Source organism: Balaenoptera ricei, chromosome 11 (assembly GCF_028023285.1).
Source record: "Balaenoptera ricei isolate mBalRic1 chromosome 11, mBalRic1.hap2, whole genome shotgun sequence".
In the NCBI taxonomy this organism is placed as follows: domain Eukaryota; kingdom Metazoa; phylum Chordata; class Mammalia; order Artiodactyla; family Balaenopteridae; genus Balaenoptera; species Balaenoptera ricei.
The window spans coordinates 65,190,457-65,333,805 of record NC_082649.1 but is presented as its reverse complement, the minus strand read 5'-3'; the positions used below and the strand labels follow the sequence as shown (position 1 = coordinate 65,333,805).

Here is a 143,349-nt window from a genome sequence, read left to right as displayed (position 1 = left end):
CTGTAAGACCTCTTATCTTCATGAATGGGAACTTTCTCTCTAGGCTGGTCATTTTTGTGTTCCCAGCCTCTGGCTAATAACAGACACTGATATATTTGAATGAATGACCATCTGAACCCACTGACCTCTCCTGAGCAGAGAGGCTGATGCCCCAGCCTGTTCCTCTTTTGCTCTGAGCATCAGCTCAGTTGGAATCCTTTCTATGTCCCAAACATCTATGCCTGGCTCTTGGTTCATTATATGTGTAGCAGGGCGGGAATGGCCGCAGTGAACTGGGACGGTTTTCTTTGTCAAACAAATTTAAGAGGAGGAACTGAAGCTATACATTACCACAGACTTTTCCTTCTTGCTATGTACTTCTTCCAAGTTTTGTGTTCTCATCAACATGTGATCTTGTTCTGACTAAATGAATCAGCTGAGATTGGATTATTCATTTATTTCAGCAAATGCATTAGTGTGGAGCATGTGGTTGGATGGACCTGCTCCCTGACAGGTGGTATAGGTGGGTAGAAACTGGCATAGCCTCTCTGGAGAGTATCTTTCTCTAACTGTATATTAGGTCTTAAAATGGTTCATACCGGGCTTCCCTGGTGGCACAGTGGTTGAGAATCCACCTGCCAATGCAGGGGACACGGGTTCGATCCCTGGTCCAGGAAGATCCCACATGCCACAGAGCAGCTAAGCCTGTGCACCACAACTACTGAGCCTGCACTCTAGAGCCCGCGAACCACAACTGCTGAGCCCGTGTGCCACAACTACTGAAGCCCATGCACCCTAGAGCCCGTGCTCCACAAGAGAAGCCACCGCAATGAGAAGCCTGCGCACCACAACAAAGAGTACCCCCGTTCTCTGCAGCTAGAGAAAGCCCCGCACAGCAACAAAGACTCAATGCAGCCAAAAATAAATAAATAAATAAATAAATTCATAAAAAAATAAATAAAATAAAAATAAAAACTGAAATCTTAAAAAAAAAAAAATGGCTCATACCTTTTGACCCAGGAACATCATTTCTAGGTATGATCCTAAAGAACTAATCAGACATATTTGTACAAGAATATTCAATGCTGTACTAACATTCATATTGAAAAGTGGGAGACAGCGTAAGTGCCTAACAGTAAGTGCCTGGTCATTAAATTACGGTATACCCATGTGACGAACTTTATGTGATCATTAAGAATTATTTTGAAGAACTGAAATGATACAGGGAAGTGCGATGCAATGCTAAGTGAAGAGAATGGTGAACAATTTGATCTCAATTTCACCCACCCCTCCAAAAAAAGATCAGAAGGAAACACTTCACAGCATTATAAGTGGTTATTACTGAGTTGTGTTATTATTGGTGAAGTTTTGAGTTTATTTTTGTTGTTATTTCTCTAAATTTTCAATAGTCACTATGTGTTTCCTTTTTTAAATGACTTCAATATTTACTATGAAATATTTCAAACATTCAAAAATACAGGAACCAATAGGCAGATATACATTAGGTTTCTACCTCATACAAAAAAATTAATTCCAGATTGATTATGGTACATAAGTATGAAAAGCAAAATGGAGAAACTTTGAGAAGAGAATATAGAAGTCCCTTTAGGATCTCAAGGTAGGAAAGACTCTCTTTAGCAAGAGCAAGACATGTTTTATTTAAATATTTCTGTATTACCAACCAGCTCCAAACTTGATGGCTTGAAGCAACAACCGTTTTTCATTGTTGATGATTCTGCAGGTTGGCCAGTAAGGCGGGGCTTAGCTGGACAGTTCTGACAGTCTTTGCTGGGCTCACTCATGAACTATGGCCAACTGCCAGGTTAGCTGGGAACTGGCCATTGGCCGGGCCACAGGGTGTCTGGGCCACATGATCTCATCATCCAGTAGGCTAGCTGGAGTTCATTACCATGGCAGCTAGCAGAATTCCAAGAGAGAGCAACCCCTAAGATCTCTGTGCTCAGAACTGCCACTGCATTACTTCCACTGCTTTCCCTTGGCCAAAGCAAGTATTGAGATTCAAGAAGGGTAGAGATAGAGTGCACCTCCTAACAGGAGGGGCTGCAAAGACACATAGCACAGAGGCATGAAGCATTGGAACAAAAATAGTGCAGCCATTTATGCAACCTACCACAAGAAATAAAATGCACAAATCATAAAGGAAAAGGCTGATACATTAGAATACATTAAAACAAAAATCTTCTGTATAAAAAATGATACCGGAGGTTTCCTGGTGGCGCAGTGGTTAAGAATCTGCCTGCCAATTCAGGGGACAAGGGTTCAAGCCCTGGTCCGGGAAGATCCCACATGCTGTGGAGCAACTAAGCCTGTGTGCCACAACTACTGAGCCCACATGCCACAACTGCTGAAGCCCGCACACCTGAAGCCAATGCTCTGCAACAAGAGAAGCCACCACAGTGAGAAGCCTGCGCACTGCAACAAAGAGTAGCTGCTGCTCGCTGCAACTAGAGAAAGCTTACATGGAGCAACGAAGACCCAGTGCAGCAAGAAAGAAAGAAAGAGGGGGAGGGGGAGGGGGAGAGAGAGAGAGAGGGGGAGAAAGAAAGAAAGGAAGGAAGGAAGGAAGAAAGAAAAGAAAGAAAGAAAGAAAAAGAAAACCTTGAACATGTATTACTTTTGTAATCACAGAGTAGTAAAGGCAAAATAAATAAGTCATGATGCTGCACCAGACCACATTATTTTTTTTAAAGCACTGAAGAAGAACATCTAGTATATAAACATCTGAACTTTCAAATTGGGGAAAGTATTGGATCAATAATTTCATTATCCTTGGATGCTTTCTTCTTAAACAGACATATTACAAGATTAAGTTAAATCATAAAGCCCGCCTCCTGCATTTGAAAAGGAATTCCTCCCACAGCCATTGTTATTCCAGGACATATCTATTGTATATAATAAGGTGTGCCCAGTTGAAATTGTGTTTCTTCACCTTAATTCTTCTCCTTCAGGAAGATCCTCAAACCAATCACCAGAATCTTGGGAGGAAGTCCTTTTTTTAGAGAAGCAAAAAAATTGAGGGAATTGATAATTTCTGGCTTCAGGAATGAGTGAGAAGGAGCTGAGACCAAGAACAGACTGAGGGGGTGGGGGTGACAATTTTTTTTTTTTTTTTGCTGAATCTGTACTCAAGAGTGCTACCTCATCCTTGTGTATGACTCGGGATATGCCCAAAACACAGACCTTCCGCCATGGCCCCCTCCAAGGTCACATATGAACAGTTTGGGGTCAGACCATGTAACGAGTTATCCTAGAGGCTTGTGCCCTGAACAGTGTGAACAGAGGGGGCTGAGGTTTCTTAAGGATGTTAATACAAACACACCTCTGTGGGCAGCAAGAAGCTGTGTCAAAATGATTAGAAAAAAAGCCAAGCAGCCCTGGCTTATACCCACAGAAGAAAAGAGAAAAGCCAAGCAGCCCTATCTGGCTTATACCCACAGAGGAAAAGAGAGAAAAAGAATAACAGAGAGCGAGTAGAGGAGGGCCACAGAATCTTCCAGATGCCTCTGTTTCACCTGCCCTCCCTTATTTGCCTCCACTGCGCCGGCCAACATCCTGGAAAGAGCCAGGTTTAGGCTCAGAGATGTTTACGTAAAGAACACGTGGGATAGTGAGTCACCTCTGACTTTGAAGGGCCAACAAAGGTGACCGCTGAGCATTGATGTGGTTTCCTTACCCAGCCGCGCACAGCATCTTCCTGCCAAAGTGGAGTGTAACACAAATCATACCTCCTTGCTACCTGCTGGCCCCACTCTCCAGGGGGGTGGGCAGGATGGTGCCTCATTGGTATATGTCAGGACCCCGTTTACAGGGATGCCTCAGTGCTGCTTGGTGATAAATCTGGCAGCATCGTGGCCTTGGACAGCCGGTCCACGGCAGAGAGGCCGGAAAGTGCTGTGTGGCAGGCCTGCAAAACAGGAGAGCCTGGTTACTAAACTAGAAACAGAGAGCTGCTGCCAGCCTTTGGGTGGGGGCGGGGGTAGGGGAGGGGACTGCCAGGGCACAGGCCACACGTCCTACTCCTGTGGGGCCAGGAAGTTGGGACTCGGGGCTGCCCCGGGGCAGAGCCAACAGAGAAAGGAAACTGTGTTCATTCCTCAAGGAACGTGTTCTGAAGCATAAAGCATGGTGTGCTGGAGGACTGCCCACAAGTCGGTATTATTAGTACCGGGCTGTGGATAGTCTTTGTACCAAGCTACAAAGCTGATGCTCATGGATGTTGGGGAAATTAGAAATCCTGCCAATGCAGAGAACCCTCTCCACATATGTGGAAAGGAAAGAAAACAGTTTTATTATTGAATAAGCATAAAACCAGATCACAATGTGTGTCACAGGCAACCCACTGATGAGATTACAAAGGCAGAAGAAAAGTTTCCCATTTTTGTACTGCCTAGCGGTTACAACCCATTATGAAAACGTGCCCAAGACTAATGGTAGCATGTTTTCCAATGGGAGGACCTGGCAGCACCATTTGCTGTGCATTCTTTCATACTTCACCCAAGTTCACCTGCTAACTGGGGGAGCCAGTGTGCTAGCTAATTGCCTTTATCTGAATTGCCTTTGTCTCTATGACAAGCAGACGAGTACAACTTAGAACAGGTGCCAGGCTGAACTCCAAGGTGACAGGGAAATAGGGGCAATTTTTATATTTCAAAGAGATCTCAAAAACATTAAATACTTGAAAAACATTCCTGGGTTTTAAAGCTGCAAGGGACTTTACTTAGCCCGTACAAATACTTAACTACATATCGAAGGGACAGAGTAAGGATCCACAAAGACTAGGTTTCTCACGTACAAAAGGGAGGGGGAAAGTTTCTTTGCTCTTTGGCCACCAGGAAAGCTGAGTTTTAAAATTTTCCCTTACATAGGTGATGGCACGGCACTAAGACCTGGGCAAGGCTTGGGTCTCCTTCCCTGAATTCTGTGGGAGATTCCACAGCCATTTTCCAAAAGGAAGCGATTAGGGAGTTGGTGGTGACCAATGGATGACACAAAGGGAATTTTTTCCAGGCCTGGGAGATGGGAATTGCTTTCCTGGTGGAGCAGTGGATGCCTCTGGTTCAGTTAGAGGTGATGTTTTTTCAAGGAAACTGCCAGATACAGCTTGCTCTTATCTCTGTGAACAATGTCTGAAGTTCTCTATGGGGTCCAGAGCCGCTGAGATGCCCTGAGATGCGCTGTGGGGACTCAGCACACAGGAAGTACCGGCCAGGTGCGAAACCAACTCTTGTCACAGGTCCAGCCTTGAAAGGGCCACTCCATGTGCCCTTGGTGTGGGGGTCTCTTTCTGTGGCCTCAGAGTACCCTCGGTTGGGCCCCCTTTTGACACCTACGCCATCCCACCTCTGTGTGCAGTGCAGTCATTTCCAGCAATAGAAGATTGCAGACGTTTCCCAAGTTGCTTCTGCAAACCACAGACGATGCCCACAGCACCCCATCCCCCACCTCAAATCAAGAGTGTCACGGAGATGGTGTGGCCTGAGCAGCAGGACTCATTCTCTCTGGAAAGCCAGGGGAGCCCCCAGGGTGACTGTGGAAATCACTCTGTTGCATCTCAGAATCCCCCTCCCCAAGAGAAATGATGCAGACTTGGCAGCACAGGGACTCAAAGAAAGATTCCAAGAGGGGACGGAGACTCTGTGACTCTAGGAAAAAGAAGGTGTGCAGAGCAGCAGAAAACCATCATCATGGCCTCGGTGTTTTTCCTTGTGAATTTTGTAGCATTCCAAGGCCCAGTTCAAATGCCCCCTCTTTATGAAGCCTTCCTGCTCTCTCCCATCCCCAGCTGCCTGTGCTCTTGCCCACCTCCCACCATTTCAACTAACTAAATGACTGTGATACTTTACATTTTTTTTACTTCAAAAACAAGAAATGGTCATTATAGAACATCTAGAAAAGCAAAAAGAAGAAAATTAAAATAAAACACAATTCCCCCATCTTGATGGACCTTTTTCTATGCTTTCTCCTGTCCATTTTGTACACACTTTAAAAAAATAAGAACCAGACTGACTGTATTGCTTTGTAAGCCACTTGTCCCTTTGACCTTACGTACATTTTCCTGTGTTCTTCTAGAACATCATTTTAAAAATTTATTTTATTGAAGTATAGTTGATTTATAATGTGTTAATTCCTACTGTACAGCAAAGTAATTCAGTTATATATACATTCTTTTTCATATTCTTTTCCATTATGGTTTATCACAGGATATTGAATATAGCTCCCTGTGCTATACAATAGGACCTTGTTGTTTATCCTTCCTATATGTACTAGTTTGCATCTGCTAATCCCAAACTCCCAGTCCTTCCCTCCCCCTACTCCCCTCCCCCTTGGCAGCCACAAGTCTGTTCTCTATATCTATGAGTCTATATTTGTTGCATAGATATGTTCATTTGTCCCATATTTTAGATTCCACACATAAGTGATATCATATAGTATTTGTCTTTCTCTTTCTGACTTACTTGACTTAGTATGATAATCTGTGGGTGCATCCATGTTGCTGCAAATGGCATTATTTCATTCTTTTTTATGGCTGAGTAATATTCCATTGTAGATATGTACCACATCTTCTTTATCCATTCATCTATTGATGGACATTTGGGTAGTTTCCAGGTCTTGGCTATTGTAAATAGTGCTGCAGTGAACATTGGGATGCTTGTATCTTTTCGAGTTTTAGTTTTGTCCAGATATATGTCAAGAAGTGGGATTGCAGGACCATCCAGAAACACTACTTTTAGTTTTTTGAGGAACCTCCATACTGTTTTCCACAGTAGCTGCACCAATTTACATTCCCACCAACAGTGTAGGAGGGTTCCCTTTTCTCTACCCCCTCTCCAGCATTTGTTACTTGTAGACTTGTTAATGATGGCCATTCTGACCAGTGTGAGGTGGTACTGTATTGTAGTTTTGATTTGCATTTCTCTAATAATTAGCAATGTTGAGCATCTTTTCATGTGCTTGTTGGCCATCTATATGTATTCTTCGGAAAAATGTCTGTTTAGGTCTTCTGCCCATTTTTCGATTGGGTTGTTTGTTTTTTTGTTATTGAGTTGTATGAGCTGTTTATGTATTTTGGAAATTAAGACCTTGTTGGTCGCATCATTTGCAAATATTTTCTCCCATTCCGTAGGTTGTCTTTTCACTTTATTTATGGTTTCCTTTGCTGTACAAAAGCTTGTAAGTTTGACTAGGTCCCATTTGTTTATTTTTGCTTTTATTTCTATTGCCTTTGGAGGCTGACCTAGGAAAACATTGTTATGATTTATGTCAGAGAATGTTTCGCCTATGTTCTCTTCTAAGAGTTTTATGGTGTCACGTCTTATATTTAAGTCTTTAAGCCATTTTGAGTTTATTTTTGTGTATGGTGTGAGGGTGTATAGAACATCACCTTGATGCTTATGGACCATGGTTTATTTGAGGCTGTAGAGAACAATGATTAAAACTGTGGGCTGTGGAGTTGGACCACCTGTGTTGAAATCCTGGCTTGGTGACCTGCAGCAAATCAACTTCTCTGAGCTTCAGTTTCCACATCTATATAATGGGGATATCCCTCAGTGGGTTCCGTGAATAGTAAAAATACGTAAAGCACTTAACACAGTGTCTGGCACATATAAGCACTTCACAAACATTAACTACTGTTCTTGATTTGTTCACAATCCTGTAGAGCTGAGTGTTTAATAAGAGTCAGAGTTGCTCTCCTAAGCTTCACTGCAGTGACCATCTATGATTTTTCCTTAGGATAACTGGAATTTCTGGGTTATAGTATTTGCACACTTTAAGGTTTTTGTGTATGCCAGATGGCTTTCCATCGATATGGAACCAGTTTAAGAATCACCAGTGTAAGTATATGTGACAGTGTGTGCTAACACAGGACAATGGATGGCAAAGATCAGAGAAAAATTAAAACTTGTATAACCATACCCCTCCACTTTCAGACAGTTTAATAAATCAGCTGCATGTTGTTCTTCCCTTGTTAAATCACAGGTCGTGCATGTGACAGGCTTTTTACATCTCCTCTACTAAAGAGGAAGCACTGAGAGGCTGAACTGTCTGCCATTTTATCAACCTATTCTGCCCAGAGTAGATAGTCAATAAATGAGGGGGGAATTGAATTGACTAAATATTTTTAATGTTTTTAAAATAAACAAACTTGAGCCCTTTAAAGTAAAAGCAAGTCTTTGTTGGAAGTCTAAATTTGACGAGTTAGTTAAGAATTTCTCTTCTGTCCATTTCGCATTGGCCTTTCCACCACTAGACCTTCAGCCCTGCATGGGCTGGTCCCCAGCACAAATCCAGTGGGTCCCAAAGCACTGTCCACTTCACCTTGAATCTAGCCTTATGCTGTCAGGTGTAGGGGAGATCCTCCCTTTGAACTGGAAAAATGATCACGTAAAGATCACACAGAGGTGACTACAACCAGTCACATCTACCTTTGGTCAAGCTGTGTGGAAAGAAAGCCGAGTTCTCCATCCCACCAAGAAGAACCCAGTAAACAGATCTCAGTTGTTGATATGAGTAGAACTGGGCCTATCGAGAAGAAACAACAGGTCCAACATAAAACAGAAGATTCCCAGAGATCTAGACTTTGATGTGATTGGGGCTTCTCAAGGCCTTATGGCTTCACCAGTATTCACAAGAGCCAAGAAATAGGAGTGGGGAGTTTTTCTCTTGCTTTGTAACACTTTGCAGTTACAAAGCAAATTCTCATTAGAGTCTCAACACAACTCTTCAGCATAGGTAAGGCAGGGCCAGTGTCTCCATTATGCAGGGGAAACGAGGCCAGTAAGCTAAAGTGACATGTTCAGAGGCCGCACAACTCAGCAGGATAGAGCTGGAACCTGAACTCCAGTCTTCTGGCTCCCAGTTGCCCCCTCCAATATAGATGTGGGGTCTCTGCTTAGGCCAGGGGACTCCAGTCTGGACACCTCTGGACACTTCGTGGGGTGGGCAGTAAGTGACTGTCAGACTTTAATTTCATTTTGTAAATATACAATATTGATGTTAATTCATCCTTGCATCTTGTGATGGTTTTGAAACATGCTTATGAATTCTTTGACACACCTCACATTAAGGGGTAGAGTCTGTGTCCTCTCTTGTTGAACTTGGACAGGCCCTATGGCTGCCTTAATGAATAGAATGTGGTAGGAGTGGTGCTGTGTGACTTCTAAAGTCAGATTAGAAAAAGTCATGCAGCTTCTGCCAATGTCTCTTTAAGACACTTACTCCAGGGTTCCAGCTGTAAGAATTCTGGCTACTCTGAAGCCACTTTGGGGGGAGACCACATAGAGACACTAGATGGATAGATCTATACATGGATACATGAACAGGTTGATCTCCATCTGTTCGAGTCTTCTCATCCCAGGCTGTAGTCATATGAGTGAAGAACCCTTCACGATAACTGTCGCCCCAGCCACTGTCTTTCTGCAACTGCATAACAAAATGAAAACTGCCTTGCAGCGCCCCATCAACTGCAGGCTGGCTTTGCCTTAAGCCACTGTTTGGGGTGGTTTGTTACACAGCTATAGCTAATCAGAACAAGTCCTATTATTTGTTTAATAATAGTTCATATTTACAGAAAAAATCGTATAGTATCCTGTAATCTGGGACTCCCTCTTCCATGCTTCTGATTTGAGCTCCCTGTCCATATTCTAGGCAAAATTATTCCCTTGGTGGCAGTGACCCCAAGATTAGAAATTATTTCTGGCCCAGAAACATAAATGGTTCACATGAATGGTAGGTGTTATTTCTATTATTAATGAAACCATAATAAACAAATTAAGGCCTTCGAATTCTTCCTGTTTACATCCTCTCCTGCCCCAGATGAGGAAACTGAGGCTACGACTTGCCCCAGGTTGCTCAGTTGTCAACAAGGGAGATAGGACCAGAACCCAGGTCTCTAGGCAACCAGATTGATGTCCTCATTACTCCATTTCATCACTTCCTGCCCTGAACTGGAAATGGACTGTGCCATCTTTTGGACCCAAAGTAGGGACCAGCCTGAGGACGAGGAAGACTCTAGGCCAACTCAACAGGTCATATCAGAGTCGAGAGGAAACCGATTCATGTCCTGCTCATTCACCTACTAGTATTTCAAGTAGTATTTGACTCTAGGTCAAATCAGGACCCCATTCAAGCTACTACATTTGTGTAAACAGCTATTAAAAACAAACAGAACCAAACCAACATAAAGCTAAAACAAACAGGGATCTTTTTTCATTGAAAGTGTGAAATCAATGAGAGTTGTCTGTGTATTAATTACATGAGGAGGCCTGGAAAGATGTGGGAGTTGAAACAGATCTGAAATTCTCCCTCCCCCACAAATCTAATAACCACCAAAGTTTTGTGTTTTTTTTTTAAAAAACGGGCAGAGGTACTCCGGCAGCTCTCAAACCAATAAAGGAGCAAATGTCACAACATACACTACTTTGCAAAGTGCTGTTGAAAGCAGAAATAGAAAATTCTTGGCATCATTGAGTCCCTTCCCCCAGAAACAGTGTGAATGGGAACGAGGTGGAGAGCAGGAAGACTGGAAGCTGAGTGGACAGATTCTGAAAAGTATGTGACTTAGATCCCCAACTCTGAAGAAGTGGATGGGGAAGGACAGTTTCCAGAGTAGAAACTCTTTCTACCAACATATCAAAGATTAAAAACAAACTCATGGGTGTAAAGAAGAAAACAGCATTGCTTACAATCTCTTCCCTCACTGATAACACTGATTAATATGAACAGATACGTTTTACATCATCAAAATCGTGTGATACATACAATTTTATGTCCTTCTCACTGAGTAGTCTGCCATAAAAATTATCCCACATCATTAAAAATGGCCCACATACATCACTTTTGAGAACTATATAGTATTTGTTGACTGTACCATAATTTACTTATTTCCTTATTGCTGGATATTTTCCCAAATTTTCAATATTACAAATAATACATCATTAAAGCACATTGTATCCTATTTATGTTTTCCAGAGATATGCTTCTCTCTTAGCCTTCCCTTATAAGCACCCAGAAATAACTGGAGCAGAATTTGATAAAGAGAGAGAACATTGATGTTGTTACAAAAGTAGAGGTTAACGAGCTGGTAAAATGCAATATTATATTATATTATGTCATATCATATCATTAGATTATAATTTTACCCAAAAGCTTAGGAAGGTTGTGGATATTTGAATTATTTAATTATTTACCAAATTATCTACAATGAATATCACTTTATAACCAAGAAAGTAAACTTCATTTAAAAGAAAATTTTATTTTCAAAGAATAGTTAACTTGAGTTCAAGATGACAACCAGCCACATTTATCAACCCTCTTTATTGAAAACTTGTGGAAATAGCAATAAAGGCTTACAGGGATGAATAAATTTTAAAAAGTACTGTGTATAGGGAAGAGGACAGCAGACCAAAATGACGATGAATTTTGTAAAGATAGCAAGTGGATGGAACACTGTTTGTAAAATCTGAATTTTGGAGGCCAATGCTTAGAGCACTCTGGGGACAGCTGTAGAAGTGGAAGTTAGTGATCAGGGCAGCATGGGTCTTTCTCGTCAGAGCCTCCCAAAGTTGGCAAGTACACAGACCAGGGTGGGCATAAAAGGAGGTGATTGATGGAAAGTCTCTACCTAAACTGCTTTGGGAACTACCCTCCCCACCCCTTTGACCACCAACACTGTGGGTAAGAAGTGGTAGCTTATACTACAAAGGTGAAGCTGGATAGATGATTTTTTCTTAATAAATAAATGAAAGCTGACAGGAAGGGGCTAAGGCTCACAGCATGGGGCTGCCATCCCCGAGTAGGGTGGGGAGGGGTGGAGCCTGCTTGCCTTCTCCCCACTCTCCCAGCTGAAAGTGAACCATCACCCCTCACCCCCCACCCCCACCCCCACCAAGCCCCTCTTCCACACCCAGAGCACTCACAATCAACCTTCTCATTCAGAGAAAAGGAAACGCTCCCCAGTTACCTCAAGTAAACACCCAGCTTGGTGTATATAAATAGGGATGGGCAGTCAAAAGTCCCCAACAGTAAAAGGGAAGGACCAAGATAGGTAATTAGAACAAATGAGCCTGGAGGAGGTGGAGCTAAGTAACGAGAACAAAATGAAAACCCTAAACTTGACTTATCCTCGTGGAAAATCAAGAGTATACATCCATAAAACAACAACAATCTTCTAAAAAGGAGCAGTTGAAAACTAAGAGTTTGTTTTAAATCCCTTGTGAACTGTATTTACTTTTTAATAATTAAAATAAATATAATACATGGAATAAAAACCAAAATTCAAACAGTAGAAAGACTACACTAAAAAGTCTAGGGGATCTTGCAGAATAGAGAGTAAAATGGTAAGTGGATAATTTGAGGAAAAAAATGCATAAAAGGTCAATTCAGATGGGCCAACATTTATGTAACAGGAGTTTTAGGAAAGAAGAGTGAAAAGGGAGAGGAGGAAATAAAGAAATAATTGAAGAAAATCTCCCAGTGTGGAAGAAAGACGAAGGTTTTAATTTGAAAGATCCCAAGTACCCAGCACAATATATAAAGAATGATCCGTAGAAATAATCTCATGGCATTTCAGAGTACTGATCATAAGAGGAGATGCTAAATGCACTTAGAAGAAACACATAACCAACAAAAGAATAAGAAGATTAACATCATTCTTCTCATCTGCAACACCAGTGCTTGAAGACAATGGAGCAATTACCTTCAAAGATCAAAGAAATAATTTTGTACCTAGAATTTGATATTTTACCAAATTATTGATCCAGTGCTGAGGAGAAATAAGGACTCATTCAGGCATGCAGGTACTCAGACTCCCATACATCTTCTGGAAATAGAATTACTTGATGATATACTACCCAAGAAAGAGAAAGATATGAGAACTAAAAACCATTAAACCAGCCTAGAAATGCAATTAAAAGAAACTCCAGTACAGATGTGTACTTGGCCTAGCCAAAAGTCAGTACATTTTGGAGCACTTAATAAATGATTTAATTAAAAAGCTGGAAGGTATCTGTATTATAAAGAAGGCATATGTTTCTATTGTCAATCAACTAAAAATTCCAGGAACAGTAAGTTGTGAAAAAATATATATAAATATATAGAGAGAGATAGAAAGATAAATAAATAGATAATCTCATGGCCCACATATAAAACCAACCGAAAAGTATCATGATTTTGTGTAGATGAGGTCCAAGAAAAGAAGACCCACTTGACCTCGACATTGGAACATTCCCCTCTGCAGATCTCAACATAATACCTACTTCTGTTGGGAATAATATTTACATCATCTTTGTACTTTAAATACTGTTGGTTCATTGGCTTTCAGTTATCATAATTAACTTACTGACAAAACATGGAGGACAACTTTACTAAACAGAATTCTTGTGCTATAAACCTTGACAATGTTAAAGAGGTGATATAGCTGAGAGAGGGTAGGGAATAGAAGAGGGAAAAGAGGGAAGTAAAGGAGTGTTACTTTCCTGTCTTACATAGTGGAGGATCAAGAATCACTAGCTAGTTAATGGGTCAATAAATAGAGATTGAACGTGATGTAAAATCATAAGGTTAACCATCAGAAGAAATAAAAGTACACAACTGTAAATGATTTGGAGGTGGGAGAAGGGGGTCAATAAGTGAATAAGTTTCTCACCAGTCAAAACAAAAAGTCTATAAATAGTGCTTCAAGCTGATAAATGAAGACATTAGCAATGTCAATCAAGACAAATACCAAAAAAAAAAAAAAAAGACAAATACCATAAGAAATAGAAAGAATCAAAAGAAGATACCTATTAGAAGAAAAACTAGGAAAGGAGTGAGGAAGAAGGCTTACTTTTTGCCTTCATATTTTTTAAATTCTTTTCCATTATGTTTTACTACAGGATATCGAATATAGTTTCCTGTGCTATACAGTAGGACCTTGTTGTTTATCCATTCTGTATATAATAGTAGTTTGCATCTACTAGTCCCAAACTGCCAATCCAACTCTTCCCCTCCCCTCTTGGCAACCACAGGTCTGTTTTCTATGTCTGAGTCTGTTTCTGTTTTCTAGGTAAGTTCATTGGTGTCATATTTTAGGTTCCATGTATAAGTGATATATATCATATGGTATTTGTCTTTCTCATTCTGACTTATTTAGTTTGATAATCTCTAGGTCCATCCATGTTGGTGCAAATGGCGTTATTTCATTCTTTGTTATGGCTGAGTAGTATTCCATTGTGTATATATACCACATCTTTATCCATTTATCTATCAATGGACATTTAGCTTGTTTCCATGTATTGACTATTGTAAATAGTGCTGCTGTGAACATTGGGGTACATGTATCTTTTCAAGTTATAGTTTTGTCCTGATGTATGCCCAGAGGTGGGATTGCAGAATCATCCAGAAACTCTATTTTTAGTTTTTTGAGGAACCTCCATACTGTTTTCCATAGTGGCTGCACCAACTTACATTCCCACCAACAGTGTAGGAGGGTTCCCTTTTCCCCACACCCTCTCCAGCATTTGTTATTTGTAGACTTTTTAATGATGACCATTCTGACTGGTGTGAGGTGGTACCTCATTGTAGTTTTGATTTGCATTTCTCTAATAATTAGCGATGTTGAGCATCTTTTTATGTGCCTGTTCATCATATGTATGAAGAAGACTTACTTTTTATGGCTTTCTATACTGTTTGAATTTTTATTTCCAGGTACCTATATTTTAATAATTAAAAAGCAAAATTTTTAAAATATTGAAAGATTTTATAGTAATAGTTAAGTATTTCAGGTCAAAAAGAGATTGTGTGGGTGATTTTTCTTCCTCTATTTTCCAATTATACAGTAATGTGGTTTTTGTTATTTCCGTAATGGAAAAATTCATAAAGAAAAGAGAGATATGGTTAATACATTATTTTTATCACATGGTGGTTATAAGTTGTAGGAAATGGGGATGCCTAAGCAGAGCAATTTTTGTTTGTTTGTTTTCCTCAAAATGTTTTCAGCTTTTTTAAAAAAATTTTTTAACGTCTTTACTGGAGTATTTGCTTTTTTCTGCTTTATAACAAAGTGAATCAGTTATACATATACATATGTCCCCATATCTCTTCCCTCTTGCGTCTCTCTCCCTCCCACCCTCCCTATCCCACCCCTCTAGGTGGTCACAAAGCACCAAGCTGATCTCCCTGTGCTATGCGGCTGCTTCCCACTAGCTATCTATTTTACATTTGGTAGTGTATACATGTCCATGCCACTCTCTCACTTTGTCCCAGCTTACCCTTCCCCCTCCCCGTATCCTCAAGTCCATTCTCCAGTAGGTCTGCGTCTTTATGCCCGTCTTGCCCCTAGGTTCTTCATGACCTTTTTTTTTTTTTTTTAGATTCCATATATATGTGTTAGCGTACGGTATTTGTTTTTCTCTTTCTGACTTACTTCACTCTATGTGACAGACTCTAACTCCATCCACCTCACTGCAAATAACTCAATTTCGTTTCTTTTTATGGCTGAGTAATATTCCATTGTATATATGTGCCACATCTTCTTTATCCATTCATCTGTCGATGGACACTTAGGTTGCTTCCATGTCCTGGCTATTGTAAATAGAGCTGCAATGAACATTTTGGTACATGACTCTTTTTGAATTATGGTTTTCTCAGGGTATATGCCCAGTAGTGGGATTGCTGGGTCGTATGGTAGTTCTATTTTTAGGTTTTTAAGGAACCTCCATACTGTTCTCCATAGTGGCTGTATCAATTTACATTCCCACCAACAGTGCAAGAGGGTTCCCTTTTTTCCACACCTGCTCCAGCATTTATTGTTTGTAGGCTTTTTGATGATGTCCATTCTGACTGGTGTGAGATGATACCTCATTGTAGTTTTGATTTTAAGCAGAGCAATTTATCTGGACTATTTATGGGATGATCCTACAATAACCATGAAGGCCAGGCTAGCAGTATGACCTTGGGCAAGTCACTTAACCTCTCTGGACTTTGGTTTCCACCTCTGATTCATAGAGGAGTTTGCTTCAGAAGTTGTCAGGCTCTGTTCAACTCCCTTAGCTTATGCGTCTCTGAGTTTCTAGCAACTGTGAGCATTGCCATTGAGATCATGTGACCCAGGCAGTCTTGACTACAAAAAATGGCTGGGCTCTATTTTCTGTCCTTGTTGAGGGGCTGAAGAAGTCTTCCATTTGAAATCTGAAGCAGTCAGGTGCTGCAAACCTCATGTTTCTCTAACAGGTTTTCAGTTGTTCATTCCAACAGAAAGTAAAGTCCACGTAGATTAATCTCGGGGTTCACATAGGAAAACCAAAGCCAAAGGCCTCACACACTGAGGGCCAGCGATGTGCCCCATGCCCTGCCCAAGCCCTCAGAGAAACCTATAACCATTTGGGCTGTGGTCTGCAAGAGAGGAGTAAGTCATCTCTGTTTTGCAAGAAAAGCAGGAAGTGTGTTGAAAGACATAACCACAGCAAAAATTGCCCCATCAAACCGAGAGGTATCCTCTAAACATGGGGAAATATTGCACCACCAGGAACCCAGATAGAACGACATCCTGTTGCCTGCTTGATTAAACATCATCTCTCCATGTCGTGGCCAGGATGATATGGACATTTTATCCAAAATGAAGTTCTACGGGTAGTACGTTATTAACAACAACAACAACAACAAAACAGAAACCTTGTGGTGAGATCGTGTAACAAATGGCAAGTCATTTGCTTTTTGTGATGATAGTGTCTGAAATTGTGAAGTCAAGTTTAGAACAGTTGAGGGACAGTAACTAAGGAATATCCACAAGTCGTTAGTAGAGAGTCTACAATCTTTTTTTTTTTGAGGTATAGTTGATTTACAATGCTGTGCCAATTTCTGCTGTACAGCGCAGTGACTCAGTTACACACATACAGACATTCTTTTTTTTTTTAATCTTCTTTTCCACTATGGTTTATCACATGATATTGAATATAGGTCCCTGTACTATACAGTAGGACCTTGTTGTTTATCCATCTTATATATAATAGTTTGCATCTGCTAATCCCAAACTCCCAGTCCTTCCCTCCCCCCACTCCCCTCCCCCTTGGCAACCACAAGTCTGTTCTCTATGTCTGTGAGTCTGTTTGTTTTGTAGATAGGTTCATTTGTGTCATATTTTAGATTCCACATATAAGTGATATCATGTAGTACTTATCTTTCTCTTTCTGACTTACTTCACTTAGTATGATAATCTCTAGGTCCATCCATGTTGCTGCAAATGGCATTATTTCATTCTTTTTTATGGCTGAGTAGTATTCCACGGTAGATATGTACCACGTCTTCTTTATCCATTCATCTGTCAGTGGACATTTAGGTTGTTTCCATGTTTTGGCTGTTGTGAATAGTGCTGCTATGAACATAGGGGTGCATGTATCTTTTTTTTTTTAACATCTTTATTGGAGTATAATTGCTTTACAATGGTGTGTTAGTTTCTGCTTTATAACAAGGTGAATCAGCTATACATTGTTGCTGTTGTTATTATTTCTTCGTGTGTAGAGATGAGGAAATCCAGGTTAACTTCAGCAGAACTGAGATTTATTAAAAGGCTGCCAGAAGCTTGGAGAGAAGGCTTAGAGAGATTAGAAACTTGTCCTAGGTCAAAAGGTAGTAAAGGGCAGAACTGGGCCTTGAAACAAGATTTCCTTGAACCCCCCTATAACTTTCAGTTGCCTCCCTAGGGTTGAATGTTTTCAGGTGATTCACTTGAACAGTTGCATCCAGTTGGTAGCATGTGGAGAACCATTTTCCAGAATGTCATCCTAAGGATATCTCATAAACATCCTTAGGAGCTTTTCCCACCCTTCACCTGACCATCTGGGTGGATATAGATGGGCTGGGAGGGACACTTCCTGGAGTTTTGTACCAGAGGGTGTGACCCTCCTAGGCAGTCAAGTCTGAGTCACCGTGGGGCTGAGTATGACAGTCAGCCCCAGAAGCAAAGCCTAGAAATGCCTGTGTTTAAAAACAGAAGGCCAAGGCTTCCAGGAAGGATGATCTATTTTATGATGCCTTAAGGTTTCAAAATGACTGTGGGCCCCCCTCACCTACCTCCTCTGAGCTAAAACACTATCATCTACCCTCTGCCACTCTTGGGTCTGGAGACAGAGGGTGTCAGGGGTGGAGGCAGTTGCAGCTGACAGGAACCTTGCTTTTCAAGAACCTGGGCTCCAGGACAACCTGGTCAAGGTTCCCCAAGCCCCTCATGATATGGCTTGGGGAAATGAGGGTTTGCTGGAGAGCCCTGCATGCTTTTCCTGCATGCAGGGAAAGGAGAAGTGGGAGAGTCCAGTAGTGAGCTTCTCAGCAGCCCATTCTTAGCCCCACTTTCTAGAAGATCCCACATGGGAATCATCTTCTCTATGTGCAAGAATTAGATTCAGCTGCCAACAACAGGAAAAGAGCAATAATAATAGTGGCTTAAATCAGTGCTTCTTAAACCATCATGTGCACATGAATCACCCATGGATCTTGTTAAAATGCATATTTGGATTCAGAAGGTTCAGCATTTCTAACCAGCTCCTGGGGGGAGCCCATGTTTCTGGTCCACAACACACACTGAGTCGTGAGGGCTTCAACACGATGGAAGTTTATTCCTGACTTAGTAAAGAAAACCTAGAGGCTGACCCTCCAGGCTACTTGGGATCCGTAGCAGATCCAACTCTCTCTGCTGCTCTGCTCCATCTTCAGCATGTGGCTTCCACCCTTAAAATCACCTTATGATCTAAGATGGATCCTGGAGACCCACCCCATCCGCGCTCTGAGCCAGCAGCAAGAGGAAGTGGGAGAGGGAAAAATAATGATGTTCCTACCAGCCAAACCAGCAACTCTGAAAAATTTTCTTGCAGACCCTTACCTTCTGCTTCATCCCTTGACCACCCCCAAGCTAAAAGAGGCTAAAAATTGGATTTCTTTTCCTAAGAAAAGAGGGGAGAATGGGTGACTGATGGGCAGTTAGATGTCTGCCCCATCTCTCCAGCACGCTTATCATTTTGAAACCTTAAGGCGAAGGATCACAGCAGCCCCTCTTTTCCAGCAGTTTCCCTGAGGAGGAAAAAGCCAGACTCTGCCTTGCATTGTCTGGGCAATCAGTGAGCCATGGTTAGAAGCCAGAGTAAGAACAAATGAAAAAATGCTGGCAGCAGCGCAAGATGAAGGATGAATTGAGCAGGGTAGTCTGGAATCTTCTGCTAGAATTTGGCAGAAAAGTGGAAAGACCATGGACAGACCTTACGTCCTACTTTTGAAAACTGGCTTTGGTCTTGCTGCTGAGATTTAAGATCTATCTTGTACCCAAGGGGTGGGCCTCTTCCCCTGGGCCTGCCAGACTCTTTTGGTACCCCTGGAGCAGAAGTCCTCTCTGCAGTGTTCTAGCTAGACTTTCCCCATCCTCCCTCCCTTCCTACTCAGAGATGGGGTGCTGCCTGTACCCGCCCCAGCTGAAGCCTGGGGCCTCACTTTTGGCTTATGCCATTGGCACCTGGCCTCACCCATTCCTGGGTCCCTTCTCTTGCTTTGAATAGAACTTCCCCTGTTCTGTAATCTGCCAGAATCACCAGAAGTGGTTGCTGCCAATTCCTTGAGGCTTTCGGTGTTTTTCTTCTATGACCAATGTCCCCTTGAGCTGAAACTGCCTGTGCAGCACACACCCCCTACATACACACCTAGGGAAAGCAGTTCTGGGGTGACTTTGGGCAGGGGTGACCACCTAGGGACCCAGGAGTGGATACCCTACCATGCACTACTAGTGGCTTATGACATGGCCTGATACAAAGGGAACTGACAAACCAAGGTGATAGCATTAAGTAAGCCAATCAGAGTCCCTCACTATGGAATTTGACATGAAGTTACAGCACAGAAAGAGGCATACCTGTGGCTGCCACAGAATCAGACTAATGATCTTATTTCTGACATCCCCAGCTCCTGGTGCCATTGGGCCTGCATTTCTGGATATTCAGCCTTATGGTTTTCCATCCTGCTTGCCATCTAGGAACCCCACAGATTTTTAGACTAGCACAGTTGACATCCCCTTCTATTCATCTAGTGACATGTTGTGACATTTGACTAATGCTGTGCAAAGTTCTTGTTTTGATGCCTGCCCAGCCATACTGTTTATCCCTTCCTGGCAGAAACTACCCTTCCCAGAGCTCCGTACCCAGGGAAGCAGTGCTAAACTATTCTCTGTGCAAAGGTGGCCACTGATTGCATCAAGGGTGGGCATCGACCCAAGAGAGCCCAACTGTAAAAGCTTTCTGGTTGAGGTGGCTGGCTTGAAGGCAACAATGATTTCCTAAATGTAACAGTAGCTCAGCTGCCATGAGAAAACCCCAATAACATGGCTAAAACAAATACATGTTTTTTTTTCTCATGTGGGAGTCTAAGCTAGTATGGAAGCTCTATTCTGCAAAGGTTTCAGGGGCCCAGGCTCTTTCTATCTTGTTGTTGCTCTGCCCGCTGCAGTGTTGTCCTCAAAGGCACTGCCCGAGATGGCTCACAGCATGTCCACTTTCCAACAAGTGGGAAAGGAAAAGGGACCCCAGAGGACATGCCCCTTCCCTTTAAAACACAACCTGGAATTTGCACAGATAACTTTCACTTGCATCCCATTGGCCAAAGGAAGACTCAGGTGCAAGGACAGCTGGGAAATATTAGCCGTATTCTAGGCAGCCATGCCTAGCTAAAAATCCAGGGCTATATTATTTTGAGAGAGAATGAATAGTAGGGGACATCTCCAGTCTCTACTGGTCAGACCAGCATCCTCTGGAATCTGGGGCTGGAGAAACCAGAGATGATTGTCTTCTTGAGAGTAGGAGGAGATGGAGGGTGACACACAGAAAGAATCACAGCCATAAGGCCCAGGAGAGAAGTCGAGGGCATGGGCAGGCCCCAAACTCCCTGTGACACCAAAAAGCACTCCCACCCCTGCCCTCACAGGTGGGTGTCCTCTCAGGAAATCTCCTTCTTTTAAGGGGCCTGAGGTACTCAGAAGTCTTTGCTGCAAGTCCAGGCTATTCAGTCCTGTTGTAGGTGAGGTCTGAGCAATGTTTTAATCGTGGTTCCATTCTCTAGATGAGAAAACTAAACCGTAAATGCTTCATCATCTGTCCTCAGGTTCCCTGGCCCTAATGAATCAAAGAAGAAAAGATACATCAGAAACTGTTACTTTCAGCCTCTTGATTAGTGAGACAGAAACAAACCATCGATACACAGTGCTATCTGGCTTCCTCTGTGTGGAAAGTGCAGATGGAGATCTTGAGGGTCTTGTTTGCCAAGGCCACAAGCTCAGGGTGAGTCAGCCGTATAATATAACAATAGAAAAGATACGAGGCTGGGATATTTAATGGGCACAGAGCACCAGACACACAGGCCCTCGTTGAGGTTCCATGTGTATGAAGCCTCCCTTGGAGATCACAGTTCAGTCAGCCAGAGTGCACAGTGGTTCTGGGACATGTAGGAAAGGAGAATGGGGCCAGGACATAACTAGCTTGGAGGGGATAGGATTAGCCTTAGGTCTTGGGGGAGGAAGTCCTTCCCAGAAGGCAGAAATGGTTCTTCAAGGGGATGGCCAGGGTGACAGCTTGCCTGGCAATGTAACTTTTGAAAATAAGAGTCCAAAATCACTTTACAGTCCTTAACTGATCTACAATATGCATGAGCCAGTTGTGGGCAAGCTCAGAGGTACAGACATCCTGCTAACCCCAAGAGTGGGCGTCTGCCAGACACACTGGCCATAAACCAACTGCTCAGCAATAGTGAGGGTCTCCATTCTGGCCTAGATGGTCCTCAGGTTAGGACCGGGAAGCATCAGGAGAACAGACTGGGTGATTGTGGTCCTTAGCAGCAAGCACCAGAGGTCCCAGCAGCAGCACAGGGCTTCAGCAAGGAAGGTAAAGGTGGTCCTGTAAAGCAACTACTGACCATTGCTGGTGGATAAGTTAATCAGAAACTTAAACCAGCTTGCACCAAAAAAGGTCACTGTGGGCTGTATAACCAAACCACACAGAGTGCACATTTGGGTACAGCTGGACCCAGGGACAACTGGATTTAGAGATTCAACTATTGTCAGGACTTCCTATCTCTCCATGTACATCTTAATCGGCTCAGGCTGCTGTAACAAAATACCATAGACTAGGTGGTTTAAATAGCAGGCATTTATTTTTCATAGCTCTGGAGGCTGGGAAGTCCAAGATCAAGGCACTGGCACGTTTAGTTTCCACTTCTGGCTTGCAGACAGCCACCGTCTCTCTGTATCCTCACATGGTCTCTTCCTTGTGTGAGTGCATGTGGGGAGAGAGAGTATGAACTCTGGTGCCTCTTCCTTTTCCGATAAGTGCACTAATCCCATCATGGGGGGCCCACCCTTATGACCTCATCCAAACCTAATTACCTCCCAATCCCCACCTCCTAATATCACCACCTTGGGAATTAGGACTTCAACATATGAATTTGATGGGAGGGACACAAACATTCAGTCCATAACAACGTATGTCTCTGATTCGCTCTGCATATTGGATTTATCCTCACAATTCAGCTGTCTCCCCAAGGCCAAAGACATGCCTGCAGGCAGCTTTAAGAGAGTGTCTTTGCGGAACTTCCCTGGCAGTCCAGTGGTTAAGACTTCGCCTTCCAATGCAGGGGGTGCGGGTTCGACCCCTGGTCAGGGAGCTAAGATCCCACATGCCTCGCAGCCAAAAAACCAAAACATAAAACAGAAGCAATATTGTAACAAAATTCAATAAAGACTTTTAAAAAAATGGCCACATCAAAAAAAAAATCTTAGAAAAAAAACCAAAAGAGAGTGTCTTCGCCAACTCTGTATTGAAAAAAATCTCTAGGAAGTCTCTTGATTGGCTTTGCAAGCCCCTTGTCCATTCCTAGCCAGTCACTTTGGCCAAAAGGATGAGGCTGTAGTGATTGGCCCAGGAAAGTCACATGCTCATGCCCACAGCCACACGATGGCTGGAGTGGGGAAGAAGCAACTTGCCCCCAACATGGGGAGTGCTGTTGTAGGCATTCCAAACAACAAATGCCCGTTGCAGAGGAAGCTGGAAGTGGAAAGAGATGAAGTGGGGACTGTGCTGAGCTATAGCTAATGAACCCGTTGGTGAGTCCACATGAGACTCCTGACGGTACCTAGAAATAATTCAGGGGACTTACTTTGCAGGGGGCTGAAAACCATGGAATAACATCTTGTGAGCCAAAGAAATGCTGATTATTACTATTATCATGGAGGCTGGGGTGCCCTAGTACTATGACGTCTGCAGTTTATACTTCAGCACTGACAACGTGCTCTAAATGTGGTTCATTCCTTCTTAATCTATACCCTAGAGGAGGCCAGTTGTGCTAATCTGGGCAACTCCAAGGGTGGTAATTAGGGCTTAATCAGAAGGCCACACTCCAGAGGAGCTCCCACAAGTGCTTCAGCCATCTTTATAGCTGATCAGTACTAGAGGTTTTGTTAATTAGCATAATGAATGGAGAGCAAGGTGTTCACTGGTGAAGCATGGAGGAACTCCACAAACATATATGAACAGGGTATTAGAATCTAGTGAATCTTTCCTCCTTCCCTGTTAGGAATGTTGCCCACAGTCCAGCTGCTGATTCCGGAGAAGGTGGGCCAACCTGAGTCTGACTAGATGGTTCGCCAATCCCACTACTAGAGTATTATCACATTTGCCCCAAGTGAAACTTTCTTTCACGTGTGATCTTGTTGGAGCACCCTAAAGGACAGAGAGTCTGGACTTTATCAAGCTCACAGGAGGTGGTGTGACTTGTGCCTATTTGCTAATCATTGTCTCTTTGGGGGGAGAATTTAGTCTGAGACTTCCTTTAATGGTAACCTAGAGTGAGGCCATAAGAAGGAGCCAGCCCTTGAATCTTATAACTAAATGGCGGCTGTTGATATTAACCAAACGGAACCTCATGGTTGTATGTGACCAAATTGGGAAGTAGGAGCTCCCCTTCCAAGTCTAGGGACTCATCAGTTTTCCTCAGAAAGACCTGTCATCCATCAGGTCTCAGGGTCCCAGCTGGGCTGGAGTCTGGGCAGGAATCCAACCCCCAAAGAGGTGGAGGAAGGGTGTTGGGTACAAGGCAGGGCTCATTCATAGTGAGACTGGGGATTGAGCAGGCTTCCATGAGGGAGACAGGAGAAGACCCAAGAAATGAGGCAAAGATCTGGTACCCAGAACTGGAGTAGGCCTGGAGCCAGAGCGCACAAGGGGCCTCCATGGACGTGAGCCTCAGGATCTGGGCTGTAGCCTCCTTAGAGATCCGGCAGAAGGGAGCTGAAGGTAATGTCGGCTGTAGAAAGAAGGAGGCTGCAGAGACTGGAAACCAGGCCAAGCCTGACAGCTGTCCATCCATCCCAGCAGCACCCTGGAATTACCACAAGGAAATGCAACGAGATTAGAACTCGTGATGCCTCACTCTGTGTCAACAACTCTGAGTCATCACCCCTTCTTTTAGCTGATCAGCGCTTTCAAGGTAATTGCAAAGACTATGGAGAAAACGTCTTTGTAGCTGCTGGCATGAAAATTTCTTGGAGGAGAAACGGTCTTTGAAAAGTCCAATTTTCAAGGGTAGAAAGGGCCCTTCCAGCCTGGACTTGGAGCTTCTCCCCAGTTTTCTGTAGAAGGAAGGAGATTTTCTGGAACATGAAGGAGGAAGGAGAAGTGGGGCTGGGTGCTGTAGGCAGGAGGCCAGGAGAGAAGAGCGATGCCACCATAGCCCAGAGGAAGAGTTCAAGGGACTTGCTGGATACATGCATGTGAGGTTAACTTTCCCTGGTCCACTGCCTCCAACTCAAATCTTTAGTCAGTTCTCCACTGCCCATTAATGCACCTCCTACTCCCCAGTGTTAGAAATGACCTAAGCCAATTTAGTCCTGTATAACCATTCAGGTCCTTTTGGTTAATAACAACAGCTGCCATGAGCTAAGGGAGTTGACAATCACCTACTCCCCTATAACCTCACTCAGTGTCACCAAAAGCACAAGTTTCTGAATTCGGCCCTGAATACAGACATTTGTTAGCAAGGAGGCAGTACTTTGAAGTGCAATCATTTGGGACCACAAAGAGCTGGTGAGGATGAAAACAGAGACCTCAGGCAAAGATGAACAGATCTTAGTGGGAACTACTATAAATGGATTTTCTGTGTATTTATTTATAAACACCTATTACTTCATTCAGAAACTCACTGGAGGCAGGGACTACTTGTTTTGCTTTTAAAATCCCTGTGTGACCTTACTCCCTAACCAGCAGGGGAGAAATATGACAAAACATGAATGACATAAAAATGTGCCTTGTGCACTGAGAAACATGAACGATTTTTGTTCTGCTATAAACACTGCAGGTGAAAATCTAGGCTGTTGTCCCTCTCAAACCAAGCATTGTCCCCCAAGGTGTCCACCAGGAAGATCTATAAGGAGATTCCCTTCGGAGGGCAGAAAGGGAAGTGTGGGAGGGGCTTGTCCAATGCAGGTGCAGGGAGAAAGTCCAGTCCAGCAGGCAGGACTGGGTGTCTGGAATCTGGTACAAAAACACGGTACAAAAACAGACCTAAACCAGGTGAGCATCCAGCGCTGGGGTCCAGCCAGCCAGGCACCGAGAGGGGTAGAACTCAGAACACAACAAAGAGGACCCCAAGAGCAGTGGTCCTCACAAATCCAGGAAGATGGGCAGCAGTTAGGAGGGCACCTGGACAACAGTGGATTATAAGGCTCTAGCCACTGGAGTGAAATTTTGGAAGTGGAGGGAACTGCAGCCCTAAGCAGGAACTGAGAATGACAGGACTAATAAGAGTGGGTTCCAGAGGGACTGAGCCACTGTCAGGTAGAGGCTGAGTGCAGAGAGTGAGAGAAAATCCCAGAGTAAATGAACAAGATTCAGAGTCAACTTTGAGAGGCTGTTTCTGATAGTTGCAAAACAGTGAACGTATCTCAATTCCTCTTTTTGGCTATTTAAGGAATCAGTGGAGAGATTCTTTGGAAGCGTGATCTGTGGGCATCTTACCAGGAGGTAATAATGATGGACTTTCACGTTTATGCAGCTCTTTGGAGTTTGTGAAAAATAAACTAACTAATTTAAATGTCAGAACTAAGGGCTAGGGCACCATTCAATCTTCACCGTGGCCCAGCACCTCCTCCTGGAATTCCTAAGACTATGACCCACCTGCTTTCCTTAGAAAGAACACTTATGGCTGAGTGCCATATGTAATGGGCACATTGTCAGGCACTTTTCTAACTGTCTCCACATTGTACCTTCATATGGGGACAGCAAAGAGGACTGGAGGCCTCTGAGCTACCGCGTTCCTGTGTTGGTCCTCCTTTTACTTGTCTCAGAGCTTCCTGTGATGGTCTCAGAGTCCAGTCTCCAGCAACCCTTTTTACAGCTGTTTTTAGCATCTGCTGTCTTGACTCTTATCAGGTGCATCCTCTGGTTAATGGTTTTTCTTGCAGTGGATATGCGAACAAAACCTCCTGATGGCTCTGTGGGATGGGCAGGGCAGATATTACTAATGGTACTAATTACTTCTAAGGTGGTAGCCAGCCTTCATGATGGCCCCCAGTGGTTTGTACCTTCTGGTGTTCACATCCCTGATTAGGGTTGACTTGGTTAACAAGTGGGATAGTGCAGAAATAACAGTGCTTGACTTCAGAGGTTAGGTCATAAAAGATAGTGTGGCTTCTATCTTGCTCTCTTTGATTGCTCATTCTAGGGGAAGCCAGCTACCATGTCAGGAGGACACTCAAGCAGCCCCATGGAGAGACTCATGTGGCAAGGAACCAAGGCCTCCTGCCAGCAGCCATATGAACAAAGCTGTCTTGGATGTAGGTCCTCTAGCCCCAGTCAAGCCTTCAGATGACTGCAGCTCCAGTGGACATCTTGACCTCATCCCATGAAAGACCACGAGCCAAAACCACCCAGGTGAGTTGTTCTCAAATATCCGACCCACAGACACTGTGTGAGATAATAAATACTTATTGTTTAAGCCACTAGGTTTTGAAGGAATTTTTAAAAGAGTGATAGATAATTAATACACCCATTATACAAGTGAGAACCTGAGCCTCAGACACATACAGTGGCTAGCCCAAAACTGCACAGCTAGAGCTGTGGCAGAACTGGGGAGAGAGCCCTCATCTTGTGACTGCTGATACACACCACACGGGTTCTCTTACAGTCCCGTGATTCAGCAGTTCTCTAATTTGGGTTCAGAAGAGGCAGAGATGAGGTTGCAGGCATGGTGCAGCGACTGTCCAGGCACCCGTGGCCACACTCAGGGCCTAGACTCACACGGGTCCTTGACCAGGAATCCAGGGTAGGGAGGGGGGCTGAGACCCTTTGCTCCCACTCATGTGTGGCTCTCATGAGGAAGAGACACAAGCCAGAAACAGGGACTTCTTCCCACCTGGGCAGACCCACACCTGTGCAGGCTCACACACGTGTTCGGGCCTCAACCCAAACTCAAAACAAACTACAGCTGACCCACAATGCTATAGATCTTCGGGGCTGTGGTGGGGAGGATTTGTGGTGTTAGGGCTTGCACTTAAGATCCCTGCCTGCGGCGCAGGGTCTGGCCTTGCCTCCCAGCTTCCCCGCCTCTGATTCATGCGTCCACTTTAGAGAAGTCACCCCACTGAGGGGTGCTTTCAGTTTCCATGTGACTCACCAGCCATGTGATCGCTGGTCCCCGCTCTGCAAGCAGGGCCTGTGGGCAACGTGAGCTCTCTGTAGTGACAGAGGGTGGTGGACACGGGGTCAGCAAGTGATCAGTCTAGCTGGCTCTATTTGCTCATCCTTCCAGCTGGGTTGGACTTATTCCAGCAAGAGCTACGATGGCCCCCTGGGTGGGACTGGAATTGGACAAGTCTAGAGGATAGTTGAAGACAAAAGGGTGAGAAGGGCTCCGTAGTCACTGCTTGTCTCCAGGGTCTCTAGCCAGGCTGTTAGCGCCAGGGAGGAAGCAGCCAGATAGAGCCCTAAAGCAGGGCTGGGCTTCCTAGCAGAGAGCAGAAAAATGCTCACGGGGTTGGCAGAGGATGCAAGAGGGAGTGGCCCCTGGGCTGTGCAGGAGACCTGTGGAAGCAAACATCGAGAGACCTGAGGTGGTGACATTTCTTGATAAAGGACCTTAAAGGCCCACAGGGCATAGTCTTGTGCCTATGTCCTCTTGTGGCATTCAAGGACCTCCATAATAGGAGAGATTAAAAAAAAAAAAATAGGGTATAGGACACCTGCATTCGAATCTAAACTCAAGATCCCATCACTTGGATCACCTTGGAAAAGCTGTTGGCCCATTTGAGCCTCAGTTTCTTCATGAGTGGTCAAGTGAATGGTTTTCTAACTGGGTTCCTTGCAGACCAAGGGTTCTGCAGACCTCCCTTAGAGTTTGCCATTAGGAGAGAGCCTCTAAACCTATACTGTCCAATAGAAATATGAAGTAAGCCACACATGCAATTTAAAATTGTTAGTAAACATATTTTTAAAAATCTAAAAAGAAATAGGTAAAATTAATTTCAAGAGTATCTTTAATCTACCTAGAATATTATTTCAACATGTAATCAATTTATTACATTTATTAATAAGATATTTTACATTCTCTCTTTTGTACTAAATCTTCAATATCTGGTGTGTAATTTGTACTTAAGCACATCTCAGTTGGGACCTGCCACATTTTCAGTGCTCAATAGCTAGAGTTGTGTACCTGACCTGTGAAGAGGGAGGAGGAATCAGGCCTTAAGAGAAAACTTCCCCCTGGTGGACAAAACAGGAAAATACATGGAAGACCAAAAGATTGGAATGAGCAAAATGTCTTTGGATTGTGAACTATCACATCCATTTCCTTGATTCAATAATCATGTATAATATCAGCATTATATGTATAGTGAGGGTGTTTGGAGGGAGCACATACAAATCAGAGAAGCAGGTCAAGGCCAGACTCCTGAGGAATTGGAGTGAGAATTGATGGCAGAGTCTCTTGCTTCTGGGAAGAAAGTGAGTGTGGACTATTCTTTCAAGGAATTTTGCTGTGAAAGGGAGGGACCTATAAGGGATGGAGCATAGACTTGAAGGTGTTTTAGATGGGGAAAAAGTATTTGGACAAAATATTTGGACAGGCTGCAGAACAATTGTCATGATCAGACCAAAGGAACCAGAGGCATTCAAGAGTCAGACTTGCAGAGCTGCTAAGAATACAGACCTTGGAGCCAGCGTCACTGCTTCCTGACTGCGTGACTTCGGGCAAATTACTTATCTCCTTGTGCCTCTGTTCTCACATCAATACAATAGTACCTGCCTCTTGTGTATGCATCCTGTTGAGTTGTGTTTGTTATGAGGATTGATTCTTTTTTTCAAAATAACACATTCAAATGCTAATAATAGACATAAGAAAGTAGCTATATTGTATTAGCTTTAATGATTAGAGGGATTCCTTTAGAGGGGCAGCATTTTCTGTGAGTGCTGAAACAGCAGTCTGCCTTCTCCCCAGTGAGTTGAAGTTCAAATGCTATTACATGGCAAGTCTGAGAATTCTCTACTCGGAAGTGACAATATTGTTTCAACAGGGGGCAGTGGCCAACAACATATTTCTCTAGCATCTTCAAACTGAAACTGCCAAGAAGGCCAGCTTCCTGACCTAGTGGGGACATTCTGGACCATGGAGATCCAGCCCCTTGTTTTACCTCCTTCCCAGGGAAATATGGAACTTACCAGGATTCACAGTTCTATTTTTGTAACTTTGGTGCTGATGAATTCAATGATCTCCTACTTTTTTTTTTTTTTCAAAATAATGGCTACCATCTGTTGAGCCACTACTAAGTGGCAATCAGTGACCAACATCCCGTCTAATCCATTCAGTTCTGCAAGGTGAGATTGGTTTACATAAATGACATTATGCCATAAATATCATTCAGAATACTTTTTTATTCAACATGATGTTTTTGAGCTACAACTGTGCAGCTGTAGTAAATGTATTTCTGATTACTGCTTTGTCTTACTGTGTGTGAATGTACCGACATTTATGTATCCATTTCCTAGTGACAGACACCTAGATTGTCCCCGATCTTTGCCATCAAAAACAATGTTGGAGTGAGCATCTTTCCATCTGTCTCCTTATGGCCTATGCAGAGTTTCTCTGGATGAAGAACCCAAGAGTGGAACTGCTAGATCAGAGGTATTTGCAGCCTTAGCTTCTTCCAGGTTGTCCCTCAGATGCTACAGCAGTCCACATTCCCATCAGCCTTGCCTCCAGGGTTCTCACTTTCCTCATTCTCATCAGCCCTTGGTATTATGACTTTCTTATTTTTGCCAAATACATGGGCAAAAAATGATGTCTGGCAGCTTTAATTTGCATGTGCTATTGAAATCTCCTCATATTCCTAGAGCCATTCCAGACTTGAATTCAAAGGGCTGTGCAAAGGGCAGTTTCCATCCAAGAACAGGTAAAAATTCCTGACAGATGTGTAGCTTTTCACCAGGTGACTTCGTGTATCTATTGCTCCCACCAGCCTTGGGAAGTACTCACAGCAGATGAGACTCAGAGGGCTTAATGACTGACCCGTGGGTCATCCAGCCAGTTATTACTAGAACTAGGATGAGAATCAAGGTGTCCTGACCCCTCACCACAGCTCTTCCTACTCGACTGTGTTGTACCCGGAGCCCATCAATAAGAGATGGCCTTTTCCCCAAAGTGCAGGGTTCAGATGTTTGTGAGAGAGCTGGGGATTTTGTTTGTTTTTGTTTTGTATATTTAATCAGCTTCATTGAAGTATCATTCACATACAATAAAATGTACCCATGTTAAATGAGTGTTTCCACGAGTATACACCAGTGTAACCACAACCAATCAAGATATGAAACATTCCTGATACCCCCAAAAGTTCCCTTGTAACCCACCTTTCCAGATAATCACCCACCTTCCCAGATAATCACCCACCCTGGCAACTACTTATTTTCTTTCTGTTGGTGTAAATTAGATTTGTCTTTCCCAGATTTTCCAAAGTTTTCTTCAGAATATGTACTCTTTTGTGTTACTCAGCATAACTTTTGTGAGGTTCATCTATTTTGTTGCATGGATTAGTAGTTTGTTCCTTTTTATTGCTGACTAGCATTTCATTGTATGACTATATCACAATTTACTGGTCCCTTCACTAGTTGGTTGACGGTTGTTTCCAGTTTGGGGGTATAATCAATAAAGCTGCTAAGAACCTTTAAATCCAAGTCTTTTTGTGGAGAACAGGGCCAGGACCAGGTGGAGACAATCTAAGATGCAAAATTTAAGGAGGCACTCACTCTTAGGTTCAGGAAATGCTAACTCTGCACTTCCATGGACCTGAGAGTGAGTGCCTCCTTAAATATCACACCCTTGGCTCCTTGCCTGCCTTACCCCATCCTGGATCTGGTGAACATATATTTTTGTTGTAGAGGAGAGTGTTAACTGTAAACTAAGAGCTCAAGAGCAGAGCCAGAGTCTGAGTTTCTCAAAGTGTGACCTGAAGACCCCTCTTGCAGCCTAATCAACTGCTGAGCTCATTAGATATGCTGACCCCCGCCCCACCCCCTTACCTACTGTATCAGAATTTGCATGTTTAATACAACATTAATCATACTTATGTACACTAAATTTGTGAAACCACTGCTGTGGGCAATGGATAACTGTTGAAGCTTTTTGAGCTAAAGATAGCAGGATTATAGCTTTTTTGTTTGTTTAACTTTGAAATAATTATAGATTAGCAAGAAATTATAAAAATAGTATAGAGAAATCCCACCTAATTCACTCATTTTCCTCCAGTGGTTACATCTTCCATAACTATAGTACAGTATCAAAACCGGGAATTAGACATTGGTACAACGTGTGTGTACAGTTCTCTTCCATTTTATCACATATGTAGATTCCTGTAACCACCACCCCAATCAAGATACAGAACGATTCTATCATCACAAAGATGTCCCTCCTGCTACCCTTTTATAGTCACACCTGCCCCCACTATTCCTAACCCCTAACCACTGATCTGCTTTCTGTCTCTATGATTTTGTCATTTCAAGAATGTTATGTAAGTGGAATTGCTCAGTATGTGACCTTTTGAGATTGCATTTTTTAAACTAATCATAAAACCCCTGAGATCTATGCAAATCATTGCATATACCAAAAGCTTGCTCCTTTTTATTACTGAGTAGTATCCCATGGTATGGAATTTAGCCATTCACCCATTACGGGACATTTTGGTTGTTTCCAGTTTGGGGCTATAAAGGATTAATCTTCTGTAAGCAATCATGTATTGGTTTTTGTGAGAACATAAGTTTTCATTTCCCCGGGGTAAATGCCCAAGAGTGTGATTGCTGGATCATATGGTGTGTGTTCAGTTTTTTAAGAGACTGTCATACTCTTTTCCAGAGTGGCTGTGACATTTCATATTTCCTACAGCAATGTATGAGAGATCATTTCTCTATATCCTTGCCAGATTTTGGCATGGCCCCTGTTTTTTATTTTAGCTTTTCTAATAGGTATGTGGTAATATCTCATCATAGTCTTAATTTGTATTTCCCTCATGGCTAATGATGTTGAATATCTTTTCATGTGCCTATTTACAATCTGTATATTCTCTTCCGTGAAATGTCTCTCCAAGTTCTTTACCCATTTTTTACTGAATTGTTTGGTTTTCTTACTGCTGACTTTTGAGGATTCTGTATATATTCTAGACATGGGTACTTTGTCTGATATGCAGTTTGCAAATGCTGTCTCTCAGTCTGTAGTTTATCTTAACAGGGTCATTTGCAGAGCAAAGCTTTTTCATTTTGATGAAGTCTAATTTATCTCTCTTTTGTTTATGCTTTTGGTGTTATGTCTAAGAACTTGTCACCAAGCTTTAGGTCCCCAAGATTTTCTCCTATGTTTTCTTCTAAAAGTTTTTATAATTTTATATATACATTTATATCCGTGATGCATTTTGAGTTAATTTTTATATAAAATCCAAAATTTAAGTTGAGGTTCTTTTTTTTTTTTGGCCTATGAATATCCAATTGCTCCAGCACCATTTGTTGAAAAGTCAACTATCCTTCCTCCAGTGACTTGCTTTTGCACCTTTGTCAAAAATCAGTTGGCCTTACTGGTGTGGGGCTATTTCTGGGCTTTCCATTCCCTTCCATTAATCTTGGTGTCCACCCCTCTGCCCATACTACAGTCTTAATTACTATAGCTGCATAATAAGTCCTGAAATAGAACAGAGGGATTACTCCCATTTCTTTCTCCTTTTTCAAAATGTTTTATTTATTCTAATTCTTTTGCTTTTTATATAAATTTTAGAATAAGCCTGTCTCTGCCTACAAAAAATCTTGGAGGATTTTGCTAAAAATTTCATTATAACCATATATCATTTCAGGGAGAATTGACATTTTTACTATGATGAATCTTCCAACCCATGAATGTCTCTCCATTTATTTAGATCTTTTTTATTTATTTCATCAGCATTTTATAATTTTTAGTATACATGTTTTGTACATTTTGATGATTTATGCACGGGTATTTCTTTTTGGAGAGAGAGATTGTAAATAATATTGTACTTTAAATTTTGCTTTCCATGTGTTTATTGCTAATATATAGAAATACAATTGATCTTTATACGTTGATCTTATATCTTGCAACTTTGCTAAACTCACTTATTATCCTAGGAATTGTTTCAGTTTTGTTTTGTTTTTGGATATTTGGCATTTTCTGAGTAGACCATTATGCCATCTGCAAACAGGGACAGTTTTATTTATCCCTTTCCAACCTGTACACCTTTTATTTCCTTTTGCTTACTGTGCTGCCCGAGGCTTCCAGTAGTATATTGAACAAGAGTGGTTAATATAGACACCCTTGCCTTGCTTCCAATCTTATGGGAAAACATTGTCTTTCAACATTGGTATTTTGTCAGCTGGTGGTTTTTAATAGGTATTTTTTATCAAATTGAGGAAGTTCCCCCCATCCTTAGTTTTTTCTGAGAGTTTTATCATAAAGAGTTGCTGAATTTTTTTTAATAAATTTATTTATTTTTATTTATTTTTGGCTGCACTGGGTCTTCATTGCTGCATGTGGGCTTTCTCTAGTTGCGGCGAGCGGGGGCTACTCTGCGTTGCGGTGCGCGGGCTTCTCATTGCGGTGGCTTCTCTTGTGGCGGAGCACGGGCTCTAGGCGCGTGGGCTTCAGTAGTTGTGGCACGTGGGCTCAGTAGTTGTGGCTTACGGGCTCTAGAGCACAGGCTCAGTAGTTGTGGCACACGGACTTAGTTGCTCCACGGCATGTGGTATCTTCCCAGACCAGGGATCGAACCCGTGTCCCCTGCATTGGCAGGTGGACTCTTAACCACTGCCCCACCAGCGAAGTCCCAATAGTTGTTGAATTTTGTCAAATGATTTTTCTGTATCAGTTGATATGATCATGTGATTTTTCTTCTTTAGCCTTTTAATACAGTGGATTTCACTGATTAAGTATTGAACCAGCCTTGCATCTCTGGAATAAACCCCATATTCTATTTGCTAATATTTTTTAAAGAGTTTTTTCATTTGTATTTGTGAAGGATATTGGTCTGTAGTTATACTATGTACTTTTTGGTACCATCTTTATCTAGTTTTGGTACCAGGATAATACTGGTCTCACAAAAGTGAGGTGTGAAGTATTCTCTCTTCTTCTATTTTCTGGAAAGGATTATGTAGAATGGGTGTTAATTCTTCTTTAAACATTTAAAAGAATCCTCCAGTCAAATTATCTGGGCCTGGAAATTTCTTTCTCAGGAGTTTTAAATTATGACTTCAATTTCCTTGAAGGGCTTATTGGGTGAGCCCTTTCATATTGGGTGAGTTTATTTATTTATTTATTTCATATTGGGTGAGTTGTGGTAACCTGTGTTTTTTGAGGAATTAGTCTACTTCATCTAAGTTATATAGATGTTCATGCTATTTGATTATTATCTTTTTTTTAAAAAATATTTTTATTTATTCATTTATTTATTTGGCTATGCCAGGTCTAGTTGTGGCATGCAGGATCTTTTAGTTGCAGCATGTGGGATCTTTTAGTTGCAGCATGCAGGCTCTTAGTTGCGGCATGCGGGATCTAGTCCCCTGACCAGGGATTGAGCCTAGGCCCCCTGCATTGGGAGCGCGAGGTCTTAACCACTGGACCGCCAGGGAAGTCCTTGATTATTATCTTTGATGTCTGCAGAATCTGTAGCAATATCCACTGTTTCCTTCCTGATATTAGTAATTTGTGTCTTTCTCTTTTTTCGTTAGTCTTTCTAGAGGCATATCACTTTTATTGATCTTTTCAAAGAACAAACTTTTTTTGTTTCATTTCTCTTGGGTTTATGTTTGCAGTTTTATGAATTCTTCTCTTTATTTTTTCTTTCCTTCTACTTACTTTGAGTTTATTTTGCTTCTCTTTTTCTAGGTTCTTAAGATAGGTGCTTAGATTATTTATGTGGGACATTTTCTCTTTTCTAGTGTAAGCATTTAGTGCTAAAAATTTCCCTCTCAGTGCTGCTTTAACTGTGTCCCACAAAGTTTGATGTTGTATTTTCACTTTTATGCCATTCAATGTGTTTTTTTTTTTAATTCCCCTTGAGTCTTGTTTGATCCTTGGATTATTGAAAAGTGTGCTGTTTATTTTCCAGTAACTCACTTGTTGAAGATTTTCAGGCACAATAAGTTGGTTTACTATTTTTATTATATTCTTTCCAGCTGTTGATTTCATGGTGAGGGTGGGTTAGAAGGAGACCCATCTTTATCATTGAAGGCGCCCAGAACTTTGCCAGCCAACTTGTGTTGACATGGAAATCTATACATACACACTCAGGAACACACAACCACACACACGCATGGACACACGCACACCCCCATGGCATACTTATACCCACACCTAACCAGCAGAGCTCAAATTCTTATTTTCAAAAAACAAGGCTAATGGCAGAGACCGTGGTAAACAAAAAACAGGAAACGGAAGCTGTTTAGGAAGGAAAAAAAAGTACCAAATCAGCATTGCATCTCTAAAAGAATTAGGCCAAACCAGAAACCTCCAGCAGAAATACCAGTGACGTTTCAGGGTCTGGGTTGACTGTAGACAAGCTGAATTTCTTGTATGTTGGCAACACCTGCCTTCTAAGTCAGCTTCTTCGCCCCTTCCCACCATCACTGCCCCTATCACAACAAGGTCAATACAACTAATTCTGCTTCAGAAAATTGAAAGGAAAAAAGACACTACACTGACTACAACAACAGAATAGAAATTCCAGGAACTAAAGATGTATCAAGAAGAAAGCAAGCTCTATCCTGCAAACCAATTCACTGTCTGACAGATAATAATGCCTTTCTCAAATGACATGTGCTGAAAACCATAGACATATTGTATTTATGTTTATATGCATATATGTAAATATATGTTTATGAAGTCGTTCCCCATCCATCTGATAACTATTTCTGTTTTCCCCCTTTTTTGGTTTCACTTCTTACATTTCAGTCTATCTAGAACTTCATACGGTTGTAACTTTATAATACGTTGACATATCTGGCAGTGTCTAGTGTCCCTTAGCAGCTAAGCCATGAAACTGAATCTCTGGGCTCTTAGCTCCAAACGTGCAGTGACACAACTTCACCTCCGTGTATAAGCTAAGGGCACCCAGTCGGTTTAGACCATCGTTTCTCAACCTCGGCATTATTGCCATTTTGGTAATTTTCTCTCATGGGAGTTTGTCAGCATCCCTGGCCTCTACCTGCTAGATGTCAGTACCTCCTCCAAGCTGTGAGAACCAAAAATGCCCCCCAGACATCACAAAATTGCCCCCAATGAAAGCTGCTTGTTTAGACATATGCCTCCTTATTTCCTGATTTGGATGCTGTACAAAGCCGTGATGCTTGGTGCCATAGCAGCCATCTTGCAGTCGTGAGGAATGATACTACAGAGGCGCTGAGGCTAGTACAAGAGGTAGAAGGGGCCATGGTTCTTGATGACATTGCCAAGTTGCTGCACCAACCCTAGCATTACCTTCCTATGGAAAATTAACAGCTTCGACCACTTAAGCCTCTTCAGTCCTGTGCTTTGTCACTTACAGCCAAGAGCATCCTAGTGAATCCACTGATCACCTTATTCCTCTGCTTAGAACCCTTCACTAGTTCTCCATTCAGGATGAATTTCAGACTCCTGAGCTTAGCACCCAAGGGCCTTTGCCTCCCTCTCCTGCTCATCTCCCACCGCCCCTCTCAGCACACATCTCGTCTCGAGCCTAAGTTGAGTCCTTTGACCCAGCCCCAAGACTTCCTATCTCCTGATGTTTACATTTGCTGGTCCCCGAATGGCACATCCTTCCTTCTCTTCTCTCCCTGTTCAGTCCTACTCACCTTTCAAGACTTGGCCCATGTCCTCTCCTTCAGGAACTTTTCCCTGAATGTGGTGATTTTGAAAGATGGACTCCAAATTATTTGACACTCCTCCACTGAGAGTGACTTGGGCAGGGATTTGGACCTCTGTGACTTTTCATACACTGGACACCAAAGCAGGGTGCTAACTGACTAATACAGGGGACCGTTATTCAGTGACACACAAGGCAGTCTTCGTGATCAGGACGTGCAGTGCCTGAGATGAGCTAGTCAGACCTGAAGGCATTGGGCAACCCAACTCAACCCAACCAGCTGATGCTGCTCATCTTTCCAGCCTCAAACCCCAGCGGTCTGCCTCTTCCACCACACGTCTCTCTCACTTCGAGTCATTGGGAGGCTCAGAATGTGCCCTACTGCATAAGTGTTCCCCTACACCTGGCATTCGTCCCCTTTCCCTGCATAACTCCTACTCATCCTTCAGATCTCCCTTTGACATCACCTCCTCTAGGAAGCCTTCCTTGCCTCTCCAAGGCTGGTATGCCCAGAGCCTGTCCCTCACATCACACTTAACACACTGTATCCTAACCACCCATTTCCACATCTGTGAGCCTGTGAGCATCTTAAGGGGCAGGGAATGATTTATTCCTTTTTGAACCACCAGCACCTAGAATAATGCCAGAGCTTGCTATAAAAATAAATGTTCATGGAATGGTTGTGCCAGTGGTATGGCTGAATGTGTTTTGCTCTTGTCCTCCATTGAACAAACATTTATTGAGATCTGACCCTGTACTGAAGGTACTGCTTCCTGCATTGCATCTACTGCCGTCGTCCGGGTAGCTGGAGCTCACAGTTATTGAGCACTCACTGGGCGTTGTCCTAAGTACCTAACTCATTCACTTTGTCTAATCCTCATAACAAGTCAGTGAGGTTGATGCTGTAATTATCTGCAATTCATGTGGGGAAACTGAGGTGCCAAAATTCCACGGGCACTGAATCCTGGAGTCCACGTTTGCACCCCTGCAGCCTAACTCTGGAGCCCATGGTATTAATCTCTACACTGCCTGGCTTCCTTCTGAACCCTCCGGACACTTGTCACAAATGCAGAGGCCCAAGCCTCACCTGAAGAGCTTGTTTCTATAGGTCTGGGCAGGGCCTGGGAATCTGCATTCTTCACGAGCCCCACATATGCAGAAATGATGGCTGTGCCAAGGGCATCCAGGAGTGTCCGAGGCTCTGTGAGGTCTGGCCCTGATGCACCTGTCTCACTGCCTCACGAACACATCCTGTACTCGCTCTTCTCCGAACTCTTGCTGCCTCTGCCAGGAATGCTGTCACGACGCCCCCCCCCACCCACCCAAGTGTGCTTGAGAAGCACTGGCGGGCGTGAGAAGAGGGAGACCTTGCTGCTCAGGGTGGGCTGGCAAAGCCCCAGGGGCATCCCCACGCGGCCCCTTCTGGAGGCCCTGGAGAAGGTCAAGAGGCCTCAAGCCTCTCAAATGTCTCTTTAGCCTGTGGTCCTGCCAGAAACGTCCAAAAGGCTCCATTCAGAACCCTCCACCCCTTCAGAGCACACCCCCAGGGTTTAGTCCTCTACCTGCAACCCATGTGGCCCTCGGAAGCTCCTCACAGACAAGTCCTGGTGATGCCAGCAGTGTTTGCTCTGCCTGGGACGGGACCAGCCGGGGAGCGGGGCAGCCCCGGCCAGCGCCTGATTTCCCCAACTGTCAGCGTGAAAACCATCCAACCAGGCCTGTGCGTGGTCGGGTGGGCAGAGCAGGCCTCCAAGGAAAGGGCCTCTCCCCGGGAGTCGGTGAGTTCACTGTCACAAAAGGTTGAAGGGGGGCCATGTGAAGATTTGGCAGTTGACCCAGAACAACTCGGCTCTCTGCTGCCTACCGAGCAGCCAGGCCTGCCCATGGGGGCTTTCCCAGCCATGTGCAAACGGAAGCTCCCTTGAGTGGGCACCTCTGTTGAAGCCACATCAAAGGTAGCTTGCTGGAGAGTCAGCAAGACTCTGGGTGATGATAGTCATCAAGGGGCACGTAGAACGTGGGATGGGTAAAGGTGGGATGAAAAGTCAGCATAGGGATTTCCCCCTAACCAATATTATAAGTTCTGACTATTGTTGTGTAATTAAGCACCCTCAAATACAGAGGTCTAGAATAAGAGCCGTTTTATTATATCTCATAAATTGTGACTCAGAAGCCTGAGCAGCGCTCAGCTGGGTAATAATCCTTTTTTGTGTGGCATCAGTGGCGGGCCCTCGATGCCACTGAGCTAGGAGGTGGAGGGCTGCCCCAAGGCAGCTTCCCTCCCAGGCCGAGCCCCAACAGAGAAGGCTGGAGAGCTGGGCTCAGCCAGAACTAGCAGCCGCTCCACATGTGGCCTCACCAGCGTGGTGGCCTCATGGAGTCGGACTTCATAAATGGTGGTTCAAGGCTACCAATGAGAATGCTAGGGACCCAGCTGAAGTCCCTGAATCTCACTCTCGCCACATTCTATCAGTCAAGTAAGTCACCAAGACCAGCAACATTCAAGGAGAATAGAGTTAGACTTTGCCTCTCAGTGGAAGGAGCAGTAAAACATTTGCAGCCATATGTAACCTCCCATGCTACAGACGAGCTGGGAAGCACTTGCTAGGGTCATTGTGAGGATTTTTACTCCACATGTTTGTCAAGCTCCTAGTGTGTTCCAGGCTCTGTCCCGGGCACTGGAGAGAGAGAGCAATGAACAAGACAGAGACATGGTGCCTGCCCTCTCGAATACAGCCTAACAGTTACACAGTGCCTGGCATGTGGGAAGTGCCAGTAAATGTTGGCTGCTGGTATTTTAACTGTTAAATGAATCATTATTGGATAAAAATGATAAGCATAATAAGCATAAGCAGAGAATTGCTTTGAAGAATGACAAAGTGTAAAAGAACACAGTCAACAGGAGGGTGAAGTTTAAGCCAAGGAGGAGGAGTTATGAGCCAGCAGGGGAGGGAGGGAGCAGCGTGTGTGGCCACCGAGGGCAGTGGGCAAGGGAAGCGTGCATCAAATGAGCTGGATGGGGACGGACCACTTAAGGCTCTGAACTGGATGCCTTACTTCCATCCCTCCAGGTCTGCCTTCCACCTTCCCCACCCGCCTCTGCTTCTGAGGCTTCCCTGTATGGGCTGTACCAACAGTCTCCCTTGCCTCCCTGCTGGTGCCAGTAGAAGGCACCAGCAGGAGTTTGGGTGGAGTGGGGTGGGAAGAGAAAGAGGTTGGCGTATTTATTCTTCTGGCTCTCTCTCTGCTGGGCAAGTGGTAGAAGTGAATACTTCCTCTGCCAAAATCCACGTTCAGTGTCCAGCAACCTTCTTGTAGGGCCCGTCTCACCAGGTCCTTCAGTGGCTCTTTCTCCTGTGCATTCATCCCTGGGCTAAGTAGCAGCTGCCCACTCTTGCTGGCCCAGGGGTACCTCACCATCGCTGCTTGCATTCCCTACACCCTGCCCACACCTTTGTAAAAGTCCTTTCCTTGCACTGTCCTCAGTCACCCTTTTGAGAGGGCCATCTGTCCCTCTCTGGAATCCTGAATGATACCACTACACCAGCAAGGATAGGAATTTGGGACTTTATCTCAGGAGCAATTCTAAGAAAATGCTAACCTTCTATCTAGTGGTGTGCTGGTAAATTTTAACAACCAGCTCTCCAGAGGGAAAAGCCCTGATTTGCAGTGATTGCCAGATTCCAAGGTGTCAGTACTTCTACCATGGTTGATTTCATGCTACTAATGCAACAGCAACCAACTCATAAAATTCCTAAAAATAAAACGCACACAAGCTGGTATGAGCCAGCTCTAGCATACCTCTGCCCAAATCAAACACTAGCTCTAGTCTCTCCCACTAGGGCCACCCCAGCCAGGGGCTAGATGTCCCAACAGAGAGGTGGATGGGCCTTCTGGATGCTGTCAGCCTCCTCCCTCCTGTGCCCTGTGAATGTACTTCCCAGTGAAGCCAGGATGCTGTCTGCAAGGGCTCCCAAAGCTGCAAGACCTTTCATGTGCCCATGCCTGTACCTGTTCTCATGTGCATGGGGCTGAGGCTCAAACAGAACCATCCATCTTGCTGGACTTGGTCCAATTAGATCATGAGACCCTGGGGATCTAGAGTCAGTGGTTCCCCTATTAACAGCAATTAATTCCCGCCAAGAGCCCCACTCTGATGCTGATGCCAAAGACCTCTGATGCTGGTCTCTGCCCTGAATCCCACTCCCCCACAGATGGGTCCAGACCCTGAATGTGATAACCAGGCCCCTATCCACATTGTGCTTTACCCAGAACTGAACTTCCCCTTCTGTACGGCGAGTCTGTATGAGGCTGGAACTCAATTCCATCTTTGTCCAGCCTGACCAGTGTTTTAGAACTTTCTGTTTAAGGTGAGAGCATGAACTTTTTTCACAATGAAACCAAATGTGAGGAAATGTGAAAACGTTAGTTTCAAATTGTGTCTTCATATTTAGGGAACAAACATTTGTTAAACACTTGCTATATGAGTCCTTGAAATAATTATCTACCTCAGCAAGGAACAATTACACACACACACAATTGGACAATAAATCTGTAGAGAAAATTCCTAACTCAAAATAACAATATTTTAATCAAAACAACTGATACTACAAGTATCCTTTCAGAATGACCAAAATTTTTAAAGTTAGTAACACCTAATTTTGACCAGGTATACACTATTTTGGAAATGTAAATAAATACAACCATTTTAGAGGTTCTAAATAGTAAGTATTTTGACAGTACTTACCAAAATGTAAAATGCACATTCCCTATGACCCAGAAATGCACCACTTCTAGAAATCCATCCTACAGTAATTCAACACCAGTACATTAAAGGTGTATGTATTAGATATACCTTTAATCCCTGCAGCACTGTGATAATTTTAAAAATTGAAAGCAAACTGGATGTCCATTGACAGGAAAATAGGTAAAGCCTGATACCATAATGCAGTGGAACACTTTCCAGCTGTTATAAAGAAGAAGGCTTGGAAAGACTTTCATTCCATTTTGTTTAATGGAAAAAGGATAAATCAACGTACATCATACGATCCCATTGTTGCAGAGAAAATCAACAGAATTGGAGCCTTCATACATTACTGGTGGGAAAATAAAATGGCACAGCTCTGTGGAAAATGATTTGGAAGTTCCTCAAAAAGCTAAACATGGGGTTACCAAACAATCCAGCAATTCCACTCCTAGGTAAATACCCAAGAGCGTTGAAAATATATATCCATACAGAAATTTACAAATGAATGTTCAGAGCAGCATTATTCATCATAACCAAAAAGTAGAAACAACCCAAATGTCATTTAATTGATGACTGGTTGAAACGTGGCTTATCCATGCAGTGGAATATTATTCAACCATAAGAAGGAATGAAGTACTGATACATGCTACAACATGGATGAGCCCTCAATATATTATGCTAAGTGAAAGTAGCCAGACACAAAAGGTCACATATGATTCCACTTACATGAAATGTCCAGAATAGGCAAAACCATAGAGACAGAAAGTAGATTAGTGGTTGCCAAGAGATGGAGCGAGGTAAGGAGTAGGATTTTCTGCTGGCAAACAAGCATGAATTTCTTTCGGGGTGATGGAAATGTTCTGAATTGGATAGTGATGGTGGTGTACAACATTGTGAATATGCCCAAAACTACTGAATTATACAATTTAAAAAATGCTAAATTTTTTGTTACATGAATTATTTCAATTTAAAATAATAATAATCAAGCATTACTGGTACATTAATCAAGTATAATTTTTGATAAGATTAAAATACCACTTTAAAAAAATACATTATCTTTTACGATCCCTTCCAACTCCAAAATTACCTGCATCTATCCTTGGTGGAACCCAGGGGCTTAGATGACCCCTAAGCTGTGGACCCCACCTTCCTGTGGAGACAGGCTGGGTGACCAGCTCTTTTCCAAGTGATGAGTGACGTAGCCAGGTTCTACATGAGGTCTTGGGTGGAGTGGGGGGTTGGGAGCAGATCAAGCCAGGACGCCTAGTGGTGGGAAGAGGGGGGATTAGGAAGACTCGCTGTCTCTCCGTCTCCCTCTGAGACTCTGCACATTAGCCTTCCCCCACCTTCCTCTAGCCTACTGGGAAGGGTAGGTGTTTCGGTTTCTTTGCGCAAAATATGAAACAAAGAAGCACCATTTCTGCCTCAAGACGCGTGTAAAGAGGTGCAGATATAGGTGAGTTCCTTTACAAACATTTCAAACATATGTTTTCCTCTACTTCTAATAGCCTATAGCAGGAGTTCTTAAACTCCCAGGTAGGTATCAGAACCACCTGGAGAGCAGGTAAATAATGCAGATTCCTGAGCCCTCCCTCCAGAGGCTCTGATTCCCTGGATCTGGGGATTGCCAAAAACCTGTGTTGCTAAAAAGCAGGTCTGTGGACCGTGCTTTGAGTACAACTATCATATATAATGCTTTGCTTTTCCTTGTGCTAAAGAAAGTGGAGGTGTTTGGTTATAAGTCTCTGTGTCACTGTTATTATTAGTGTTTGGGTAATTTAGAGCTGTATTTCTCAATCCAAATTATAATGTGGACCAGAAAGCTAAAGTTACTCTGTTAGAATTGAAGTGGGCTTCAGAGATGGGGTGGGAGAGCAATGACAGGCAAAGGGAACCAAACTCCTAGGATGTAACTCAGAGAGGTTTGGGGTTTGGCACCATTCTTCTTTCTATGCCCAAGGGCTACCAGGCCCTGACTGGCAGCTCCTCTGAAAATTTGAGTAAATGAATCAATAACCAACAAAAAACTGGAATGTTTTTTGTAGGTGCCTGATATCCCTTTTATTTCTAGTTTGCTGAGTGTTTATATCATGAATGAGTGTTGAGTTTTGTCAAATGCTCTTCTGCATTTATCAAAAAGGATCATATAGTTTTTGTCTTAATATGGTCACTTAAATTGATTGATTTTCAAATATTAAACCAACTTCATACTTCTGGGATAAACACTTGGTCATGACGTATTAACCTTTTAAAATATATTGCTGGATTTGATTTGCAAATATTTGGTTAAGGATTTTTATGTCTATCTTCATGAGGGATATTGGTCTATAGTTTTCTGTTGTAATATTTTTCTCTGGTTTGGTATCAGGGCTATGCTGGCCTCATAAAACAATTTGGGAATATTCCATCCTGTATTTCAGGTAGTTTGCCTAAGATCATTGTTAATTCTTTCTGAAACGTTTGAGAGAACGCACTAGAAAAATCATCTGGGACAGTTTTTTAGAGTTAACTAAATTACTATAATAAAGGTAGGACTATGTCATATCATTTCATGTCAGTTCTGGTAGGTTGAATTTTTAAAGAAGTCTGTCCATTTCGTTTAAGTTGTTGAATTTGTTATAACTGATCATAATATTTCTCTGTTATTCTTTTAAAGTCTGTAAGATCTGCACTCTTTCATACCTGCTATTGACAGTTCGTGTTCTCTCTCTTTTTGTTCTCAGTCTAACTAGAGTTTTAGTACCTTTAAAAAAATTTTTTTCAAACAACCAGCTTTGGCTTTGTACGATATGAAGGGTGCTTACAAACCCCCTGTTCCAAAATATCTCCACTTCCAACTTGTCACACTACAGGAAATCCCAGGTATTTGTATCATTTCTGATTTCATTCTAAACTGTAAGCTTCTTGTAGATAGAGTCTATTATGTTCATACCATATAATCCAGCATCTATCATAGCGCCTGGCATATGTCATTGGTCATTAAGGGCTGTTGCATTGAGTCAGATAAGCTCTTCTTTAAAATGTAAGTACCCAATTTCTAAATGTCAAAAAAATAAGACCATAAGACATAGTGAAAAGCAGAATGGGTTGACCAGACTAAAGTGCTCTTAAAAATCCATAAGAAAAACAGTGTTATCCCAAGTAGAAAAATGAATAAAATCCATAAACACTTTAAAAATAAGAAACAGAAGTGGACAGTAAACATGCAAAAGCATATGTATCCCTCTCTAGATATCAAAAGAATACAAAACAAAACAACCATATTAAATTTTCAACTATCTTCACTTTTGTGTTTAGAGACACAAATTGATTTAACTACCTAAAATAGGGTACATTTTGAGACTGCACGCTCACCCCTATTATTCTTCCTGTCCCAAACTAGGAAGTGGGAAACTATTTCTCCAGTTCTTCTCCTCAGAATACAAGGTCATAAAGCCTGGGTTCCAGTCTTGGCCCTCCTTGCTGCTTCCTGGCTTTATAACATTGAGAAGGTCATTTTACCAGTCTGAACCTGTCTCTTCTTCTGTAAAATGGAAATGGTCATGTCTTAAGAGAGAGCGTTGCAGGATTAAGGGAGCAGTTGAGTATAATGTGTTAGCACAGTGCCTGGCACATAGTGGATGATGAGAGCTCTCTTATCTGTTTCAGGCAGGTGCTTCATCCGAGTCTCCCATCTGAGGCCCTGCAGCTTCATTTGCCTCTCAATGAAATTTCCAGCTCTTCAATCACTTTTTCTCTTTTGTCTCCTTGGCCTTCTAGTCTCACTATTTCTTTTTTATATATATATAAATTTATTTATTTATTTATATTTTATTTTTGGCTGCATTGGGTCTTTGCTGCTGCACACAGGCTTTCTGTAGTTGTGGCATGCGGGGGCTATTCTTTGTTGCGGTGCGCGGGCTTCTCGTTGCGGTGGCTTCTCTTGTTGCGGAGCACGGACTCTAGGCATGCAGGCTTCCGTAGTTGCGGTGCGTGGGCTCACTAGTTGTGGCTCGTGGGCTCTAGAGCGCAGGCTCAGTAGTTGTGGCACACGGGCTTAGTTGTTCTGCGGCATGTGGGATCTTCCTGGACCAGGGCTCGAACCTGTGTCCCCTGCATTGGCAGGCGGATTCTTAACCACTGCACCACCAGGGAAGTCCTAGTCTCACTATTTCTAAAATCTCACTAGCACAGAGGATTAAATCAATTTGACCATATGTTTTCTTAGCTACTCCCCTCCTATTGGACACTAGGTTATTTCCACTTGCTTGTAAGATACTCTGTAGACCAAACTCCCAGATGATGAAGCTTTCTGCTCTGAGAGTTAATCCTCTGTGTTAGTGGGGATTTGGTCTCCCAGATTCTCAACATTCACTGAAGTCTTGAGATTATTTCATAATTGGATTTACGTGAGAGAGATGTTTGCTCCTTTTGTGTCTTCTCTTTTTGGACTAGTTCCTGGAGACAGCAAGTTTCCTGAAACAATCCTGCCATCAGCGTTTGTACATTTCACAGGAGGAAGAAAAGGAGGGAGCAGAGGAAGAAAGAAAGGAAGGGAGGGACAGAGGGAAAGGCAGGTGGGCATAGTAAATGCTTAGTAGATATTTGTTGAATAAATGAAGGAATGACTCTGGGATCATTAGTCCTGTTTTGTAGATGAGGACCCAAGGTTCAGAAAGGTTAAAAAGCTTGCCCAGGAACGTGATATTGGGCCCCACATTTGATCTCAGGTCTTTGAATCCAGTTCCACTGTCTTTCTCCTCTACCTACTGGGACACTGGTCTAGCTTAGTGTTACTCAAATGACAGTCTTCAAGAAGGGAAGGGGCTTATGACATACTGTAAATTAATGTGTCACTTCCTTCAAGAAAGTCTCGCTAAGAAAAAATGCTAACCAAACTAAACAGCATGCTTAGTGACTTCACGTTTTGGCAAAAGTTCCTAATTTCATTATAAATAGTTCGCCGATCAGTAGCTGGACCATGGACCACACTTTTTTGTCTCATGGGTCCTATTGCTCTCTAGCCTAACCACATGGCTTTGAACTCCATGTCTGTATCACTTCAGATGCTCTCAACGTCTAGATGGAGCCCTCAGACATCCCGGAGACCACCACCCCTTTTGAGTATGATCCTCAGAGCTTTCTGTGTGAGAAGAAGACCTTTGTCTTTGCCACCTTCAGCACCACCATCCTGTACTGCCTGGTGTTCTTCCTCAGCATGGTGGGCAACAGCCTGGTGTTGTGGGTCCTGGTGAAGTATGAGAGCCTGGAGTCCCTCACCAACATCTTCATCCTCAACTTGTGTCTCTCAGACCTGGTGTTCTCCTGCTTGTTGCCCGTGTGGATCTTGGGGTACCACTGGGGCTGGTTGCTGGGAGACTTCTTTTGCAAGCTCCTCAACATGATCTTCTCCATCAGCCTCTACAGCAGCATCTCCTTCCTGACCGTCATGACCGTCCATCGCTACCTGTCCGTGGTGAGTCCCATCTCATCCCTGCGTGTCCACACCCTCCAGTGCCGCGTGCTGGTGACCATAGCTGTGTGGGCAGCCAGCATCCTGGCCTCCATCCCCGATGCCATCTTCCACAAGGTGTTCCCTTCGGGCTGTGATTATTCAGAACTCGAGTGGTTCCTAGCCTCAGTCTACCAGCACAACATCATCTTCCTTCTCTCTTTGGGGATTATCCTGTTCTGCTACGTGGAGATTCTCAGGACCCTGTTCCGCTCGCGGTCCAAACGGCGCCACCGGACAGTCAGGCTCATCTTCACCATTGTGGTGGCATACTTCCTCAGCTGGGCTCCCTACAACCTGATCCTGTTTCTGCAGACACTGTTGAAACTTGGGGTCATTCAGAGCTGTGAGGTCAGCCAGCAGCTGGATTATGCCCTGCTCATCTGCCGCAACGTTGCCTTCTCCCACTGCTGCTTCAACCCGGTGCTCTACGTCTTTGTCGGGGTCAAGTTCCGCAGACACCTCAAAAGTCTGCTCCGGCACTTCTGGCTCTGCCGGCAACAGGCACCTGGCCTTCCCTCGTCACCTCACCCCCCAGGTGCCTTCACCTATGATGGCACCTCCTTCTATTGAAAGGGAGTTTGGTGGGGCAGGTGGAGGTAGACAGAGGAGCTGGAGGAGGTGGAGCTGAAGGAGAAGTAGGGCAGGAAGGAGCATAGGAGGCACAGCACTGGGAAACGCTACCACTGCAGCAATGGGAGTGAAAGAAGTACATTACATCAAGGGGTCCTATATGCCCCCTCTTCTGCGGAAAATTTCCCCATCTGGAAATTTTATATTGCCATCCAGAAAAACGTTTCTTAGATTTTGAGAAAATCTTTTAGCATTTATTCCTTCATTCAGACATAGATTTCTTATCCTTGCTTAGTTCAGAAGGCTCTAAAATATGAAAGCATTCCCTGAAAGGAGCATCCCTCAAGACTTTATGAGGGTCTGAAATTCAATTGTGCAAATGTAGGCTGCTGGCAAGACGGTCTCTCCCCTCCCTAATTGCAGGGCTGTCCCAGCTGATTTTGGAGGGGGTTGGCTCTGGATGACTGCTGGATGGGGCTGTCTGCAGAACAAAAGTAATCACATCCTCAAATAAGCTTAGTCAGAAGGAAATCTGGATTCTAAAAACCCACAGCTGGACTCGAGACGTGTTCTGTGTCATAGTTCCAGTTTCTAGCACGTGAACTGGCACTTGCATATTTAGTCTATAAATCTTAAGAATGAACGCGATAAGCGCCATCTTCTGTCGGCATTTATTTGGAGGATATAAAAATGAATGAGATGCAGATGCTACCCTCCAGGTGCCAACAGTCCAGCTCTGAAGGCCCAGATAACTATACACCCACCTTGATGAAGGCATCCAGAGTGAAGATTCCTCCAGCATCTCCTCCTCTCCAGGTGGATATTGAGCTGACATTTCCGATTCATCATGTTCCACCTAAAATGTCCTCCCCCTCCTGGCTGATGGTCCCAGCTTCCCCCCAAAACCAAGTTATCTTTGAGCCCTGCATTTCCTTTCCCTCCACTCCCACTCCCACGGCCAAGTCCTGTTGATGTTACCTTCCCAGTGTCTCTCACATGCCTCACATATTTGGGCTTCGTCCCCAAACCGCCTCACTTCCCCTGCATCTTCCTGCTGCTCATCTCTTTCCCCACCAAGCGTCCTCTGCATTGACATCAGGGTGCTTCAGAACCCTCAGTGGCTCCATGTTACATGCAAATAAAGCCCAAACACCTTAGGCTTTATTTGCATGTAAATAAAGGCCCCTACAATCTGGTGCCAACTAACTTTTCCATTCTTTCTAATTTTATTCCAACATAAGCCCCCACCCCCCAAGCAGCCTGGGATCCAGCCACAAAAGACCACGGGTCCTTTCCCAGATACCCTTCTCCCAGTCTCCTCTGGGCCTTTTGTCACGCTGGGCCTTCTACTCCCTAACCTACAAGCCCCGGCTGAAATGCCAGCTCCTTCAGGAAGGTGTCCACAATCTGTAAATCAGAAGAGCACTCTCTGGGTTGCTACGGCACTCTGCTTGTTCTCTCTAAAGTAGTATTTGGCACTCTCCAACATGCCGTAGTTACACCCATGGATGTCCTATCTCCCTGCCCCATCACACCGCAAACTGCCAGAGGGCAGGAACCTGGTCTTGCACCCTGCCAAGCATGGGCCCTGGTGTGCTATCACTGTGTACTGAGTGGGAGAAAAGAATGATAGCTGTCATTATTCTTACAATTTGTGCTCTTTGTAAGAGCCATGCCCATGTGACACATTCTACCTTGTTTGCCCAGGCTGCTGCTTTATAAATATTAACCTTTCTTTGCTAGTCTCCACTCTCAGAGCACGTTGCTTATCTCTCTCTGTGGCATTGGCTAAACTTGCCCTTGCTTTTTAGTTAGTGGTACACATGCCTGTCTCTTACACTGTCCCAGAGCTTCACATCCAAGGACGTAGATAAAAACCACCCTCTGAGCTTCCCCATACCCCACAGACCTGGTCTCAATCTGTGAACCTGATTCAGCTCTGGAGAGGGATCTTTGGAAAAGCTCCCCATGTGATTCTGACATGCACCCCAGTTAGGAATATTTGGCTGCAAAGCCTTGAAAATGGGAATTCCAGAGTCTTCCACAGTCCCTTGAGCAGGACTTTGCACTCAGCAGGCACTCAATACATGCTTGTTGAATAAAGTAGCTACTAATATAGCCCTCACCTGGAGCCTAGAGAGCTTGTAAAGCTTTTTCCCCTTCACTTCCAGCTGCAATTGATCAGTGATCTATTTGCCCCTGGGCAGCCAGCCTTGAAGGAGTTTGACCTGACTGGGGAAGAGTGAGGGTCTAGTTTTAAGCATTAGGCCTGTAGCACCTGTTGGAGAGGGCTGGGTAGTGCACCCGTGAAGGGATAAAACTCCCGTGGACTTATATATAGCCAGTTGGTGGGGCCATCACTCACCACAGAAGAAAGGAACAGCAAAAGGAAAGACAGTTATGGGGTCAGAGCTAAGCCTATGAGCTTCTGGTCAGGCTAATCATTCTGCACTCCTTCAAATTGATATTATTAAAATTTTATTCAACTTTTGTTCAGAGGGCGGGCTGAGCCCAGGGAGCAGAAGAGCAGAGGGCTCCACTGACACACCCACTTCGCCAAACCAAAGCAGGTTTTGAGCCCACTCTTCTTAGAAGGCAGGTTTGGGGAGCTTGTATCACTGCAGAGCATGCATGCCCTTTGAGAGCCTCACTCCACCGTCTCCTCGCCCCATCCCATTCCTTCACGTCCCAAGATACTTACCTAAGTATTCTTTTCAACACATACAGCTGTATCCCTGGGAGCACTTCATCAGTACAATCACATTTGTCTCTTTGCATTTCTAGTGATGTTTTGGCATCCCTAGTAGACTAGCTCCCAGGGTAATCTTTTTAATCCAGAGTCTTCTCCTAATCTAGCTCCTTGGGAATCCAAGGGAAGAGGCGCAGAGAAGGAGGGGTATGAATGGGAAGATGGAGGGGCATCCTTCCTACCAGAAAGGGAACCTGGGCAGGACTGCTGCAGGAAGCAACACACAAGCTGCACCCCACTGACCACACTCCACATTCGCTGACCACACTCTTCATGGACCACAGCCTCCTGCTTTCCCCTCCCGCTACCCACTGAAACCACTGCTCAACCTCAACTGGACCATTGTGGGCCTATCCCTCCTACTCCAGTCAAAAAAAGGTGCCCTGGACCCAGTGCTGCAGACCTCCTACCACTCCTGGAGCATAAAAAATCCACAGCAGCTCTGAGAGAAGATCCTCTTCACAGCATTTCCACCTCCACACTCTCGGACAAAATCAGCAAGAGAGAAACCTTGCTGATCTCTAAATAGGAACATGCCTCCAAGCCTGGGGCAGCCCCAGACCTCAGATGACCCAAGCCAGAGTGGAAGTTCCTTGAGGGCACAAACCCCATGTTGCATGTCTAGAACCTCCCTCAGTGCCCAGCAATGTTTGTGGTTGGTTGAGTAAGTGGATAGGAGACCATCTTTTTGGCTCTTTGCTACTTCTGTTTCTTCTTCTCACACTTGCTTATGTCTTCCGGTCAACACCAGGCACCACACCAATGGGCTTCCCATGAACTCTTCTCTTGGGCCCACCAGCCCAGACAGTGCCTGGTTTGCTGAACTCACGGCTTTCATTTGTGAAACCTGCCTGTGACGGGACAAATATGAATTACTCTTAAAATCATCTCATAAAAACAGAAAGCATCACTGTATCATATATGCAAATAAAAGATTAGCATGTACTGACTTACCTCAGGCTGGTTATGTTCCCCTCATTTCTACCCAAGATCATTCTTTAGGATTCTCAAAAGTTCTCTGCTTATGAAGGATCTGGGTTAAGATCTTGGGTGAAAGGAGTGATACAGAAGGAGGACTGGAGATAAAGTATCAAACAAGCCCTGTGTGGGTCAGGATGGTAGGAAATTGGCTCCACTCAGGCCTTAGGTGAAATTTTCCAGGAGGCAAAGTCTGTCTTGAGAGCTCCTAGCCTCAGCTTTCTGTCCCTATCTGTCCCCTGGTCTGGCACCCATGTTTTCGGTCTTCAAGTCCAAGGTTTTCTCTGTCTCATGACCCATGGTGCCTGAACAAGTACCTTCCGAAGATTAACCCTCCAGCCAGAAGGAGTGATAACCACTTCCTGCTGGGAATTTCAGGCATTCTGAAAACTTGGTAGGATGTATTTGGCAGGTTTGCAGGGGATTTTGGTAAGGGAAAGAAAGTTATCCTAAATCCTCACCAAGTTATTCCGAGTACAGAGCTCCCCTCTCTACCTTGGGGTCAGCCCAGATTTTAGGTGTAGGGTTGTTGCAATCCCCCCACATCCCACACCCCTATCCCCTCCACAAAAGAGTGTGGCTAGAAGGACCAAAGGATGACAAAGGTGGCCTGGCTCCTTGACTTTATCATTTCAGAAAATCAGCCTTGGGAACTTCCCTGGTGGCACAGTGGTTAAGACTCCACACTCCCAATGCAGGGGGACTGGCTTCAATCCCTGGCCAGGGAACTGGATCCCACATGCATGCCGCAACTAAGAGTTTGCATGCTGCAACTAAGGAGCCCTTGAGCCGCAACTAAGGAGCCCACCTGCCGCAACAAGGACCTGGCACAACCAGATAAATTAATTTTTTAAAAAACTTACTAAAAGAAAAAAGAAAATCAGCCTTGAGCATCACCCACAGTTAGAGAGAAGACATGGGCAACAGATGGCACATGGAATTGGATGGTTGCAGGGAGTAGAGACGAGGGTGGGGCTGAGGGAGGGATATGTAGACCTCCAGGAGGTCCCTGGCCACTTTTGTAGAGGGCCTGTTCCGGGCTCTGTGCAAAGGCTGTGGGAGGGCCACGTTGGGGGGAGTGAGACCACAAAGCCCCACTCTCAAGTTGGCCAGCCTCTGGTCATTCCTGTGTGGGGAAAGATTTCCATAGGATTACTTCCTTCCCAGGGAACCTTGGCCCTTTTTCCAGGTGACCTGGATGAACCCTCTTGACTGAGAGAGAACGACCTGGCTTGATTGTCCACACAACTGGGAACGAACACCTTAAATGTGTCATTAAAATTATTCCAAGGCACTTTGCAGTGAACTGTGGGAGTCTGGGGAAGGAAGTACCCACCTGTGTCTGTTCCCTTGGCAGGGGAACTCAGTTTTAGGGGGACTGCATTTCAGGAGGAATGACTTCCCTTTGCCATCTCCTTCCTCCTCTTCCCTTTTCCTTTCATTGTTTCCATCCTGACAGGAAGGATGGAAATCACTTCTCCCCAGCCCCCACAAATTGACTATTCCAGTCATCTAACTCACTGCCTTCTCTACACCTAACTCAGAAAAGATGGCTAATGAGATGACGTAGCCTAAATCTATTTCCTTTCCCGAATTATTCTACCAGGTAACTCCCCTCTTTGTGCATTTGTAATGTTTGGGCCATGGCTCCTGACTGGACACCAACGGCCAAGTCCTGTGAGGTAGAAAGGTGTTTTGGAGCCCAGTTCATAGGCTGAAGTACTCCAGGTACTGTTGCTCTCCTCTCTTGTGACCATTCATTACTGATGAGTGCATTTTGTTCTATTGAGTGCAGCCTCAGAGTGCTTCACAACTTATAAATAGAAAATGTAACTTAGAAATTGGGCAGAGAGTAGGGAGAAGTTAGGGGTGGTAGTTCATTCATTAACACATAGTTTTTGAGCAGTGATTTTAAGCAGGTCCCTGTGTTAAGTAGCAAGGGGGATGAAAAGATAGACCATTAGGCCCAAAAATATATAATGCTTTTTATTTAGCCCAATATATTAAAACATTATTTCAACATGGAATCAATATAAAAATGTTAATGAGCTATTTTACATTCTTTTGGAACTCAGGTGTGTTTTGCACTTACAGCACATGTACAATTCAACTCAAACTAGTCACGTTTCAAGTTCTCAAAAGCCACACGTGTACAGCACTGCTTTCAGGATCCCAGACATACGATTTGTGGACACACATGCTCCCAGGGATTGCAAGGGTTAATTTAAAGCCGGCCGACCCCTTGGAACCCCTGGCAGTTTTGAGCATCAGCTCTGCGGAGCATGCCGGGAGTTGTAGTCCGCACTCGGCTGTCCGTGGGGTCCGATGGGAGTTGTAGACAGAGGCCCTGTGTAGCATGCTGGAAGTTGTAGTCTGCGCCAGCCTGTGGCGGGGTCTGCGTATCATGGCCGCCTACGCCGCGCTGTCGTACTCTTCCGCTTGGCCGCAGAAAGTTTCGGTTCTGTCCCACCGGGGACCCACGAGCGCGTAAGTGCTGCGGGTGGCCGGCCGGACTCACGGGGCACCTCTAGTTGCTGTCGCCTCTGGAGCGGAGAACTTCCCTCCAGGCGCGGCTTGTCACCTGTTGCCCTGACCGCCTCCGCCCTTATGCCGGGTCTCCCACAGACTCCGCCGGAGCCCTTGCCCATGCCCTTGCCCTTGCCCAGCGGGCCTAGGAAGCACCTAGGGCCGGTGAATCTGACGCTGGAACCCAGGCTGCCTCTGGTAATCAGTTAGAAAGACAGACAGTCCCCCTCCCCCCCCCCCCCCCACCTCCGCCCAAACACCAGTTCCAAGACACCCGACGGCCAAGGAGCCCACATGTGTGGTCTCAGAACAAGTCTTGGAGTCTTTAAGCACAGGAGGGACAGGCCCCCGAGTTTCTGCTTGCATTGTCCAAAAAGCCGATGACCTGAAGAGGCGTACTTCCTGGCTCAGCTGGGCCGGGACAGCCCAGACCTTAACTTTGCAAAACTCCAAGACCTAACTTTGCCCGGGTCTCTCCCTTCTCGTAAGGGGACGGTTTGTTCATCCTGGGCCGTCCCCAGGCCATGGCCCATTCTCTTTAACCACTGAGCACATCCTCTTGTGCTCTGGTGCAGGGTTTCGAGATAGCCCCCAGGTGATTGTTCCTGAAACACCTGTGGATTTTTGGATTGTGGTGTGGCTGCACCGGACTTCGGCTAGAGTCCGTGATATGAAGAAGCTAGGCTGGAGGGTGTAAGGGGAGGGCTGAATTTTACTTTTCCTAAGAAAAGCATGTGTGGTTGACACCTTAACCACGTGGCTCCCAGATAGTGCACTTGTGTCATCTGATGCCCCTTGTCACTCTTCACAGTTCCATCCGCTACCCACCTCCAGAACAAAATAGAGCACTCTTTGAAACTACCGGTGTTGGCCACAGCCTCTCTGCCCCTCTGCCTGTCTTACCACAGCAGTTTCCTTTCCCAACAGAGAAATGGGTCAGGGGCTCTTTGAGGGCAGAGGATCAGGCGTTAATCTGCTCATTGCTCTCCTGCCACTTCCAGCCTTGTGGTGCTCTGTAGCCAGCTTAACTCCCCTGCCATCTGCCTAATGCGGGCTGCTGGGTATTGTAGCCGGGGAAGAGCTGTCACGCTGAGGTTCTGCTTTCAGTGGCTCCCACCCTCTGAAGTGGGCCCATGTTGAGTAGGTTCCACTTGACCCTCCCTCCCATGAGAGCTACTGTTCACAAATTATTGAATGCCCTGTACCAGTTATGAGCCATTATTATTAATCACCCTGGAAATCAGAGTTAATTGTCTCAGTGATGGGACGTGGCCTTCTTTGATGAAAAGAATGTGAAAAGGCTTTAGGAAAAAGATTTTCTGTTTCTGTTAAAAGTGTTCTTTGCGTAATGCTTCATTTAGTTTTTAATTTGGGAAAACAAACATACAGAATCATTGAAAGAATTGTATAGTGAACATATACCCACCTGTTAGATTCTACAGTTAATATTTTACTCCAGTTATTTTTGTGTTGCTTTAGAATCGATCCTCTAGCTGCTCTTTGGATGGTCTTTGCTCCTTGAGGCTGGTTTTTGGGACACCAGCATGGGTTCAGGAGCCACGCTTTTAACCTGGTCCTTCTGGGATGGGATGGCCCCCACAGATGTTTGTGACAAGAGGAACCACCCAAAACAGCACAAGATCAGAGCAGTTGGTAACTTTGTCCCATGTTGGTCACTGAGGCTGTGGGCTGCTGCCTCTGGAACATACAATAGGCACTCAAGAATGGCAGTCCCCCTCTTCCCTTTAGGGGAGAGGCTTGGCTAATGGGTAACCTGCATTTTCTGGTGATTGCAAGGACAGCTTTGGTGACTCAGAACCAGAGTGTCTTTAAACCTGAGGCAGAGGAAGCATATTGTGTAGCTGTGGTGTCATGGTGAAAATCACTGATAGGAACTCAAAAGTCTGGAGCCACATTCACTGGAGCCAGCCCAGGCAGCAGAGCAGGTAAGATTCATTAACCAGAGGCCGCCTGTGAGCAGAGATGATTCGGGTTTGGCCTTGTGAACATCTCTTCACCTAGTGGATGGATGTCATTGTGTTGCTCAAAAGATAAACAATATTTCCTATTTGTGATCTCAATGCCAGATTTTTTTTAAGCTCTTGATTGGTTTAATAGCCTCTGTTTGAACAGCTAAATCAATCAGTAGGGTGGGTTTTGAACTGCTTCCGTGGGTCTCTGTTTATCATGCTGTTTTTAGATGTGTTACTATACTGCCCCCATAAGAGCTTCGGCCTCAGAGTGCATGGGCTCCTGGCTTTTAGAAGATGAGGATGACAGAACTGTGCTGATTTGGGCAGGAGGTGTTTCTCCCTCTTCCTCACTTTGGAGCCAGTCAGCCTGGTGGTTTTAGTGGCCGCCAGTGGTCCTTCCTGTTCTCTGTGGCATTTGAAAGAAATCAGGTGCCTGTTTCTAGTTGGGGTCAGATCCTCTTTGCAGGGATGAAGATGTGCGTGTCAGTGTGTTTCCGAGGACAGACTTAAGGAGAGTCTGTGGTCTGGGTGTAGTCCTGTGGCAGTGTGGCTAGTTTCAGAGCCCAAGGGCAGGTCTGGCTAACCATCTCAGGAGCCTGGGGTACCGAGTTACCTGAAAACCGAGTTAGGGGAGCCCTTGGAGTCCAGAAGAAAAACCTGAAGGGAAAAAGCATTCCAAGCAAGCCATTAGTCTGCAGAGGGCTAGGCCGAGAGTAGAATCCCTGTAAGAGGTCCAGGGTGGGCTGGCAACTGAACCAGAGGTGGTGGCTTAATGTGGAGCTGGAAGAAACTGTAGCCCCAGGTACTTTTTCCAGGGCATCTACAGCCTGGGTCAGCAGCGGGGCTTAGAAGCCTCAGCCAAAGTTAACCACCGAGAATGTCTGTTCTTCTCCTTGCGCACCTCCTCCATGGAGGAAGGTAAAGGGTAACCTCTCTACACTGTATCTGAAAACACACACACACGCACACATGCGCACACACACACACACACACACACACACACACACACACAGTAGGAAGAGGTCAAATAACTTCCCCAGGACAGATATGTTAAAATTGCCTCAAAATACTTTGAACTAAATGTACGATGGGTCTCCCCCAATCATGGCATAATCTTTATCGCATTATTTGTTACATGATAGGGAATGGAAATTTCACAAGATGAGTCTGATTCTGCATTCTGAATAGGGTCCAGCTTAGCAGGACTCAGCTGTGATTGAGAGAAGAGAAGACACTTTCCTTGCCCATTGCTTCCTGGATGTTTTCTCTGGGCTTTCCAGTGGCAAGACCTCCGCCCTGCACCCCCAAATATGGATATATGGCTCCTTCCTGAGCAACTGCCCACCTTCCTAAAAAAGATAGCTTTCTCCAAGCCCAGAAGCAACACCTCACAACCACAAGTTCCTCTTGACCCTGCTCTACTGGGTCAGCAGACTGGAATCAGGGCCAGTTTTGTGTATGTTCCAGGGGGAGTGACCAAGAGACCTGGAATTGTTGGTGGGAGGGAGGGGGCCAAGAGAAGGTTCAAGAAGTGATGGCAAAGTCTCAAGTCTTCATTCCCTTTAAGAAAGAGAAGATGACAAGCAAGGAGTGTTTGGGCGAGATGACCCAGGCCTGCAGTTGGTCAGCCCTTTAATTATAGGTCTTTAATTATAATTGTCTCCTAATGAGCCTTTGTTCACGTGTGCTGAAATGTTGACCTCTGAGCTGGCCTCTGACAAACTCTTGAGCACTCTCCTAGGCACCATCTAGAAGCCCTGGTGAGGGCAGTCTGCCTGACCACTGGCCGTTTTAGCACTGAGCCCCAGGACCTCCAGGCCTTCAAAGCTGCAGGTACCAGCCAAGTGCCCCCTTTCCATAGGTGGTAACTAGATAGATGTTGTTGGGTGTGCTGAACCAGGCCAAGGCAATGGACTCTTCGGAAAGGCTTTCTGCTTTTGACTGGTCTGAACTGTCCTTGTTAACATTCTTTCCCAGTCAGGGTGGAATTGACAACTTGTATGCCCCACCTTGTTCGGGAGTCGGGGAGGAGCCAACTGTATGGTGCCCTCTCTGGGTCACGTCTTAGCTATTGTGTTGGGAGCAATTATGACAAATTTGGCAGGCAGGGCAGGGTTGTCTTCTATGCCCCAGACTTCCTCCTCCCATTCTGAGCCTTCTTTCCTTATGTGGCTACTCCAATGCTATCGTCAACTGAAAAAAAATGCACAACATGAGAGTCATGAGTTAAGTTTTATTAAGGGGGGGAACGTCAGTATCATATATGATTTTAGTGAAGGAGGGTACGTGCAGTCAAGCACACATTTTGGCAAGGCTTGCCGCTAGTCACAAGGAGCAGATGTCACTGTTAATGATTTTAGTGCTTTTCTGTATATGAGAAGATGGAAGAATTTAGGCTCGTAAAATCTTCTCCTGAAAATATCGAACTGTCTGAAGGCCTATTCTGCCAGTTTTTCCCAGAGCACAGAGTGCTTCATTCCTGATCTCCACCCTGAACTCCTTTCAGGATGTCTTGAAGGTCAATGACTGCAGTGGCTTAATCCTTGTAGAGGCAGATGGCAAGTGCCAATTTCAGCTGGCACTGTGTTTCTCCTGCCACAGCCAGTTTGGGGGCAACATCATGAGTATTAGTCATTTGTACCATAGTGTAAAGAAGTTTACATGAGTCAGTGTCTTTGTATCTTAATTTGGGACTGAACTGCTGTCTCCGTTGTTTAAGGCATTTAGGGCATCTAGGCAGGTATGGGAGGAATTTGGAGGTCAGGGAAGATCCTTTACCTCTAAACTAATACATAGGCTGTGACGAGGAACCCAGGCAACAGTACCAGGTAATAAATAAGAATTTTTAAAAATGCGTTTAGTCCCTTTTCCTCTTTACCAGAAGATTGGATGTTTTCAGACATTCTGGATAAGCTTAAACATCATTTTGAGTTGTTGACAAGAGAATCCAGTGTTCCCCAAAATTTTATAAAATGAAGTTCTCTGGTATTTGAAAGAGCTTGCCAGAGACAGTGATGGAGGGGTTCACAATGTCATGCAACAAGGACCCTGGGTTGATGGAGGTGATTTGCACGTTGGGGGCCTTGCAAGGCGCTGGAGTCCTGGAGCCCATGGCGGTGTGGATAGAAGCAATCTCTGAGTGTCTCGTGAGTTAGGAGAGCAGTTTGCCAATGGGCTGTAGAGGTCAGGATCGTACTGGTTCATGCCAGAAGTCTGTGATTCCTGTAATATAATAGGAAATATATATTTGGTCTCTTTCCCTGGTTCCTGGCACAGAGCTTCCAAAACTCTTGGAATTTCCTGAGTAATAGGAGTGTCTTTTGTTATTCATAGCAAAACCCTTTCAACCATAAGCATAACCATATGCTAATAAGATGACTCTTCATGGGCCCCTGGATAGATAGCTTCTGCCTGAGGGCTGGTTGCCAGAGGACTTTCAGCCCCACCCTTAGACCCCTCTGGGGAGTGGAGAGGGGCTGAAGGTGGAGTAAATGGCCAGTGGCCAGTGATTTAATCCGTCATGCCTGTGTAATGAAACCTCCTTAAAAACCTCAAATGACAGGATTCTGAGAAATACTGTGCTGATGAACACACTGAAGTGCTGGAGGGCGCAGAGCCCTGAGGGTATGGAAGCTCCCACCCCACCCCCCTTATCTTTGCATCTCTTCCATTTCACTGTTGCTGAGTTGTGTCCTTTAAAATAAACCGGTTATAGTAAAATGTTACCCCAAGTTTTGTGAGCTGTTCTAGCAAATTATAGAACCTGAGATGGGGATTGTGGGAACCCCAGTTTATAGCTGGTTGGTCAGAAGTACAGGTAGTGACAGGTACTGGGACCTGTGACTGGTGTCTGAAGCCGGGGCAGTCTTGTGGACTGAGCCTTTAACCTGTGCGGTCTGCACTGACTTCAGGTAGTTAGAGTTAGAATTGAATTGAGGGACTTCCCTGGTGGTCCAATGGTTAGGGCTCCGCGCTTTCACTGCCGAGGGCACGGGTTCAATCCCTGGTCGGGGAACTAAGATCCCGCAAGCCCTGTGGCATGGCCAAAAAGAAAAAGAATTGAATTGAATTGCAGGACACCCATTGGTGTCAGCTGGATATCGGTGTGGGGAAAAAAGCCACACGTTTGGTGTCAGAAGTGTTGTGAGTAAAAAATATCTCATCCCTAAACCAAAGGGCAAGCTTATCTAGAGACACAAGGAAGTTGACCAAGGGGTGGAGAGAGACTGTGCCCCATTCTGTGTCTTTTGAAGTTTAATAATAACCTCAGGCCCAGGAAAAGGGAGGCCAGAATGCGAAGAGTCATTCTTTAAAGTCCATGAAAATAGCATTCCTGTGGTGACCATTTGCTTCCTGAAACCCTGTGAGGTGGTGACCCACAGCCATGGTGGGTCACTGTGTAGTCACTGTGACCTACAGGCCCAGCAGCGGTTTCTCAGGGCTCATTATCTTGGTGGTGAGGCAGAGGCTCTTTGGAAAATCAACTTGTGTAACCAGTGGTTGGGCACAGCTCACCCCGTGACCTGGGAACTTGGCCTCAGCGGAGGGAGGCACTCCGAGGCTCAGGCGGAGAAGGCCTCCTGGGCTCGGGCTGACACTTGCGGCTTCACCAAAGTGCCAAGAAGTCTTGAAGGAGCATGTTTCTGTCTGTTCAGGCTCGTCATTCCAAGATGCCAGTTTGGTTTACAGACGCTGTTGCCCTTGTGCCAGGCTCCAAAGAGGGCTGGTTTCTAGGAAATCCAGCTGGTCGTATAGTTCATGCATTGTCCCAGCCAGAGCCTGGATGACATAACTAAGAATCTGTTGTCATTAATGCTTCCTTTCCAGGCTCCGCCCTCTCTGTCATTTGCGGGTCTCAGCCTAGTTTTAAGTAAGTATACACAGAGACCCAGTGAACTCACGGGGTTTAGGTCATCTTCCTTCAAGATTATTTCTTCCCGAAGGTACAAAGCTCTCTGTTGACCATAGTCAAATAAGGGGAGTGCAGGTAGAGAAACAGCCTCTACACCTGCCGTGCCCTCCACCCTGGCGCCCTTTCCTCCTCAGGTCTCTTCGATGACCTCCTATTCATCACCCAACTCAGTTGCCATTACTGAGAGTGTCCACCATCCTCTCCCTTCCCCCAGCAGAATGAAAGTTCCCTTCCTCAGGTCCCATTGCATCTTGCTAAACTCATACCGATGCTGCTCTTTGGTTTGTTGAGATAAGATGTACAGTATGTGAGTTTTGACAAATATATGTTCGTCAAATATATACAGTCATGTAACCACCACCATAATCACGACACAGAATAGAGTTGCCCGCCAAAATTTCTGCATGCTCTCTTGTAGTCCAACCCTCCCTTCCCCCTCAGCTCCTGGCACCCACGGATCTGATTTCTCCCCAGTGTTTTGCCTTTGTAAGAACAGCATGCAGATGGAATCATAAAGTAGGTAGCTTTTCAGTCTGGCTTCTTTCACTCGGCAAACATCATTTGTTGTGTGTATCCCTGGTTCATTCCCTCTCCTTGCTGAGTACCCATAACTTTTTATTCATGTCTCTGCATGGACCTCTTCTGCCATATCCGCATATCTGGATGCTTTTCTGTCTGTCTTCTTGGCGCACAGTCGAGCTCCTCCAGGGCTGGATGGTGCCTGGTTGCCCCAGTAACCCCAGGCTGCACTTGACAGTGTAGTGCCAGGGCAGCTGCGCACTGACAGTGATGATCCTTGATCCTCTCCTCCTCGCTGGGGGAGGAGCCAAGTGTCCGCCCAGGCAGCAGAGCCCCTGCAGAAGTCTGGCCCATCCTGGGCTCCTGCTCTCTAGGGCCCTGGCTGGTCCCTGCTCAGGCTCTGTGTTCAGCAGGTGACCTACAGGGCCGCCCAGGGATGGGCAGGCTGGCTTCTGGTGAATCACACCCACCCTCGGTTTGGTGTCTGTGATGGCAGGGTGCCAGCACTTGCTAGGGACTTTGGCGGAGTCTTTGTGGATGCCCTGACTCTCTGGGGCTCCGTGTCACGAATTACTGGGAGTGTGGTACAGGTATGTACCTGTCTAGTTCTTCCTAGGCTGGAGAAGCCCTCTTTGGGCCTTGTTTTCACTGAGTCACAGCTGCACTGGCTTGTGGGTTAAAAACAGGCCTAGGCATATCTGCACCACGACAGGCCCTCCCCAGGCCTCAGGCTGACCTGAATGCTTGTGTAAATATTTGGAGGAACTTGAGGTTGGCGACCATTTGTCCTCCTGGATCTTCTTGCCTTGTCTCCTGGAGCAGTAAGGCGAAGAGCGTGGTGGGAGAGTGAGGACCAGTTCATGTTTGAAACGCTCAAGGTGGTGGCACATTTGAGAGGCACTGGAGTTCAGGGCAGTTCCTAGGAGCCAGTGGAAGTGGTTAACATTTGCTGTAGTGACAGTGGCTCCGTTGTAGAGCCAAAGGGGTTGAATTCAGACTGACCAGAGTTCACATCACGATTCCCCTCCCTACTGGCCCAGGGCCTTAGACAAGTTACACGGCTTCTCTGTATGCCAGTTTCTCCCTTGTATGTTATCTATCTCCCAGGGCGCTGCTGAGAATTAAAATGAGTTAGTGTGTAAAGCACGTAGCAGGCCCGGTGCACAGCAGGCCCTCGTCTAGGGGTGGCTACTATGGCCACCTCTAGTCTTGCCAAGTGCTTTTGCCAGCAAATGTTATGCCTTTGCATCGGACATCTAAGGAAAGGGTTAGAGGTTCTGAAAGGAGGATACGGTGGTGTCCAAGTGCACGTCCAGACCTCCTTCCGATGCTGCTCGTATCTCCTCCTCTTTGTTGGTCTCCAGCCACCACTGCGTCCTTAAATCACTTCAGCAGCTGCCCAAGTAGCGCTGGTAACTCGGGACTCACCAGCCGTGAGAGGACTGTAACCGAGCTTAAAATAGAGACGGCCCTTGACTGGTCCTGAGGGCTGCGCAGGCCCCTGACGGCCCCTGGTGTCTGCCCTCCCAAGCTGAGCCGGACTCTGGCGGCTGGAGGCTGCAGACCTCCCTGAGAGGCAAGCCAGGCTCTCCTTGGTCCGCAAGCCCTGAGGGTATGTGTCCTCAGCCTCACGCCTCCACCGCTGCCTGGGGAGGGGGTAGGGCCCGGCCTGGGGGAGCCGGCAGATCTGGTGTGGTGGCACTTTAGGCTTAGCAGGTCAGTGAGCGGGGTTGGACTAGTTCTGGCCTTGGTGTAGGGGGATGGGGGGAGCCACTGGAAAGCGTTTTTAAACGTGGAAAGTGCGGCAGGCCTGTCTAAGGGCAGACTAGGAGGGGAGCTCAGAAAGAATAGGTCATGTTATTTAGTTGATCTTGTTTCTTTTGAAGCTCCCAACCAGGTCACTGTGTCTGAATATAAGTGTATCAGAGAATGCCCACAGAGCAAGGCCCACACAGAAAGGTCAAGCCCTTCCCATTGAGGGAAGATGCCCAGACGGGGCGACTTTGTGCCCGGAGCAGCGTGCCTCTACTACTGTCTTTAAATTGTGTCCGTGACCGCCTCCTCCACGGCCTCCTTCCTGTGCAGGTGCCACCGCGGAGTCTGACCGCTGCTGAGCGGCCCCAGGCAGGAGGCCCACAGCCAGGAAAGGCGGCCCCTGACGGTCACGGTTACCATGGCGTCCACCAGCGTGGAGAGCCAGCTGCAGAGAATCATCCGTGATTTGCAAGGTACGGCTTGGCTGAAGGGCACACACCGGGCTTGGTGTTGGGAGAGCTGTGACGGTGCTCTTGCTGTCGCCAGCTGAAAGTAGCCCTGTGATCTGTGTTTACGCCGAGAGTAATCGGAGCCCTCGGGACACATCATATTGAAATATTTGGGGCTCAGATGTCCGCCCTGTTAAGGCTGGGAGACCTTGCCTGGCCCTCCTCTCAGGCACTGTAAAGGCACTTTGTAAACAAAATCAAATACCCCTTTCTGGGTGTGGGTCTGATTTCTCTGTGTGTGTGTGTGTGTGTGTGTGTGTTTGTGTGTTTGTGTTTTCAAACCACCTGTTAAGTCTTTGAATTGTGAGCCTCTGGGAGATGGTGGAATTGGCTCATTTGCAGAGATATTCTCCCTCCTTCTAAGCAGGAAGACGAGACACCCATCTTTCTTGTTTTGCTCTTCCACCTGGTCCCGGGTGGAACTCACTCCAGTTCTGGGCCTGCTGCCTCCCAGACTTCCCTGAGCTCAACGTTGCCCAATGAGAGAGACTTGTGGGCCTCGGCTCACTGGGCAAAGGCAAGGCAGGCGGGGGTGCGCGTGCAGAGAGCAGGCTCGGGAGGAACGCGCTGTGTTCTGTACTGGCTGTGGAGTCCAGGGCCCAAGTTCACCCTTTCAGGTGACGTCCCAAGGGGAGAATTTTGGCAAGTTTTCTGTCCCTCATGGATCACCAGGGCTTGTAAGCCTCTCTGGAGCACAGCACATTTGCTACAACACAGTCTGAAGCTGACTCCTTCCTCCATGTCATGGGGACCCCAGTGACACTCTCCTGACAGACTCAAGGCGCAGGTTCCTAACTGCTCAGACATGGTGACAACCAGCTGCAGTCGCTCATACCCAGGCCAGTGGAGGCCACAACAGTCTTCACTGTGAAGGCAAATATCGATGAGATAAAAATCACTTTCTCAGGCTTATCTCCTGTTTATGTAGTATTTTGGGCCTTCATGGCATTTCATGTGTGCCAGGCACGAGTCTCACAGATAATAGCTCATTGAGTCCTCACGTTTGGTCCTATGAGGCAGGGACCATTATTATTCCCATTTTGCAGATGTGGAAACAGGCACAGAGAGGTTAAGTGACTTGCCTACAGTCACACATCCAGTCAGGCAGAGCCTGGGTTTGCACACTCACCTGGTGCCAGGGTCTGTGCTCTTAACCACACCAGTCTACGTCCAGCTAAAATGTGGGAGATGGCTTTTTTCTTTTTAAATCTATATACACACACACACATGCACACACATACACACAGAAAGTAAAATGACAGTCCCTGCAAATCTGAGATTGCCCCTGGTCTTCAGAGGTTTCTCCACAAAGTAAGCCATCTTCTCTCTGTTTTAGTCTCTGGATCTCAAGGATGACTCTGGGACCCAGAGGTCGTTATTGGAGGGAAGGAAGAGGAAGGGAGGAGCCCATGGCAGAGCTCCTGATCCAGGGAGGAAGACAGGCATCAGAATTTGTTCAGTTGCCCTTTCCCACCCCATGTGCTATCCTCGTCTGTCATGCCCCACATCCCAAGGCCATCTCAATGTCCTATACCCAGGCCTCAGAGCACTTTGGTGGGAATTTTTAAAAGGCACCACACTTTCTCAAGACCCTTTCTTTTCATCTGTTGGTAATTATCAGAGATTAGAGCTGGAAATTTTATATTGCACGTCCAAGGCTCCTTCTTTCAAAATTTCAGGAGTTCCCAGGTCAGGTTATGAGCTTTACTCCAGCCTGAGGGTGGGGGAGGAAGGCTGTGTGTCTTTCCTGGTCCCTGGCTGCTGGCTCTCAGTGCTGCCACAGCAGACACTTCTAGTAGGGCACACCAGACCACTATCACTTGTTGTGAGACTCAGTCCCAAGAACATGTCTTTGCCATTTGCTGACCTTTGCCTGAGGGCTCAGTGTTGATTAACTTTTTTAGCAGCTCAGGCTCAGCTTCAGTCCTGGCAGGTCTGCTTTCTAACCATGGTGTTTGAGAGCAGTGGCTAGGGGTTCCTTTTCTTTCAAGAATTGTCAGAGGAGATAGCTTTGTGCAGCATGTCCCAACCATCTCGGCTGGGGACATTTTTCTCAGTGTCTAAATCAAACCCAACTTCTGACAGTCCCTCTGTCCCACGGCAGGGCTGTGAGTGAGAGTCAAAGGGGTTTTTCCTCTTTTTCAACACTGGGAGGTAAATCGTCCTAGAAGTTAAGAGGTGAGCTCTGGGGTCAGAGAGCCCTTGAGAAAACCAGGGTTCTCATTTCAGCTCTGCTGTTTGCCACCTGTGATCTTTGGCTCTGACCTCTCCGTGAGTTCCTCATCTGTAAAGTGGGGATGATAATGCCAGCCTTCGTCAATTCTACCGTGCACTTACTTTTTTTTCACATTTTAACAGCTCTGAAATTGGGATCATCTTAAAATCAGTTGCATCTTAGATTTGTTGAAATAAAGCAATTCCTTCCTCACAATGCTCTATTGAATGAGAAAGACATGCAGAGGCCTGGTGCCTAACCAGTACTCAGTTAGCAGAAGCAGGTGGTCATGTCATGTCAATGTCATTCTTGGCATTGTCATCATGACCTCTGTTTGCATATTCTGGGTCCGCTGGAAACCTGGACTTAACCTGTACCGAGCAGTGGGGTTATAGTGAAGAACAAGAAACATGGCTGGAATAGAGGATAAAGCTCTCAGGAAGTCAGTATTAGGGGACTGCTGTATGCTTTATCCACACAGCAGACATTTTTGACGGAATAGTACTCGCAAATGATAAGGCCTACACGGTGGGCCTACAGGGATGACCAAGAAATGTGCCCAGTCAGTGAGCTGTTGTAAAGTACCTGTGGGCTCTCAGGACATCCTAGCGCCTTCTGACTTGGAGTTCCAGCCCATGGATGTTTATGTAGCACTCCACATGTGCACAGCGCTTTGCTATCGTGGGCCACTTCCTCCTGCTGCTCCCCAGGGCCATCCCGCTGCTCTCTCTGAGGCCAGTCTCCAACTGGTTACATGCTCCTGTTTGTTGTCTTAAAGATGCTGTGACAGAACTAAGCAGAGAATTTAAGGAAGCAGGGGAACCCGTCACAGATGACAGCACCAGCTTGCATAAGTTTTCTTATAAACTTGAGTATCTCCTTCAAGTAAGTGACTCCTGTCATGTGTTGATTTCTGCTCTATTGTCTCTTGTCTCCCTCTTGGCTTCTTCATCAACATTCGGGATGCAGCTCCAAAAACTCAGTGCAGCCATTGAGGCCTCCTGGTTAGACTGAAGGTCACAGCCGTCCCCAGCCTCCAAGTGTGATCCTCTGGGGAATCAGAATGTTGCCCCTCAGGATGGTTTTGGGAATCGAGAACATTCTTCAGAGATGTAGGTCATCTTAATGCAGGTCACAAGGTCTCTCTGTATAGCAGGGATCTTAACTTTGGGGGAGTCACATAACCCTTTGGCAGTCCGGTGAAAGCTATGGAATCTCTCCCCAAACATATGCATACACACGCAATCACACATTTTCCAGGAGTGTGCGGACCCTCTGAAGATTATCCAGAGGCCCCTGTTCTAGAGCCTCGCTCCTCAAAGTGTGGTCCATAGGCCAGCAGCATCGGCATCACCTGGGAGCAGGTTAGAAGTGCACTCTTGGTTCCCACCTTGACCTGCTGAATCAGGATCTCTGAGGTCAGCTCAGGAAGTTTTCTTTTAACATGTTTACAGTGTAATGCTTATATCTGCTTGGTTCAAGAAGCACAGATCTAGAGAACTCTGCAGGTGTGGAAAAATACAGGCAACTACAATAGGCAGGAAGGAAATGGACCAATATGATAACAGAAGTTATCTTAGGGTGATGGTGTAGGCATTATAATTTTTTCTTTTCTTTTTTTTTTACCCAGTTGTCCTAACGATGTATGCACATCTTTTATAATCAAAAAAAATGCTATAGAACATTACGTTATAGGAAGATATCCTCTATCATTTAGAACACCATAAGTTTGCAATGTCATCTCCCACCAACGTGTATAGGATGAGAGCCCACTGGAGGAGGTGTCTCAGTGTGTTGGAGGCTCACTTTTCACATGCCTTTTTTTTTTTTTTTTTTAATTTTTATTAGAGTATAGTTGCTTTACAAGGTTGTGTCAGTTTCTGCTGTACAGCAAAGTGAATCAGCTGTATGTATACATATATCCCCTCTTTTTTGGTCACATGCCTTTTCAACTGGTTCTCTTGTTTTACATTGTGAAAGTATTAATGGGGCTTTTTTTTTTCTTAGCGCATTTTGGTTTTGGATTTGAAATGACTCATGGCTGACATTTATTTGGATTTATTCTATGTATATTAAAACAGTATTGAAGCTTGAGTTGAGTAACGGATAGAATGTCACTAACACATTTCCCTATATCAAGACGTCGTCAACACTCTTCATGTTGCCCTTAAAACTTTTCATTTGCGTTTCTTTACCATGTCTTAATAGCACCGTTGGTGTCTTCCACCCAACTCTGTGCACAGAGGTCCCTTTGGGCGCCTATTATTCCTGAATCTCACTAGTAGTATGACCTTGAGCTAGTTACTTAACCTCTCCTAGCCTCAGTTTCCTCACCTGTAAACTGAGGACGAAAACCCCCTCATTCACCCGTAAATAAAAATAATGCCAATAAAGGGCCTCGCCCAGTGCCAGGCAACTAAGAAGCTGTTATTATTCTTCGTTTAAATGGTGGGATAAACAGCAGTGGGTTTGGACGTCCTCACTCTCCTTTCCCTGCCCAGTTCGATCAGAAAGAGAAGGCCACCCTCCTGGGCAACAAGAAGGACTACTGGGATTACTTCTGTGCCTGCCTGGCCAAGGTGAAAGGAGCCAATGACGGGATCCGATTCGTCAAGTCTATTTCGGAGGTAAGCAGAGCAACCAAGGACGTCACCCCTTTCCCTTGCCTGCCTTAAACCTCTCTCGCAGAGACCTTAGCTGCAAACAGCCAAGTGAGGAAGTGAGGGTTTACGTGTAGGAAAGAAGTAAAGAAATCCAGTCCAGGTATGTGCAGTGCCCACTGAGAGCTCCGGGAAGCCACCTATGTGAGCGTTTACCAAGCCGAGGAATGGCTCAGTCATGACTGTATTAGACCCGAACCCAAACGTAACCTAACAGGGTGGGCTGCTCACATTGTGGTCTGCTCATGGTGCCCCTGAGAGGTGTACAGCATAGGACACCTTTACCTTTTTTAAAAGAATCGGTTTCTTAGATGAAATTCTTAGAGTTTGCTAGGCTACTTTCCCTATGATTTGCCCAGGAAACTTGGATTTGAAATGAAGAGAGTGATGTGGGATCTTGAGAGACAACTAAGCAGCTTCCCACATTAAGTTCTGAGCCCCTCAAGAGCAGAATGCCATGGCTTTGCTGTTTTACAAAACTCCAGATCAACAACAACACGCATACTCTGTCTCTCTGTCTCTCTCTCTCTCTCTCTCTCTCACACACACACACACACACACACACACACACACATACACACACCAGCCTACTCCATCTGGGAGTGAAGAACTTTGTACATTAAGGAGCAAGTAATCCCCTAGATTTGATGCAGGAGGCCTAAAGGGTTTGTATATTTCATCTTTCTTTCCAGTATCTCATGAGTAAGTCTAAGGTCCCTTTGAAGTCGGCAGACATGCTCCTTGGCCGGCCTTCCACAAAGGCCACAGGGTCAGATGCTCTGGGAAGAACTCCCTGGCCGTGCCAGCTGGAGCCAGGTGGGTTTCTACTTGTAGAGAATGATGGTGTTAGACACGTGGACACTGAGGGCTAGGCATTTTCCACTAGCTGTACCTTCTGACAGCTGAGAAAATGAGGAAAGATCCTGGCTCAGAGGAGTTGGTTTAATGTCCGGGTAGCACAGATAGGTCCTGTGAGATCTTGCCTGGTGGAACACTCAGGTGCATGATTAAGTGTTGTATTGCTTCTCGGTATAGTGCGATGAGTTCTGATTAGATGCTAACAAAAATTAAGAAATTAGATAATGAAAGTGGACCCATGATCTCAAAAAGTTCAAAAACAAAAAAAACCAACAAGGCTATGCAGTATATTCATTTGCAGTATAAGGGAACTATTACTGTTCCCTTTCCCAAAGGATGTTTAAAAAGACCTTTTTAAAAAAAAAAAAAAAAAATTATTTATTTATTTATTTTATTTTTGGCTCTGTTGGGTCTTCTTTGCTGTGCGCAGGCTTTCTCTAGTTGCGGCGAGCGGGGACTACTCTTCGTTGCAGTGCGTGGGCTTCTTATTGCGGTGGCTTCTCTTGTTGCGGAGCACGAGCTCTAGGCGTGCGGGCTTCAGTAGTTGTGGCGCACGGGCTCTAGAGCGCAGGCTCAGTAGTTGTGGCGCACGGGCTTACTTGCTCCACGGCATGTGGAGTCTTCCCAGACCAGGGCTTGAACCCGTGTCCCCTGCATTGGCAGGCGGATTCTTAACCACTGTGCCACCAGGGAAGTCCCTAAAAAGACCTTTTAAAATAGCTCCTTTTACATATATAATCAATTCAGTTAATAGGCCTGATTTAAAATGTAGCCTCAACTGTTTGCCTTTAAAAAATTAAATGTTCTAAATGCTGTTACAATGGCCATTTTATTAGTAAGGACAAGCCCTGGGACATCCCTGGTGGCACAGTGGTTAAGGATCCACCTGCCACTGCAGCGGACATGGGTTCGAGCCCTGGTCCGAGAAGATCCCGCATGCTGTGGAGCAGCCGAGCCTGTGCGCCACAACTACTGAAGCCCACATGCCTAGAGCCCATGCTCCGCAACAAGAGAAGCCACCACAATGAGAAGCCCACGCACCACAAAGAAGAGTAGCTCCCGCTCTCCTCAACTAGAGAAAGCCGGCGCACAACAACGAAGACCCATCACAGCCAAAAATTAATTAATTAATTAATTAATTAAAAAAAAAAAAAAAACAAGCCCTTCCCTTGGGAGCTTACAGACATGGGCTGTTATGTGGGGTTCCTTTTAGATTCTGCAGGGCCTATGTGTGGGTGTGCATTTGTATGACCAACACACTTCACTTCAGGATGCCTTGCTCAGCTGTTCTCGGCTGCCTGGGTTTCCTGGTTATCACCACTGAACACTTTGTTCTCACCTCACTTATCAGTGGAAAAGCATTTGGACGTGGGGATGTCATCAAGATTCTCCCCTGGGCACCTGTCTTGATCCACTCCCTGCAGACGTGCCATGGTGGTTTTTATAAAGCCAGGTCAGGCTGCTGCCCACCTTCATTTCCAGACCTCCTGGCTATACCCCAAACCCACAAAACTCACATAGAAAAATGTCTTACAGCCTCTTACATAAATGTCTTATGAGGTTTCACACCTTCTTATTTTTTAAAACTACTTCACATTGTGGTATCATTTCCTTGAGTCAGCAATGAGAAGGCATACAGCTCTGAGCTAAAAGGTGCTGGGTACCAGGATGTTTACAGCATCATGAATGTGCCGGTACTTGAGGTCATACCTCATGTTTCCTGTCTCATTCCAGCACCATGGCTGGCTTCTTAATAGGATGGAGGATTAGGACCATCTTTTGGTCAAACCACTACCGTCCCTTCCCCCAACCACCAAGTTAAACATTTCTGACCTTTGAAGAGGTGAGGAGGGAATGGGTCTTGGCTTACCCTGCTCAGAGCCAGCACCTGACAGAACAGGTGCATGTGGTAGGTTGAGAGGTTTTGAGTTCCTGCCTACTTATCTTGAGCTTCTGGGGCTGAAACATTGGGAGCATGAATCCTAATTTGCCTACAGATCTCAAGTGTCTTCTATAGCTGTACCCTTGGACAGCTTAATAGCCCTTGGTCCATCCTGGCAACTAGGGCCAGAGTCTGTGACCAGCATACCCCACCACCATCACAACATGCTTCCAGAAACCTCTTTAGAAGCCACGTTTTGGCACTGTGGGGAGAGGTTTTGAAGACAGGCCTGCACCTGGACCCTCCGTCCACCTCAGACTTCCTGAAACAGAACCACACCCATTTTTCATTACTTCAGTGTAACTGGGCCACCTAGAAACACCCCTGCCCTCACCCCCTGGGCACCTTCTGACTAAATGCAGTGAGTTGGTATAGCTGAAAATAAATCCAACCAGGAAAGCATTGACAGATATGTGGATTTTAGTGATGGTTCCACGAGGACACAGAGGAGGCAGTTATACATCCATCACAAGTCCCCCTAACACTCCTCTGCCTTTTGCCCTCCTCTCTCTTCCACCTTCCACATGGGCTCCAGCCAAGCCCCTTAGGCCTCTTCGCCTGCATCTCTTCTCCCAAAACTTCAAAAACAAGCCCAGGCATTAGCTAAACTGAGACCATCTCTTCCTCTTCAAGCGTACTTCTGGTATGAGAAGCCCTTCATTTACCTCCAACCTGTTTTCTAAATATTCCAAATTAAGTCAGACCGTTTCATCTCTGACTGTAAACCCAAGGATTCTGATGGAGCAGGGGAGGAAGAATGACAGACATTCCAGTAGAATCCACAGTAGATGTTTGAGCCTCTAGTGACTGTATCTTCCTTGACACGTTTGCTGGAGTCTACAGATTGTTCTCAGACGGAGGCCTGCAAGACGTCCACCCACTTTAGGCCTCCCTCTGTGGGGTGACATTCTCAAATGTTTTGTATTCTTTGAGAGACATAAGTGAAGGTTATGTGTAGAGTAGGATTGGGTGACATTTTCTGCCCTGTTGCTGCTTTTGTCAGCCATCCATGAGGCCTGTATTTGGAGTTAGGCTAACAGCTCTTTATTTCTATTTTATCTACATTTTCCAGCTCCGAACATCTCTGGGAAAGGGAAGAGCATTTATTCGCTACTCCTTGGTGCACCAGAGGTTGGCCGACACCTTACAGCAGTGCTTCATGAACACCAAAGTGACCAGGTAAATACATGACAGTGCTGGGCTTTACCCCACACCATTCAGAAATGACCCAAAGTCCCCTCATTAATAATAACGATACTACTTATAAGTCAGACAGATAAAGACAAATATCATATGATGTCACTTATATGTGGAATCTAAAAAACAGTGTGAAGGAGCGTATTTATGAAACAGAAACAGACTCACAGACATAGAAAACAAACTTATGGTTACCAGAGGGGGAAGGGGGAGAGGAGTAAATTGGGAGTATGGGATTAACAGCTGCACACTACCATATATAAAATAAACAAAGATTTACTGTATAGCACAGGGAACTATATTCAATATCTTATAATAAGCTATAATGGAAAAGAATCGAAAAAAAAGAATATAGATATGTACATATATATATGTGTAACCAAATCACTTTGCTGTACACCTGAAACTAACACAATATTGTAAATCAACTAGACTTCAGTTAAAAAAAAAATGGTGATGCTACTTTTAATACACAAGATGGAAGCCATCAATGTCCAATGATGGGGGGGCTGTTAAATTACAGCAAATTAGGGCTTCCCTGGTGGCACAATGGTTAAGAATCTGCCTGCCAATTCAGGGGACACGGGTTCGAGTCTTTGTCTGGGAAGATCCCACATGCCGCAGAGCAGCTAAGCCTGTGTGCCACAACTACTGAACCTGCGCTCTAGAGCTCACAAGCCACAACTACTGAAGCCTGCATGCGTAGAGCCCATGCTCCACAATAAGAGAAGCCACTGCAATGACAAGCTCGTGCACCGCAACGAAGAGTAGCCCCTACTCGCCGCAACTAGAGAAAGCCGTGCACAGCAACAAAGACCCAGTGCAACCAAAAAGAAAACATAATAAATAAATAAATAAATAAGTTTATTTTTAAAAATTACAGCAAATTATTTTAAATGGCATAGCAAGGCATCATTTAAAATTACAGTAAGGTATACCAAAACCTGAGATGAATTACCATATTTTAGTATACATTACCACCCTTTTGCTAATATACATATGATTTAAGTAGCGCCATGACAGTCCAGGTTAGACTGTATAGGGTTAAAGGAGGAACTAATTATGTAAGTCTTGACGGCTGCCCAAGAGTGAGGAGGAGGTGGTCTTCTCCCCTCCCCACTTTTTCTTGGATTATAAGAATGTAGCCTACTCTATTCTTGGGGCCGCTGCGCTGCCTTGCCTGCCCACTTGTATCTCTCACAAGTTTCCTATGCTAATAAACTCACTCTTTGCCTGCCAAATAAATAAATAAATAAAATTGCAATAAGGAAGTCTATATAGCAACAAGGAAAATAACAATATAATAATGAAAAAGAATGCAAATCTTACCTATCCTAATGGTAACAATGAAATTACAAAAAATATATAAAAGAATTAGAAAGTATATGAGAACATGGGGAGGCGGAGTCAAGAGGGCGGTGTGGGAAGATGCAGAGTTAGCGTCTCCCCACAACTAGGGCACCTGCCGGCCACTGGTGGGGGACTCTGATGCCCAAAGAGACGGGAGGAAACCCCAGAGTGAACCGGTAGGACGTAGGGGGACTGAAGGGGGAGGAGAAGTGGAGGCCAGACAGGATCAGTGCGCCTGAGGCCAGGGAGATCAGGAGAGGTAGGCAGGAGGGACTCTCCGGGAAGAGCGGGAGAGGAGTGGAGGGCGATCGCCTGGCCCACTCAGGCTGGGGAGCCTTCTGAGTTCCCAAGCCGATCCCCTGCCCTCCAAGGCCCCCTCTAGGCCGTGTGGGTCCTTGGGGGCATAGGAGGGAGGCCGGGGAGATCAGGAGAGGCAGGTGGGAGGGGCCACCCCGGAGGAGCGGAGGACATTTTCCCTGCCCACTTGAGTCCAGGAAGCCCACTGGGTGTCCAGGAAGCCCGCTGGGCTCCCAGGTGAGGTCCCCTGCCCTCTGAGACCAGGGGTGGGGAGCACGCCTGGGCCCCTTCTGTTCCTTGAGCCTAAGCCCCACACCCCACAGCCCCCAGGGTGTTTTCCAGCCCTGTGGGTCCTGAGCATTGGCCCCGCCCACCACCCAAACCTCACCCTTGCTTAGGCCCCACCCTCCACAGGCAAGGCCGTTTCCCCCCGTTTTTTAAATTTTTATTTATTTTTTTTCTTTTCCCTCCTCCTCTTTTTTACTATTGTGGTAGTAATGTACCTTCCGGTTGTTGATTCATCTATATTTTTATTTTTATATTCTTCCTAGCATATCTGTTAGTTTCCTGGTCTAATTTTATTTTTTACTTTGTTATTGTTGTACGTTTCTTTCTTTTCCTGCTGCCCCAGGCAGCTTGCGGGATCTTGGTTCATGAGCCCAGGGTTGGGCCGAAGCTCCTGCGGTGGGAGCTCCAAGTCTGAACCACTGGACTAACAGAACCTCAGACCCCAGGGAATATTCTTTGGAGTGAGGTCTCACGGAGCTCCTCATCTCAGCACCAAGACCCAGCACTACCCAATAGCCTACAAACCCTAGTGTTAGAAGCCTCAGGCCAAACAACCAGTAAGACAGGAACACAATCCCACTCATTAAAAAAAAAAAAAGGAAAATGAGATGGCAAAAAAATATGTCACAAATGAAGGAGCAAGGCAAAAACCTACAAGACCAAATAAATGAAGAGGAAATAGGCAATCTACCTGAAAAAGAATTCAGGGTAATGAGAGTAAAGATGATCCAGAATCTTGGAAATAGAATGGAGGCATGGATTGAGAAAATACAAGAAGTATTTAACAAAGACCTAGAAGAACTAAAGAGCAAACAGAGATGAACAACACAATAACTGAAATTAAAAATACACTAGAAGGAATCAATAACAGAATAACTGAGGCAGAAGAACGAATAAGTGAGCTGAAAGACAAAATGGTGGAAATAGCTGCTGAGGAGCAGAATAAAGAAAAAAGAATGAAAAGAATTGAAGGCAATCTCAGAGACCTCTGGGACAAAACTAAGAGCACCAGCATTCAAATTATAGGGGTCCTAGAAGAAGAAGAGGAAAAGGGTATGAGAAAATATTTGAAGAGATTATAGTTGAAAACTTCCCTAACATGGGAAAGGAAATAGTCACCCAAGTCCAGGAAGCACAGAGAGTCCCATACAGGATAAACCCTAGGAAAAACACACCAAGACACATATTAATCAAACTAACAAAAATTAAATTCAAAGAAAAAATATTAAAAGCAGCAGGGAAAAACAAAAAATAACATACAAAGGAATCCCCATAAGGTTATCAGCTGATTTTTCAGCAGAAACTCTGCAAGCCAGAAGGGAGTGGCAGGATATACTTAAAGTGATGAAAGAGAAAAACCTACAACCAAGATTACTCTACCCAGCAAGGATCTCATTCAGATACGATGCCGAAGTCAAAAGCTTTTCAGACAAGCAAAAGCTAAGAGAATTCAGCACCACCAAACCAGCTCTATAACAAATGCTAAAGAAACTTCTCTAAGCGGGAAACACAAGAGAAGAAAAAGGCCCACAAAAACAAACCCAAAACAATTAAGAAAATGGTAATAGGAACATACATATCGATAATGTAAATGGATTAAATGCCCCAACCAAAAGACACAGACTGGCTGAATGGATTCAAAAACAAGACCCATATATATGCTGTCTACAAGAGACCCACTTCAGACCTAGGGACACATACAGACTGAAAGTGAGGGGATGGAAAAAGATATTCCATGCAGATGGAAATCAAAAGAAAGCTGGAGCAACAATACTCATATCAGATAAAATAGACTTTCAAATGAAGAATGTTACAAGAGACAAGGAAGGACACAACATAATGATCAAGGGATCAATCCAAGAAGAAGATATAACAATTATAAATGTTTATACACCCAACATAGGAGCACCTCAATACATAAGGCAAATGCTAAAAACCATGAAAGGAGAAATCGACAGTAACACAATAATAGTAGGGGACTTTAACACCCCACTTACACCAATGGACAGATCATCCAGACAGAAAATAAATAAGGAAACATAAGCTTTAAATGGCACAAAAGACCAGATAGATCTAATTGATATTTATAGAATATTCCACCCAAAAGTGGCAGAATATACTTTCTTCTCAAGTGCACATGGAACATTCTCCAGGATAGATCACATCTTGGGGCAGAAATCGAGCCTCAGAAAATTTAAGAAAATTGAAATTGTATCAAGCATCTTTTCTGACCACAATGCTATGAGATTGGAAATGAATTACAGGAAAAAAACTGGAAAAAACACAAATACATGGAGGCTGAACAGTGCAGTGCTAAATAACCAAGACATCACTGAAGAAATCAAAGAAGAAATTAAAAAATACATAGAAACAAATGACAATGAAAACACAATGACCCAAAATCTATGGGATGCAGCAAAAGCCGTTCTAAGAGGGAAGTTTATAGCAATACAGTGTCACCTCAAGAAACAAGAAAAATATCAAATAAACAATCTAACCCTACACTTAAAACAACTAGAGAAAGAAGAACGAAGAAAACCCAAAGTCAGTAGAAGGAAGGAAATCATAAAGATCAGAGCAGAAATAAATAGAAACAAAGAAAACAATAGCAAAGATCAATAAAAGTAAAAGCTGGGGCTTCCCTGGTGGCGTAGTGGTTGAGAATCTGCCTGCCAATGCAGGGGACACGGGTTCGAGCCCTGGTTTGGGAAGATCCCACATGCCGCGGAGCAACTAAGCCCGTGAGCCACAACTACTGAGCCTGTGCGTCTGGAGCCTGTGCTCCGCAACGGGAGAGGCTGCGACAATGAGAGGCCCGCGCACTGCGATGAAGAGTGGCCCCCCGCTCGCCGCAACTGGAGAAAGCCCTCGCAAAAAAACGAAGACCCAACACAGGCAAAAATAAATAAATAAATAAATTTATTAAAAAAAAAAAAAAAGAACCACTGTACTGGTCATGGTGAAATTTAAAAAAAATAAAATAAAATAAAAGTAAAAGCTGGTTCTTTGAGAATATAAACAAAATTGATAAACCCTTAGCCAGACTCATCAAGAAAAAAAGGGAGAGGTCGCAAATCAATAAAATTAAAAATGAAAAAGGAGAAATCACAGCTGACACTGCAGAAATACAAAGGATTATAAGAGACTACCAGAAACAACTATATGCCAATAAAATGGACAACCACGAAGAAATGGACAAATTCTTGGAAAGGTACAATTTTCCAAGACTGAACCAGGAAGAATTAGAAAATATAAACAAACCTATCACAAGTAATGAAATTGAAACCATAATTAAAAATCTTCCAACAAACAAAGGTCCAGGACCAGATGGCTTCACAGGCAAATGCTATCAAACATTTAGAAAAGAGCTAACACCGATCCTTCTCAGACTCTTCAAAAAAATTGCAGGGGGAGAAACACTCCCAAATTCATTCTATGAAGCCACCATCACCCTGATACCAAAACCAGAAAAAGATATCGCAAAAAAAGAAAATTATAGACCAATATCACTGATGAACATAGATGCAAAAATCCTGAACCAAATACTAGGAAACAGAATCCAGCAGCACATTAAAAGGATCATACACCACGATCAAGTGAGATTTATCCCAGGGATGCAAGGATTCTTCAGTATACGCAAACCAGTCAATGTGATACACCACATTAACAAATCAAGGAATAAAAACCATATGATCATCTCAATAGATGCAGAAAAAGCTTTTGACAAAATTCAACATCCATTTATGATAAAAACCCTCCAGAAAATGGGCATAGAGGGAACCTAACTCAACATAATAAAGGCCATATATGACAAACCCACAGCAAGCATCATACTCAATGGTGAAAAACTGAAAGCATTTCCTCTAAGATCAGGAACAAGACAAGGATGTCCACTCTCACCACTGTTATTCAACATAGTTTTGGAAGTCCTAGCCACAGCAATCAGAGAAGAAAAAGAAATAAAAGGAATCCAAATTGGAAAAGAAGTAGTAAAACTGTCACTGTTTGCTGATGACATGATACTATACATAGAAAATCCTAAAGATGCCACCAGAAAACTACTAGAACTAATCAATGAATTTGGTAAAGTAGCAGGATACAAAATTAATGCACAGAAATCTCTGGCATTCCTATACACCAACAACGAAAAATCAGAAAGAGAAATTAAGGAAACACTCCCACTTACCATTGCAACAAAAAGAATAAAATACCTAGGAAAAAACCTACTTAAGGAGGCAAAAGACTTGTACTCAGAAAACTATAAAACACTGATGAAAGAAGTCAAAGATGACATAAACAGATGGAATATACCATGTTCTTGGATTGGAAGAATCAATATTGTGAAAATGACTATACTACCCAAAGCAATCTACAGATTCAGTGCAATCCCTATCAAACTACCAGTGGCATTCTTCACAGAATTAGAACAAAAAATTTTACAATTCGTATGGAAACACAAAAGACCCTGAATAGCCAAAGCAATCTTGAGAAAGAAAAACGGAGCTGGAGGAATCAGGCTCCCTGACTTCAAACTATACCACAAAGCTACAGTAATCAAGACAGTATGGTACTGGCACAAAAACAGAATATAGATCAATGGTACAGGATAGGTAGCCCAGAGATAAACCCACGCTCATATGGGCACCTAATTTATGACAAAGGAGGCAAGAACATACAATGGAGAAAAGACAGCCTCTTTAATAAGTGGTGCTGAGAAAACTGGACAGCTAATGTAAAAGAATGAAATTAGAACACTCCCTAACACCATACACAAAAATAAACTCCAAATGGATTAAAGACTTAAATGTAAGACCAGGCACTATAAAACTCTTAGAGGAAAACATAGGAAAAACACTTGTTGACATAAACCACAGCAAGATCTTTTTTGACCCACCTCCTAGAGTAATGGAAATAAAAACAAAAATAAACAAATGGGACTTAATTAACCTTAAAATCTTTTGCACAGCAAAGGAAACCATAAACAAGACGAGAAGACAACCCTCAGAATGGGAGAAAATATTTGCAAATGAAACAACGGACAAAGGATTAATCTCCAAAATATACAAACAGCTCATGGAGCTCAATATCAACAAAACAAACAACCCAATCCAAAAATGGGCAGAAGACCTAAATAGACATTTCACCAAGGAAGACATACAGATGGCCAAGAGGCACATGAAAAGATGCTCAACATCACTAATTATTAGAGAAATGCAAATGAAAACTACAATGAGGTATCCCCTCACGCCGGTTAGAATGGCCATTATCAAAAAATCTAGAAACAATAAATCCTGGAAAGGGTGTGGTGAAAAGGGAACCCTCCTGCACTGTTGGTGTGAATGTAAATTGATATAACCACTATGGAAAACAGTATGGAGGTTCCTTAAAAAACTGAAAATAGAACTACCATATGACCCAGCAATGCCACTACTGGGCATATACCTGGAGAAAACCATAATTCAAAAAGAGACATGTACCACAGTGTTCATTGCAGCACTATTTACAATAGCCAAGACTTGGAACCAACCTAAATGTCCATCGACAGATGAATAGATAAGGAAGATGTGGCACATATATACAACGGATATTTCTCAGCCATAAAAAGAAACAAAATTGAGTTATTTGTAGTGAGGTGGATGGACCTAGAGTCTGTCATACAGAGTGAAGTAAGAAAGAGAAAAACAAATACCGTATGCTAACGCATATATATGGAATCTTAAAAAAAAAAAATGGTACTTATGAACCTAGTTGCAGGGCAGGAATAAAGAGGTAGACATAGAAAATGGACTTGAGGACATGGGGTGGGAGGGTGAAGCTGGGGCGAAGTGAGAGTAGTATTGACATATACACACTACCGAATGTAAAATAGTTGGCTGGTGGGAAGCAGCAGCATAGAACAGGGAGATCGGCTCCGTGCTTTGCGATGTCCCTAGAGGGGTGGGATAGGGAGGATGGGAGGGAGGCTCAAGTGAGAGGGGATATGGGGACATATGTATGCATATGGTTGATTTGCTTTATTGTGCAACAGAAACTAACAGTATTGTGAAGCAATTATACTCCAATAAAGATCTATTTTAAAAAAAGTATATGAGAACATGATTTGATAAAGGATAGGATTATGTATATTTTTCTTTTTAAATTATTGTTTTTGCAGTGAACAATTTTTCAGCACTTTTCAGCATGTATTAAAGTGTATAAGGTCTCTGAAACAAGTTCAGAAGACCTCAAATAAATGTGATAAACTAAACAGTAATAATGACAACCGCAGCAGCAGTGCCTGTCTGTGTCGCACCCTGGCACGAGCAGGGACCTCCACCTGTCATCCTCCTCTCCCCTTCCCTACCACAGTCCTTGGCGCACATTGGGCAGGTAGCACTGAGCTTTCACAGGTGAGGAAAGTGAGGCTCAGAGAGGCCAAATGCCTTTCTCTGGGCCCCACTGATGCTGAGGCAGAAAGCAGGAGCTTGGGTTTAGGTCTCTGAACTAATGCCAGGTAGTTTCCTCTGGTGGATGGCAGGTCCTTGGTGCTGGCACTAATGGGCAGACCCCACTGGTCACCCTGGACCAGTGGGTTGCAGCCTTGGCCTCTCAGCAGAATCACCTGTGGGGTTTTTAACACCAACGAGCCTGGGGCCTCACCTGAGACACTGAGTCAGCACCCGCCCCATGGGTCTGGGCTCCCTGGAGATTGTGATGGGTGACCAGGTTGGGAGCCTTTGTGCCCCTAGTGCTGAAGCCTCAGCAGGAGGGAAAGGAGGAGGGAGAGGTGGGGTTGAGCGTGTAAGGCGGGGAGAGGGTGTCAGATTAGGAGCCGCAGGTCAGCTGCCAATCAGCTGCACCTCTTTGGCTCGCCCGGCACCCGTTTTCCAGCTCTGCCTCCCCTCTACCTCTGGAGTGTTCTTCCAGTTAATTAAAAGAAATACTTCTGAATAAAAGAAAAACCATTGGGGGGGAATATTTTGTTTCATTTTGTCACCTTTAAGATTGATTTGCATAAATGTGTATTTCTCTTGTATGTGCCAGGCTTTGTGAATGCATGTGAGTTGAGAACCTTTGCACATTTGATTTGAAGGTTATTTTGTTGTAATTTTTGGTGAAAACTGTCATAAACAGCTTGACTTCCAGTGTATCCCAGTTCACGGATATCAGCCAAGTAGCTCATTAAACTCATCAGTGTTGTCTTTTTAATTCTTATTGCTTCACGTGAAGTGAAACAACTACCACTTCAAAATGGAGATGTGTTGTTCCTTGGCTTTTATATTGGTGTCTGGACAGAAATTAGCAGTGAGTTCAGTGTCCTGTATTGAGTTCTCTGGAGGGGATAGAAGACAAGATTTTCTTTTAAAAAAGAAGTGTTCTTCCCCCTACAACTGCCCTTTCTTGGACAGTAATTCAGATTTAAGGTTTCTCGCATTCATTTGGAAATAGGTATGATATAAATAATAAACAAATAAGCATCTAATTCATTTCAGTAATTTCCCTGAAGAAGAGCAAGCTTATTTGAGAGTTATGTGCTCCTACAGTGAAAATCAAATTAGGGTGTATGTGTCTGTCTTTAATTAAGTTAGTCATCTGAGTTGGAATTTGATGAGGCAGAGCCTTACTGGGAGGACTGATGAAATGCACTCTTCCCTTTCTTTATGTACTCCTGTCCTTGACCCCTTTTTGTGTTTCCCTGCAGTGACTGGTACTACGCAAGGAGCCCCTTTCTGAAGCCAAAGCTGAGCTCTGACATCGTGGGCCAACTCTACGAGCTGACCGACATCCAGTTTGACCTGGCATCGAGGGGCTATGACCTGGATGCTGCCTGGCCGACGTTTGCCAGGTACCTTGAAGAATTAACTGCTTGGTTGAAAAGAGGGGAAAGAGATGTTTGAAGTTTTGAAGCTTGCCACCAGGCTACTCAAAGCAGTTTTGCTCGTGCAGTAAATTACCTGTAGCCTTGCAACTCTTACGCTTGCTAATTTTACAGACTTGGTTGAATCGTGACTAACAATAGCATCTGGAGGCTCCAACCTTAAACTAACCTAACTGGCCAGGCAGCATGAGTCAGTGGAGACGCATATGTGAAACCCAAGGTTTTCAGATGTGTTAAGGGACTTGGTGTGGGAGCGAGGGGGGAGCAAGTGGGCTTTTCCCCGATGTGTTCTCATAGATACAGTTATCATGGAGGCCAGTAAGAGAGGGAGCGAAGGCTTGTCCATGTAAGGGTTGCTGGAAAGGTTGCTTTGCTGTGTTTTCTTTTCTTACACCAGTACGGCACTCACACACCGTCCAACTGCAACCTCACAACCGTTCCAGGAGCAAGGTGCTGAGGAAACAGGCTCAGAGAATTGGAGGGATTTGCCCAGAGTCACACAGCTGGCAGGCAGCAGGGCCAGGGCCAGGGTACTAGACTTGAGTTAAACTCAAGTCCAGCATTCTTTGTTTTGTTTTGCTTTCTGTTAATAAGGTGGTGGTTTGTTTGTTTTTTCCAATTTTTGTATTTCTTATTAGGGAATTCTTTCTATGGAGGAAAAAATACTGACTATAATGGAACCCATTTGCCAACCACCAGGATTTAAGAGCTAACATTTTTGCCATGTTTACTTCATGTCATTTTTAGAACTGTTCAATTTTAAAATCATTTCAGACTTACAGAAAAGTTGTAAAAATAGTACACAGTACTCATTCACTTCGATTCCCCAGTTATCAGTATTTTACTACAAACGTTTTAATCATTCTTTCTCTCTCTCTCTCTTTTTTTTTTTCCGGCCGTGCCGCATGGCATGTGGGATCTTAGTTCCCTAACCAGGGATCGAACCTGCGCCTCCTGCAGTGGAAGCGTGGAGTCTTAACCACTGGACTGCCAGGGAATTCTTATCATACTTTATCTTTATGTAAACATGTTGGTTTATTTCCTGCATCATTTGAGAATAAGTTACAGACCCTGATTCCCCTTTACTCCTAAGTACTTCATCGTATATTTCCTAAAATCAGGGACATCCTTTCCTAAAGTCGGAGACATCTATATAACCTCAGTACAATTGTTAAAATCACAGAACATTGATACAATACTGCTGTCTAATCTACAGACTGTGTTCAAATTTTAAGAATTATGCCAGACATGTCTTTTATAATCCAGGAGCCAATCCAGGGTCACATGTCAGTGAATTGTTGGGTCTCTCTAGTCCTTGTTCATTTGGAACAGTTTCTCCTCTTTGCACAGACATTTTTGAAAAGTACAGGCCAATTATTTTGTAAAATGTTCCTTAATTTGAGTTTGTCTAGTGTTTTCTCATTATTGGATTCAGATTAAGCATTTTTGGCGGAAATACCCCAGGTGTTGTGTCCTCAGCATGTTGTACCCAGAGACGCAGGATGTTGGTTTGTTTCATTACTTGCAAGGTTAACCATGATCATTTGGTTAAGGTGGTGTTAGCCAGGTTTCTCCTAAAGTTACTGTTTCTCTGTTTGTAATTAATATGTATCTTATGGGAAGACATTTTGAGACTAGGTTTTTATCCTGTTTCTTTTAAATCTCCCTCCTGTTAGTTTTAGCGTCCGGTAAATCTTTCCTGAATCAATTACTATCATGGTTACCAGAGTAATTTTCTGACTCCATCATTCCTTCTACATTAATAGTTGGCATTCTATTGTAAGGAAGATCTTTTCCTTCTTCCCCATCTATTTATTCATTTACAGCAGCATTGACTCGTGGATTCTTATTTTATTCAATAGGTTATATTCTGTCACTGTGATTATTTCAAAGCTTAAGGTGTCTTATATTTGGCCAAAGTCCCTTCAAGCTGGTTCTTGTGGGATTTTTTTGTTATGTCTGATACCTTTTTTTTTTTTTTAAGAAATAAAATATTATAGATCCAAATAAAGCCCCACCCCGCGGCCGTCCTTTCTCCTTTTCTCCCTTTCTAGAAGTAATTACAACCCTGTAGTTGATGCATGTCATTCCCAAATATTTCTGTGTTTCACTACATGTGCCCGTAAATATTACGTATGTATAGTTGTATTTTATATATATTTTTTAAATTTGCTACACTGATTGAATCATGAGGTGGCTTTACTTTTGCAGGTTGCTTTTTTCATTCCACATTGTTTTTGAGATTTTTATCTGTGTTTGTACAGGGAGTTCTATAGATGTGGAGTAGGGCTGGCAAACCATGGCCCACAGGGCAGTGTGTAACACACCTTCATTTACCTATTGTCTATGGCTGCTTTCATGCTACAGTGGCAGAGTTGAATTGTGACAGAACCCATAAGGTTTGCAAACCGAAATATTCACTCTCTGGCCCTTTACAGAAAAGATTGCCAACCTGTGGCATAGAGTATTCCATTGTGTGAGTAAACAGTTTATCTGTTTCTCTAGTGATGCGGAGTTAGAAAGGTTCTGCTTTTTCCACCATGACGGTGCTGCCAAGAGCATCCCCACACGTCACCTTATGCACATATGTGACTGTCTTTCAGGTAGTACTGAGAAGTGCAGTTGTTGGGTTGTGGACACTAACAAGGTTTAAAATGCAGTAATTGTAGATTAAGGAGAAGATTCTGGTCATTAAGTAAAAGTGTGTTTCGTTCGCAATGACTAGTGCCATCAAATAGAACTTTCTGCAGTGAGGGAAATGTCCAGTGTGAACCAGAAGAGGTCTTCCAGCCACATTACTCGTGTAACATAACGTAAAGCAGTGACCTCAAGGCCCGAAGCACAGCGTGACCTTTATTTACCAGATTAACTGTTGCTGGTTCCTCCCTGGTAGACAAGTTATGGCTGGCATCGAAGGTTCTAGGAAAACGTAAACTAAAAACTGGGAAATACTATGTTCACTTCGTTCTTTTTTGGCAGTGAGAGCAAAGCCATCATGCTTAGACTTCAACAGCGGGGTCCAGCTGCTACGACCAACCTGAATGTGTGCTTTGGTGGAAATTGTTGGACTTTGCCCTCTTACTGGACCTGGGAGGGCACTGCCCCTACCACCACCTGGTTGCCTAGTGACAACCAAGGCCTCCCCAAGTGTGTGTGTGTTTGAGTGTGTGTGTGTGTGTGTGTGTGTTTCCTGCTCTGATGCAGGCATGTCTGTTTTGTGGCCCAACAGGAGGACCCTGGGCACTGGCTCTTCTGCTTACCTATGGAGACCCCCCAGCCGAAGCTCCAGCATGAGCAGTTTGGTGAGCAGCTACCTGCAGGTAATGCCGAGAAGGCTGGGGACTCGCTCTCTGTCATGTCAACCAGGGCATGTTCTTGCCCCTCCCAGCTCAGGGGGATGTTCTCAGACGCCTGGTGTTCCAGCCCAAGCGATATAACCCCTCAGTCCTACCCACTGTTTCCTCGAGTCCAGGTTTTTACAACCAAAAGGAATTTAGGCCTTTTAAAAAATAAATTCTTTTAAAAGCTTTTTAAAGTGTTTCAGAAGAAGTGGTTTGGCACTCTGGTTAAAAGTGGCAAGGTCAACTCCTGACTGTCACTCGCCCCCTGTGTGACCCTGGGAAGGTGACCTACCCTGTCGCAACTTGACCTCTCTCATCTGTAAAATCTCATACCAGCCTGAAAGGTGGTTGTAGGGAGTAAATGAGGGCACACACGCACAGTGCTTAAGGGCTTGGCACAGGCTAGTGCTCAGTAAACGTTAGTGCGTCAGGTCAGTTTCATTAATTTTGTTAGAAATGTGAATGTATCATATAGTTTAATGGGAAAGAACACTGAAATTAATCAGCAAAGCAATATAAGACGAATCAGTATAAGAAGCATTAAGAGTAGCATTTTTACCCTATTTTGTGATTTAATTGCAACAGGAATTGTGGGTGCAGTGCAGTGGGTAAGCAGTAGTTTACGTATAACATCATTTCCCTAAGAACCAGCATCCATTATGTTACCAAAGCTACAGGAGGCTGAATGGGAAAGGCAAGTTCTGAGTCTCAGTGGAGCTCACACGTGTGACGTTGCATCATATTTTAGGATGTGCTACTGACCTCCTCTGGCAGATGCTTTGAGCAAAGGGGTTCTGGTCCTTTGAATAGCTCGATAGACTAACCTTAGGTCATGTAATTGCTGTATTTTTACTTCTGTTCTCATTAAATTCTAAAGTTTTGCCAAGCAGCCATGTAGCTTCATCCCCAAGCCACCTGTTTTTCGTGTTTCCTCCCCAGACTCAGGAGATGGCCTCCCACCTTGACCTGAGCAACCCCTTAAACCACGAGGCACTGGAGGGCTTTGACGAGTTGCGGCTGGAGCTGGACCAGCTGGAGGTGCGGGAGAAGCAGCTGAAGGAGCAGATGCAGCAGCGGGACCGAGAGAACGAGGAGCTGAGGGCGGCCGTCAGCCTGCGTGGAGAGCAGCTGCAGGCAGAGAGAGAGAGGGGCCGCGCCGCCGCCGAGGACAACCTTCGCCTCGCTGGTATGGTGGCCGCGCTCCGGAAGCAGTGGGAAGTCACCCAGGCCACACAGAACACTGTGAAGGAGCTGCAGATGTGCCTGCAGGCCCTGGAGCTGGGGGCCTCGGAGAAGGAGGAGGATTACCGCTCAGCCCTGCGGCGGCTGGAGTCCCTACTGCAGCCCCTGGCTCGGGAGCTCGAGGCCACACGTGACTCCCTGGGCAGGAAGGACCAGCGCTCAGCTGATGTCCCAGACCAGCTGGGTGCAGCCGAGCAGAAGGCTGACGTGGCACTGGATGCAAAGGGGCGGCAAAAGCGCATCCCCAGTGACTCGCCCCTGGAGACTCAGGAGCTGGGGGAGAAGCTCCTGGAAAGGGAGAGCACCTGGGTCCAGGAGCTCAACAGGCAGCAGAGCACCCAGCTGGAGCAGCTGGCCAAAGAGCTGCAGCTGAAGGAGGAGGCCCGGGCCAGCCTGGAGCGCCTGGTGGAGGAGATGGCCCCGCTCCAGGAAGAGCTGTCCAGGAAGGGGCAGGAGGCAGCCCAGCTCCAGCGTCAGCTGCAGGAGTCGTTGGCCCACTTGAGCTCCCTGGAGGACGAGCTCGCGGAGGGGCGGCAGCAGGAGCAGCGGCGGCAGGAGGAGAAGGAGCTGCTGGAGCAGGAGGCCAGGTCCCTGACGCGGCAGCTGCAGCTCCTGGAGACCCAGCTGGCCCAGGTGAGCCAGCACGTGAGTGACCTGGAGGAGCAGAGGAAGCAGCTCATCCAGGACAAAGACCGCCTCAGCCAGAGGGTGGGGGCGCTGGAGCGACTCGCTGCGCAGTCCGGCCCAGAGCTGCCCGTGGCGGCTGAGGAGCGCGAGGCTCTGAGCTCCACCCTGCAGCAGGCCTGTGAGAAGCTGGAGGAGAAGCTGGAGGAGGAGCCGCGGGGCCCGTGGGAGGAACAGGTGGACGATCCCAGGATGCAAGGGGCCGGCCAGGAGAAGAAGCTCCAGCAGGCCAACAGGGAGCTGGAGAAGGAGCTGCAGAATGTGGTGGAGCGCAACCAGCTGTTGGAGGATAAGCTTCAGGCCCTGCAGGCTGACTATCAAGCGCTGCAGCAGCGCGAGGCGGCCATCCAGGGCTCCCTGGCCTCCCTGCAGTCAGAGCAGGCCAGCATCCGGCGCATGGGAGACCAGATGGAGGCAAGCCTCCTGGCTGTGAAGAAGGCCAAGGAGACCATGAGGGCCCATGTGGCTGAGAAGGAGGCTGCCCTGCAAAGCAAGGAGGCCGAATGCCAACAGCTGCGGGAGCAGGTGGAGCAGTGCCGGCAGCTAGCAGAGGCCCGGGCGGGGGAGCTCAGAGCGCTTGAGGACCGGTGCCGCCAGCAGACCCAGCTGATCGAGACCCTCACGGCAGACAAAAGCCAGCAGGGGTCCAGCACACCTCAAGACCACGCGTCCCAGGAGCTAGTAGCCCAGCTGGCCCTGTCTCAGGCGCAGCTGGAGAGCCAGCAGGGGGAGGCCCAGAGACTGCAGGCTTGGGTGCTGGACCTCCAGGCCAAGCTGCAGGCAGCCCTGGGTGACCGGGAGAAGGTGCAGAGCCAGCTGAGCGTGGCCGAGGCCGCTCTGAGGGAGCACAAGGCCCTCGTGCAGCAACTGAAGGAGCAGAACAAAGCCCTCAACAGGGCCCACGTCCAGGAGCTGCTGCAGTGCTCGGAGCGTGAAGGGGCACTGCAGGAGGAGAGGGCCGGAGAGGCCCAGCGGAGGGAGGAGGAGCTCCAAGTAGTGTGGGAGGAGCTGTCCCAGGCAAAAGGCGGCTCCGAGGAGGCTCAGCTAGAACATGCTGAGTTGCAGAAGCAGCCGCACCGGGCCAACACGGATATGGCCGAGCTCGGCATCCAGGTCTGCACGCTGACCGCGGAGAAAGAGCCGGTGGAGGGGGCGCTGGCCCACGCCATGCAAGAGCTCCAGGATGCCAAAGAGGCATCCTCCAAGGAGCTGGAGGGCCTGGAACACCAAGTGGCAGGGCTGCGGCGAGAGAAGGAGAGCTTGCAGGGGAAGCTGAAGGCAGCTGAGGAGGCAGCTGGCTCACTGCCTGGCCTGCAGGCCCAGCTGGCCCAGGCCGAGCAGCAGGCCCAGAGCATCCGGGAGACTGCACGCCAGGAGCTCGACACCCTCAAGTTCCAGCTGAGCACCGAGATCATGGACTACCAGAGCAGACTTAAGGTAACCCTCACCTTGACCGTCTGAGCTGCACCTGTCTCCTGCGGCAGGGCCTGGTGGGTCCATGAGTGGTTGGGATGCACCTTCGGCCAGGTGGCACATGAGGGCCCAAGAATGTCCTGGGGGGCCCAAGCCAACATGGTCTCGTCCAGGTGTCATAGCTCACAGCATCCTTCTCCCTGCAGGAACATGTTAGGGACACAGCATTGGAGAGGGATGCTTTAACCCAGACGTCTAAATTTAAGGCCATTACAGACAAGTTTGGCCCACACAGAATTTTTTTTTAACTTAGTAGCCAACATTTCAAGAGCAGGGTGTTTATAGATTCCGTTTTTGGACTTCTTTTGAAATCTTGGGAGTTCCTAAAGCCTGTGCTCTCATTCCTACGTGGCAGCAGTCAGCAGGAGCTGGGTGGGGACTGCCCACTTTAAGGAAGCGTGCATCCTCTGCTATTTTCCTTGCACTCGTTTATGTACTTGTCCAGCCCCTTTTGGCATGTGAGTTCCTGACTGCCTCAAGTCCTGTCCCTGGATTCTCTGTCCCTTCAGGTGCCTCCTGATAGCAGAGCAGTTGTAGGAAACCAACTCAATTCATTTTCACAGAGCCCTTGGGATAGACAAGCTTATGAGAACAGTGTTTACCGTGTGTCTTGAACTGCAGAGAAAAAGGGTTAAGAGTGAGGACACAGGCAGACGTCTACGGGGCTTTGGCTTCTGATGTGTCTGTCTGCTTCTGGGTCTGTGCACTCAGACCACTCCTGACCTCTCTCTTAGGCAACTACTGCGTTCCCACAGATGTGCCTCCCACCTTGTGTCACCCCACCCCTTGCAGTTCCATGTGGCTCATACTCCACGCTTTCCTTGGCAGAAATGAAATTCTAAGTTTGGGGGCCAAGCTAAGTCTCTTGGCTTGACGGGATTGTGTTACCAGGGAAGCCCAAAGTTTATTGAGTTTGGGAGAAAAAGAGAGAGGTAGCTTGTTTTCACCCATTTGGGGGGAATGGGGCCGAGGGAGTCTCAGAACAAGGACCCCACTTTTCTGATCCCTTTCTCATCCTCTCCAGACCTCCAGTGAAGAATGCAGGAGCCTCAGGGGCCAGTTGGAGGAGCAAGGTCGGCAGCTACAGGCCGCCGAGGAGGCTGTGGGGAAGCTGAAGGTAAGCCTGGCCCCTGAGGCCCAGGGGCGGTGCTCCTGTGAGCCCTGAGCAGCGGCCGGCCCATCGTTCGCCTGGTCATTCCTCTCCCAGGGTGTGGGCCTGTCGAGGAAGGGAATGTGGCTTGGCTTTCATTGGACCATTGGAGAGGCCTCCCTGCAGGAGTTCCAGTGCCCTGGCTAAAGCTGCCGTCAGCTCAACCTTTGCAGACAACCTGAGTCTGTGTCATGGCTCTTCCACTCCCTGGACACCTGGCTAGAGCTGTCAAGTGTGTTTTTCACTGCCCCTGTGTCTTATGGAAAGGAAATAAGTCATCCCCCTCTGCAGATGTTCTCCAAATCAGTATTTCTGACGTGAGCCAGAGCAGGGGTGGGACTGAAACCCGTCTTCAGGGCAGTGACTTTTTTCAGTGACTCCTATACCCTGCCATCCCACCTCTACCCCCACCCTGGAGATTCTGATACCTGCTGCCCCTCCAGCCACCACAACCGGTTGCAGCTGATGCTTGAGGGACATAATTACAAATGGGAGTCTGTCATACTCCACACACATACTAGTTCATGGTCTCTTGAACTTAAAAACAGACAAAAGCCCCTCCTGTTAGAAGTGCGCCAGTCAGGTGGGGTGGGGAGCATGCCAGTCACTTGATGGCATCTTGCATGGGCCTCCGCAACCGAGCGTCTTCTCCCTGCTGTCCTGTTCCAGGCTGCCCAGGCCGATGCGGCGGAGAAGCTGAGCTGCACCAGCAAGCACCTTGCCGAGTGCCAGGCCGCCATGCTGAGAAAGGATGAGGAGGGGGCCGCCCTGCGCCAAGACTTGGACAGGTTAGTTACACGGTCCACCCACGCGGCCAGTGAGAGAGTCCTCAAGGGAGGGGGTGTTTGGTACAGTCATTTAGAAAGTCAACCACTCATATCAGGTTAAAGAAGCCCTTTTGCAAGAAAAGCCACAGACTCATAAAGTGTCAGAAGCATGCCACAGAGAACCTTGGCAATCTGCCTGTCACAAGCCTATAGAAGGCTGCAGAGACCCTCTCTCTTAATTCCATTGTCTTATCTCGAGCAGGGCATATTTCAGTTCAGTAACTTCATGCTTTGGTAAAACTAAAATGAAATAAAAGCTGGGAGATAATCATGGTACTACTAACAGCAGACATTTAAGTAATGCCGAAAATGTGGCAGGTACCATTTTAAATACTTGGTATTTATTTGCCCATTTAATCCTCCCAACGGTCCTGTGAGGATGGTATTATTATTTATCCCATTTCATAGATGAGGAAAACAAGGCTCAGAGGAGTGAAGTCACTTTCCCAGGGTCACACAGTGTGTAAGTGGTGATGGCAGGATTGGAACTCAGAACATTTGGCTCCAGAGTCTTTGTCTCAACAACTACCCTAAAAAATATATAGACAGATAGTTTTGTGTTTTGTTTTGTTTTGTTTTGTTTTAGGGTACTGGTGTGTGAGTATTGTGTGTGCATGTTTTCCCCCCTGTGTGTTTTGACTTGAGTTCTTCATTTCCTCTGTGAAATGAGAGGCTGCGGGGTTAGGTGTGAGGTTCTCCCAAGCTCATCTGAGAGTGAGTGAGCGAGCCAGGGAGCAGGACCGGCTTGTCTTCCTGGAGACTCTCTGGTGCCGTGTCTGTGGAGAGCACGTCGTGCTGTCACCCTTTTATCGTAATTTTTTTTTAACCTTAAAGTATGGCCCTACCTGTGTCCAACCCCAAGACCTCTTCATCTTCAGGCTTTGGGGCCACCCGGAATTGTGAGCACCAGCAGCCCACTGTCTGGTGATGGGGCCAAACTGGTCCTGTAGGGGATGCTGGGATCTGATTGCATGTGTGCTCCCAGCAAAAACAGACACACCACATTCTCCCGAGGCTTTAACTTTTCCACCCATCTCCTACCATCTGCTTCTAGGCCTGGGCCCAGGCTCAATGGGAGATCCAGACCACACTGGATGTTTAGTAACCTCAGTGTACATTTCTTCTCATCTGACTCTTCTCAGCTGACTCCTTACAGAGTTTGAATCCTATAGGACTCTGGCTGCCCTTAGCCAGGTGGTGTTCATGTGACAATTTAAGTAGAACCTCCTAAGTTGGTGGCATTTTTTTAATGCTATAACTCTGTGGGGGTGTGTGTGTCTGTGTGTACCCGAGATCATTTTGGAGGACAGTGTCTAGTAAAAAACCTCCTGACAACTTTATACTGGACATGGAAAGTCTGGATTAGATACAGATTAATTAGTCTTGCACAGCCCTCTGTTTTATTGGAGCTGTTATGAAAGCCTTGCTTTGTAAGGCATCCTTGGAAAACCACTGCCTTAGGGGACAGGTGAGCTGAAAGAGAAGTGGGCAAGGGCGGGAAGACCGTGGTTCAGCCGGCCCTTCTGCTGCAGCTTGAGGCTCCGAAGCACCCAGAACAGGATTCCTTAGGCCTCAGGGTTGTCAGGTTGAACGCTTTGCAGTGTAGATTGAGTGCCTGCTGTGTGCCCCATGCCAAACCCCATGTGTAGAGTCCCAAAGACACATGGAAGATAGGCGCTCCTCTGTGTGGTCATCTCCAGGAAGCTACGCCTCTGTTCTTTCTCTCCTGGCTCCTTTTTCCTCTTGTGTATACCGCCATCACCAGCCCATGCACTTAACCCATTGGGCTCCTCTCAAAGCCTCAGTCTCTGCCCAAGAACCAAGTGGTGCAGAGTTTGACGCACCTGGGGTGCTCCTAGTGACCTGAGGTCAACCTCCTCTCCCAAATGTCCCTTGTATTTGTTGTGAGGGGTAGTGGTGTGTGAAGAGTTTGGGTGTGTGAGGGAAGTTTTGAAGGCTTAAGAGAGTGTACAGCCTGTGAGTGGGGCAGTGCCAGGTAGCTCCCCCCATGAAGGGGAAAGACTGGTAGGGCAGCAGGACCCCCCATTAGAGGCCTGGGTTAGCCCAGAGGCACGGGGGAAGCTGGAAGTAGTGGGTAGTAAGGAAAACTTACTACTCCTCCACCAGGACCCAGAAGGAACTTGAAAAAGCCACGACAAAGATCCAGGAGTATTACAATAGACTCTGCCAGGAGGCGATAGACAGGGAGAAGAATGACCAGAAGATGCTTGCTGACCTGGATGACCTGAATAGAACCAAGAAGTACCTGGAGGAGCGGCTGATAGAGCTGCTCAGGTGAGTGTCAAACAAGGGGCCAGGGGCTCCCCGCAAGCTTGGCTTTTCTTTAAAGAAATGCAACTGTTCTTGAAAGGACTCTTCAAGGGAAATGGGCCCCTGTCTGCTTGTGTTCTGTTGTAAGCGCCCACACATGTGAACAGGGTCTGCTCAGGCCCTTGGCAGCCTTGCACCTGGTCCGTGTTTTCTTATTGCTATGCTGTTTTCAAAATCTCCATGTGCTCAGCCACAAGAGTGACAATCAGAGATGTTTAATATCCTCAGGGACTTCTCCATTCCCTTGTCCCTCTCTCATGAGCCCTTTTCTCCTTCTCCTCCATCCCACTCTCCCCAGCACCTGGGCCCCCAAACTCCAGTGCCTGCAGGTAGCAGACAGTGATGTAAATGTGTGAACCGGGCCAGGACGGGGGCTCTGAGAAACCGGAGGACATGGCCTGCCCTGCTCTTGCTGACTGTTGCCCCACGGGCATCAAGTCCAGGGTTGCCAGGTCACCTTACTTCTTAAGAGAAGGTGGAAATCTGGATTTTTATGTGAAATTGGCCTGACTTTTAAATGTTAACAAGTCATTCAAAAAGTTTTTAAAGGTTTTTGTATGGAATTTTTTTTTTTTTTTTGGCTGTGCCTGGCTGCTTGTGGGATCTTAGTTCCCCAACCAGGGATCAAACCCACGCCCCCTGCAGTGGAAACGCGGAGTCTTAACTACTGGACCTCCAGGGAAGTCCCGGAAATTTTCAAAAATACAAAAATAGGATAGCAAAATGCACTGCTGTATACCTGTCACCCAGCTTCAACATTATTCAGCTCATGACCAGTCTTGTATCATCCAAGAGTCCTACCGATTTCCCCCACCTCCTCAGATTATTTTGAAGCAAATCCCAAACATCCTATCATCTCATCCACAAGTATTTTGATACGTACCTCTCCAACACAAGGACTCTATTTTAAACAACCACAGCATCATTACCGTGCTTGAAAATTAACTAATTCCCAATATCATCAAGTGTCTAGTCAGTTTGAAATTTTTCTAATTGCTTTATAATTTTTTCTAATCAGGATCTATATTAGATCTATACATTGCATGGTGATATGTTTCTTAGATCTCTCTTACTTAGTCATGGTTCCCCTACCATCTCTCTCTCTTTTTTTTTCCTTTGCAGTTTACTTTTAAAGAAAGCAGGCCATTCATCTGGTAGTTTCCCATAGCCTGGACTTTTCTGATTGCATGCCCATGGTGTCATTTAACGTGTTCTTCCATCCTCTGTGTTTCCTATAGCCCCGAAAATTAACAGCAGTTTTAAGGAAGGCTTTATACACATCTTCCCTGGTGCATCAGGCACATTCAGATGCTGCTAGAGCCTCCTGAAAATCCTGCCACTTTTTTCAGTGTGCTTGCTTCCTGTAGTGGCTGTGCTGTCTCTCTAAGGAGTGGAGGAGGTCAACATCCCATCGGATTTTCAGGAAAAGCTCGACTCTCCTCCATTAATTGTTACTTAAACCATAAAAACATGAAGGATCCCGAGCACATTTAAGATTTGGGTTCTTGGGCTCACAGCACACAGACTGTCATGTAATCATGGCAGCACGTGACAGCTTAAACTCCCAGTGGCCACATGCACTGTCATTTAGACATCTGAGCAGCTGGTGACCCTTGTCAGTGCCAGCATGTCTTTGCAGTTGCCAGAGCCCTTTATGGACATCGCAGGCCCCCCGTACCTTCACACGTGTGGTGTCAGATGAGGACTTACACGTTGGGAGGCTCCTGCTGAGTCTGGGACTGGTGTGGGGTGACAGAGGAGACTTAGACTGGGGGGTTATTTGCAAGGTAAAAGTGAATTCTCCTTGTGTTTTGGGAAATTCGGAAGCAGTCTTTTGAAATGAACCAGAGATAATTCTGTTGTTTTCATGGATTCTTTCTTCTGTTTTTCTAATGCGGCTTTTTCCCAGGGACAAGGATGCTCTCTGGCAGAAGTCAGATGCCCTGGAATTCCAACAGAAGCTCAGTGCTGAGGAGAGGTGGCTGGGGGACACGGAGGCGAACTACTGCTTTGACTGCAAGCGGGAGTTCAGCTGGATGGTGCGGCGGCACCACTGCAGGTCAGCAGGCGGCTTGCGGGCAGGGCCCAGCACTAGAGCAGACGCCTCTGAACGAGGACTCCGTGGCAGGCGTTGGCACCTCAGCCAACTGTCTAGGAAGAGCACGTTGCCTCTTAGTTTCAAGGGAACCAGTTGAGGAGGGTATGTTAGGCAGGGTCTCAGCAGGACACTCAGGGATCCCCGAAAGGGAAGAGAGTTTAATACAGGGGTTGTAGGCAGAGTTAAGGGGACCCACAGGGATGTAGAGCACCCAGAGACCCAACCCCTGACCCTCTCTTGGCCTGCAGGGGTCAGAGGGGAAACGAAACCCAGAGAGAGCAGGGGCTGAGGCTTCACCGGAGGAACACAGAGCAAAGACCCCCCACCCCCCAGGGCCCAAAGAAGGGCAGACAGGAATGAATCTTGGGTTGGGGTGGGGACAGATGGAGAACGGTCAGCACAGGGGGATGGGGTCTGTGGTCTCTTAGAGCCCAGCCCCCGAGGCCTGGAACGCACACCTGCATCGTTGCGTCAGGGAAGGGGGCTCGGCCTGCCTCCCAGGACCCTAGGAAGTAAAAGTGTCTCCCATCAGCCTTACCAAGATGGCTTTCTTGGAATCTTATGAGATTAGCCTTCAGGCCTCACTCTAGAGTGGGGGCAGAGCCAGGTCTGACGAGCCGTGTGGCGTCCAGAGCCCAGAACAGAGCCCGGTTCCGGTGCCGAGCAGGTCACTCGAGACCTCTAGTGCAGCGTCTTCAGGGCCCGTGCCTGTGTCGTCCCCAGGATATGCGGCCACATCTTCTGTTACTACTGCTGCAACAACTACGCTGTGAGCAAGCACAGCAGCAAGAAGGAGCGCTGCTGCCAGACCTGCTTCCAGAAGCTGAGCGAGGGCCCCGGGTCCCCCGACAGCACCAGCTCGGGCACCAGCCAGGGAGAGCCCAGCCCCGCCCGGTCACCAGCCCAGGCCGCACCCCAAGCCACCAGAGGCCAAGGTCAGGCTCCGCCACTGCCCTCGGTGTTTTCCAGGTGCCACCCTCACTGCTACCCCACTGTGGCTGCTCAGCTGGAACATGCTTAGTTCAGTGTTTTCCACACTTAGGCACTAAAAAGGTAGTACCACCAATCTGAGACTTTCTTTTTGATGTAATTAGGATTGAAGGAGAATTGAAAAGGGAATAACTTTCTCCTGGTATGATTCAGTGTTATTTAACGTGGGGTCTGTTTACTTCTCAACTCACATACCACCAGTGGATCCCACAGCTTTGGAAAACGCTGTCTCCCAGGGCCCCAGCCCCATATCCAACCCTCTCTTTCAGGGTAACCAAAGGCCAGGAGTTGAGTGTGGAAACGAGCACATCCTTTCCTGTCTCCCTGTAGCTCACATTCTCTCTCGGCGGCCAAGAAGGGTGTATTCTCCTTCATGTCCTCTCACTCAGCTCAGTAAAAGGAAGTGGGATTTGGCTCCTGCTGCTTCTCAGCACAGCCTCGCAGACCAGCCCAGGCTGCCCTCTCAGGACTGGACTGTGGGTGTCTATTCTGAAGCACGGCCTGTCCCAGGAGCCATGCGGCAGGGCCTGCTGGGAACTTGTAACTCCCATGAACTGTTCTTCTTGCTGACCAGCCCAGGAATCTTCCCCTCGCCTGGCTCACTAGTGGGTGTTCCAGTGACGACAGAGGGTGGCATGGTGCCAGCATGCTGAGGTTGCTTGTTTTGATTTCTGACATTTCCTGTCTCCTCCTCTGTTTGTCTGTCTTACTTTCTGTCTTTTCTTTTTTCGTCTCAGGCCTGCCATCACATTTTCCATCACATGCAAAAGACTACTTGTTGGCGGGGTCGGGGGTGACTAGCACAGCAGCATCGCACAGCATCCTTCCTACTGGGGAGCCTGCAAAGTTGGGCACAAGTCCCCTGGTCAGAAGCACAATGGCTGCTGTGCAGAGGGAGGTTCTTTTCCACCCCCCAGTGGATTGAGGTGAAAATGCAGGTCAGACAGACTCCTCCTCTCAAAGAGGCATGAGTGAGGTCTGTGTCTGCTGGAGCAAGGATTCAGCAGCACAGAAGTATGATTACCTTTTTGTTAGGTTCTTTCCTGATAAGATTTTGATAGGTTTTTTTCCTTCTAAATAAAGGGGCTCAGAGAACATGTAAGAGCTTAAAACCTCTCCATGCCACTGCCTAAGGGACTTCAGAGAGACCTCTTACATGGTGCATTCAGTTTCATCTGTAGTCCCCTCATCTGCTTTTCTGGAACATCCCAAGAGCCATTTCTCTCCATCTGGACAGAATAGCTGTCGGTTGAGTGAGCACTTAGAGTGTGTCCTGGTGGCTCGTCCCACGTAGCTGCACTCCCTCCCCGTACTGTCCATGACTGTGCATTTCTCTTCTCTCCCGACCTGCCTCTGCACCCCAGGTGCTAACACAGACTGCCGGCCGCCAGACGATGCCGTGTTTGACATCATCACAGATGAGGAGTTGTGCCAGATACAGGAGTCCGGCTCCTCCTTGCCTGAAACACCCACCGAAACTGATTCTCTTGACCCAAACGTGGCTGAACAGTGAGTAGACATCACCTCCATTTCCTGAGTGCTCATTAAGTGCCTGGCCTTGTGGTTTCTTATCAAAGGATTAGGAAAGCTCGGAAGCAGGATTGGCTGTCTTTGCTTAAGGGAAGGTGCCTGCAAACAGTGCTCGGGGCAGGGTGCCCTTGAGGAGCACCAGGGCTCCAGGAGTAGTCAGTGTTGAGCCTTGTCAGAGAGTTCCTGGGCGTGTCTGTCAGCGGTCCCCCTGATTTCAGCATCTCCAGGAAGGCCTTTCTTGGCTTAGGTGACTGTATTAATCTGCTCAGGCCGCCATAACAAAATACCATAAAAAAAAAAAAAAAATACCATAGACCAGGTGACTTAGACAACAGAAATCTATTTTCTCACAGTTCTGGAAGTCCAAGGCCAAGGTATCGGCAGGTTTGGTTTCCTGAGGCCTCTCCTTGGCTTGCAGACAGCTGCTATCTTCCTGTCTCTTAACATGGTCATGCCCGCTATGCATGTGCCACCCATGTCTCTCTGTGTTCTAATCTTTTCTTCTTATAAGGACACCAGTCAGATTGGACTAGGGCTCACCTTATTGGCCTCATTTTAACTAACTTACTTATTTTAGGTCTTATCTCCAAAAACAGTCACATTCTGAGGTACTGGGCATTAAGACATCAACATATGAATTTAAGGGGGGGACACAATTCAGTGCATAAGAGCAGCGTTGGCTGGGCTGCTATAGCCACGCTCAGAGCAACGCACTGCTCTTTAAAAACCGTGTTCATCTTTTGGAACCACTCATCAGGCTTGGTAATGGTGCCACAAGATTAATTTCTGTTGTCTCAAGTAGATGTTTCTCTCAGAAGTCCTCTTTTTTTTTTGGCTGCGCCGTGCAGCATGCAGGATCTTAGTTCCCTAACCAGGGATCGAACCCGTGCCCCCTGCAGTGGAAGTGGGGAGTCTTAACAACTGGACTGCCAGGGACGTCCACCCCAAAGTTCTAAAAGCAATAAAAATATAACCAAGTTTGTTACCCAGTGCTCTGTGGAACCCGAGGGACTTTCCCCTCCCCCAGCCCATGCCTGCCCCATCACCAGTATCTTGTGCTGCTCTTAATCAGTGACCCAGACCCACCAAATGTTCCCGATGCCGCAGATGGACAGCATCAGGCACAGGGGCGTCCTTTAGTACCGGCTCTCCATTGGCCCTCTCATTTTTCTGGGCCAGCTCTTTTCCAACAAGGCCTGTGAGGAGAGTCTGCAATGGCTAATTTCTAAATATATGAAGTAACTGTACAAAGTGCCATTGTATTAAAGTGTCAAGAGTTTAAGCCAGGGGACCCATGGGAAAAGTCAGGTTCCCCTCCATGGCAGCCTTGCTTGGTGTTTCTCGGCCCCTGTGGGTCTGGCTTGACTGCGGTTCCTGCAGCAAAGCACTGCCTGTTTAGAAGCTCAAGGGAGAATTGACATGGCTCCTGTGTCCAGACGTTCGTTGACTCACTTTCCATCCAGTTAGGGAGTTTTGTGATGCTCCTGCCGACTTGTATTGAGATCTCTGTTCCTTTATTCCTGCCCAGAGTTCAGAGGAAGGGCTGTCAGATTTATCATCCAGGATTTCTGCTGCTGCGTGGGAGGAGATGCACTTAATCTTCGGGAGGTTCTCAGCGCAGGAGATTTTAGGCTCAAGTGTATGTCTCCATACTCTTCTGTTCTCTTGCTTGAGGGTGACTGACCTTGCCTCATGGATAAAGCCAGCCCCATCACCCAACCCAAGAAAGCCTCTGCTCACTGTGACCACGGGCCCTTTCTTTTCCTTCTGAAGCCTTTCCTGGCTGCGTGAGCCTCCAGCGTTCTCCCCAACCCCCATGGTTCAGTGGTCCCCAGGGCACGTTCTGTTGCATTTGCACTAAGCCATACTCATGCCGTCGTCACCTGGCAACTCTTCACTGACTGTGCCTCAACTGCCGGCCAGGTGGGTGGGTGGGTAGGGGGTCCGGGGAGCAGGACCGGAAGCTCAGGGCCTGGGAGGATGACCTTGGGCTGTCACCTGCATGAGGAAGTGCCGCCCTGCAGCTCCCTCTTCCCTTCACCTTTCACCTTCCCCTTTCTCAGTAGGAACAAAAGCAGAAGGTCTTCTGACCGCTGACAAATAAGTGTGTTTTTGGTCATGGGAAATCAGGAAGCGGTTCAAGGAAAGGAAACTGCCAGCATGCTGGCCTGCGGCCTCCAAGGGAGATCCAGGGCTAACGGATGGACCTGCAGTCCCCATGCATCATCTGTTTGGGTGAAGGGCCAGCCCTCCAAGTCAGTTCAGGGCCTGCCTTGTCTCACACCTTCCTTGTGAGTTAGCCGAAGACAGACCCCCGTGTCTCTGGTGGCTTTTTCTTATGTTCTTTTTCTTCCTAAGCTTAGGACCAATCAAAACCACCAGGAGTCTGAGAAACTCAGACAGGTTTGGTGGGGTGGGGGGGTGAGGGGTTGGTATAGAGCCTGGGTTTGTGTATACATCCCTGCCAAGACACTGAGAGAAAGAAATCAGCAAGTCCAAAAGAAGAAGTGGTCCAGGAGGGGTTAAAGGCTGTGAAAGCCCTGATGAGGGGGGGAAGGAGGCTGCCTGGAGGCAGTGTCTGTTGAGCACTTTCCCTGTGGAGCAGCTTTTGCACGTGACCTCACTTAGTCCCTGCCCAACCCTTCAAAGAGTAGGGATTATGGTCCCCATTTTACAGGTCAAGGTACTGAAGCTCAGGAGGGCAGGTAACTTGCTCAGGGTCAGGGGGCTGTAAGTGTTAGCACTGAGCTTTGTGCCCAGAACCCCTCCCTCCAGTCCACAGGCACGAGATTCATTTTGAAGAGTACAGCCCTCTTCTCCTGGTCCCGTTTCCCTATCTTCACATCAAACACCTGCCCACCTTCCCTGCCTCTTTGTCCATTCCTCCCCCGCCACACACACACATTCTCAGGACAAACACAGTTGTCTGCCTTGGCCCTCCTGGCCGTGATGGGACAGGAACAGGTCCCAGAATCCAGGCTCTCGGGGAGACCTGGCAGGATCCCGCAGATCCCTAAGCAGCCTCCCAGAGCCCCCTGCACGTGACTCAGGAGCACAGCCCGCCTCAAGTGGAGGGGCGATATTCTCCAGAACCCTGCAGGTGTGCACACCCCTCCCCACAGTGACCCAGGCCCACCCTCAGCCATCTCCCTGACCAGGTGCCCAGCTGTTCTCAGGACCGAGGCAGGCAGAGGAGGAAAGAAACTGTCCTCCAGCAACAGGCCTGGCCTTGGGTCCCTTGGCCTCTGCTCTGCTTCCAGCAGCCATTCCCTCCTCCAGGCCCGGCCTCCCTTCTCAAGCAGACCGTGCCGATGAAGAGCTTGAGGTCCAGAGTCAGACACTCCTGGTCTGCTGCCTCCAGGTTCCCTGGCTTTGAGCACCGCAGCCCGCAAACTCAGTTCCCTCCCTCGTACAGAAGAGACAGGGATGGCACCTCTAGGGTTGTTAGGAGGATCAGACAGAAATGATGTGGAAAGCCTTCCACGGAATTGCGTGGTTTTGGTGATGTTTTCCCTGAGCTGTGAGGTCAAGGGCCACACTGTGGTGTCTACTGCCACGGGCCCTGGTTCCTTACATCTCGTAGCTCAGTTGTGTTCGCCAACGAAAATCCCGCCAGATGCCCAGATGATACTGAGCTCAAACTCACGCACAGAGACTGTCCCTGACCCACAGAGCATCTTTGCCAGTACTTGCTTTAGAACAGGTGCTCTGTGGTCAGAGTGCTTCGGGGATCTGTGGCAGGTTTATCACCAACCAGGAGATACAATACCTGGTATCTGAAACCGAGAACAGGATATAGTGATAACGGTTAAGGTTAGAAAGCCACCTTGTGCTTGGGTTAACCTAGCATCTCCGCCTTCAGACAAGTACAGAGTTGTCAGGTACCCCGGGCCGTCTTAGCCAACATTTGGGGGAAGAGAAAGAGGTTATTCACCGGGGTTCCAGCCCTAGCTCTGCTGTGTGAGCTTTGGCAGGTAGTAATGTCTCTGAACTAGTTTTCTCATCTGGAAAACAGGGATGATAGTACCAGGCGTCCTACCAAACGGCATTGGGAGTTACCGTGGACCACAAAGGGCTGGGCCTGTGGAAGGGGTGCTGCCCTGAGAGAACAAGGCTAGAGCCAGCGCCCCGGCCACTCCTGGGCCCTGTGCTCTTTGCTCCGCCTCCACCCCTCCAGTATGGGCAGCTTCTGTTTTTTCTCTCCTGCAGCACCATTTCCTCAGTCCAGAATGCTCACTGAGAATCCCAGGCTTCTGGCTCCAGGGAGCCCCTGGAATCAGGTTCACCCTGTGTTCACCGCATCTCGGACAGTGTGGCCGTCATGGCCTCTAACTGCCCCACCCCCGGCCTGCAATTGCAGGGAAGCTGGTGGGGGAGGAGACCCTGAGGCCGCACGTGAGGCCAACTGGACTCACCCAGGGTCCACACCCAGCCTGACCCCCTCCCGCCAGTTTCCCCCACACCCTAGGCTGCTTACGCCAAGCACTGGTGCGTGGGAGCAGAGGGGAGAGCCAAGGGGAGAAGGGCGGGTCTGAGCTTGTGCTCCATGGGGCTGTCTCGTGGATGAGTGAAGTCGAGAGTGAAAGCCTTGTTTGGGCTGTGCCAGTGTCTGTTGCCTGTAATGGTGTGTACCCAGGAGGGCTTTGGGAAAAAGATCTCTACTCCCAAATGTGAGCGGGTGAGGGCCCAGAGAGTAGGGCCAACGAGTGACTGGGGAGGCAGAGAAGGTGAAAGAAGATTCAGCTGCTGTGCTTTTCCTCAGGACAGGCAGGCAGGTCCTCCTAAGCTGTGGAAGGGCCAGTGCAAAACCTTCTTGCAAGGAGCCTGGAGAGAGGGCACATAATAGGCCTGGGATGGGGCATGGCCTGATGGGTGCCTGGTCTCCTTTGACTCAGCCAGGCAGGCACCGTTCGGGGAGAACCCAGCAGTCCCAGCAGCCGCCCCTCTGTTGCCGTGACCAGCAGCCCCCAGCGTGGCTTGGAGTGCACTGTCCGTGCCTCACAGCGCTCCTGGAAGGAGGGCCGTCGTCAGCTCGTGGTGTGGATGGTGAAACGGGCTTGAGGAGGCTGCGTGGCTTGTCCCGGGATGGACAGATGTGGAGCTCTCCCCGGGGCAGTGTCTGAGTCACCCCAGAGCCCTACTTTTCCCATCCCACCACACTGCTTTCCTCCGTGGGGACACATGGAGAGGCCGCAGGGCCCCTGGCTCCCCGACTCTTCACTCCTTCCTTCCTAGTTAGGGCCTCTGCCTCTTGTTCTGGGACATTGTTGGGGAGGCCAGGGGCTCGTGGCCCCTCTACCAGAAGTGCTCAACATTAAGGTGACAGCACAGAGGAGGGTGACCAAAACTCCCCCTCTGAAGCCAACGTAAACAAGTTGAAAGTCAGCCTTGACTCCATGAAAAGGGCAGGATTTAGTGTTTGAGGAGCACTGGGTAGTCCGTGCGGCCTCAGCACAGTAAAGCCGCTCTCCCCGTCGGTGCATTTAGGCACGTGTATGAAACAGTCGGTGGCCCTGTGGGCCCTGCAAGGCCGGCCTGTGCGCAGCTGGACTGTGCCGTGCACCTCTGGAAGGCACGAAGCCGACCGGCCCACGCCCCGCCAGTGCACAGAGAAAGGCAGGCGGCTAACGTTTTGTGTGGCTGGTTCTTGAGAGAATAACAACTACCACCGTTTTGGGGGCCCTTCCTCCCACATATGCAAACCGTGCTAAGTGTTTGTGTGCACCCTCTCCAGTCCTCGCACGCCTGCCCTGAGAGGTGGTACTGTTACGGTCCACGTTTCACCAAAGTGGAAGTGATTAAGAGATTACCAGCTGGTCTTACCCACTCGTGACGCCGGTCTGTCCAAGCTGCAAAACCTCACTGTTCAGCCCTTTCTGGCCCACCTCCCTGAGCGCTCTTCTTAGCTGTTGTCAACAGGTTCTCCATATTTCAGTGAGTGATTTTGTGACATGTGAGCCAAAAAGGCCACTTTAAGCCTGTTGAGCAGGTTGCTGGGATCTAATAAACATGCACAAACAAATGACTGACATTTAAAACTCTGCCTCGTTCTGTGACCACATCTCAGAGGTAACAAATGCACCTCTCGTTCTGGGCAGGAGGTTGAAGCCACAGTTGTTATCATTGGTGTACTGATAGAGCAGTGCCCTGAAAGTTGACAGTTTTAACTTATTTCCTGTGCTCTGAGCCCACAAGTGATCACTTTTGGTATATTCAGGAATACCACAGTAAGGTGGAATGTGCCTAAGGATAAAAGTAGTTTGGAGACTTTTAAAAAGTTTTATTTCTCAGTCATGAAAATCATGCTCTTTGAGATGTGTGTGTGTGTATTATATATACATTTATATATGATTTGTGTGTGTGTGAGGCATTGGGTAAATTCAGGTTTAAATGAGCAAACCCACCAAAGATCCATTTCAGAGGTGCTCCTTAGACTCATGATAGTCTTAAACTCAGCTTTGCACATTTTTCTAGCATTCTGTGGCCCACTGGAATCCTCAGCCGACCCTAATTTGCTTTGGCCCATTCATATTCCCTGGTGCTAGTCCTTCCAGGATTAATCAAAGAGAACATAAAGCACCTATCTATATAAAACCAAACCCACAAGGCGTGGCAGAACCTGAGCTCATTTCTGTTGGGTGCCTGGTGATGGAGGTCTGAGTCACAGTGTCAGCACTGGTTTTCATGGCTGCTTTAATCTCCCCTGCTTCCCAGTCGGCAGAAGAATCTTCTGAACTTGGGAGCCCAGAGTGTCACCTGCCATCAAGACCTTTGTTGGCCAGGTCCCCCTCTTCAACCCTTAGTCCCAGTTCCATTCCCACTGAAGGAGAACCTGGGGTCTTGAGAATCACACGTCATTCCCTGGTGTCAGTATTCTCGGGGTAGAGGAAAGAAAGCCCTGGCAGCTTTCAGACTCCCCTTTGAGCCTTAGGCCTGGGTGTAAAAGAAGAGAGCACAATCTGCGCATGCCTGAGAAGAAGCATCCCACCCCAGCTGCACCATTTGGTAACTTCTCCGTGAGAATGCTCATGCTATACACAAAGCCTTAGAGGACACAGCCATGCTCCTGTGACTTGCTGAGCAGCCTCTCCAAGCCCAGCAAGGCCTACAGCTGGAACATGCTGGTCGCCTCCATGTTGCGAGAGGCTGAAGCAGTCCTGGAAGTGTCCTCTGAACACTTCCATTGGCTTGAGACACCCAGGTAAGGGAGGCAGCCAGCGTCTTTCACAAGTTTCCAGAAGTTCTTCCGAAACTTCAGGCCAACAAAGGCATAGAGCACAGGATTAAGGCAGGCACGCAGGTAGGCGATGGCCTCTGTCACTGTGATGGCATAGTGAAAGCTGGTCATGGTGTGGTACTCCCAGCTCATGCTGCCGATGAGCTTCACGAGGTTGAAGGGCGTCTGGGTCAGCAGGAACACCGCCACCACCAGGAAGATGATCTTCAGAGACTTGTGCTTCTGGAAGCCTCGGGCCTGAAGCAGGGTCTTGATTATGACTGAGTAGCAGACAATCATGGCAAGCAGTGGCAGGAAGAACCCCAGTGTCATCTGGGTGGCCAGAACCATGGTGGAAATCTCCTCGTTGTGATAGCCGCAGACAGGCTTGTCAAGGTAAAGGACGTTGCCATAGATGATCTGTGGCAAGGAAACCAGCAGGGAAACTACCCAGATGGACAAGCAGATGACCTTACCCCAGGCCATCCGCTTGGCCTGCTGGTTATAGGCCTTGGTGGCCTGAACCACTGCAATGAAGCGGTCCATGGTGATGCAGGTGAGGATGAGCATGGACGTGTAGAAGTTCAAAGTGTAGATGCCCAGCAGGGTTTTGCACATGACGTTGCCAAAGACCCACTCATGGATGCCTGCATAGGCCCAGAAGGGCAGAGTACAGACGAACACCAGGTCAGCCAAGGGCAGGTTCATTAGGAACACGTCCGTCAGGCTCTTCAGCTTCTGGTAGAAGATGTATATGACCAGCACCAGGGAGTTCCCCACCAGGCCACAGATGAACACCACCACATACATGCAGGGCAGGAAGAACTTGCTGAACTGCAGGAAGTGTTCGTGCCCCTGGCTGCTGTCATTGGAAGCGTTGAAGAACCCGGGGTCTCCATAGTCGTACTCGGCCATGGTGTCTGTTCTGATGGACCCCTGGGAGTCAAACCACAGGAATTATATATATTTGGGGCTGAGGGTGATCCCTCCTGTCTTCCCACTGTCCCATTGCCCACAGCTAGGGGGCAGATAGTCACCTCCTAAACCCACCCACTGTTCTGCTCAGTAACAGCCCAGTATATTGGGGACAACCAGTTCTGAGGGGAAACTGCTCAGACAGGAGGAGGAACGCTTCACTGGCCCTAAAATTCTCAGGATCTTACCCATCTGGGAGACAGCACATAACTGACCCCACCCACATTCCATAAAATCCTGTGCTCAATGGCCTTGGAAGCAAAGGTCACCACGTGGTGAGCTGGGGACTGTGTCCTTTTGGAAGAGCTGCGCTGCTCTTCAGTGGGGGGGCTGTGTTCATCTGCCCATGCCTAGCAGAAGGTGCCCACCCAGCCTGTGCCCCATCTTCTGTTAAGTTGGCCCCTGGACTACGAATTGTGAGAGCTAAGGCAGTATCCCCCTTCCAGAGGGTCCACCATCAAGGAGACTCCTGGAGACCAAGAGGTGTTTGGGCCTTTCTGCCTGGGTGGGCCGTCCATCCTGCCTCGCCTTGCCGTGATGGGAAGCCAGGGCAGGGAAGAGCCCAGGCTGCCCAGTGCTTTGGCTGAGCGGCTTTCTGACCAGGGAACTGGGCAGTTTTCCTCACGCCCAACCCCAGCTTTCCCCTTCATCATCTGTCACAGTGTATGACATTCCACCCTCAGGGCCTCTTTGATCTTCAGGAATCTCTTACAAGGTAGGTTCCCCCAGAAGGGAACATTGCTTTAGCTTTTATGACCAGCAGTGTAGGGCTGAGGGGTCTCCTTTAACACACGGAAGAGCTGATTGAAATGGGACGTCAGGTGGGTGGGCTACCGCAGCAGGGCTGGCGGCCAGCCTTGCGGTGGGGCTACTTATAGCAAAGACCAAATAGCTGTCTTTCTTGCCTGGGGGTCCCAGCCCTTCAAGGGTATCACTTCCCTCTGACCCTTCTCTGGGCCCTGTGACCCTGCTGGGGACCATGGACCAGACACGGGTGATATAATCTGTGGTGTGGGAGTAGGGGCAGCTGCGGCAGCATCGGCCTTGGAGGGCCAGGTCAGTACCTGCCACTGTCCTGCAGGTACTCAATATGCAGGGACTCTTCCAGTGAGCGGTGCCATATCCCACTGGCACCTCAAGGAAATGTTTAAGAAGAGCAGGCATTTGGTTTAGCAAAGTCAGAATATCAACCGGCCAGACAAGGGGGTGTAAAAGGAGAGATGATCTCTCCTTTCTGGTCTCCTCGGAGACTTTTCTTTTCCTGATGCTGGATCCTGACAGGAAGGGATGTCAGCCCTGCTGCCACCTTGGTATTTCATGGGCTCAAAGCACCCTTTCTCTCCAAGGAAGGACCTTGTCTTTGGGCTAAGACTACTCAGTGAAAAGTCCCTCCTCCTGGACCACAAAATGTTAGCTCTCTAAAAGTGAAAGGCCAACCCATAGGCATTGTACCCCACCAGCTCTGGGCTGCTGGGTTAAGTGAGTCAGATGATGCTGTGTGTGTGTTACTGCTTCACATGGGGACAAAAACATATTCTTCATCATTTAGAATGTGACACTGAAAGTAATATCAGATCTCCATTATTGTTTGACTTACTCTTGGCCTTTAAAAAAAATTCTCCTGGGACTTCCCTGATGGCGCAGTGGTTAAGAATCCTCCTACCAATACAGGGGACACGGGTTTGATCCCTGTTCCGGGAAGATCCCACATGCCGCAGAGCAACTAAGCCTGTGTGCCACAACTACTGAGCCTGTGCTCTAAAGCCTGCGAGCCACAACTACTGAGCCCACGTGCCACAACTTCTGAAGCCCGCGTGCCCTAGAGACCGTGCTCCGCAACAAGAGAAGCCACCGCAAGCAATGAGAAGTCCGCACACCACAACAAAGAGTAGCCCCCGCTCGCCACAACAACAGAAAGCCCACTCAGCAACAAAGACAGCCAAAAATAAATAAATAAATAAATAGATTAATTAATTAATAATTCTCCTACTAAGGCTGTTGCTGCATCCTTAGGCTGGCATTGCAGTTTCCTCAAAGGACCCATGCAAATTCATTTGTAATAATTGGTAAACTAAACAGTGTTTAACAGATTGGGACTGCACAGTTCTGTGCAGATCGAGTATTAAAAATTACTTTCCCTTCTAGAAATATTAAAACCATTTGTTTCTTTATTTTCTCTAACCAAAGTCCTATGTTGATTTGTGAAAATTAGAAAGAAAGTAATATGTACAACTTTGGAAATAGTGTCTGATAATAAATAAATAAGCAAAGTATAATTTAGGCATAAAACAGAATATGACTGAAATGTTTAGGAAGTGCCTTTAATGATTTTGGAAAATGCAATACATTTAAAAAAAATTTTTATTGGAGTATAGTTGATTGACAACGTTGTGTTAATTTCAGGTGTACAGCAAAGTGAATCAGTTATGTGTGTATAACTGATACATATATATAACTGATATATATATATCAGCTATATATATATCACTGAGATATATATATATATATATATATATATATATATATATATATATATATATATTATATATCTATATCTCCACTCTTTTTTTTAGATTCTTTTCCCATATAACTCATTGCAGAGTATTGAGTAGAGTTCCCTGTGCTATACAGCAGGTTCTTACTAGTTATCTATTTTACATATAGTAGTGTGTATATGCCAATCCCAATCTCCCAATTTATCCCTCCCCACTCCCCAAAAATGCAATATAATATTGGCTGTTACTATTACAACGAAAAGATGACAAAGTGAATGTAAAATTGATCATGATTCTCAGCCTTCTTTGATCATAAACCCCTTTGAGAGTCTCATTAAAGCTGTAGCTCTTTTCCCTCAGTAATAATGTACAAACATGCCTGCAACTCCGGGGGTTCATGAACTCTTTAAATCCCTCTGCCCCATATTCTATAGACTTTGTTTACAAATCTGTGATAAGCTATATGATTTTGACTATATTTTTTAAAACATAGAAAAATGATCAGATTTTATCAGCAGTTCACCCCTGGCTGGTAGAATTAGGGGTGACTTATTTCCATTCCTCCTTTATACTTTTCTGTATTTTCTGAAGTTGCTACAGGTGTATATTGCCATATATGGAGAAAAGAAAGTAAACCGTAATCTAAGATAACAGCCTGTCTTATAAAATGGAAAAGAAAAACAGAAAAAGAGATTAGTCAATGAACACACACAGTGACTAGACTCTCCTTATCTCCTGGGGAGGGTCTAATTATGCCATTACTATCAGCATCATCTTACAAGCATCATCTTACAGAACCAGGTTAAGTCATAATCCTCTCCTCGGACCCTCATGGCAGCAAATAACAGAGATGGAGTTTGAGCCAAGGGCAGTTGAGCTTGAAAGCCTGGGCATTTGACACCATACCGTGCTGCAGGCAGGACTCTGACAATCCCAACCACCTGGAGTTAGCCCCTCTTTTAACTATAAAGAAGAAGACCAATGACTCACCAGTAGAGATGCTCTTTCAGTTTGTTCCTGAGATGAGGTTGCTCACAGCAGCAAGGTCGGCCTCTGCCTCTCTCATGTGGTCTGTGTTTCCGTTGAGTGATTTTTAAGAGCTCTCGGTTGATGATAGGAGACCCAGCCCTTCCCCATCTTGCAGCTCAGAATCCACATGACCAGCCTGCACCCATGTAATTTGGGGGTCAAAGAGACGAAGCAGTGGCTCTGATGCTGCACACCCCCTGCAACCTGGCTGGGGTCTTACTCTTTTGCCAGGATCCAAGAGGGTTTTAATTTGTAAACTGAAGGGGAGCAATATGCAGTGTCTGGTAGTCCACTGAAGATGGTGGCATTTGTACCCTAAAATTATTTCATTCACTAGTCGTATGTCTCTTTGGAGCAGTTTGGGTCTGGACCAATGCAAAGTCGATGCTATGGCCTGGGTTCCCTGTGTGCCTGCAGCTCCAATATACGTGACAGCCCTGATCCTCATACCAGTCCTGCAAGTAGGTATTACACCATTTTATAGATGAGAATACAGAGGACTGTAGCCAAAGAACAGCCCCACGGACTCACAGCTAATAACTGCCACTTCCAGGATACAAACGCAGGTCTCCATCATTGCCAGACCAGTGGACCAGATGGCTTCTAGATGATGGGTCTGCCAGAGGGCCAGACACAGCCCTTCCTCCTAAACCCACACCACTCAGACAGGGCTCACCGCCCTGCTTGTCCAGGCTAGAATCAACAGTGAACAGGCTGAACCAAATACTGAAGGTCAAAGCACCCATCTTCCTGAAGGAAATCTTCTGAGACAAGACATTCCTTCACAGTCAGCCAGCCTGACATCTTGGAATCTTTAAGCTTTGAGAGATGAGTTTTTCCCAGAGACAAACCAACCGTGTCACTTAGGACCAGTTCACAGGGTGATGTTAGAAGGGGCTGAACTTTGGCAGACACACTGGCTCAGCCATGCTCGTCCCTCTCAGCAATCGCTTATCCTCCGTGGGGAAAAACAGGCCTCGGCCCGGTGCCCTCCGTGACCACGTACATGCTTGGGAAGGAGGGGTGATGTGTGTCTTAGAGAGAGCGTGACCATACTTGTCATAACCATTCTCCAGTGGAAAGTTCTCTGATGGAAAACTTGCAACTAAATTAGAGGATAAGAGCCCTTCACAATTTGGGGGCCAGAATTTTATTTCAACCACTTTACAAAGTGCCTTCTGTTGTCTTCCAATTTGTAGTGCTCATTGCTTTTCTTTGAAACAAAACTCTGAACTACTTAAGGGCAAGTACCCAACCATATGTCTTGGGGTTTTCCCAGAATATGCAAACATTTCCGAAACAGAATTGGGGGAGAGTAAAAGGGCTGTGGCAGCCGTGCCCCCCGCAGATTCTCTCAGAAGTCAGACTGTGTTGACCTGCTTCCTTTTGCTGAACACCTGGCATTCTGGAGCCATGGCCCTGCTTGGGACGGCAGTTCCAGGACGCAGGGATGGGGCAGTTGCTGCTGGTAGAGGAGTAACTGCCAGGCGGTGGTGGGTGGCGGCGGCTGTGGAGGATGAGTTGGAAAAACCCTCAGAAAAGCAGCCTAACCAGAGGGCAGTGGGCGGCAGGTCAGTGGTGAGGACGGGCATGTGGGTCTGCGTGTTTTGGTCAGCCCATAGTTACCAAGTAATCAGAAATCAACACCAGAAGCTATCTTCTTCACTTGGTTTTTAGGCAAAAAGGAAAACAATGACTAAAAGGAAAACTACTAGGAATTTAATAGTAAAATAGAAAGATGCGCCCAAGCCCCACAGTGAATGTGGCCCACCGTGTGGCTCAGCCTCTCCTTCCAAACCCGAGCTGTTCAGTAGAGCCTTCTGAGATGACAGGCGTGTCCTGTGTCTGTGCATCCAACATAGCGGGCACTAACTCCTGTGGCTATTAGGCACTCGAAGTGTGGCTAGTGCAACCACAGAGCCAAGCATTTAGTTTTGTTTTAATTCTGATGAATTTGAATTTAAGCAGCCACATGAGGCCAGTGGTACTGTATTGAACAGGGCAGTTGTAAACCAAAGACTTCTCCAGTTCACAGGAGACCCCGTGTCACAGGCAGAGCAGCACTCCTAACCGTGCTGGCTTAGCAAGGCGGAGGGGTGGATGGAGCCCTCTGGGGAAGGCTGTCAGCAGGACACTCAGGCCGTGAGGCTCTCTGGGCTCCATTCCTTCCTCAGCCAACCTGAACAGCCAGGGAATCTGCTCCTTGGGCAACTGGCAGAATTGAAGTTAAAGAAAAAAGAGGCTAAGGTGTTGTGATTTGTGACAGGAGAATACTGTATATTACAGTTGCAGAGAGCAAGCTGGAGGGACCTCACCTGTGACCCCTAGTCCAGGCAGGCGTGGACCCCTGGACTGCGTTGCTGGGGACTTCCTCAGCGTCCTTGCCTGTGGTCACCACTTTATTCTTACTTGGTTCCGAAGTGGAGCAAGCCTTGGTCACGTCCTTGGGGACATTTGGGACAGAAGACCACCTTGGCTGTGTGCATGACAGGTGCCCAGGCCAAATGTGGCAGGTGTGGCCAAGATGACCACCCTGATAGGGTGGAGCAAGTTGACAGATACACGTGCCTTAGGACAGTTCAGCTCGACTGACCACAGGCTCAGTGACAGAAATTCAGATGGACAGGAAGGGATGACGTGCCATCAGCCATGAGAGGCCACCATAGCTAGCAGTAGGCTCCCATGGCCAGAGTAAGGGGAGGAGGAAGGTCACTTGTGGGCAGTGACTTTGTCTTGCATCTTTTCTGAGGGAAACACCTCAATGGCAACAAAAGGAGATAGGGTGCCCCCTAGTGGCCTTATCTTTGTTCCCCGTCATTCTCAAAACTTAAAAATCCTTTGACATCTTCCAACAGAGTTGCTTGAACATTTTCTGCTAAATCCCACAGTCAGAAATTTACATGACTACCCAGGTGTGTATGTGTATAGACAGAGTCAAACAAGAGCCTCATAAAGCAATACTTATCCTTACCACATTGCAATATAGTGCAAAAACGCGTTCATATTTTCTATTATATCCTATTTCTTTTTTTTTTTTTTACCCTTTTATAGGAACATTTTTGCAAAAGCATCAGAGTACACCCAGAACTGTCTGTAAATGACAAAAGACTTAAAAATCACCACGGTTAAAGATCTGATCAAAGTTCATAATAATGCAATTGACAAGGAAATTTAGTTATTTCTGAGATACACATTTTAAAATAATAACTAGAATTATGACTTATAACATTATACCAGAACATATAAGATTTTTAGGAATTTCATGTAATGTCTGAAACATTTATATTAACATATTTCCATGCAAATAACCCAAAGAAAGTTTAGTATTAGATTTTTGGTTTTTGTTTATTTTAATTTTTTAATTTTATTTTAATTTTTTTATACAGCAGGTTCTTATTAGTCATCAATTTTATACACATCAGTTTATACATGTCAATCCCAATCGCCCAATTCATCACACCACCATCCCCACCCCCCCGCGGCTTTCCCCCCTTGGTGTCCATACGTTTGTTCTCTACATCTGTGTCTCAACTTCTGCCTTGCAAACCGGTTCATCTGTACCATTTTTCTAGGTTCCACATACGTGCGTTAATATACGATATTTGTTTTTCTCTTTCTGACTTACTTCACTCTGTATGACAGTCCATCCACATGGACCAGATCCATTCACATCTCAACAAATGACCCAATTTCGTTCCTTTTTATGGCTGAGTAATATTCCATCGTATATATGTACCACATCTTCTTTATCCATTCATCTGTCGATGGGCATTCAGGTTGCTTCCATGACCTGGCTATTGTAAATAGTGCTGCAATGAACATTGGGATGCATGTGTCTTCTTGAATTATGGTTTTCTCTGGGTATATGCCCAGTAGGGGGATTGCAGGGTCATATGGTAATTCTATTTTTAGTTTTTCAAGGAACCTCCATACTGTTCTGCATAGTGGTTGTATCAATTTACATTCCCACCAACAGTGCAAGAGGGTTCCCTTTTCTCCACACCCTCTCCAGCATTTGTTGTTTGTAGATTTTCTGATGATGCCCATTCTAACTGGTGTGAGGTGATATCTCATTGTAGTTTTGATTTGCATTTCTCTAATAATTAGTGATGTTGAGCAGCTTTTCATGTGCTTCTTGGCCATCTGTATGTCTTCTTTGGAGAAATGTCTATTTAGGTCTTCTGCCCATTTTTGGACTGGGTTGTTTGTTTCTTTAATATTGAGCTGCATGAGCTGTTTATATATTTTGGAGATTAATCCTTTGTCCGTTGATTCGTTTGCAAATATTTTCTCCCATTCTGAGGGTTGTCTTCTCGTCTTGTTTATGGTTTCCTTTGCTGTGCAAAAGCTTTGAAGTTTCATTAGGTCCCATTTGTTTATTTTTGTTTTTATTTCCATTACTCTAGAAGGTGGATAAAAAAAGATCTTGCTGTGATTTATGTCAAAGAGTGTACTTCCCATGTTTTCCTCTAAGAGTTTTATAGTGTCCGGTCTTACATTTAGGTCTCTAATCCATTTTGAGTTTATTTTTGTGTATGGTGTTAGGGAGTGTTCTAATTTCATTCTTTTACATGTAGCTGTCCAGTTTTCCCAGCACCACTTATTGAAGAGACTGTCTTTTCTCCATTGTATGTCCTTGCCTCCTTTGTCATAGATTAGTTGACCATAGGTTCGTGGGTTTATCTTTGGGCTTTCTATCCTGTTCCATTGATCTATATTTCTGTTTTTGTGCCAGTACCAGATTGTCTTGATTACTGTAGCTTTGTAGTATAGTCTGAAGTAAGGGAGTCTGATTCCTCCAGCTCCGTTTTTTTCCCTCAAGACTGCTTTGGCTATTCGGGGTCTTTTGTGTCTCCATACAAATTTTAAGACATTTTGTTCTAGTTCTGTAAAAAATGCCATTGGTAATTTGATAGGGATTGCATTGAATCTGTAGATTGCTTTGGGTAGTATAGTCATTCTCACAATATTGATTCTTCCAATCCAAGAACATGGTATATCTCTCCATCTGTTGGTATCATCTTTAATTTCTTTCATCGGTGTCTTATAGTTTTCTGCATACAGGTCTTTTGTCTCCCTAGGTAGGTTTATTCCTAGGTATTTTATTCTTTTTGTTGCAGTGGTAAATGGGAGTGTTTCCTTAATTTCTCTTTCAGATTTTTCATCATTAGTGTATAAGAATGCAAGAGATTTCTATGCATTAATATTATATCCTGCAACTTTACCAAATTCATTGATTAGCTCTAGTAGTTTTCTGGTGACATTTTTAGGATTCTCTGTGTATAGTATCATGTCATCTGCAGACAGTGACAGTTTTACTTCTTCTTTTCCAATTTGTATTCCTTTTATTTCTTTTTCTTCTCTGATTGCCGTGGCTAGGACTTCCAGAACTATGTTGAATAATAGTGGTGAGAGTGGACATCCTTGTCTCGTTCCAGATCTTAGAGGAAATGCTTTCAGTTTTTCACCATTGAGAATGATGTTTGCTATGGGTTTGTCATATATGGCCTTTATTATGTTGAGGTAGGTTCCCTCTGTGCCCACTTTCTGGAGAGTTTTTATCATAAATGGGTGTTGAATTTTGTCAAAAGCTTTTTCTGCATCTATTGAGATGATCATATGGTTTTTATTCTTCAATTTGTTAATATGGTGTATCACATTGGTTGATTTGCGTATATTGAAGAATCCTTGCATCCCTGGGATAAATCCCACTTGATCGTGGTGTATGATCCTTTTAATGTGCGGTTGGATTCTGTTTGCTAGTATTTTGTTGAGGATTTTTGCATCTATACTCATCAGTGATATTGGTCTGTAATTTTCTTTTTTTGTAGTATCTTTGTCTGGTTTTGGTATCAGGGTGATGGTGGCCTCATAGAATGAATTTGGGAGTGTTCCTTCCTCTGCAATTTTTTGGAAGAGTTTGAGAAGGATGGGTGTTAACTCTTCTCTAAATGTTTGATAGAATTCACCTGTGAAGCCATCTTTTCCTGGACTTTTGTTTGTTGGAAGATTTTTAATCACAGTTTCAATTTCATTACTTGTGATTGGTCTGTTCATATTTTCTATTTCTTCCTGGTTCAGTCTTGGAAGGTTATACTTTTCCAAGAATTTGTCCATTTCTTCCAGGTTGTCCATTTTTTTGGCATAGAGTTGCTTGTAGTAATCTCTTAGGATGCTTTGTATTTCTGCGGTGTCTGTTGTAACTTCTCCTTTTTCATTTCTAATTTTATTGATTTGAGTCCTCTCCCTCTTTTTCTTGATGAGTCTGGCTAATGGTTTATCAATTTTGTGTATCTTCTCAAAGAACCAGCTGTTAGTTTTATTGATCTTTGCTATTGTTTTCTTTGTTTCTATTTCATGTATTTCTGCTCTGATCTTTATGATTTCTTTCCTTCTGCTAACTTTGGGTTTTGTTTGTTCTTCTTTCTCTAGTTCCTTTAGGTGCAAGGTTAGATTGTTTGTTTGAGATTTTTCTTGTTTCTTGAGATAGGCTTGTATAGCTATAAACTTCCCTCTTAGAACTGCTTTTGCTGCATCCCATAGGTTTTGGATCGTCGTGTTTTCATTGTCATTTGTCTCTAGGTATTTTTTGATTTCCTCTTTGATTTCTTCAGTGATCTCTTGGTTATTTAGTAACGTATTGTTTAGCCTCCATGTGTTTGTGTTTTTTACATTTTTTTCCCTGTAATTCATTTCTAATCTCATAGCATTGTGGTCAGAAAAGATGCTTGATATGATTTCAATTTTCTTAAATTTACTGAGGCTTGATCTGTGACCCAAGATGTGATCTATCCTGGAGAATGTTCTGTGCGCACTTGAGAAGAAAGTGTAATCTGCTGTTTTTGGATGGAATGTCCTATAAATATCAATTAAATCTATCTGGTCTATTGTGTCATTTAAAGCTTCTGTTTCCTTATTTATTTTCTGTTTGGATGAACTGTCCATTGGTGTAAGTGAGGTGTTAAAGTCCCCCACTATCACTGTGTTACTGTCGATTTCCTCTTTTATAGGTGTTAGCAGTTGCCTTATGTATTGAGGTGCTCCTATGTTGGGTGCATATATATTTATAATTGTTATATCTTCTTCTTGGATTGATCTCTTGATCATTATGTAGTGTCCTTCCTTGTCTCTTGTAACATTCTTTATTTGAAAGTCTATTTTATCTGATATGAGTATAGCTACTCCAGCTTTCTTTTGATTTCCATTTGCATGGAATATCTTTTTCCATCCCCTCACTTTCAGTCTGTATGTGTCCCTAGGTCTGAAGTGGGTCTCTTGTAGACAGCATATATATGGGTCTTGTTTTTGTATCCATTCAGCAAGCCTTTGTCTTTTTGGTTGGAGCATTTAATCCATTTACGTTTAAGGTAATTATCGATACGTATGTTCCTATGACCTTTTCTTAATTGTTTTGGGTTTGTTTTTGTAGGTCCTTTTCTTCTCTTGTGTTTCCCACTTAGAGAAGTTCCTTTAGCATTTGTTGTAGAGCTGGTTTGGTGGTGCTGAATTCTCTTAGCTTCTGCTTGTCTGTAAAGCTTTTGATTTCTCTGTTGAATCTGAATGAGATCCTTGCCGGATAGAGTAATCTTGGTTGTAGGTTCTTCCCTTTCATCACTTTAAGTATATCATGCCACTCCCTTCTGGCTTGTAGCGTTTCTGCTGAGAAATCAGCTGTTAACCTTATGGGAGTTCCCTTGTATGTTATTTGTCGTTTTTCCCTTGCTGCCTTCAATAATTTTTCTTTGTCTTTAATTTTTGCCAATTTGATTACTATGTGTCTCGGCGTGTTTCTCCTTGGGTTTATCCTGTATGGGACTCGCTGCGCTTCCTGGACTTGGGTGGCTATTTCCTTTCCCATGTTAGGGAAGTTTTCAACTATAATCTCTTCAAATATTTTCTTGGGTCCTTTCTCTGTCTCTTCTCCTTCCGGGACCCCTATAATGCGAATGTTGTTGCGTTTAATGTTGTCCCAGAGGTCTCGTAGGCTGTCTTCATTTCTTTTCATTCTTTTTTCTTTATTCTGTTCTGCAGCAGTGAATTCTACCATTCTGTCTTCCAGGTCACTTATCCGTTCTTCTGCCTCAGTTATTCTGCTATTGATTCCTTCTAGTGTAGTTTTCATTTCAGTTATTGTATTGTTGATCTCTGTTTGTTTGTTCTTTAATTCTTCTAGGTCTTTGTTAAACATTTCTTGCATCTTCTTGATCTTTGCCTCCATTGTTTTTCCGAGGTCCTGGATCGTCTTCACTATCATTATTCTGAATTCTTTTTCTGGAAGGTTGCCTATCTCCACTTCATTTAGTTGTTTTTCTGGGGTTTTATCTTGTTCCTTCATGTGGTACATAGCCCTCTGCCTTTTCATCTTGTCTGTCTTTCTGTGAATGTGGTTTTTGTTCCACAGGCTGGAGGATTGTAGTTCTTCTTGCCTCTGCTGTCTGCCCTCTCTGTCCTATTTCTTTTAATATTCGTCATAACTTACTAAATTGATTCACAACTGACATAATGGGTCATGACCCACAGTTTGAAAAGCCATTGAAAGGAGACTCTGTGTCCCTAATCATTGCCTTTGAGACTGCATCACCCACCCATGCACACTCCCACCTCCACCCATCTCCCTTTCCCACCTAACAAAGCTCCCCCATGCAGGGCCTCAGCCAGGACTAGCAAGGGTTGCAGGACCTACTCTGGTAATAGGGTTGTCTGTGTTGTGATGGTCAGAGAGGTGGGGAGATGGAGGAGGAGAGGGAATAAAAGATTAGGACATCTTGGGGTTTTTTTGGCTGCACCCCACAACTTGTGGGATCTTAGTTCCCCAACCAGGGATTGAACCCGTGCCCCTTGCAGTGGGAATGCAGAGTCCCAACCACTGGACCACCAGGGAATTCCCGACATCTTTTATTCTTAATGTGGGTATATTGAGAGAACCAACCACAGTTTTCAGAGTGCATTTCATCATATGTTATTTATCTTTCTCATTTATGGTACTTGCACTTTGCACAAGGATGAGAGCAAATGAAACGAGGCAGGCCTGAGTGGCCTTGGGCCTGTCTCCTGTCCCCTGGCCCCTGCCTCATTAGCCATCAAGTGGAGTTGGACTGGATGGTCCTTTGAGCTTCTTCTCGCACTGACATTCTTTGATGGGGGTGGGGGAATCTGGAAGCCAGCGATTGGAAGATGAACAAGAAAGAGGTGTTGGACAGGAAGGAGGTCAGAGGTGGGCTGGGCTGGGGAGAAAAAGGAGTGACAAGGCTTGCCCTTGGTGGCAGCAGGCACTTTAGGACATGTTCTTGCTGCACCTTCCCTGGGAAGAGTGGGGAAGGCTGAGGTCAGGAGCTGCCGACCAGAGCGAGCCCACCTCTTTCCCAGCCAGTAAAACGCCTTCTCCAAGGCCTTTGAAACTTACAGCCTTTTTAAGCCAGCAGAGCCTGGAGTCCATCCACTTCCATCTCCTCCCATTTAGAAAGGAGAAATCTGAGGTCTCAGAGGAGGAAAGGGCTCACCCAGAGTCACAGTCATAAAGCCAAGACTGGGACCACCTTGGAGTGATACCCGCCCTCCCCTGAGCCATACCACCTCCCCTGCCCTCTGGAACCACAGTGAGCTCCAGCCAGAGGGAGCCCACTGCTTAGGCCTCAGCGCTGAGGGCGAGGTGTTTGTGAGGACGGGCTCTCCCACCTGCCGTGGGCTGATGTAGACTGTGCACAGACAGCCCCGGCCTGACACCTGAGCGCTAGCGGGCGTCTGATTACCTAGGCAGCCCTGGAGGCCCCCGGGCCAGCCGCCACCTCCACCCCCTCGCAGCAGCGCCCTGAGCAGCTTGTCACAGCCAGCGGCCTCAGCACTCCAGCAGTAGACAGGAGCGAGGCCGGGAAGCGGGGCCATATGGCGGAGCGAGCAGGCGTGATGTCCAGCTGTCTGAATGAAGCCAAGTCTCAAGCTCAGAGATTTCCAGAGAGGCTGGAGGCCTCCCCCTGTGCAGTGCTGTCCTCCAGACAGAGAGGCTTTGTAAGTTGGCGGCGAACAGTCTGCTTTGTGTCTGAGAAAATCCTGTTCGAGGTGGAGGTGCTGCAGTTTGTCCCCAGGTGTGGCTTTGCTAACCCAGCGTCTGCCACTCCATGTGTGACTCGGGGTCTTCCTCCTTCAGGATCTGTTGCTGATTCCTTTCTTGATTTCATCAGCATTACCTCTGCCCTTTTATCCTGAATTTACACGCTAACGATTTACGCCCCCATGTATGTTTTTTAGCAAGTAGCACAGACATTCTTTGGTTCCGGCACACGGCAGTGACCTGGCCTTTGGGACGGGGAAAGCCCAGCCACAGCCCCTGCTTGCAAAGAGCTTGTGGACCAGGGGGAGATAAGACCCAAAAGCAGATAGGCAAAGCCCAGCGTGACCAGGGCTGTGACGCGTGGGTGGCGGGGAGGAGTATGGGGTGCAGGAGCATGGGGGGTGGGAGCGAGCTGCAGGTGCCGCGTCTGTCACAGCCCCTGGGGTGACGCCACCAGTCACTGACCCCAAACTCTTGGTGCATCGTGGTTGCTGCAGGTACACTGCATGTTGCACAGATATTCCTGCCCCCAGGGTTGAGTGACAGCCAGGACAGGCTTAGGCGAGACTCACTGGATTTTGCCAACTCTGAACCACCCCTCTTCACATCCGCATGAAGAACACCTGGGTGCTCCAGGGACCTTCCCAGGGTCCTACTGACTGAGTGAGGAGCCTCAGGCCTCAGACACAGGACGTAGACTTTGGGGGACGGTATCTGCTGCCCCTCTCCATGGGCGGGTTGTGCGTCTCTGCCCATTGTTAGGGCCTCTCCCTGTGGAAGGATGAGCCTCATGCCCCTGCTGTGGCGTGTTTGGCCACGGGACCCACCAGGCAGTGAAATGTGAGGAGCAGTGTGGTGAGAACCATTTCTGAGCAGAGGCGATGGCCGCCACCTCCAGGCAGAAGCTCTGTGAGCATTAGGGTCTGGCTACCCACTGTGCTCTCTTGTATTTCTCATGTTCCAGAGATGATGTGAGGTCCCAGGCTCACCTGAGCTCTGGGATTCAGGGTCTGTTAACTCCCTGGGAAAGCTGCAGAGCCCCTCCCCAGGCATCACACCTGGCCGCAGCCCAGATAGCGCTCTCAGAGAAGCACACCAGTTTTCCAGCATAAGTTGTAGGTCCACTCTAGGGGCAGCCGTGAACTTGGTGCCCAAGTGGGTGTGAGGGTAGGTGAGGAGGGCCATCTGAGCGCCTGGTCTGGACGCTTGCTGTCAGCCGCTGACCTTGCGTGTGCCACTGTATGTGCTGAGGCCTCCTTCCAGGCAGGCCGCAGCTGTCTGTCCCTGCCTCAGATGGAGCGCGTCTGTGGGGTAGGGCCCATGCCCACCTCACGTGTCCTGTGCAGTGCTGGGCCGCCACCTCAGGACCCGCTCAACAGTAGGCAAGGTGAGGGTAGGGCAGGTCTGAGTTCACACAAGTTCACACGGGGCCTCAGAGGTTGAGTGAATGTGCCTGGGGGCCAGGCTGGTGAGAGCCCAGGGGTGTGTGTAGGGGGTGGGATGGGGGAGCAGAACTGGGTGAGGGCATTTTGGGGACTACTGACCTCACCCCAGAAACATCTGGGGAGAGCCTGCCAGGACAGTTGAGAAGGGAATTATCACAGCATTTTGGGAAAAAGCCATGCTGCTCAGGAGATCGTCCTCATTAACCCCTTCCCACAGGGCAAATCAACAAATCATTTCCCTTTCCTGGACCTAGGGTCTTCTCAGGCAGCATTGGGCACTGGAGCTGGTTGGGTTTGAGATCCCTGAGCTCATATAAGCGATTGGCCGCACTGGGCGTGGGACCCAGCAAGATGAGCACTGAGCTGGAGTCAGGGTGTCTGATTCTGGCCCTGCCTCTCAAGACCCGCCTGGGCCTCTGTGTCCCCATCAGTGAAGTGTGGGCAGTGCTCCGAGGAGCAGCAACTCAGCAGGGGTTAAAAATGTTCCATGGGAACGCTAGAGTTAACATTTAATAGATGTCTTGGGACTTCCCTGGTGGTCCAGTGGTAAAGAATCCGCCTTCCAATGCAGGGGACTCGAGTTTGATCCCTGGTCAGGGAACTAAGATCCCACATGCCGTGGGACAACTAATCCCGCGTGCCACAACTACTGAGCTCGCGTGCGTCAACTAGAGAGCCTGTGCGCCACAACTACAGAGCCCACGCGCCCTGGAGCCTGCGTGCCACAACTAGAGCGAGAAAACCCTCACGCCACAACTAGAGAGAAGCCCTGAACGCTGCAACTAGCGAAGAGCCCGCACACCGTTAACAAAAGATCCCGCATGCCTCAACAAAGAAAGATCCCGCATGCCTCAACAAAGATCCTGCATGCCTCAACAAAGATCCTGCATGCCTTAACAAAGATCCCGTGTGCCACAACTAAGACCTGACGCAGCCAAAAAAATAAGGAAAATAAATATTAAAAGAAAATTAATAGATGTCTTTACTGCAGGACATCTCAGAGCCTTGAATTTACTGTTTAAGAATGCCATGAGTTTCTAAGAAAGAGTGCAGGGTTCCCCTCCCTGGCAGTGGTGTTCCACAGAGCACACTTTGGGAACCATGGCACCCTGTACTGCCAGGCAGCTCCTACAGCTGGTTCTCCGCACAGCAGACAGTGGGTTGTGAGGGAAGGGGAGGTGTGGCGTGGATCTGCCCTCTTTGTATGAGTCTCTGTCCCACAGCCTCCTCAGGCCATGCCGCTTCCTGCCTCATCAGCTCTGGGTGCCTGTCCTTGTTCCCCAGAGATGGGCCAGAGCAGGCTCGTCTAGTCAGGGACTGGCGCTGAAAAGGCAGCATCAGTGGTGCTGGAAACTTACCCCGTGGCTGTAGCTCTGCTGGCGTGGGACAGGAGGGTGGTCCATTTGTGCTGTGGTCACCCATCCCACGCCCACTGGGAAGACATTGGGGAAGTCACTGCAGCCCTGTTGTCTTCCCTCCCCACCCTGCCTGCCTGGGCCTGGCCCCCATGGCTCTCCACCCTCAGAGTCTGCGGGGCCTCTGTCCTGGCCTCCATGATTGAAGGGTTCCCCGTGCGTTCTGAGGTTGGCTACCAGACTCCAAGACTACGGGCTTCAGGATGCGGGACCCTGTGTGCTGATAGCTAATTGGCTGTGTTCTCGTTTGTGACATTTCAGGGACACCACGTCAAACTCGCTAACCCCTGAGGACACTGAAGACATGCCCGTGGGGCAGGATGCTGAAATCTGCTTGCTGAAGTCGGGAGAACTGATGTAAGTGACGGGCCCCCAAGCTGGACTTCCCAGGGTGTCACTTTTGGGGAGGAGGAACACCAGAGGAGGCCTGGCCTTCCGGTGTCCCAGCTGGAAAGCACCCCAGAGGCTCAGACTTGGCACCCATGGTGGTTTTCAAGTTTGTGCTTCTTTTTCTTTTTCTTTCTTTCTCTTTCTTTCTTCCTTTCTTTCTTTCTTTCTTTCTTCCTTCCTTCGTTCCTTCCTTCCTTTCTTTCTTTTGTAAAATTTATATACAGTTAAGGTCCCCATTTATAGTGTACAGTGCTTGGATTTTGACAAGTAATACAGTGTAATCACCAGGCATCTGCCAGCCCCCACATCGAGCTCTGCCAGTGGCTTTACAGTCTCAGGCCTCAGCACCCAACCAGCTCCACTCCCAAGTCTGCCAAAGAGGAAACCTAGGTCCAGAAAAGAAAATTGACCGGAGTGAAGATATAGAACAGTTCCATCACCCCAAAAACTCCCCTGTCCTTTTATACTCATCCTTCCCTCACCCCTATGTCCTGTGTTCTTCCTTTTTGAAAATAACTTTATTTTCTTATTGTAAGAAAATTTTCCTTGTAGAAAATCAGGAAACAGAGATAAGCAAACCACTTTGCATATAGCCTTCCAGTCTTGTTTATACTAATATACCTAATTTTTCAACATAAACAAATATCCTACATCTTATTGCACAGTCTTTTTAAACTTAATCTTGTATGAGTATTTCCCCATATCATTCTTTTTCTCCAGTGTTGTGACCAATGGCTGTATGATTGCATTATGGTCATTGAGTACATTCAGTCACTCATTCACAGATATTTATCCAGCACCTACTATGTGCTAGATACTGTTCTAGGTCCTTAGAGCACATCAGTGAACAAAGCAAGCAAAGATTACTGCCCTCATGTTCACTTTACATTCCAGCAGGGGTGACAGACAATAAACATCAGTAAATAAGTAAATTATATAGTATGTTACAAGGTGGTGCTTGCTTTGGAAAAGAAACAAAGAGTAGGATGAGGGGGGAAGGGTTGCAATTTTATTTTTTCTTAATTTTTTAAATTAGTTATCTATTTTATACGTATTAGTGTATATATGTCAATCCCAATCTCCCAGTTCATCCTACCACCACTGCCATCACCACCACCCCACGCCCGCTTTTCCCCCTTGGTGTCCATACATTTGTGGGGTTGCAATTTTAAATAGAAAACGCTAAGAAGGTAAGACTTGAAGGAGTTTTCATGCAGATATGCGAGGGAACAGCATTCAGGCAGAAGGAACAGTCAGTGCAAAGGCCCTGGGGCAGGATGGTGTCTGGTATGTTTAAGGAATAGGGATAGGGTCAGTGTGACTGAAGCAGAAAGAGGGAAGGAGACTGGGTCAGAGAGGGAACAGGGCCCACATCACATCAGGCCTTCTTGGCCATTGTAAGGACCTTGGCTTTTAATCTGAGGGGAATGGGAGCTTTACAATTAGATTTGGAACAGATGTGTGACTTAATATAATTTACATTATAAAAGGGGTCACTCTAGTTGCCATATGGAGAATGACTATGAAGGGACAGAAGTAGGGAGACCAGTTGAATTTACATTTATGATGTGAGTCTTATGGACAACAGACTTCTTTTATTTAAGATTGTATTTGAGCAGAGATGGCAAACCCTTGATTTCTTTTTATTAGCATCTCCTTTGGCGAGACTGAGTATTGTCCTCTCACTGAACAGATGAGGTCTAGAAAGGTAAAAAAGATTAAAGACACAATCCAAGTAACTCGGTGCAAGGGGAGAATTCTGGAATGTAAAATTATGAAATGACCCAGCATCAGTGGGGCACCCTGTCAGAGTAAGTAATGCAGCAAGATTTCCATGTTGTGAGAGACCTCTTTTCCAAAATGGACCCTTCTGCCTACTTGCACATTCTTGAAAATTGTAAATATTGGACAAGACCTTTTTTTACTATAATTAGCAATAAAGCTTAAATTAACACATGGGAAAATGGTCCATGGAATTAAATTTTTACACAGGTGAATGACCTATATCAGAGCTGTTCCTTAGAGCATTTTGGTTTTCTAATCATTGATTAGTCTTCTCATTTGCAAAGCTTGGGGAGTATTCCCATCCACCTCTACGCCTTTGGAGCCAACAGAATTCTTAGCGCCACCACTTATTTGCTGTGCAGTCTTGGGCAAGTTACCTACCCTCTCTGAGTTTTGGTTTCCGCCCCTGTGTTAAAGGGGACAGTAATATTTTTGTCCATGAAAGGCAGTTTGGTGTAGTAGAAAGGCAATGGCTTTGGATCAGACCTGTATGGACCTGGATAGAGTTGCTTAGTCTTTTTGAATCTTAGCTTCCTTGTGTGTAGACAGGAGCATCATGCTTCCTCACATAGCCCTTGTGACAACACCCGAAGCTGGCGAGCAGAGTTAGCCCTTGTACAGTTGAGGAGAGGAGATGGGACCGTCCAGGGCCGCACACTCCTGAGCTGTAACCCCGCACTGGAGGCCCTGCCCTCGTGGCCCTCGCTCACCTGCTGCCTCCGGATTTGCTGGGCAGGAGGAGGCACCACTTAATCAGGGAGACTTTGCCCTTCAGCACAGGTTCATCTTCTAACGTAATTGTCACACCCGCCAGAGGCAGGCGTGGTTGTCCCTGTCTGCAGGTGAGGAACCTGAGGCTGACGTGAGGGTGAGCCCTGCGGCAGATGAGAAGCGAGGCAGGTACCAGCACCGGGTTCTCTGGGTCCTGCAGAGAAACTCACTGTCCCTAAACCCTTTAAACTTTTGGAACTGGCTCTTAATCCAGCTAATGAGAGGTAGAATAGGGACACAGCTCCAAGAAGCCTGTCTCCCCAGGGCCCTCAGACTACCCTGCATTAAAGAGTCTGGGGTGTTTGCATTTATGAATAGTCAGGGTGCCTGCATTTATGAATAGTCAGGGTGCCTGCTTGGAATTTTTTGGCAGGCCCTGGATTTCCGCTGAAAAGAGGGACGACTGACCGAAAGGGCAGGAGGTTTCAAGCGATGCGTGTGCTTACTTCTGGTGCTAATTAGGTAAAAGCGGGAGGTGAGGAACTGGAAGGAGAAAGGGGAGAGAAAGAGTGGACAGCTGAGCAGCAGGGCAGCTGCAGGAGAGCTGCAGAAAGCTGAGGCCTCAGCATGCACTTCCTGTCCTTGAGGGGCACGGAGTGGCCCAGGCCGTCCTCTCAGTTCCAGCCAGCTTGCGGGGACCACACTGGCTCCTTGCGGGCAAGGGTTATCATCTATATTTTTTACTTCTGTGTCCCCAGTGCCTAGAGCTATGCCAGGCACCTAGTAAGTGCTCAGGAAACATCTGATGGCGTGAGCTGCACATCAAGAATTCTCCCATGTTTAAGCGTGTCAGTCATGGTGACCCAGGGCTCGTCCTCCCAAGAGCCTCCGGGGTTTCCAGTCACCTCGGAGTCACAGGCAACGTGGCCAGTGGACTCAAACGCTTTCCCCGCTTTGATCAAGTCCCTCTCTGCATTCCTATTTTAGGATAAAATTACCCCTCACGGTGGAAGAGATCGCCAACTTCGGGGAGGGCAACAGGGAGCTGTTTGTGAGGTCCAGTACCTATAGCCTCATCCCCATCACCGTGGCCGAGGCAGGCCTCACCATCAGCTGGGTCTTCTCCTCCGACCCCAAGAGTATCTCCTTCAGTGTGGTGTACCGGGAGGCGGAGGACACGCCGCTGGATCAATGTAAGGTGAGGCCATCTCCCTGCCAGCAGGATTACCCGGGCAGACCTTACCTGGGATGTTCTGAGAGGGGCACAGAGTGACCAGAGTGGGAAAACCCCCTGGGCTGCATCATGCAGAGCAGGCAACACACCCGGGCTTGTCCAGCCTGGGGGAGGAGAGCTGTCTCCTAATGTCTGAAGGCCCACTCCCGGGTCAGCTTCAGACTGACCTTGGAATAGATCAGTAGGTGAAACTGAAAGGAATACAGATGTGTGACTCAGTTTAAGGATCATTTTTTTAACAGAGCCATGCCGAGCAAGAACGGGTCACCATGGGAGGTGGGGACCAAGATCTTTGCTTCTGGTTATGAGCTTAGGGTGTTTAGCATCTCACCTCAGAAAGGTCAGTAGAGACTCATAGCCATTGTGTCACTTGGGTGGTTGGGCTGGAAATCTTCGTGGCAGATACCAGTTCATAAACTCCTAAGACATTCTAAACATGGGACATTGACAGTGGCCGGGACCATAGTTCTCAACCTTGGCCACACATTAGAAACACCTGGGAAGCTTTTTTTTTAAATAAATGTATTTATTTATTTATTTTATTTATTTATTTTTGGCTGCGTTGGTTCTTCATTGCTGTGCGCAGGCTTTCTCTAGTTGCGGCGAGTGGGGCCTACTCTTCATTGTGGTGCACGGGCTTCTCATCGCAGTGGCTTCTCTCGTTGCGGAGCACGGGCTCTAGGCATGTGGGCTTCAGTAGTTGTGGCTTGCGGGCTCTAGAGCACAGGCTCAGTAGTTGTGGCTCACAGGCTTAGTTGCTCCGTGGCATGTGGGATCTTCCCGGACCAGGGCTCGAACCCATGTCCCCTGCATTGACAGGCGGATTCTTAACCACTGCACCACCAGGGAAGCCCTGGGAAGCTTTTTTTTTTTTTTTAATAAATTTATTTATTTATTTATTTATTTTTTGGGTGTGTTGGGTCTTCGTCTCTGTGTGAGGGCTTTCTCTAGTTGCAGCGAGCGGGGGCCACTCTTCATCACGGTGCGCAGGCCTCTCACTGTCGCGGCCTCTCTTGTTGCGGAGCACAGGCTCCAGACGCGCAGGCTCAGTAGTTGTGGCTCACGGGCCTAGTTGCTCCACGGCATGTGAGATCTTCCCAGACCAGGGCTCGAACCCGTGTCCCCTGCATTGATTGGCAGGCAGATTCTCAACCACTGCGCCACCAGGGAAGCCCCCTGGGAAGCTTTTTAAAACATACTTCTGAGTCCACACCCCAGACCACTAAACCAGAATCTCTAAGGGGGATCCAGGCATCCTTAGATGGTCCCAGTGGGCAATCAAGGTTGAGAGCCACTGGTTTAGATCAAGGAGAAGAAGAGTAGAAAGGATGGAGTAGGGTGCAGAGCACAGGACAATGAACAGGCCTCCGTGGGGGCTGACTCACTGTGGGCCGAGGAGGAGGGAGGGTCTGAATTCCACACCTGAATCTCTGCAGGGAGGGTGCCAGGGGATGATGGAGGGAGAGCTGGTTTGGGTGGAAACGCGAGTTCCATTTGAATCACTGTGAGTGGAAGGAATAGTGAGGACAGTCACACAGGCTGGATTGGAGCTCCGGGTAGATCCTAGACTTTTAATACAAAATCTCCATTTTCTTTTTTTTTTTTTTTTAAAGATTTATTTATTTATTGATTGATTGATTGCTATGTTGGGTCTTCGTTTCTGTGCAAGGGCTTTCTCTAGTTGTGGCAAGCGGGGGCCACTCCTCATCACGGTGCGCAGGCCTCTCACTGTCGTGGCCTCTCTTGTTGCGGAGCACAGGCTCCAGACGCGCAGGCTCAGTAGTTGTGGCTCACGGGCCCAGTTGCTCCGCGGCATGTGGGATCTTCCCAGACCAGGGCTCGAACACGTGTCCCCTGCATCAGCAGGCAGACTCTCAACCGCTGCGCCACCAGGGAAGCCCCAAAATCTCCATTTTCTAAGAATGAAGCTAGAGAGGAGCAATTTGAAGTTGTGTGAAAGGAGCCTTCTGTGAAGTCTCTGCGATGACATCCACTAGTCCCTCACGCTTGTGGTCCTCTGGGTGTCCTAAGGGGCTCGCGGTGAGGGCTGGGGAAGGCCCAGAGCCCCAGGAGGGCCAGGCTCGGGCATGCTGGGCACACAGGTCCCCGCTCCAGCTTCGGTATCCACATGGGGAAGACATGTGTCCGTCTGTGTTTGCTCTCCTGCCATCCCTGTCCTGGTGGTATCTGCCTATTATAGAGATTGCTTTGTCATTTCTGTCCTCTTCAGATTCACTCCTTAAATTTAATTCTAGCCCCCCTGAGTTGGCCTTGATTATTGGAGTCTCATGCTCGTGCTTATTTAAAAACTGCTCTGCCCCTCTTTTTCCTTTTGGAGGCTCACAGCCACACCACACGTGTAGCCTTGGAGCCCTTCCTTCCTGAGCGGTTCTGAACGTCCACCTGGGAGGTCCTGGGCTTGTGGTCAGAGAGTGGATTCAGGCTCACTGCTGCCACCTGGGCACATGTCTCAGTCCATGAGGCAGGTCTTAGTCCCACTTTGCTGATGAGGACACTCGGGTGCAGAGCGGCCTCTGGGCAGTTGGTTGGGCAGCAGCTTAGGCAGCGTGCTTCTCAGCTCTGCACTAGCAACCGGCTGCACCACCCGGTACTCAGCACCAGCACCTTCGCTGTTCACCTCCTGTTCCCAACGCCCACCGAGCGCCTCGTGCTGTGTCTGCCCACGTTAGATACTGGTGGATATTTGTGGGAGGGAGAGAGGGAGGTGACTAGATCTGGTCTCCACGCCTCTCTCCTTGCTCAGTCACTCACCAGCCTAATCCTCATGGCCCTGGGAGACCTGTGTGGTTCCTCCCAGGAATCAGGAGCTCAGGGACGCCCAGGAGCCATCCTCATCTCTGGCTCCCTTACTGCCTGAAGGATATGGTTACCATTGTCTTTCCCACAGTGGACGCCAGGGGGCAGAAGGAGCCCATCTGCAGGGTGGGTGAGAAGGGTGCTCAGGTGCTCCTCTGCCGTCACAGGCCCGACTGTCACCAGCCAGCTGTGGGGATGGCTGTTACGTCTGCCTGAGGTCCCGTACAGACATCAACCTGGAGAACCTACGTCCAGGCTCACACCTTTAGCATCTATCCTGGGGACTCCCCGTATGATGCCCTAACCAGACTGGACCTTGTTGGGAATAATGGGACATAGTGCAAACTGCAACACTCAGGTTTCGTGATTGTGGAGGTTCAGGCATGAGGAGCTCTGCTGTGTACTTGCACTCTGTTCACAACCATTTACTGTACTGCTGTATACTGGGCTCTGTAGGGCGGGCCCACTGGGGATAAAGAGAGAAGGAACAGCATGGGATCTGCCCTTGAGGAGCTCATGGTGTGATCAGAGAGAGACCTTATTAAAAAAACAACTGTGGGAGAAAAAAGAAAAGAAACAACTGTGATTCCAGGTGGTGACTGTCATGATGGGGTGGCACTTGAGGGTGGGGGGCAGGCACCTAACCTGGGGAGCAGTGATCAGGGCAGGAGACTCCTGGGCCAAACCAAGAGAAGTTGTGGGGAGGGGATGGCAGGGGGACATGGGTTAGAGGAAAAGCATACAGGTGGAGGGAACAGCATGAAAGGCCAGTCCCATCTCTAGGGGCATGTCAGACACTCCCACCCGGGACCACCCTCTCTCCAGAGGGACCTCCTCTATCAAGGCCATGCCTCGACACTGAGATTAGAGACTGTGACTTTGGGAAGCACTTGACGAAAGAAGCGGTAAATCAAGGACTTGAGGCTACCCATGTGCAGACTGCTGCCCTGAGACAAATCAGCCTGGGACATATCAGGGAAGAAGACCTAGTCCCTGCCTCTCTCTTTGGCCAGAGAAGCTCAGAGGCCTGCCTGGGGCTACTGGGAGCAAGGACCCTTGACTTTATTTTTTAAACAGCTTTATTGAGGTATAATTTACACACCATATAATTTACCCATTTAAAATGTGCAATTCACTGTTATTTCAGTATTATTCACAGAGTTGTGTAACCATCACCACTGTCTGATTTTAGATCATTTTCATCATCCCCCAAAACAAAAAGAAACCCTGTGCCCATTAGCAGTCACTCGCCAACCTCCACCCAGCAACCACCAACCTACCTTCTGTCTTTACAGATTCCATGTTCTGGACATTTCATGTGAATGGAATCATGCAATATGTGGCCTTTTCAGACTGACTTTTTCCATTTAACATAGAACCCTGGCTCTGTACCAGGCCGCCAGGTCACTAGAGTCCCTCGAGAAAGCAGTAAAACCAACTTGGACTGTTTTACAGACATATCACATAAATCAGGTCATGGGCACCCAAGCACTGGAGGCTGATGGGAGACGCCCCCAGAGCTCACACAGCAGAGACCTGTCTCACTCAGGGTTACATGAGACCCCAGTCATCTCCCGTCACCTCTGCTCTATGGGCTTTGACACCAGAGCCTTCGTTAATCTCCCCTAGACGTTTTGACTGACTGATTTTAAAATCAGTCTTACAGATTTTGACCATGGTAGAAAAAACAGCAGCTGGAATGAACCAAAAGTCCATAGAGTAGACTGTTTAAAGAAATGAAGAGTATTATCTTATACATGTCCTCTTCAGAGGATCTGCCTTAACAAGCTCTTGGGTTTTGCTTTGTAATCAAAGTAGTGTGTGGGAAGGTTGAGGTGTGGGGCACACAGGCGTCCCTGTGTAAACAGCAAGCCTTTCTCCCCAGCACTTCCTCCTACATGTGGTTGCTGAAGTATCTTAGGCCAGGCTCAGAATTTTTAGGTTATGCATCACGGGAACAGACCCAACCACCCAACCTCCCGGGATTCTCAGTCCCCAGTGGAATTAGAATATTGTAGAACATTAATGGAACTTGATGAGATAAGAAGTAGCTGCCACAGAGCCCACGCCTAGTAGGTCCTCATGCATCTTTGTCCCCTCCGGGCTTGTCTTGGGACCGTCCTACTCCCTCACCACCACCAGCTTCCAGCCAGAGCAAATGTACTGTGGTGTCAGGAACATACTGTGTGCTCTGTCTCTCTCTCCCATGCCTTTGGGATCTCCCTCTTGACGTCTCTCTGACCCATATGTTATTTAGTTTCCAAATATTTTGGAATTTTCCAGACAACTGCTTTTTTTTTTCTTACTTAATTCCATTGTCAGAAAATGCACTTTGTATAGTTTGAATCCTTTTAAATGTAAGTTTTGGGTTTTTTTTTTTTTAATGGCCTAGAATATGGCCTACCTGGTGAATGTTTCAAGTACACTTGAAAAGCATGTGTGTTCTGCTGTTGTTGGGTGGAGTGTTCTATACATATCAGTTAGATCAAGTCAGTTGATAGTGTTCTTCTATTTCCTTACTGAGTTCCTGTCTACTTATTCCATCAATTATTGAGGGACATTAAAATATCCAACTATAATTATGAATTTATTCTATTTCTCCTTGTAACTCTACCACTTTTTGCTTCATGTGTGTTGAAGCTCTGTCATTAGGGGCATAAATGTTTAGGATTGTTTTGTCCCCCTTGATGAAATTGACATCTTTATCATTATGAAACTGTCCCTGGCCACGTTCTTTGATGTAAAAATCTACTTTGATATTAATATAGTCAATCCCTCTTTCTTTTGACTGGTGTTAGCATGGTGTATCTTCTTACATCATTTTAACTTCTTTGTGTCTTTACATTTAAATTGTATTTCTTGTAGGCATGATGGGGTTGGGGCTTGCTTTTATCCAACCTGATAATTCCTGCCTTTCAATTGGGATGTTTAGCCTACTTACATTTAATGTGATTGTCAATAAGGTTAGGTTTGAGTCTCTCATCTTACTGTTTTTTATTTGTTCCATCTGCTTGTTGTTCTCTTTTCCTCTCAAAGCAGTAAACTAGGGCAATTGCAGGGCTCACCTTGTTCTCTCACAGATCACTGTCCATCATTGCCTGATGTACAGTGTCTTAAGAACTGTTTTGTATATTTTGTCGGTTTTGGTTGTTACTTGAGAGGGTAAATCTTAGCCATTCTCCCATGCTTTTGAATATGTTGTCCCTGCTGCCTGGAGCTGCCAGACCTCCCTATAACTAGCTAAATTGTCCAAGCTCAGTGTTGCCTCTTCCAGGAAGTCTTCCCTGATTCTGCCTCTCCCCCCTCCCACCCAGAGGCTGGGATAGGCACCCCTCCCTGGTAGACCCCTCGTGACAGTTTCACCCAACATAATTGAATGTTTTTTTTAATCTGTTGTCACCATTAAACCACAAGATCCTTAAGGGCAGCAGAGCCTTCTGTGGGAACTTACTTCACTTTGGGAACTTTGTGGCCACCATGTAGTGTTTCAAGAAATAGTTCGCTGTATTCAAGTTTGAGTTGAAAAAGTAATCACATCTTTATAACTATTTTGGATTCAGTCATTTTGCACAGGTTGAAAAATGTTTAATAGGAAAAAATTAAAACTAAATTTAACAAAAATTGAATTTCCAAAAAAGGAGCAACATTTAATTTTGTAGAGAATGAAAATTTTTACATTGTGAGGCAGCTCACTACCTTAGGAACCCATTGCTAAGATGTTACGTGGTCTGCGTGACCATTTATTTGTGTGTAGTCCCAAATGGGAGGCTTATGGATGCTTAATGAGACAAGACCCTCTAAGTGTTTGTCCCTTCAGAAAAATGTGTTTAATTTTGGTTGGCTCTTGTGTTAATTCCTGTCATATCTTCAGTTTTAAAGTATCTTAGCTGGCTAACAGGTGGAAGACTCTGCCCATGGGAAAGAAGTTGGCCATCCATAGACCCCAGCCCTGGCCCTGTCCAGTTCACACAATTTGCTCAGATTTGGGCTCTGACAGTGAGGCCCTTAGAACATGTCCTTAGAAAATAAACATCTCCTGGGATTAATTTCTCATTCTCAGAGGACATAGAGAGGAAGCAGGAGACTTGGAAAGATGAAAGGGCTCTGAGGCATATGGACCGACCGGGGCCAAGTGAGAAGCCCCGGGTGGAGCCAGGGGTGGTCAGCCTGGAGGAAAGTGGGCCCAGCAGCTTCACAAAGTGCTCAAGAGATGTGGAAAGAGGGCTCGGCCTGTCCTGTGAGACCCCCAAGGGTAGCAGCACCAGCGCAAAGGAAAGAGCCAGGCAGGATTTCACCTAGAATAAGCCTCACCTTCCTGAAGCCAGAAAGGGGCTGTTCCTCTGGACGGTGAAGCGTTCTGGCACTGGCCATGGTCAGAGGAGGCTGGAGGACCATTCTTTTGGGATGCTGACCAATTCATGATTCTGGATGAAACTCATGTCTACAGCCTCCCCACTATCTCAAGTTATCGACAAACCCAGGGCATGTGGGAGGTACCCCACCAATCCTGGGGGCTGATCTCAGCCCCAACCCTGCTCAGCTGTGACCTTAGACGAGGCAGGCTCTCAGCTTCCCTGGGCCTCAGTTTCCTTCCCCAAGATAAAGAGTCTGCCCAGAGGATCCATGGTGCCCTCTCAGCTTCTGTTTCACTTTTCCTGTCTGCTTTGTCTCCCAGGTGCTCATTCCCACAACCCGATGCAATTCCCACAAGGAGAACATCCAGGGCCAGCTCAAGGTCCGCACACCAGGCATCTACATGCTCATCTTCGACAACACCTTTTCCAGGTAGGGGCCACCTCATTCATCAGCATCCGGATGCATCCACCTGGCACCTGGTCCCAAGAACAGAGGTGGATGTTTAAAAGAAGTTATTTAATTATCAGTAGCTTATTATCAGTAGTGCTTTGATTTTAGACCTACGCTTTGGTGTTCCAGTGTCTGTTATAGACTGTGTAACACACAGGCTAATACTTACGGAGTCTCGCCACATGTCAGGTGTGTTCTCCGCCCTCTGCTCTTACTTACTCACTTCAGCCCCACATCAGCCTCACGTAATAGGGACTGTCTTTCTCCTCGTGTTACTACTAAGGGACTGAGGACAAGAAGGATAGAAGAGTGACAATCCCAAGTCACACAGCTGGTGGTAGAGCTGGATTTGAACCCAGGTGGCCAGGCTCCAGACTCTAGGCTCTTACCCGGGACACCCTTCTGCCTCTCTGCTGTCCAGATTCCCACTGCCCAGACCAGAGAAGAGCTCAGTAAATATAGTGGAAGGATTAGGTGGATGGATGGATGAGAGAGAAGCGAAGGAATGAAGGCTAAAGTTTGAGATAATCAGGACCAGAGCTGTGAGGTGAGGCCCCTGGGCCCTCCTGTCATGGGAGTGGAGCAGCAGGTACCATCTTTGGGAAGCACTGTTTCAAAGCACCAGATCCAGATCCAGGAGTGTAGGGCTTGGGGGGCAGGAGGATGGGGATGTAGGGAGATAAGGCTGGAGGGGCGGCCAAGAAAGGAAGCAGGACAGAGGACCACCATTGATTGAGCATCTGCTGTGAGCCAGGGGCCTACGTCATGGAGACGTGAGACAGGTTGCTGGGCACCTGTCCCTTTTATGTCTTCTGCTTCAGCGTAAGCCCTTAATTGGGGCTTGCCTCTGTTATAAGACCTGTCTTGTCAGCATCCAGCCACATCCTCTCTGAGTGGAACCTTGAGCTAGTGGCCACATCCCTCCACATGGGTGCCCTTCCCAGCCCACTTAATAGGCTGGGAATTACTTAATAGGACACTCTAGGGGAAAGCTAGAGTGCCACCCCCTCACCACCTCCAGGCCTTGAACTCCCAGGGCTTGTGGCCATGGGCATCCACCAAGGGAGAGGTTAGAAGAATGGGCTTCCCACCTTGCCCCACTCCTGCCCCTCCCCCCAACCCCCCCATGAACATGAACACACCTTGAGTTAGCAGGACTCTCGGGCACAGGCCCAGCGTGTCCAGAGAGCTGCTTTCGGACTGGACGTGGGCCTCAGCCCCTCTGGGGCAGCGGTTAGGAGACTGGGTGGAGGCCAGCCAGGCACAGGCTCTGCTCTTCCCTCTGTGGGTTTTAGTTGAACCCCAGTTTCCTCTGCAGTGGCAGCCAGCATTTTTACTACCTCACGGAGCCCCACTGTGTTGATGGAGAGGCCGGTAGAGGCGTGTTGAGGGCAGAGTGCAGCCCCAGGCTGGCCCCCAGTTATTGTTAGAAGCGGCCGTGGTGCTGTGACACACTCTGGCCTTAATCCACTGAGGTCATCTCAGGGGCCTACTCGAGATTTCCAAAGCATGGACGGCAAAATGGATTTGGATGCCCAGTCAGAATGAAATCCAGGCTCACTTCCACCTTATATGTCCCCTCCATGCCGGCTCCATTCACTTCCCCAGTGCAGTCCAGACCACCTAGACCCCAGAGACCCCCGGGACTGCTTCAGAGCAGCAAGGCAAGCAGGGGCGGGGCTTCACAGTGTGAGACCAAATGGGCCTTTCTGCACCCAAGCCCCAGGAAAGTCTGTGGCGGTGTCCCAAGACCCCTGATACTGTGCAGGGAGATGTCTCTGCTAGACGGACAGGAAGTGGGGGTGAGGGGGCGTGGAAGAGTCCACACATTCTGCAAGAGGCCCCAGCCTCCGAGCAGAGGTCTCTGCACAAAGACTCACCGTGCCAGCCAGCGCCCACTCCAGCCAGGTCACTGCAGCTGCAGCCCCTCAGGCTTTTAGCCCTCAGGGTAACACCTCCTTTTCCATTTCTGTCTCCTCAGGTTTGTCTCCAAGAAAGTATTTTATCACTTAACGGTTGACCGGCCTGTGATCTACGATGGAAGTGATTTCCCGTAGCCTCAAGCACGTGGATTTTAATAGTTTCCCATTACCCACAGGAAACACTACTCTTCCTCTCCTGTCACATAAAGCACTTACAAAACACAAAAAACAAAAAACAGCTGCTCTGAAGCTATCAAGATCCACTGTGCAACTTTAAGAGACGGGCCCTTGGCTGCTCCTTGGAGCTGGGTTGTCCCTTGTACTCAGCACCATGCACGTCACTCTTAGCCCTGTGGCTTATAAGGGCTCAAGCAACGTTTCCATTGTCCTCACACCCAGAGGGACACTATGCCAAAGTTTTAAACGCTCAGGAGACCATTGGCCTCTCCTGGGGGCACAGTTGGTTCCAGGCCTCCTGTGGAGAGTTTCCCAGGCCAGAGAGGATCCCAGCTTCTGCTCAGGGAGAGACGTGGCCCCTCTGTGCCCAGCCTGGGGCCATGCATCATGGGTGACCATGAGCTGGGATGCCCTGGCCAGACCCTGTGAGGCCCTTGAGTCCTCCCAGGAAAAGGAGGTCGGGGCACCCAGGGGCCCACCCAAGATCCCAACCAGCCTCCTCCATCATGCTCCTGTCCCTTCCTGCCCCGTGAGTCCAGGGCTGCTCCAGAACTCAGCCATTTCAGAGGGGCCTCCAGCTGCACTTGCCTCCTGGCCCTTCTGTCTGGGCAATTCTGTCCTCAAGCAAAGCCCTTCACTCAGCCAGGCCTCTCAACAGCTCAAAACATCACCCTAAGAATCAGAACTGAAGCTAATCCAGGGAACAGAACCCACCTACTGGGGGCCTGCAGTGCTTTCTGCCTACGGATGGCCAGAGCCCAGATGCTGGGTAATGTCAACGCCATGACCAAAACACAGGGTTGTGCATCAGCCTATAGGGCTCACTCCTCAGCTGACAGCCTGTCTTTGTTTATATCAATAAGAGCTTCTGCCTCACCTGCAGATATGTTTACTAATGATCATAAATCAGGGTAGGAACCACTTTTAAAAATTGGGGCTTCTTAACAGAAGTCTTTGGTAACTCAAGTGTAAACAGGCATAATTCATGAATCTGCTCTTGGCTTACCTCTTGGTCCCTCCTCCCCACCTACCAGATTCCCCACACCCCGTTTGCCCACTTCCTGCTGCTCAGCCTGCACCTGACACCTGGGAGCTGCCTCCCTCTGGGGCCAATGAATCCTGTGTCCTTTTCCAGGACGAGAAGGAGATAAGCTTCCTGTTCTCTGTGGCCCTCTTCTCCCACCAGAGGGCTCACCTTTGACGGCCTTTTTGTGCCCTGTTCACCGGGCAGTCAGGACCCAGGTACTTCCACAGTGAGTAGAGCATCTGACAAAGCAGCCCACCTTGGCTGGGGACAAGGGAGAGGGCGCCGGGCAGGGTGACTGTGGGTCTGAGTGCCGGGCCCAGCCAGCCCTCCAGCTAGCCTGGTGACTAAGCCAAGCCACACCACCTCGAAGCTTCATCTCGTCGTTCACAAGCCTGGTCTGACCAGTTCTGAGAGCTGGAGAATGGGTCAGGAACCCCAGGCCAAGTTCAGCTCAGACCCCACACCCACCATGCACCAGCAGAGAGGACTCGTGGGGCAGGGGCAGGAGGAAATGACTTTGGCGATGGACTCAGAACTTTGATTTAAACAGGAGACTTAGGCACTCCCACTCACTTTAAGTGGGGTTTGGGACATGGTGAACAGAACCTTCCAGAGAGATTAGCCCAGAGAAAAGCTGGACCTCTTGTGCTCTCTTTCCTGGGAGTAGCCGCCTGTGGCAGAAAGCCACGTCTCTAGCATCTCCTCGAGCAAGGTCCTGACAGTGCTCAGCACCAGAATGGAAATAGCCAGGCCCCCAGAGACTCCCTAGCCTCATGCTTGTCCCCACAGGGTGCCACACAGCCTGAAGATGGTTCCAGGGCAAATTATCCTGCCTTTAAAGCCACCCACCCTCTTGGAAAGGATAATCAGATGTAGCTAGTTCACCACATGAGAGAGACTAACAAAAGAACCCAAAACAGTCTGGAATCTTGGTTTGAGTGCTTAGCTTTCCCAGGATACCGTGGAGACTCTGGCCAAGCTGATGGCCTTCTGCTGGTATCACCACCATCACCTGCAGCTAGAACCAGCGTTTCGAGAGTAGCTGATGTGTTTCCTGCGAAAGGCCTGGGACATTCCATCTGAGGCTGATTCTGAACCTCTGTCACTCAGCCCAACTGTAGCTTAAAAAATCACTTGGCTCTTGTGAAGCCAACCCAGAGCCACTCCTGCAGGAGAGCGTGGGCCCCTAGTGGCACCACAACAAAAGGTGCCTGCAGTTGTGCAAAAAGGCCTTTGCTGTGTTCAGAGACCTGCCCCCTGACCCCTGGTCACACCCCGCTTCTGCAGCGTATTTATTTTTTGTGCTGAATGGACTCATGTCCTTTGTTACTTTGCTGTGCGAGCTCAGGTTTGCTGTGCACTACGCAGCTAGAGAATATCTACGGCTGCAAATATGCTTGCAGCCATATTTAAGTATGGCTTGTATAAATAGCTTTCTTATTTTAAACAGGTTCCCAATTTTACTGAGGTTTTGGGGTTGCAGTATTTTTTTTTTAATGCAAACGACAATGAAAGACAGCTATTGAAAGTGGTGGCCCCAGCCAGTAGACTGAATTACACTAGAAGTCAACAAGAAGGAAACATCCTTGGGATCTCAGATCACTATTTAAAAACGAAAACAAAACCCCAGCAGTCCCTTGATGGCCCAGCTCTCTGAATAACTGTCACTCTTTAGTATTGATACCAGCCACCTTGCTCACCACTGTCTCAGAAGCCACTGATCACCCTCGCCTATGAACACAGCCTCTGTCAGGCACACTCATACACCTCAAGGAAGGGCGTTTGGGAGAAAGTGTGGCCTCTGCAGAGCACTTCTGGCTGGAGCCCACCTACTCCAGGTCTACTGGACCAAGAGCAGGCAAGGAAATTCTCAAGCAGGAACCACATAGGGTTTAGAAAGTAGACGTGAAAAGCCACACTATGTAATTCAAAAATAAAGGGGATGGTTTTTCTGGAAATTTTCAGTTGTCACTCACCTTCTGTGGTGAAGCCATTACAGACTCAGATGAAAAGAAATCCCCATTTGGGGATGAAATCTCAGTCTGTTTTATGATACTGGTTAGATGTCCACTGACATGGTTTTATAGGAGTTTAAATTTCAGAAGCCCACCTTGGTGACTCTACGTGGGAGAATCCCATCCTTGACTCAGAGGTTTTGAGAATCAGCAGAGCCGCCATGCTCAGAACCAAGGGTTGCCCAGAGACTGGAGTCAGCCATCCACATTTACAAAATGCTTACCCAAAAGGTACTTTTCAGTGGAACCTTGGGTAAGTTTCTCTCTTTTCATTATGCTTCTTCCAAGGAAACAGGAAAGACTGAGTTAATGCCTTTTCTCTCTTAAGCACTTTTTCAAAATAGTAACGTACATCTTTAAATTTTGGGAGGCATCTCTGATAAAAAGGCTTCCTTAGAACCTTAGGACGAGTGTTATCCAGAGATGATCCTGCCCCTGGTGGCTGCAGAGCCACAGTGAAGCCTCAGTTGGATGGCTTCCAAATCGGAATTGCACTTTAATTGACTAATCTCAGTTCTTGCAGCCTTACAGGATAGCGGGTCTGGAAACCCATCGCATTCTTATCTGCCAAAGAATTACCCAGAAGCACATCAAATGTCAACAGTCCACCTGCACAGCAGGGGTGAGGAACTTTTGTATCCCAAAACATACTCCTTACAGCATCTGCTGCACCATTTGGGAATGTCTTTATTTTTAACCTCAGGATTTAAATAAACACTATGTCATTGACAGTAGTGTCATCTTTCATTCTGTTGAGACATAAGGCAAGTGATGAAGTTGCCCACAGCAGAGTCGGGGTCGAGCTGCCCTGCTGGGACACGTCTTGTACCATGACTTTTCAAAAGGGCCCAAGCCAGCAGCTGTCCTGAGCAGTTGCCACGTGGCCTGATATCTGGACCCACAGTCTGCTCTGAGGCCTGTGTTCAGACCTGCCTGAGCCATCGCAACGCACCAACACACTGCCCTCTGCCAGATGAGATTTTGCTTTCAGCAAAATTCCCCAGCCTTCCCCTGGTCCTCAAAAGAGCACACTGAGCAAAGAGCAACCTGATTTACCAGAATAATGGGGTGGGGGAGGAGGTCACGGTGAGCTAAAACCACAATTAGTGAATCTGGATACAAATCTGGGCAAAACTGCCAGCACGAGGCAGTACAGAGGATCAGCAGAGAGCCTGGACACAGGCCCCGAGGTGCATGTCCCAGTCACTCCACTGGGCAGATTGAGCTCAGGCTGGGCAGTCCATCTGCACTCACCTCTCCTGAGTGCCTTGTGCCCCACAGAGCCCCTCCCAGCCCCCTGGATTCTCCTGTGGCCTCTTCTTTCATCAGTTACTCAGGAATAAGTTACTTTCCATTATCGGATTGTTCCCGCAAGGGCCAGGACCTGTGTTTCTTCCATCTTCATCTACCTCACCTCACAGCATCCAGCACTGTGCCAGACACGAGAGCGCTCTCCAGCATCTGAATCGGCGAGGACACTCGGTGCCTTGGTCAGCTCTAAGCCATCAACAATCCCACTGGCCAACTTGGCCAGAGACAAACTCCCAAAACCCCCATGTCAGAGAAGGACAAAGGGCAAGCCTGCAGGGGAGGTTTGGGGAGGATGGAGGTGAGCTGGTCACTAGATCCGACCCCTCGCAACCCCCTATACCCTCAAGTCAAGCCTCTTACTGTCCAGTAACAGAAGAGTGGTTTATCCAAGTGCCCAAAACAGCACAGCAGAAGGATTTCTTTGTTAATAGGACAGTCCCTCCAGAGACTCAGGTGGCCACGTGGACTGGGCCTGGAAGGAGGACCGACGGGGACACGTGGATGTGCAGGCTGCTCTATCTGGGCTGGGATCCTTCGTGGCAGAATCCCTGTGCACCTCACCCCACCTGCTGAACCGCTGAGTAGTCCAAGGTGACCAAACCAATCCTCCGCTCCAGGGTTTCCCAGCCCCCACTCGATTCCAGGCATTCTGGCCCATCTCGGCGCCCGTACGCGCCGTGGCACTCGGTTCCCCGCCTCTTCCGCCCGGTCGCCGCGTGGTGCTGGAGAACGTAGAGATTCCCCAGGTGACTCAGAAGAACACTGTCTGCAGGGTCAGCCCTTTCAGTTTGAAGATGCGTGGGAAAAATCTGGCGAGTGGGGCCCGCCACCCACGCACATCTGAAAAGCAAATAGATGGTGAAACCTGTCGCCCGAGATGAGAAAACGGACTTTTTCGGGGGGAGAGATTGAAGCCGAAGCCATCAAAACCCAGGGGAGAGCAGAGTTATTATGAAAGCCGCTCAGAGTGGGTTAGGGTTGAAAGAAAGGTCAGCCTTTTACTTTTTCCACACCTGCTGGTTTCTAAAGAAAGATGGTAAAGCCGAGCAGAAGTGTGATTGCCAACCTCTGGTCTTTGATGTGTGTCTCCTGGTCCCTCCCCCATCCCCCGAGCTCTGGGGGAGGATGGAGGTTGGTGTGGTTTCCTCACACCTCCTGGCAGGTTCGTGCTGAGGTTATCGCAGACTTGGCAGCCCCATCTTCAGCCTGGAATGGGTTGTCTTCTTAGCTCAAAAATGAACAAAGGGAGCCAGGCCTCGCCAAAGCTGAGATGCGTGAGTGCCCTTCCCCAAGGAAGGCCTCATTTCCAGAGCAGGTTTGGCTTTGTTCCTGTGGCTCCACAGAATCCTCAAAGGGGAGGTGATTTCAGGGAGGCCTCCCAGCTTTCCACTCCCAAGGTGGCCTCTGACTGAGCCCCAAGGAGAGAAGGACACCATTCCTGGGAGGTCACACATCCGTCTGCCAGGTCAGTGGGTCAGGCGTTGTCTTCTCCCTGGCGTTAGAAAGGAAAGCGGGTGGGGGTGGGTGGGGGAGGGTGAAAGCATAGGAGAGTGAAGAAGGAGTTGGAAAAGAGGGCCAGCAGCAGGGAGGGCCTTTCCGGAGGAGGCCTGGAGGGGTGCCACACCGCAGGCCAGCTTAGCAGAAGCCGCCTTTCTCGTGGGAGGAAAGGAGTAGTGGGGAAATGGCAGGTTTACCGAACAGACACCAAAGGCAGTGACTGCAGACACGGAGAAGGTAATCCAATTTGTCCCCTGTCTCGGAGGCCGACCTCAAGGCCTCATGTGCATTCACACAACGGCCCTTGGGCGTGGCAGCAGGTCAGCCCTCCAGGTGGCCTTTGCACAACACACAGGGTCCATGTGTAGAAACAAAGGTCTTTGTAAAGACAGCCCTTCTTCACCAGCAAGGACCCCACAGGACTGTTGGGTGTTCTCAGCAAGAGGATCACACGTTCACACCCCCAAGATAACCCTGTGGAAGAGGGATAGGGACCCATGAGGCACAGATCAGGCACACAGGCTCCTTAGGATCAAGGGTTCAGGTGTTAAGCTATCAGGAAAAGCCCAAGACTCACCCAGGGCTCAATTTTGCTCCAGAGTCAA

General features: G+C 46.8%; 3 protein-coding genes across 6 annotated transcripts; 2 read left to right on the top strand and 1 right to left on the bottom strand.

Moving 5' to 3' along the window:
- The first annotated feature begins 47,166 nt into the window (after nucleotides 1–47,166).
- On the top strand, nucleotides 47,167–48,177 carry XCR1 (X-C motif chemokine receptor 1). Its single transcript, XM_059937611.1, has one exon. The coding sequence runs from the start codon at nucleotides 47,176–47,178 to the stop codon at nucleotides 48,175–48,177; it is 1,002 nt and encodes a 333-aa protein (XP_059793594.1). The 5' UTR covers nucleotides 47,167–47,175.
- Nucleotides 48,178–54,291: 6,114 nt separating this feature from the next.
- FYCO1 (FYVE and coiled-coil domain autophagy adaptor 1) lies at nucleotides 54,292–140,667 on the top strand. Of its 4 annotated transcripts, none has more exons than XM_059939423.1 (18): nucleotides 54,292–54,391; nucleotides 63,920–64,062; nucleotides 67,092–67,198; nucleotides 68,815–68,940; nucleotides 72,846–72,952; nucleotides 82,587–82,730; nucleotides 85,993–86,083; nucleotides 87,044–89,467; nucleotides 90,528–90,620; nucleotides 91,323–91,441; nucleotides 93,608–93,775; nucleotides 95,721–95,870; nucleotides 96,633–96,844; nucleotides 98,264–98,408; nucleotides 123,314–123,409; nucleotides 126,926–127,136; nucleotides 134,665–134,774; nucleotides 136,777–140,667. In XM_059939423.1, exons 2-18 carry the CDS (start codon nucleotides 64,008–64,010, stop codon nucleotides 136,850–136,852), a joined length of 4,434 nt encoding a protein of 1,477 aa, XP_059795406.1. In that variant the 5' UTR covers nucleotides 54,292–54,391; nucleotides 63,920–64,007; the 3' UTR covers nucleotides 136,853–140,667. The 4 variants fall into 4 exon arrangements, with proteins under 4 accessions (XP_059795406.1, XP_059795408.1, XP_059795409.1 ...); XM_059939424.1 differs by lacking the exon at nucleotides 54,292–54,391 and adding an exon at nucleotides 63,289–63,446; XM_059939425.1 differs by lacking the exons at nucleotides 123,314–123,409; nucleotides 126,926–127,136; nucleotides 134,665–134,774; nucleotides 136,777–140,667 and adding an exon at nucleotides 103,325–104,449.
- Nucleotides 105,535–110,171, bottom strand: CXCR6 (C-X-C motif chemokine receptor 6). Its single transcript, XM_059939431.1, has 2 exons — nucleotides 110,106–110,171; nucleotides 105,535–106,581 (listed from the first exon to the last, which is right to left on the bottom strand). Exon 2 carries the CDS (start codon nucleotides 106,558–106,560, stop codon nucleotides 105,535–105,537), a length of 1,026 nt encoding a protein of 341 aa, XP_059795414.1. The 5' UTR covers nucleotides 106,561–106,581; nucleotides 110,106–110,171.
- Nucleotides 140,668–143,349: the final 2,682 nt, after the last annotated feature.

Bases quoted from the DNA above. Each gene is read 5' to 3' on its own strand.
- XCR1 (XM_059937611.1), top strand. From the start codon at position 47,176: ATGGAGCCCTCAGACATCCCGGAGACCACCACCCCTTTTGAGTATGAT.
- FYCO1 (XM_059939423.1), top strand. From the start codon at position 64,008: ATGGCGTCCACCAGCGTGGAGAGCCAGCTGCAGAGAATCATCCGTGAT. The intron at 82,731-85,992 runs GTACCTTGAAGA...GTGGCCCAACAG, and splicing joins GCCTGGCCGACGTTTGCCAG to GAGGACCCTGGGCACTGGCT. The intron at 123,410-126,925 runs GTAAGTGACGGG...TTCCTATTTTAG, and splicing joins CTGAAGTCGGGAGAACTGAT to GATAAAATTACCCCTCACGG.
- CXCR6 (XM_059939431.1), bottom strand. From the start codon at position 106,560: ATGGCCGAGTACGACTATGGAGACCCCGGGTTCTTCAACGCTTCCAAT.